General features: G+C 40.8%; 1 protein-coding gene across 5 annotated transcripts; it reads right to left on the reverse strand.

The window, feature by feature from the left end:
* Positions 1-702: 702 nt before the first annotated feature.
* On the reverse strand, positions 703-118,920 carry LOC129169704 (retinoic acid receptor RXR-alpha-A). 5 transcript variants are annotated; one of them, XM_054756349.1, is made up of 11 exons: positions 118,596-118,920; positions 86,805-86,918; positions 51,265-51,503; positions 31,419-31,578; positions 29,357-29,536; positions 24,437-24,621; positions 16,967-17,096; positions 14,712-14,844; positions 11,364-11,455; positions 9,237-9,342; positions 703-7,578 (listed from the first exon to the last, which is right to left on the reverse strand). In XM_054756349.1, the coding sequence occupies exons 1-11, from the start codon at positions 118,621-118,623 to the stop codon at positions 7,431-7,433; spliced, it is 1,515 nt and encodes a 504-aa protein (XP_054612324.1). In that variant the 5' UTR covers positions 118,624-118,920; the 3' UTR covers positions 703-7,430. The 5 variants fall into 5 exon arrangements, with proteins under 5 accessions (XP_054612324.1, XP_054612325.1, XP_054612326.1 ...); XM_054756350.1 differs by having other exon boundaries at positions 31,419-31,569; positions 118,596-118,918; XM_054756351.1 differs by having other exon boundaries at positions 24,437-24,606; positions 118,596-118,911.
* Positions 118,921-144,179: the final 25,259 nt, after the last annotated feature.

Consider the following 144,179-nt stretch of genomic DNA (forward strand, 5'->3'; position numbering starts at 1 on the left):
ATTTCCATACTCTTCCAGCTTGTCTGTACCTCTGTTGCCACCTGCTGATGACACTCTACGGCCCTCCAAGCTCAGCGGCCACTTACCTCAGAGAACATCCTGTTTGAAGCGTCGCAATTGCTGAGTTGTTCATACTTGGCTCCACTTGACAAGAGCGACAGCTTCAGCAGCCACCTTTCTTTGTGTTTTTTGCTTGTTCCTTGAACCCTTTCCCACGGACTATCTTAGGAACTCTTTCATAACATTTTCCGAAACCCCTATTTGAATGAATACAGTATATGCGGCATTTTACTCTGATTGCACTCGTGACGACTGCAACTGGACGGTCATGTGGGCCAAACAAGTGTAGTCGTAGCGAGACATCAATGGACCAATGAAAAACAATCTTACCACGTCCCTAAAGAGATTAAAACGTGACGAGATTTCTCGTTTGGAGAAAAGCTGTCTCACAAAAACATGGCGGCAAGAAGCTAATCAGGCTGTGAACTATGACAGCGCTATTATGATTGATTATAGAGTACAGTAATCCCTCATTTATCGTGATTGGTTCCAGACCCAACCGTGATAAGTGAATTTCCACTAAATAGGATTCAGTCTTAAAAAACTGAAATTTTCGTAGTTAGGTCAAAGAAAACCCATTTATGACTTTCTAAGTTACCATTATTAGAGCCTTCTAGATGTGAAATAACACCCCTATAGTCATCTTTACACTCATATTACCCAATATAGTACATTTAATCAGCGAAAATAAGCCAATAAGACATGAATATGACTCATGCTCGTGTGTGCTTCAATAAATGTCTTCCGGACGCACGGGCAGGAAGTGACATCGAGGATTCAGAGCTGGAGTACGGCCACAACGGAGCCCATGTTATTATTATCATGATGACTATTATTATTTTTATACAATTTTAACAGGAAGTGTTTCTTGCGTCGTGCAGTTATTCAGTCATTGAATACAAGTGGTCAACAAAGGTGAGTGTCTGCCGCGTGGGTGAGCTGGAGTGGAGCCTCCGATTGTGCAGAAGTATCACCATGCAATGCTAGTCTGAAAGCGGCATAAACCCCTCCACAATGCAACCCAACCCTTTGACCAGTGAAAGAGCCAAGAAGGCACACTCCTCCATCGCCTGGCAACACCTTGTCTTCCTGGTGAAACATCGATGGAGGTCCAAAGTGTGGCGCGGGGGCCATCGGTGAAATGTAGCTCATGGTAGAAATAAAATTTGAAAAAACCCAGAAAAAGTGGAAAGCAAAAAGGCATAATGTAACAGCAAAAAGCTAAAATGTTGATACTAATACAGTAAAAACACAAAGATTTGTATTTAAATGTATATGTATGTATATGTTTTTTTAAAATTATTATTATAAATTGTTTATTTCCAGTAATAAATGCCAAAGGACAGCTGGACAGCCCTGATGTAAACAGACAAAGACAAGTAGATAAGACAAAAACAGTGAGCTGGCATTGTTCAACTACAAGCTGGAACAATTAAGGCTGCCGATGAGGAACTCACATACAGTATACTACCTGACACTTATGTTTTATGTCAAAGTTCATTTTTTTCAGTGGCTGATTGGCGTAGTGGGTAATAACTTGAGGTCTGAGTCCCAGTCCTGGTAAATGGCGATGTATGCCTGCTATCATTATTTTAACTTTTATCATTTTTGTTTCAATTTGTAGAAAAAAGTTCACTGGTTAAAAGCATCACGCTTAAAGTCACGCATACATGGTTATAAAACATGTCAACACGTACCTGCCTTGTTTTGTGACTCAGTTAAAGAAAAAGGCGTTTGTCCAGTCTTATATTTTGTCAGTGTAGTTTTCTTAAACGTACTGTTAAAATATTGACTCGTCTTGTCTCGTTCTCATGAACCCAGCGTCCGTGCATCGTCTCTTCTCGTGAGCTTCGTGTGTCATGACACCCCTAGTAAGAGGGTAATGACATTTGGGTATGGAGTGGACAGTACCTCACAATCATCCCACGTGAAGCACATGTACATCCTCAACAATACACACCAGTCATGTTCACTTTGTTCTTTTTTTTTCTTTTTTTTTTTAATACCTTTTTTGTCTGTCCACAAAAGAACATCAGAGGACAACGCACAAAGAACAGATGACAAAAATTCCATCTCCTTAAAAGTAGACACAAAAGTATGACAGAGGACGTTTGTCACTTTGCAGCGACGGCTTCAACACGACAACGTAAAAGCGACACTTTCAGCAACACCTCCTCTTTGACATTGTCCACTTTTTGCTCTCCGGAGCGTTCCGCAACAGCCCACAAAAACAGGAAAAAAAGAGTCCATAAGCCAGGGATAAAATTACCTTTGTACAAAAATAGATCTTTTTTCAACATTGACATATTTTACCGTCTATGCAACAAAAAAAGCAGTGATTGTGTCACAAGCTCAGCTTTTTCCCGATGACATTTTTTTCAACAATTGCCAAGTAAAACATACATTTTTGAGGGTTTAAAGTCTCTCGTCTTCTTTCTCTCTCTCACACACACACACACACACACACGCATATATTTCTTTTTTGAGGTCCCATAAACTGCTGAAAAGCTTCTTACATTTAGAGCTACAGGGGTTCTGCTGTGTTTTTTTTTTAAAAATCATTTTTGAGAAAGGCTGCAATGCATAAAAGCGCCCACTGATAATTGAGTAAAAACACCAACAACTCTGGTGTGGAATAGTTTGGTCTGACAGACTCCTCTCCCTCTTTCTATATTGGAACACATCTTCCCATATATTTATATTTATGAATATATACACATATACATATTAACAAAATATAAGCTTTACTTTCTAAAGCATCCATGAAGTTCTCGTTCTAAATTGGGTTTTTTATTTTTCACTCATTGTCCACATTTTATGGCTTAAAAGACCTGCATCACTGATCACAGTCAACAAAGACAATTTGCATTTTTAATTAGTATTTCGGAAAAAAAACCCCAAAACAAAACAAATGTCTAATTAGTCCAAAATTTTGACAAAAAAACTGTAACACTAAAAAAAAAAAAAAAAAAAAAAAAAAGCTTTTTTTTTGTACTTTTAATATATAAATACTGTAAACTGAGCTCATACCTGGCAGTCAATACTGTCACCTGGATAGTTTGTACTCGTATTAATAATACAGGCTGCTGAGACACGCCAATAAGTCATGAAAAGTTATTGCTATTTTTTCTCTTTTTTTTTGGCAATACAAAACACAAAGCCTGTCAGTCTGAATTCAAATTAAAAACATTTGACCCAAACCCTGTGAGAAAGTGCTGCCTTCCTTTCCAAAATGAAGCGTAAAGCGATTGGCGTTGCAGTGCTGATTCCCCCCACTAGAGGGAGCTCGTAGATTATTGTTTAACACCACTTGACAGCTGTTTGCTTCTTTCCTGCTCGAATGGAGGGGCTGAAAGGACACCTCCAGATGGGCTCAACCAAGGCCTTGTGTGAAAGGGGATCCAAATCAGAAGCTAATTATGTAAACATGTCATGAATTTCTTTTTGCGATCAATTAAGTGTCAACCTTACATGCTCAAATGGTCATTTTGTCCGGGTGCCGTCAGAATAAAGACAACAAAGGAGTATTTGGGCAAGACTGAAAAGGAAAAAAAAAGGGAACATTTTGAGAATAATGGTTGTACTGTTTTGTAAGAAAAAGGTGCGATATTATGAGAATAAAGTCGTACATTGACATAAATTTGTCGAATTTGCATAATTGTACACACTAGAATTAAGCTGTAGTGTTTATGGGGGAAGAAACTGTAATAAAGTTGTGATCTTGCGAGAATAAACTAAATTGAATATTACAAGAAAAAGTCGTGTAGCTAGAATACTCTTCTTAGAACAACTCGTAAAGGTACAAACACTAAGTCATAACATAGAAAGAGTTAAATCACACTATTGTGAGAAAGTCGAAATATTCCGACAACTAAGTTGTCAGGCAACGGGCAAAAGGTTGCGAGGAAAGTCTGAATGTTCCGACAACAAAGTTGCGTAGGTACGAGAATAGAGTCGGAAATATTGCGTTTATACAGGACAACTACAAACAAAACCAGGATATTGTGAGAATAACGATGTACTGTGTATTCCCGTATCTGGTACAAGACTTAAGTATTAATATTGAAAAAATTCAATCGTACGATTGTGAGGAGAAAGTTTTATAGTTCGGAGAAGAAAATGAGCAAAAAGATGTAATTTTTTGAGAAGGACACAAAAATAACTTAATATTGATCGGATTAAATCGCAATATGTTGAATAAGTTGTAATAATACAAAAGTAAGGTCGTACTGAGATTTAAGTTCAAACGTAAAATGTCGTATAATTAGGAGACCAACATCGTATTGTCACAATGAAGTTGCGATCTCATAAGAGAAAATGGGCAAACATTCATAATGTGAGAATAAAGCCGTTACAAGTCGTATTGTTAGAATCAAAATCGTAATACTGACAGAATACGGTTGTTATGTTGTGCGAAAAACTCGGAGGCAAAAGAATACAGTCGTAATATTGAAAGAATTAAAATATTGTCGGAAAGAGTCGCCATGTTACAAGAATAAAGTTCTAAAGTCGCAACGTTGTGAGAATGCAGCCGAATTATGTCGTATAAAACTTCAGGATGTTGCAAGAGTAAAGTCGTGTCATATGAAAAAGGGTCAAGACATAAAATCTTAATCTTGCGAGAACACTCCTGCTCCAGGATTAAAAAAAATATATAAAAAATTGTAATGTGGCGTGAAAAAAGTTGTCAAATTATCAAAATTTTAATAACCACAACATAATATACTATGACAAAAAACTCCGCAAAAACACTGCAACTTTGTTCTCATTATTGTATGAAAATGTGTGCAGTAGAAGAATAAAAGTATTTATCTTGTTATTACAACTTGAATTTCCTAATTTTATTTCACAATAAACTGAATTTGTTCGCCAAAATCATACAAATTTATGGTGGCAAGGTCATGGCTGTAACCTTGGAACGTTATCGTTCTTTTTTTCTTCTTTTCAGTGTGGCCCTGTTGCTCCTTTGTGTGCTTTTCAATCAAGTTGAGCCAATTTGAAGAACCATGTGAAAATGTTACGCTAATCACGTACTGTTGCACCTCCTTCGTATGAACAAAACACAGTGCTCAGGTCCCGACTGCATCAAAGTGCTTAGGAAAGACTGGTGAACACGTCGATAAAAAGACAATCCATGAAATTCTATTGTTTAGTGTTCTTTTTCTCTCTTTTTTTTAGTTATTAATTACAATGCTAACTTCCATCATCTACTGTATATACAAATGAGTGCTAAAAAAAACAAAAGCTGATTGCTTCCCAAGTATCGTATTTTCTGGACTATAAGTGACACTTATATATCAAAATACATACCGTGGACCTTTGGTTAGCGTCGGAATCAGTCCCAGCAGGTCCGACGCTAACCAAAACGTACTCTAGCTGAATCAATTTCCCCATAAGAAATAATGTAAATCCAATCAATCCCTTCTAGAAAGCCAAAAATGTTAACACAACAAACATTTTTATAGTTTTACAATTACATTCTTCCATGTAGAAAACAATTTTAAATGTATATACACACAAACCGAGGCATTATTTTGGTGTACATTTTCGACTTTAGCATTAAAACACTCTAACCACTGTATATAAAATATTTAACATGTTGTAAAATAATAATTCATACCGACCGAGGAGTGAACATTACCGTCGACAGCCGTGAGAAGGCTTGGGAAGAATTCAATGGATTCGGTGATGTGGAATGTGATCGGGAACTTGGTGAACTTCCTTACCGGTCGTTGGACTCGCTGGCTTTTTTACGTTAATTTAGCCTTTCCAGCCTCCCGGGTTTGTTCTTGATGCTGTAGCTGAATAACTGTTAATGTGTTACGTTAACATACCGGACGCCGACTCAGCCTGTTGGCCTGTGTGCTATCACGTAGTTGATACCTTGCCTTTCTCGATTAGATGTCTGTTCTCGGCCTCGAATTTTGTGAAACGTACTTCTCAATAAATGTCACTTATGGTCCAGTGCAATTTATATTTGTTTTTTGGACTGATGCAACTTATAGTCCGGAAAATACGGTAAAGTCAACAATGAATTAGGGAGGTGAGAAGACAAATGTGGCTGTCATGAAAAAATGAAGGAACCAAACCGGTGTGCAGTAAAAATGCAGAATAAGAGCATGTTTGTAGCAAACACGGCCATATTTCATAGTTTGGGTGAACGGTGCAGAGAGACAGTGATTGTTTGTCCCACTGGGAGGCTTTCCTGATTGGGCCGCGGGCCAAATTCCCACCTTGGAGGTTGATTGCGCTCTGTCATGAGGTTAAGTGCAAAGTAACAAACAAACAAACACTCAATGCTGCAATGACAAGCGCTTCTCTCTATACTGTTCACGGTGAAAAGGGGCGACAAGTTGAGGTAATCGTGCAGTGCTGCTCTGAAATGGAGAAAAACAAAATACTGTTTATGGTTGTAACTTCCTGCCAAGAAAGATATGAGGTGATGTCGAGAGGCTCACACCTGCAGTGTTGAGCGGAGGTTGGTTGAGGAGGGGGGCGGCTGGTGAAATGACTAGAGGTGACATCATTAGCTCGAATGTCGCATTCCAACTTGAAAAAAAAGAAAAAAAAGGCAGACTGTTCGAATGCCAGTTGTCGGTGGCATGTAGCGTCACTGACAACAGCCTGGCTTCTTCCTGTGTGCACAAACCACTGTGCAGATTGTACTTACAAAACACCCCTCCCCGTCCCCCCGCCCCTAACCGGACCCACATCTCAACGTTTTCCTGATGAGGCGAATATGCCGACTCACCCTCGCCAATGTTGTTGCACAGTGTTGATACAGTAAGACATGGTTGGATTGGTTTGGACCAGGGCCAGACACCTGAGGTTCTTGATCGCTTGCAGTATCGGTAGCACACCTGTGAAGTCCGGTCGAGATCCCAGAAAGCTGACACCTTTGTTTTTTTTTTTTTTAAAAAAGAAAAAAACAAAGAAAACAAAAACAACTAGTGCAAGACGTGTTGCGTCCAGTTGAGTTCCTCAAGCAGACGTTGTTTTGAGTCAGTCCTGATGACAGCAAGAGGTCTACACAGAGATTGTCCCGCTCACAGGGTGTGGTGTCCCATCATCACGCCCCCACTGTGTTAGGATGCTGAATCGTCTTGTCAAGATGTTGGGAAAACGCCAACGATGGCTCAGTACATTGCGTTTGTCTTCTGTCTACCGCATCTCATTCATATATATAGATTTCTTATTTATAGAACTTTACAAGGTATAAAAACACACCCATCATGAGCTTGTAGTTTCGGGGGGGTGAGCGAGGGAAAGTCATCACATGATTTGTCTCTTGGTGGAGTCTGGACGTTTAAAAAAAAAAGCACCCTGCTGCTTCTGACCAAGGGCTTGAATAATAAGGGAGATCTCTGCTATTATGTCATTTGATGGGGAGCTTCTAGCATCTCCATGAGGAAGGTGTCGATGGGGGTGTCGCCTATGAGCTTGAAGAAGAACAAGTGCTCCAGACACTTGAGGCCAATGGAGCGCAGCGCCGGTAGCCTCAGCAGCAGCTTGGCGAACCTGTCACACGGTGATCAAAGTTAGCGAGTCAGCAGGAGGAGGAACAAAAGGAATGTTAAGTCAAGTTTCCACTAAGCAGTGCAGTTTGGCTTGCTTCAGCATTTCCAGTGGGCACCAAAACAACTGAACTCACCATTTGGTGGAAGCATGAGCGATCATTTATGCCGCAAAGAGCTTCCTACCTTCACTGTGATTCATTTCAAATGCAAACACAACTGTTTAATAACATCTTCTCAAGGGACAATAGTATAGAAATCAAATTTGGATATACTTTATAGTAGCGAGTGTAAAGCTTGTATAGCGGTACAGTCTTTTTACAGGTTATCACAGTTCATCGGTTCCAGACCAGACTGTGATAAGTCAATTCCCGCGAAGTAGGATTCCTTATTTAATATGTTTTTTAGTTAGCGCGTAGAAAACCTGTTTACGACCTTCTAAATTCATTTTTTAACATTATTAGAGCCCCCTAGACATGGAATAACACACCTATAATCACCTTTACACTCATATTACCCAATCTAGTAGACATAATGCGAGAAAATAAGACATATAAGACATAATATAGACTGACACGCACATAACCCTAGCTCAAATGAATCACACGTTTTTATCTATAATAAGTAGGGATGTAAATCTCATTGTGGTGATGATTCAATGATTCGATATGCAACTACAATAACTACATCAAATTTTATGTAAAGGAATATAAATTTTGGAAATATGTGCCATTATTCTATAAAAAAAAATTATATATATTGAGAAATCCCACAGTTTTTACATGTTTTTACAATTTGTCCCACTTCGTTTGACGGTCCTTCAAACGCACCTTCTAACTTTCTCCCACGCTGCACAGATAGACTACTATACTGTATTTTTCCACTTTTTCTTTCACCTCATATTTGGTCCCAAATGCTGATACAATGTGGGAATGCATAAAGGTACGATTTGATGAACTTATTGAGTGCTAATGTGTTTGTTTGTGTGGTGCACCTCTCTGAAAAACAAACATACTGGTGGATTATTGCCGAAATAGCTGGAGAGCATGTCCACAATTGTACCCCTAATGTTAACACTTAGTGTGTGCACCATTGCTATTCAGCACTGCCTTAATCCTCTTGGGCATGGACTTCACCAGCGCTGCACAGGTTGTTACCGCTCCCACTCCATGATGACAACATGGAGCTGGTGGATGTTAAACACCTTGCGCTCCTCCATGTTCAGCTTGAGATACTCCACGGGCCAATTCGGATTAGGTTCGGTATATGTGCACTCCGTCACCTTCAGCTTCCTCAGCAAGGCACTTGCCATCTTGGAGGTGTGTTTGGGATCGTTATTGTGTTGGAAAACTGCCATGTGGCCCGGTTTCCCAAGGGAGGGGATCACGCTCTGCTTCAGAATGTCACAGTACGTCTTTGCATTCATTTATCCCCAAAAGAAGCACTTATCAACAGTGCCGGCGGCACTCATGCCGCCCCGGACCATGACACTACCTACCATCGTCATGCTTGACTGTAGGCCAGACACAATAACCTGGTGTTGCCAGCTATTTAGTCAATAATGGCTGTGTGTTGACTCGTTTTCAGTGTGCAGCAAATCCATCCTGCTATACTTGCTGCACACTGCGAGTATTGAGTTAAAGGTGAAGTGTGTTTTCATACCTGCCAGGCTGTTCCGGGTACTTCTGTTTGCAGTAGGCCTCTAAAGACGCATAGACTTTCTCTCTCAGAGCTTCTACCTCACTTGGGTTTGACAGACCCTTGGAGTCTGGGAACACACACACACACACCGGGTCAGAAATAATAATAAAACACACTTGAATGGAGGAAAACCTGTTGCTGCTTTTAGGCCTACGAACAAGTGAACACTGAACGAAGGGCAGGAATTTATGATAAACAAGTTGAGCTTTAACCTCGCTGCCCCATTGAGGACCACATGCTGGATTTGTGCCATGAACACGCCTCTTTGATGACGTCATTGATTAACATTGGCAATGACCACAAAACAATTATCACTAATGGTTGAACTGAAGATGACACACAGAGAGAACGGAGCGCTCCCTTTTTCTCAGAACAATCTGCTGAACTCTAATTAACAAGGACTCGAGCAGAGGAGCGAAGTGGGGCCAGTCGGCCCCGTGGAGGACCGAACAAAAGTGGAACACAGAGAATCAGTGTGTCTGGGGTGGTCCGATCCACGTTGGCCTCAGAGGGAAGGAGGCTCCCACACTGGGCCACGTTGGTGGTTTGCTTTAATGGGTTACTTTGGCGTCGTGAGGTTCAGCGACAGCATGTGGTGAGTTTGCAACAGTGCAAAACATGGAACTCAGGTCAGACAAGTGACGTGGCAGTCTTCAATCTATGATGTAATTGTGTGGGAGCAGAAAACATGACAAGCAAAACAAATCGGATGTTTAGAAATAAAAATGAACTTGCTCAGTTGGCAACACTGTACCCTTATGCTACATCTTCTTCTTCCTCTGTGGCAGACCAGGTGCATATGAGGTGGCAGCATTACGAGGCCATCTACTGTACACAGTATCGACATCGACGGAGCGCCGCGGCTATCTTGTTTATGTGTGTTCCTCTGCGGAAGAAGATGCGAGCATCTTCATCACATACGCACGAATGAAGAGGCGACAGTGCGCAGCGACACGGCGGGAGACAAATATAACGCAGGCCAATTTGTGAGGTCTGATTTACAGTATTTGAGGAGGCATTTTTATGATGCAAACTCTTTTGAACGCATATTGCTTTGGAAGCAAAACTCTTTACTTAAACGACCCAGCAACTAAGCAGAACTACGTTTCTCGTCACGCAAATCCGAACAGAACTGGACTCGCGGGACCAAATGGGGGGGTTAAGTCACTGTTGATGTAGTCCGCTGCTGACGGGGATATCATACAACTTCATGTCAAAAAATCCGAACCATCCTTTCAACACTGAAAAGGTTGTATGCATGCAAAACAATGGTGCAACACATCACTTGCATATTGTAGATTGTATACATCAAAGTGTGCACACCTACTGGCAAAGCATGCATATAATAGTGGTTTTTAAATTTACATGACACTATTTTTATATTGTGTGTAAGAATGTTTTGGTTGGCTGCAGGCCCTTGTGAATGGGGATAATTTTTGGATATGTCTGCAGACATACAGTACCTTATGTTTCTACATTGCATGCAGTCGCCCTCAAAATGATTTAACCCTCATTGTAAATATTATTTATTTGCATAATGTATAAAATATTTGCAATAAACCAACAAGACAATACTAATTTAAACAGTTCCAAAAAAATCGAATATTATAAAAGGTCACTATTTTTAAATTGTCCATTTATTGAAAGTTAGTACATTTCAACGAAGGGGCTTGAATCATTTCGATTGTAGCTGGAGAGAAATTGAATAGTATTGGATGTGTCCAGTTATGTTCCTGGGATACAGTTGCGGTACATCGTGCTGTTTTATGTTTCCGCTATTTGCTGCGCTTAAACAACTGAGCAATGTTGTCTAAGGTAAAGTGACAAACATTGTAGAAAAATAAAAAATAGGGTTATTGTTGATTCTATGGCGTTAACGCCCAACATTCTCAATTTATCTGAAATCTCGTATCCTCTTCATTTTGAACGCTATACAATTTAAGTATGGATTGGATGGCTGGATTAATAAATAGATTGTGCTGGTGTCTGGTAGAGAGGAGACAGTGGTATGTTCACAGACATCAGTTAAACTGATGATTATGTAGAGTTTGTTCAAAGATCCGCTGCAGAAAGCTCAGTCATGGTTACCTGGGTTGAAAAGGACTATTGCTCGAAGGCACCCCAGTTCTGTCTTATCCATCTGCATATCCCGCATCTTCGACACCAGTTCTGTGAGCACCCTGCACAAAACACACAAAAGGGTGGAGATGAAGAAATGTGCTTCAGTCCATAGCAAAACCATTTGAATGTTTTTTCATCCTATGATTGACCACAGGAAGAAAACGTCACTAGCTAGACCAGGGGTTCTCAATAGGCGGCTCCTGAGCCTGCCCTACATCACACAAATAAAACCATCCAATCGAAGTAGAAAAGTGCTCATTCAAGCAGTACGTCCTCCGCTCTGCAGGGTGCAAAAACGAGGGCGTATGAATCACAATGAGGCCGCAGTAAAAAAACACGGCTCGTGTAGTAGACGCTAATGCAGGTAAAACTAAAGCTACAGAAGCTGAAATGAATTTTTTGGATACAATAACACAATAGATGTTCAATAAATGTCAGAATGTTCTCTCAGAAAACAATTTCGACACCTGACATGACACCTGTATGCATCCTTGTGTGTAGCAATGCATCAAACAGTCATATTTTAACACCAAAACTTCAATTTGTACTCACAAATTAATTAAAATAGACTGAAAATTAGGCATGCCACAATCTGGTACTTAACATGAGGATGTTTACTGACGTTTTAAAGCTTCATGCAAGATGCACATGAAAAAAATCTTAATAATAAATAAAGTAGGCCATTCTCTTTTTGAAATAAATACAGAAAAAGTCAAATATAATCTTTTTTATAACAAACATTAAGCTTTGCTCAAATCCTCAGCTAATAGCAAAAGCACGAAAGAACAAAGTATGGAGGAAATTTCAAAATGTCGGCCACTCAAAAATACTTTTAATTGAACGGTAGTATTCTTCAGGGAGACATTTTTAGAAGACACGAGCATGCCTTTATTTCGTGCCAGGAACACCATTTTGTCGTACTCAGCATGCAATTTGACTCTTGAGTACGCTTCACTGCTCTCCATTTTGTTGCATTTCGCTGGTTTCAATTCCGAGTTCAGCCTGTACAGGGCCGATAAATAAATGGATATGATCAGTTTCTCAATAGTATTTCAAATCGGGGGGTCGCAAAAACATTTCTGTCCCCCACTGGGGGCGTGACAGGCAGCAGATGTTATATTATAAATGTGCCTTACAAGTCGCAGCACCAGCCACGCTATGAAACAAGTGAGACTTACACTGTGGAAAATACGGCACATGCTTTAAATAACAGAAATGCCACAGAATAATCAGCTGCATATCAGAAAACCCCTGCATGTGCCTGTACTGGTGTGTGACATCACAAGAGGGAGTCGCTACTACTCCTCTCCCCTTTTTGACACGGTCACACCCTCTCCATTTCCTCCCCCTCTCATTCTGAGTGGAGTCAATTGTGACTCTCAGCTCATTGTAATTCAATTTGCTACAAGGAACAACACAACTGAAAGAGAAAAAAAAAAAAGACGGAGGTGGTTATGATAATCGGTCTCATTTAAATGAGGAAGCCAGAGAGCGGTAGATAAATAAACATAATCAGTTCCGTGTATCTTAAAGCTAGTTACACTTATTACAGAGATGTGATACGGTCCTCAGGCTGAGACTCCAAAGGCTGTCTGAGATAAGGGCAGATAAATACAACACTGATATTAAACCTGCTGTCTGTTTTATCTTTTGTTATGGGGATGATTCAACAGTCTAAAACAGCGGTGTCCAAAGTGCAGCCCGGGCGCACGCTGCTGTTTTTTTTTTTTTTTTTTTTTTAAATTGGCCAGTGGCACATTCTAAAAATAGAATAAAAAAAAAATAAAAAGGAAAATCAGCAGTCATTATTCAAGAAAAAAGTCAAAATATTGAAAGAAAAAAGTTACAATCGAAGGAGAAAAAGTCTTAATTTTACATGAATACAAAATAACACCATTTTATAGCATAAAGTTGAAATATTAAAGAAAGACGGTATTTTTTCAAGTCCTAATATTATGAAAAACAAACAAATCAACGAATAAAGTTGTAATGTTTGGAAAATGAGGTGGTGTAAAAAGCAATACAATATTACAAAAAGTCAACATATTATAGTCCTAATTATGAGAAGAACATTTACAAGAACAAAGTTGAAATAGTTGGAAAAAAAACACCATCAGAAATAAAATTAAAAAAACAGCTGCAATTTTATGAGAATAAAGTCAAAATATTAAAAGAAAATGTAATATTCCAATGAAAAAAAAGTCACAATTTTAAGAGAATAAACATGTAATTTTACGAGGAAAAATAATGTCATTTTAGTAGCATACAGTTGAAATAATAAAGAAAAAATACCTTCTTTTTTAATTTTAAATAATAGTTTCTCATAATGTAATATTATGAGAAACAACCTAAACAAATTAAGGTTGTAAAAGTTATAATATAATGGGAATAAAGTCAAAATATTTAGAGAGGAAAATTTACGAAGAGGATTTAAGAAGAAAAGAAAGCTGAAATATTTTGGGAAAAAAAACAACAGCAAAAATGCGGGGGAAAAAAAAGCGCAAAGACCGAAGTTCATACTAATACGCTTTCCCACCTGCTGAGATGCAGGCTAAGGCTAAGTTTTTAGCATACCTACACGTGTTGATGTACAAAATATCGAGGTGGCCCTTACATCCTTGCACCCTGGCCCTCGGTGGACACCCCGGTCTAAAACAACATCCCCTCACAGGCTGCTTGGTGAGATACACCAGCACGATCAAACAAGATCCGAGAGCTGTATCACAAACACTTGCTTTACAAAGATAATCATGCTCTGTTTTATTGGATGTCGTTAGATGCACGTGTATCTAAAGTTGTGAAACAGATTAAAGCAGCACACTTTCACATTTGACAAGATGCAAATACTTTTCAGCATAAATCATCGACAAACACTGCTGCTCAACAGATGCTGCAGCCGCCTGTACGATATTAGCCTGTGACAGGTTGCCGACCTGAAATGTCAACAACAGTCTCCATGGGGGTTCCTTCACCATGACTGACTTGGACTTGCGTGACTTTAAAAAAAAAGTGCCCTTTAGGTGTTCTTAGTCCTTCAAGTTGACACTTTGCTGGAGAAACATCGACAGACAGCAGTTCCCGCCCTGTGTCTCTACAGTAGTACAGCATTCCAAATAAGGGGTACTGTGGCTCTGGATTGGATTCTGGATGAAACACTTGCTTACTTTCAAACGTAATAAAGGTTATTTTGTGGTGTGTTAATGCTTTAAAAAAAAGAACAGAATATTGTACGCCTACATTGCAACCTAAATCGAGGCATGCTGCCCCTGAGCTTGATACAGTATGAGATTTCCACAAGGCAAAACTCCCACAGACCTGTCAAAGATGGCTCCCACTCCGGCACTATGAGCGCTGTTGCGGTGGACGTGCAGCCCGGTCGCCAACAGAATCCCGTCTTTTACAGCTATTGAGCGGTGCGAAAATGACGCAATGAGGAGTTCATTCCAACCTGCAGCAGAAGGAGAGTGTAACTGAGGGGGAGAAAACAAGCAAATCCTGGTACAAAAGTTCACATGAGTGCTTTCAGGCCAAATGACAGTGACAACAAAGGGTTAGGGTGAGGGGAGAGAGCTGCAATGATTCAATTAAGCTGCGTGGTAAAAGCACACAGGGTTCTCAAGCGCCGTCATCGGGTTATTACTAAGACGTTGGAATCATACTTTCTGAAGCGACAGGCATGTAAAAGGGATGAACTGTGGCTGCCAACACGATAAAGACAACAGGCTTGATGCGCCAAAGCAGGGGCTTGACACCGAGAGCACTCAAGACACAAGACGCTGCTCTTTGAGTGACAGAGCTCCTTTAACTGTTCTGCCTGGCAACACTCGCCTCTTTTCCCCTGAGTTGAGTTGGGTACGAGAGGAGCCAGGATGCTTTTATCTGTGATACAGCAGAACTAAAGCGGTTATTTATAGAAAACCTGAGAGCTGAGAGGAGACGAGCTCTCCGGAATAATGTCTCTCTCTGCTTGGCTCAAGTCTCTCCATCACTTGTGTGTGCACAGCATAAAGACTGATGGGAGAATTCTCTTTTATTTCACGGGATGGGATTGGGTGTGTAATATGGTTTCTTTTCCTCAAGGTGGATTAGCAATATAATGGTGTCATTTGCAACGACAGGCAGCCAGCAGGGGTAATGTGTTGGGGGACCCCAAAAGACCCTCATGCATGTGATGGTATTGAATGGAAACGATCTTTTAAATCCACCCTGAACACTTATCTACAAATGCGCTATTCACACAAGTGAGCACAACCGTCACACGTGAGCAACAATTTTTGTGACAGCGCTCCTTCTCGAGGGACAATCGGAGAGGAATGTGATGTTCTTCAGTGTACAGCAGTGATGGGAAACTTCATTCCTTTTACTGACTCAAGTTCTTATGAGTCACTCGTGTCACTTGTCACAAAACGCATGCGCAGAAACCCACACATGTGCAACAAGTTCCGCGGCTGAGCTGTAGATGCTCGGCGAGCACACACGAGTCCTCGAGTATCGCGTGAAACTCGAGTCTCCGACGAGCACCAGTGAGTCAGTAAAACTCAAATACTGTCAAGTACCCATGAGTCAGTGAAACGTGACTCTTCGTCTAGTAGCTGTGAGTAAGTGAAACTCAGGTCTTCCTCGTGTACCCGTGAGTCAGGGAAAATCAACTCTTCGTCGAGTACATATGAGTCAGTTAAACTCGAGTCTTCGTCGAGCCCCCGTGAGTCACTGAAACTTGAGTTCTGTCTACCCGTGAGTCAGCGAATCTCAAATCTTCATCGAACACCTGTGAGTCAGTGAAACTCGAGTTTTCGTCGAGTATCCGTGAGTAAAAGACCCAAGTTTTGAACGACTCGTTCAAGACATCTCTGGTGTGCAGCTTGTATAGCGGTATGGATTTACTAGCCGCTGAAAATGACTCAACACATCGGCATTATTGTCTAAACAGCTGGAAACACAAGTGAGTAGCAAGATTATTGTGTCTCCAGTCAAGCATGGTGGCGATAACGTAATGGTCTGTGGCTGCACGAGTGCTGCGGTTCATGAAGGGAAGCATGAATTCCAACACGCACTGCGGTACATATATTCGACTCTGGTTTCCGTTTTTCGAACACACATTGATTTTTTTGAAGCATCCAAGTTTCTGAGGACAGTTCCTGTGGTCTTAATGCACCAAAATGAACTAAGAGATGAGTCCTAAGATGTTTGGCTATAAAATGTCTATGAATCTTGCCTGTAAATATCGTCATTCATCCAGGTCATAGTATTCTCAGGGCATTGAATCGATCACAACTGGACTGTTCAGATTGTCTTAGAAGACGTTTCGCCTCTCATCCAAGCAGACTATATCAGTTCATGCTCAAAGACTAGATAGGAAAGCTCTAGTCTAAGGGAATGGTAGAGGACCCAAGTATTTATCCTGTAAGGCAGAGGCACGCCCCAACCATGTCTATGAATCTGATTAGCTTTTTGACATTCGGTACTAATCTAATAAAGACTATTAAAAAAAAGTCACTGCCATTGTTGATTAGTTGGTTGATGTAAGTGTAGCATATTAATTAGTATATTAGAAGCGGAACTTTACTGACCTGCTCGTAGAAGGATGACCTGATCGTCCAGCGGCAGCTCAGAGAAGTGGGGAATCCTCTTGGCCCACTCAACCAATGTAAAGAGCTGCTTGTCCGCAGCCTGACAGATATTTGTCACTGGGTCATTGGGCTGCAAGGAAAGAAGGACGGACAATTATGACACATGTCTAGTAGATAAGTTGTCTAAAGCACAAAATGTCTGGTATCAGTTGAGTATCATTCCAATTTTTTGTGCAAAAACAAAATGCCGGGCACCAATATTTACATCAAATTTCCCAAAATGAAATTACAACATAAAAAATCACTGTCGCTAAGCAGTTCTTTGTGGCTCATTTAGCAGATAGAAGTCAGCTGTTTGGACAGCTAATGGAACTGAAGAGGCCAATTCACAACAGCACATGTGTTTGAGACTGGCCAGGTACAACAGCGTCACAGGTTTTTCAACGTTATCACTTTTTTCTTTACATATCGTGAATGTCACCATATTTGATGATTGAAAAAAGTAGACACATAGGGAAGAGAAAGCAAAGCAGGTCTTGGGAGCGTCAGCCAACAACAGTGCACACTGTGTTATCCATTGACTAGTTGAACACTGGCCAGGCTCAATATAAAATGGAAGGCCCAATTGAATCAAGGAGAAAGAGCCATCTATCGAGTTATTATATTCACTCAAGCCATAACTGGCGATGAGCATAAAGCAAACAGAAAGGATCGTCTCACAGATGAACACGGCTATTATTTTTAGGTAAGCTACATAAGACACAATAGAGAAGGCTTTTAAAACCAAATCACATTTAGGTGAAGCACAGAGCATTATCTGCTGCTGCGACGGCACACTTCATCAAATGTAAAGATGTATTCAATCCAGACTGAACTGCTTCTTTACCCTTCACACTCTATGAAAAGACACAAGTACTACCAGATTTACTGCTCATAATAGGTTATAAATAGAAAAACATATGCAAATGTATCTACCTGCTAATCATTGCTGTAAGTATCTTACTAAAAAAGTAAAAAGCTCGCAAAAAGCTCGCAAAAGTAGCAAGGAGTCGGAGTGATGTTGGCTATGTGGCAGTATTTCTTGTTCAAGATGTTGCAGCTGAGTGCAAAACCGGAGAAGTTTATTCCGACCAACCTCATCACGCATTTGAAGCAGCATAAAAAACAGCCTTAGGATTTTCGAAAGACCACAGAGGTGAAAGAACAAACCTCTGCCTACCTCAAGCAACCGACGCTGTTGGAAACATTTGCAAAGCGAAACTGAGAAACTTGGGATGTCCAAAAGTCATTAGCTATAACAGAAAAAATAGTCCAATCTATTGTGTTCAATGACCAGCCCCTGCTGGTGGTGAGAAACTATTGTTCTCTCTTTGAGTAATACCACTTGATCAAGCCTTTTCTAACATTCCACACTCCACAAAATAAGTAATAAAAGTATGGAGGATTCGTGCTGGTATCAGATCAATATCGGTGTCGGTCAATACTTAAGGCTGCAATATCGTTATTGTATCAGAAGTGAAAAAGTTGTGTCAGCGTGGTAAACCTCACTCCCTGAACCTTAAGATTCACGCAGGACGTTGGGTTTTTAGCGCGATGGCTAGTACTCTCGACTCTAAAGATATGGACCTTGGTTTGAGCCCAGGGCGGAATGCAGGGCTGGCTGAACCAGCGAGTTACATCCGGACACCCCCATCGTGGATTTATGGAATGTAACTGTGGACTTTCAGTTTTAATTTTAGAGTGTTCAAAAAAATCATTTAAATACCTGCATTTTTAGTCCCAAAATAACTGTAAATATAATATTTTGAATACTTGGAATAAATATTTTTCAGCCACTGACTGCCTGAAGACTGCTTTTAACTTCATTTCCGTTTTAAACCATTTCAGTGTTTTTTTAACTTTAACCAAAAAGTTGGCGCTTTACCCATAAAATTAGAAACATAGAAGCAACTGAGGATGTCTGCCTCGCAGGACAAGCATAGAAAATGGATGGTCGCCCGATGGTTGCAAGATTTCCGCAACCACTTCCACAGACCTCTTCCACCACCCAACCCCGACCTAATTCACACTAGCAACTGTTCACAGACCATAACAGCGAGTGCCGCAAAGAGCCAGTCACCCGAAATGAGGTCGTCATGGCTCTCCGCAAGCTCAAGAACAACAAGGCCCATGGCATCTGCAGCATCACAGCCGAGTTCTTGAAGGAGGGCGGGGACTGCATGACTGACTGGCTGACCACTATCATCAACCACGTGTGGGTAATGGAAGTTCTCCTGGGTGACTGGCGGCGCGGCATCATACTCCCATTCTCGGAGACGAAGGGGGTTATCTTGTGTGTGAAAACCATCTGGGATAACTCTCCTCTCCAACCCGAGAAAACTTCACCAGGATTCTCCTCTCAAGACACTGCCCCCCGCAGGCAAGATTCATGCCCACCAGATCAACCATCGACCACATCTCAGCTCTTGCTCTTCACTGAGAAGGACTGGGCTCTGAAGTCACTAACACCAGAGACATACTGCCTGAGAACAGACATCGAGGACTGGTTGGTGGTGTCATGAAAACTCTCTGGAGACCACCGTGGAGACAGCATGACATCTCCCATCACACCAAGCTCCGGGTCAACAATGCCGTCATCTTGCAAGTGCTCCTTTATGGGGCAGAAACCTGTCCACTCTGCAAAACCACAGATCTATGGCTTCGAGTCCTGCGGCCTTAGAACCATTGAGGGTGTACGGTGGTCTGACCACATCTCCAGTGACGAGCCCCACCAAAGAACCAACTAGCTCAACATTCTCTGTGTCCATGCCCAGCACTGTGTTCGCTGACTAGGACACTTTCTCCGCTGCCCACTGACCATCCCACTTGAATCATAATGGAGTTTGATCCGCCAACAGCCGACTGGAAACGTCATCCTGGCCTGGACCGCGTACCCGGTGGTCCAATGTTGTTGACCAACATCTCCAGCAGATCGAGGTGTCCCTGGAGGAGGCCCCCGCTTGCTGCCAAGACCACGTGCGCTGGAGACGTCTGGTCACCCAAGTGGGCTCAAAACTGTGCTGGCATGAGTCTTAAGCAAGTAAGCAGTGCCTTTTAACTTTACCCATAAAGTTGCACATTTATCCATAAAATTGTAAACATGGAAGGCTCCAAATGTCCAGGTAGCATGAAGAATTATACGCTCTGAGGCAATTATGGAGGCTGCTAATAATTATGTCAATATAGTGTATGGAATGCGTACATTATGTGCGTGACATTTGATCCATATCAGTGTCTTTGTGTGCATTTGCAGCTTCAACACTGAGACAAGGACTGCACGCCCGAAAAAGTCCTGAAACCAAATATTTAGAGGCTTTCTTCTTTCACCCACAGGGAGCGTATGTACTGAAATTCTAATACAACACAGATCGAGTATGCCTGGCGCACGTACGTCACGTACGTCCACTTGAGCAGCGTATGAACAATCCCAAACTTGTGTGCTACTGTAGAGTAATGAGTAATCTGTCGCCATCCTAGGAATACAAGCGCTTGATATGAATCTCTGTAAACAAAGACTTGCGTTTCATTCAAATGAGGCAGGCAAGTATCCTCATGTGAACCTGTTCACTAACATAATCTGCAGAACCTTCCTGGCATCCTTCTCCAAAGCCTCCTGATCGATTCTAAAAGCTTGGAGGTTTCAAACTATCAACGGCACCTCTCAAGAGAAGATTAGTTCATGATGAAGGAGAAAACGTCCCTCCACACTCACATCCTCCTTTTGTAGCACAGGGCCAGAGACATCTCTGTGTGTCCTCTGTGTTCCCTTCCCTGCAGTGTGAAACTCACACTGACTGCTGAGTATCACACAGATGCAGTGGAAACAAGGAAAAAAAAAGTTAGCGCAGACAAAAAGACGACACTCTTTTGAAAAATGAAAGTAGTGTCTTATTCTTCAGTGGGAGAATGAATACTGGCAACTCATGAATATTGCAGCAACGGATCTCCTTGGGAGATGTGGACGGTGTAGTTCGGCGTGACAGATATTGTGAGACACACTTCCTCTCAAAAGCGCATAAACAAATTCAGCTAATTCATTCTAAAAGGGCAGACCCAGGCAAAACAAAGACAAACACAATGTGTTTTAAGAGTGCAACACAGTTGAACTTCCCCTCTTTCACAAATCCAGGAGTTCCAGTTAAACATGGCAAGCCTCATGAATGTTGCATGGCTATCTTAGCAGTGTTTACACTGACCCGGTTTCTGTGGAGATGACGAGGGGGGGAGAGGAGCTTTCCTGCAACAATCCTCGGGCATCACATTACTGTACTGACTGTTCAAGTCTCCAAGCAGCATTTAGGATGTTATCTGGTCACAGAGGAGGAGCCCTTTGAGAACAGTGAACAGCTTGACAATTGTCTACTTGGGAATATCTCACGACTCAAGGAAAGAAAACCTCAATTTCACTGGAACTTAGCTAGTCTTCCCATTGTAGGCCACAAATAATATTGTTTCAATTATGAGAAAAACTGTTTAATGCAATTTAAACTAGCATGCTGGACCATCGCAGCAAGTTAAGAAAAAAAAGTGCCAGGCTTGCACGATGTCTTATAAAAATTTCATTGCTTGAGGAGGAGAGAAAAAAAAAATTCCCTTTCAATTTTTCATTAATTCTGCTTGAACCAGCCAATAAGAGCGTGACAACAGGGAGAAAATTGGATGCTTATACATAGCATGAAAATGAATTACTCAAGTGTCCCACTTTTTTTTTTTTTTTTTAAAGAAACTCATACATCAGGAGTGGGGATGAATCATCGGCTAATTATCATCTAAATAACACAACACTTCCTGTCTATGAGGGACAAGCAACTAAATCTTGATGGAAATGAAAGCACAGCAAAGAGAAAAGCCACCCAAAAGTAAGTACAAAAACCCACCTGCAGGATTAAGTAACTAAAGCATTCCCTCTCGCCCCCTCCACCTTCAGAGGAGGCCTCTGAAGGCGCATTACTAACGCATGTTTAACTTCTGTTCTAGGTCAACATGAGATAAACACACTTTATTCAGCTTGGCCAGACCCCAGCCATTAGACGGTGGTGGTGGCCCATTCATGTTGTGCACTCATGGCCTGGGCCCTGTGATTAATTATAGCACGGGGCAGCGCTTCTCAATGAAAACCTTGCAGGAGAGAGGGACGGGGGGGGGGGGGGGGGGGGGGGGGGGGGGGGGGGGGGGGGGGGGGGGGGGTGTTGTGTACGATCGGGAGGCAGAAGAGAAGGGACGTTGTGGTCAAGACAACCTACAAGGCAGATATTCTGCAAACACCCCATGTCACAGTTTAAGCTAAATTGCTCTCCTATGCCGATATTGTCCAACTCTCAATTTCTGATTCCGATATCAACCGATACCGATATGTGTAACACCAGGCCTTGCAAAGAGGCCCCTGAAACAGTCCAGCACATAATAGCAGGGTGCAAGATACTGGCAGGAAAATAATACATGGGACACCATAACCAAGTGTACAGAAACATCTGTCCAGATTATGGACTGGAAACCCCTAGATCGCAATGGGAAACACCTCCCAAGGAAGCAGGTGGAAAAGGAGAGGACTAAGATCCTGTGGGACTTCCGAATACAAACCGATAAGATGGTTGTGGCCAACCAGAGGACAGCCATTGTGATTGATGTAGCATCCGCAATGTTGGCAATATCAGGAAAAAGGAACACGAGAAACTAGAGAAATACCAACGACTCAAGGAAGAGCTGGAGAGAGTGGTGGTGCCCGTGGTCATAGGAGCACTGGGGGCTGTGTCCCCCACACTGGTGAAGTGGCAGATACCTGGAGAAACATCAGACATCTCCGTCCAGAAGAGCGCAGTCCGAGGAACAGCTAAGATACTGCGCAGGACCCTCAAGCTCCCAGACCTCTGGTAGAGGACCTGAGCTTGAGATGAGCAGCCACCCACCGTACCAGGGGAGATGGGGGGTAGGTGAGGGACGAGTTTTTACATCCGAAGTCTCCTTAAAGAAAGCGTTTGATCTGCTAAGTTTCACCAGTGAATATGAAAAAGTAAGTCAAATATGTTCTTGTCTAATTTTGATGGTTCCCCTTTCATATAATATAGCCCAGGGGTCACCAACATGGTGCCCGCCGGCACCAGGGAGCCCCCACGACAACAAGCTTTTCATTCAGGTTTTCAGTTAATCATGTGAGAGCCCTCGAAACAAATGCATTCTGAAATACAAAATGTGAGCTGTGGATACCAGCACATTGGTAATGTTCCGGTAAAAAAAAAGGCTTTGTTTGGGTTGAAATAAGCTATGAAAATAAATGTTTTTTAAAATGTTTTTTATTTAAAAATTTACACTTAATCTATGTGATCGGTAGCGGCCGATTTCACTCATGGATGATCGGTATCGGTAAAGGACAGCTCTTGTTGGCTGACTCTAGTCAGATTAAAGCTGTTCTATCTAGTCATGAGCATATGCACTAAATGTATTGCACACAATATGATATGTGCAACATGTGGAAAAAATGATTAAAATTGACTCATAACTGTGCCGCATAAAAAATCCCCTTAATTGGTGTGCCTAGTTGGCTGTTGTAATTGAGGGACAATGACACTCAGTGCATGAGTGATGTGCTGACATTGTAAGGTCAACCCTCATCCCCCACATGTCTACCTAGCCTCCGAAAATAGCTCCATTTACTCACATAACAGCCTTCACATCACCACTTTTACTTCACAGGACATTTCCCTCCCTTCAAGCAGACGAATCCCAGAAGAAGCCCTCTGCTTTCTCTCTTTCTCCCCCCGCCCGCCTCCTTCTGCAGCCTCACCTTCCTTCCCTTCCTTCGCTCTCGCCCTCCTTAGGCTGCTGCTCAGCTCAGATGTTTCTCATGCTCCGGTAGAATTCCTAAGAAAGCGGAGACTTTGTGGGGATGCTTTCAAGAACAGTCTGCCTGTTGTATTATTCATCACATTTCGCCTCCTCTGCCCAGCTGTTGCAGAGGGGATAAAGGGGGAGAATCGCAGCTGATACAAGGTGAGACGGGAGAACCAGCGCTCCATATCACAAGCAGTCCTTGTCGAAAGAACTCTAAAGAGGGGGCACCCTATCATACCGAAAGAAACAGCATCGGCAGTATCTTTAACCACAATCCTCAAAGCAGATGAAAACTCTCCGGTCTACAATGTAGTTCTGATGTGTAGACGTTTGACCCAGTGTCCCTTGGCAATATCTTAAAGTACATATTTAAGATAGACTACGACAAATCCCTCACTCAATAAGAGCCACAACACCAATTTCCCCTAACCAGGCAAAAAAAATACAAAAATGTATAAAGTTTTACAAATATAAAACATAAAAAAACCATAAAACAATTAGCATATATAAATATTGTGAGGCTGATTGACATTTCTGTATGATAACACAATATTGAGGTGTGATTATGGCACCAATGGAATGGTATGGAGGCTAAAAACTCACCGAGTTGGAAGGAACACCAAGGCTGGTCTCAATGTAGGTCTCCGTCTTGGGTTCCACTGCCTGCTCGGCTTCCAGAATCTTCTCAACGGGCATGTCCTCATTGGCGCAGCTGGTCGACTCCACCTCATTCTCATTCTTGTCCTTGGCTCGCTGGCGCTCCTCCTGAACGGCTGCATGTAATAACACTGGTTCCGGTCACTACTGCTGTATATTTTGTGGTATTTTATTGTGTTAACATGTGACCAAAAGCTCATATACACTGCCGAGCCCAGTAAAAAGTCATACCCTCCATGTATTTGCTGATAAAAACATTTACATGACATGGTTTGAGCGCAGATTTGGACTTTTTAAGACTATATCCTTAAATTTGTTTCCGTGATTAACAGCCTGTTTTAGTTTAAATACAGTTTTTGCTAAATTGCAAACTGCTCTATTTTTTTCCGTCTCACTTCTGTTTCTTCTTTTTGCATTTCTATGCTCTACTTAGAATCTAATTACAATCCACCAGCGCAAAATGCAAATACTTGTAATTTCCCCTGGGGCTTACGATTTTGTTCAGGAGTGTACATGTGCGTGTGCGGGTGTATGTACAGTATGTATTTAGGTCAATGACAAGTAACATGTTTACCTTAAAGAATCCAGATGGAACAGATAAATCTATGCAATAATTGTAAATTGCTAATAATTAATCAATTTGCGTCATTAAAAAGAGAGGTGACTTTTGATGCCATGGCAGTATATGTTAAAAAAGCAGCGAGTAATGTTCTTTTGGCTTTTAATTATTATTTTTTATATTATATTGTGGGAATGTTTTCAATTAAACTGCTTTTAAACCAATAATTTGCAAAAGCTGTACTGGCAGCGCCCACCTGGTGTCCAATGTTTACCATAAATGTATTTTTTTTTTTGTGACGGCGCACCACAAATACATTCGGACCGCCACAAATGGATTTGGCGCTACCACATTATAACGCACCTGGTCTGCCAGAGAATAAGAGAACGGAGCAGGAGGCATCGGTGTTGCCAGGTTACATCTAGATACTCTGTACTCTGTCTAGATACCTAATAGCTGCAATAAGCACACAAACCGGAAGCTTTTTGTTATGGAATACTTTCTAATATGCTTCTGTCTTGGAGACTGTGTGTCTGTAAGTCATGTGCGACGATAGACTTCTGAGCTCCACTTTACACACAGCAATGCTCAAGGACTTCTCTCTTTCTTTATCAAAGCAATGTGTTTTTCATGTGGTCCGTCACGACATGCCTTCTTTTATGCACAATGCATTTATAAACCCAAAATAATCCACACTTCATCACTGAATTGCAGTCTGTGTGACACAGAAAAGCCTCAGCGACAATACAACATAAATCAGAGGACTGTGTCTTGTACACATTTTTTTTTTTTTTTTTTTTACATGTCGCAAACACTAACTGGTGAAAGCATTACTGTAATGCTTCTGTCATCTGATTGGCTTGGCGAAGAGACACAGGAAATGGTTTGTGTGCTCAGCAGACACTGAGACTCACTGCGGTTAAGGCAAGAGAAACCGCACGTCCGCCCAAGCGAAGGAATGAAAAGATGCAAAAGTGTGCGTGCATATGTTTTGTCTTTTTTGAGAGTATAATTAACTTAAGTCAAAATACCACATAACAAAGTTGTGTGGCTATTTTAAAAGTTCTGCAAGTGTTCATAAAAGCACACACTCCAGTAAAAGTGAAAACACGGCGCACGATGAGTTTGCAGAATGAACTGTTTTCATATTTTTCTGTGGTCATGATGAGGTGGCTAGCTGTGGCTGTACTAGAACGAGAAGGAAAGGGGCCCACTTTAGATGATCTGCTGTCTGGCAGTGGAGGTCAGCCCAAGGGTAAAATACTTGCGCTGGAGTCAGAGAGAGGTGAAGAGGGCTGAAATCATGTTAACTTTATTCTCGCTCCTCCTCCCCCTCTCTCCTGACTGCGAGAGTATAAATTCATATAATCCTGTTTTACTGTGGATTCACTTAGCCTTTTGGGCTACTACTGCCTTGCTCTGTAACCATCACCCTCAGGGTGCAGGGGGCGGCTTAGGCAGCACCGTTAGTGGGGCAAACGGCAGTAATTGATAATATCCTTGAGAGAAAACGTGTCCTTCAATGGTGAGGGGAAGGCCAAGTAAAGGTCAAAGACAAACCGGCCTTATATAGAAAGTGTTTTCAACACTGAAGTCATGCTCACATGTACTTTACACATATGCTCCTGGTTAACACCCTTCAGCATCTTAATCATCATCTCGCACATATATGGACATCCCTCGCTCTGTATATCTGAATTTAGTAACCGTGGTGACCATAATGGGAGGAGTGATTGATGGGTTCAACGTGTGAAACAGCGTTGAACAGCATGGAGTGTAAAAATTCACACCTTACAGTCTGTAAGCACCCCCAGACTCTCCTTGGTTTAATGTTCACTGGAGTCTCTCTTTTCTACCGGACAAAATCATATATTTCTGAACCGGGGGTACTTTTACACAAGAATGTTGGAAACATAGTAGAAACTGGAGTTTTTGAGTTGATCACAAAACAAGTCATTTTTTCTAAAGAAGTGCCATCAAGCTGATTACTTGACAGCATTTTCAGCTACTACTTGTTTGCCATTTTCCATTTAACAGTTTTAACCATTTAAAAAAAATGGATAACATGTCGTTGTTCTGCAACTGGCTGGTCGAGCGACCACGACACTTGTTGAAGTTCACTTCCTTTGTCGCTAGTAAACAACTGAAGAGAGCGAGTGGGTTATCGGAGGACAGTTGCTTTTTTTGCAACTGGAGATTGAAAATCAGAAGATAGGTTTGTGAAAGTAGGCTGTGTGCCCTCTGAAAGAGTCGTATGCAGTAATCCCTTGTTTATCGAGGGTAATTGGTTCCAGACCCAACCGTATGATCTTCTAAAAACGTTTACCGTTTAACACTATTAGAGCCCTCTAGACATGAAATAACACCCCTATAGCCACCTTTATAGTAGACATACTAACACAAAATAACCAATTTATGACATAAATAAGACTTGCACTCATGTGTGTTGCTGTAAATTTGTTCCGGTGCTGGGGAGCTCAGCGGGGGTTGAACAGGAGATGACGTCGGGGGCTCAGAGTTGAGTTATAGCTTGGCGTGGGTTATGGCCGCAATAGAAGCCTGTGTTAGAGATTTTTGTGCCTGTTGTGAGATCATTCAAAGCTGCAATAAAAGTCTGTTGTTCTGGCCATCAAGTCTGGTGCTTGTGTGTCTCACTGAACATTACTGACACCTAGTGACCGGTGTAGAATACTACATATCATCACAACGTCTTTGAATGTGTGTTCTCAATGCCTTATATTTGAGTTCATTTACCCATTTTTATACTTGAAAATTCTCAATTTAGAAAAAAAAGTATGTAGAATTTACTTAAATATGCATATTTTTGGACTAATAATATTTATTCAACCACAAAACAGGATGATTTATAAATGTATATTTATTATTCATAATCCATTAATTGTTGCAGCTCTAGTTCACACTAATTTGGTGGCTGTGACAAACAAATTCCAAGTTCATTATCAGGGGTGCGACTGTTACGAGCCCGAGAATGCAATGGAAGGAAGGGTTCGCACACCATCTTTTTTGTTTTCATATCTCAAATCAACACAACATCTCTCCTCCGGGACAGCCTGGTCGCATAACTCCTCACAGAGTTTCCATATTCAACACCACTGAGTTGCTTTGGATCCAACAGCTGAATTCAATATTTGGCCAAACGTATTGCTGGAAGCAATAGAAGCCAATCCTCAGCATCATGTGGCAAAAAAAAAAAAACCCTGAATGAGACCAAAGTCAAATAGAGGTTGCTACGTCCAGCATGAAGCAGTATCCCATTAGGGGGAAAAAAACATACATATTTTACCGAATTTACTTCAGCGTCAAATTAAAATGTAATAATGCTAAACCCTGGATAAAAAATGTTTGATATCTTCCTTAGTGAGCACAGTTAACATTAATTCACGGGTCAAACATGTCAGTAGTAGTCACAGCTATTCATGGCGTCGACCATTGATTGGCCTTGACATGTCAATCACGTGGACATGCCACTTATAGGACAAGGCAGGACAACAATGCATGCAAACTAGCTGGGACGAGAGGGGGCGATGGGTCGAGTTGCAGGGGTTCTGACATTGACAGAAGTGACAGTCCGAAAATACAGCCCAGTTTGCCAGGTGGCTAGCCGCCCTACAACTGATGTCTTGCTGTGTATGTATCAGCCATTACGAGACAATGTCGAAAAACAAAATTACTCTGGCAAAGGCGCTCACCCGTTTACTTATTCCAGTGTTTCCCATAGAGTATATTTATTGAAATAAACAAATGAAATGGACATGAGAGCACGTATCGCTCTTCTCATTGAGCAGCGAGTGCAGCTGCTGGTCGCTCTCCTGTCTAAAAGCACTCACAGGCAGCTCCGTCTTGTTTGTGAATTTAAAAAAACAACAACAAAAAGAAGCGCCAGAAAAAAAACTTCATTTGTAGTTTTAAAATATTTGCTTTGCTTTTTATGTTATTCCTCTCTCCTACAGTGTCCATTACAAGTACATGAAAATTGGCCAACTGGGGTCAGTACCTGAATTGTAGGGTGCCAAAAAGTGGTACAGTTGGTTATTTTGTTATCTTTGCCACACAAAATGAACGTATACTGTATAATACTAAACTGGCTTAGTGGAAATGGGGCTACGACTTTTCTCTAATTAATATTCAGTATCTAAATAATCCGGAATACTGAGCAAATACTCAACAGTCCATTTGTTTACAGTACTATTCATGTCACTGGCATGACCACAACACAAGTGAACTTTGCATCAAACGTGCGTTAGCGTGGAAGTAAGTGTGACTATCCTCAACGGTATGTGCTGTACCTTCTCTCTTCATGCCCATGGCTAAACACTTTTGGTAGCGGCAGTACTGGCACCGGTTCCTCTGGCGCTTGTCAATGACGCAGTCCTTGTTGTCGCGACATGTGTAGGTGAGGTCTTTGCGCACTGTCCTTTTGAAGAAGCCTTTGCAGCCCTCACAGCTGTACACACCATAGTGTTTACCTGAGGAGAGTGAGACAGACACCTTTGTCGTGTTGGCAAAAAGGCACAACATTTTCCCGACACATATGGCACGCTCGTTTGCAACTCCATCGAAAAAAGGCCAACACATAAAAATGATGAAGATTCATCGTTTTTGTCCATTTTCAAACAATGGATTTAGGTGTTGAAAACTGCTTAGAATATTGTAAAATCAAAAAAATCCTTTTTTGAGATTGTTGCAGCCTTAAATGTCTGATTTCTTTTCCCAAAAATTGTGATGGAAGTTGCAGAGTTTTTGTAGGTGTGTGTGTGTGTGTGTGTGTGATCAAATTGCGGGAGAACGTGACAGTTGCAATAGAACAAACGTGTCCAAAATGCGTCCCAGGGACCATTTGCGGCTCACGGCTGTTTGTTTGTTAGGCTGCAGCACATTCTAAAAATATAATTTAACAATAAAACTAAAAAAGGAAAACAAACAAAACACAACAACCACTGGAAAAATCTGCAGTAATTTTACAAGAATAAAATGAAAATATATCAAAAAAAGTTGTAATTAATGAAAAAAAGTGATATGTATTTGGAGAATAACGTCAAAATATTATGACGTCATTTTAGTAAAGCATAAAATTTTAATATCACAGAAATATCACTTTAAATATTTATATAATTTATATAAAATTTAAATATCACTTTTTTTAAAGTCATAATAAAACTGTAGAAGAAGCAGTTTGAAATAGTTAGAAAAAAATAATAATAAAAAATATATAAAATAATTAAAAAAATAGCAGAAATGGCAAAAACAGATAACAGATTTACAAGAAAAAGTCAACTTTAAAAAGTCAACAATATTAAAAGACAACTGATGCACTGTAATAAGAAAAAAGTCAAAATTTTAAACTAAACCATAAAATGTTATTTTTTTAATGCCGTAATATTATGAGAAACAAAACAAAATCAAATTGTACTTTTTTGAAAAGTAGGTTGGGGAAAAAGTTAGAATATTATGGGAATAAAGTCCAAACATTTGAGAATAAAGTCAGAATATTACAAGAAGAACATTTACAAAGACTATTTAGAGGGAAGTTGAAATATTTGGAAAAAAAAACAACATCAAAAATGGGAAAAAGAGCGAATTAATGTACAAATATTAGAAATGATCCTCTAAGCATGGTGTGGTGAAGGTTGGATTTTACGACAGAAATGTTAGAAAGTGATAGATACAGTATTCCTTACCCTGACTTTCTGGGCTCACGGCTCTCTGTATGTGTTGCAGCCATTCTACATGTTTATTTTGTGGCTGAAAAGTCCTCATCGATCGTCAAATTTTGGTGATTTTATTGTTTATTGTATGTAGTTTACCCCCGCTTTCATGAAGAATATCAAGGAAGAGTTGAGTGCGGTTTTTAACTGTGATGTGTGTTGGTAAATGAGACGTTACCAAAGTAAACAAGGATGTGATCCAAAGTTAGGACGTGAAACAGTGGAGCAGGAAAGCATTCCATTGGTTATACAGTTAACGTGTGTACACTCAAACTACAACGACCTTGGGAAAGCATCATGTGATGTGATCGCAACATTGCAAAATCCTGCGGGGTCTGTAAAATGCCCTTTTCCCGTAGCATTGGGAAAACGTTGCCTCTTTCTGCTGTTATAACAGCTTCTACTCTTCAAAAAAAGGTAATCTACGAGTAAAGGAGGAACAGAAAAAGGCCTTCCCCAAACTAGTTCCAAAAAGTTGAAAGTGTGAAATCAACCAAAATGTCTTGGTATGCTGAATAATTACAATTCATGGTGACTCAGGAGGCCGAACAATACAGTCATAAAGTGTAGCTGAATCCCACAGTTTTTCCCCCCCTCATGCAAAACGATACACTTCAAGTGTGTGCTCATCACAGCCACTCACCTGAGGAACGGTCACCACAGATGGCGCAAATGTGTTTGGTGAGCGACAGCGCTGTGCCAGAGGGCTGGGCGGGCACTTTCATCACACCGTTGAGACCCAGCGGGGGCTTAATGTCCTCTGTGCTGCTGACCGAGTTCATTGGAGAGTTCAGCTGGAACATCAACACACACAAACACACATGCCAACAGGTCACAAAGCAGTACTGATCAACTCAAAACTGGCACTTAATTACAGAAGCCTGTCGCATGGCTCGGCTGGTGCGGCATAGTTTGCACGATGGCATTAAGTATGCGACAAGTGCCTGTTGTGCTACAGAGAGAGGGCTTGCATGTACACATGTGAAAATTACACTGCAGTTTACAGTAAACAATGAGTATGTTTACATGCCGTCAAATTACCCCATCATAACCGGAATATTAGCGATAACCCGGTCGCGCACGGCCATGTAAACACCAACAACCCTTTTGAAAAAACAGAATATGCTCATATTCCGTTTTTTAAAAACCTGAATATTACCCCCGGGTTACTCCTTTTCTAACCCGAAAATCGGGTCATGTATCCACCTATTGGGACATCCCGATCAAAAGGAACATTAATTTGTGTTCTGCACATGTTCTATTCAAAAGGAATCTTGTGTCTTTGGCAGGACACGCGAAACCCCACACTTTTGGAGTGAGGGGGAAACAAGCCACCTCGTTGGTGTGAAAGACAGGAACATTATGTCTTATATTGACGGTAGAAAGCACACCGCAATAGCGGAATTAATCAGAAGGTGAAAAAGCAGTTACGCGAAGCAGGGTTTGTACGAACGCATCATCAAAAGCGTCCGCTGGGCTTTGGGGATATATAACATGGATATGGATGGCACAGCTCCGGCTCCATTTACTATTTCTTCACGTTCTCGCCTTCCATTCATGAAGAAAGTGAGACAGAATAGTGTCGAGTCCTGGTGGCGGGTCACTACCAGCACCAAAACGCAAACAAAGGCGTTCATTATCCCCTGTGCCGGTGTTGTTGTTGTTTTTGTATACAGGAAGAAGAAGCGGAAATGACACACTTGCGTCATAACATTTACCGTGCGTCGAAACATTGTCCGTGCAGGTTTTTTCACACCATTCCACCCCAGGAACTCTTTTATTCATGCTATGAACAAGACCCACTACTCTGAACGTATTTACCCTAAATTGCTGATCATTTATAAGTGAATTAGCTTGACATTTACACCCTGACTCACACAACACAAACCAACAGGAGTTCAGCACACCAAACACCTACGTCACTCATGGTGCAACCAAAAATAACAAAATGTACCCAGCATGCGTTGCGGGTCATAAATGAGTATAAACAGTATGTATAATATGTATAATTAGAGACTCCCATAGTCTTTGTGGTGCAGTTACATCGTGTGTTACTTGCTGTGTTATTTTGGTTGCACCGCGAGCGAGGTAGGCGTTTGGTGTGATGAACTCCTGTTTTTAAGGGCCTCGGAACTGAACGCCGACAAATACAGGGATCTACCGTGTTTGTTTTTGATGCAGTACAGATGGCATCTTAATTCTCACTTTAAATTGGCCCTCTCTCGCTCCCTCTGAAATGAGAGCTTTGATAAAAATTCTTCTGAAGGTGACCCCTCTTTGCCTTTTGCTAAAAGTAGGGAGCAAGGGAGACTAATTATTTTAACTAGCTACATGCTGTTTCAGTGGAGATAAATGTTAGGGGGAGCATATAAATGATCCTAAAACACTAAATGCACTGAGTGGAACAGAAGCTACCCACCATTAGCAACGTTCCAGGAAAAAAAAGGAAAAGACGACCAGAAAGATCTGTTGACTAGAATCGCCCTACGCTATAGACGACAGACTTGTGGTGTGGGAAATCGAAAATACTCTGCATAGCTTTCATACATGAAAATGTCTTATTACACGCACGCTTTCTGTCTAAATTTCGCTGATACTTTACAGAAACATGCCTGCAGGGAACAGTTACAGTAAGGCAGATGTTGAAGGTTTGTGCATATGTCATCCCTAGTAGTGTTGACATTGTACTTATGGAACTGAGATGTCGACAGCAGAGAGAGCAATGCCTTGTCTAGCTGAATAAACCGAAACAAAGCACATTTTAGGCAAAGCAATTATGCAATTACAGTCAGCAAAAGCCTAATCTGACAATAGAGTCGAAAGTATGAGTAGATGGAGACATATACAGTATTTGGATTAATGAGAAATGTTTAATTGAATTGCTTAAAGCTACAGCTGCAATGTGATACACACACACACACACACACACACACAAGATACATCACGTACACATACAGTAGCTGTAAAAGGTGAAGAAGGCAAGTCCAGGCAAACATGTACACACCACTTGCTCTTGGCACGTCACATCACATTTTTTAGGTCTAAGAGTAAAAAAAAAAAAAAGAAAGGATGCTTGAAGCCTTGGCGCTTAAAGCTACGGCGTACGCTTCCATAGATTCATATATTCCAAACCAGATGCTTAACCGTCTGATCAAACAGAAAATCCGAAACTTCTGCAACTTTTTATATCCATTTTCACGGAATTCAATATGGCATGTGTGGTGTCATGGGAACTCGAGTTGGACCTAGACGAGAAAATCAAAAGCTCATGTGGGTTTCAATGTTTGGCTGGTTCAGTCAGTTGAAAAGTTTAAAGCCCCCCTCATCACTTAAAACACACACACACACACACACACGCAGCTGACTTATGAGAAAAACAGCTCATTACCACACAGATAAAATTCTGAATATAGCACACAATTTCATTAATAATTTCAAGTAATAAAATAGAACTATTTCAAGGAATATCATATGATCAGGGGTGGCACTGGCACTCTTGAATAACGCAAGCCGCCAAAATACAAGACTTCATTCGTTTAACTTTGTTTCAGGGATTTTTTTGCGACAAGGCCAGCAATTCGTGCAGCCGCACCAATGAAACGCACCCATGTCAAACTTACTGTGAAATGTCTAGCTTGTGGGTTGTGAAAAAGAGAAAGAAAGCTCTGTGAGTGTTTTTTGTAGTTCCACTGGATTTCAATTACCTTGAAGTGTACTCTGACAACCGGCCAGTCACCAGGTGTGGGTGTCTACGTCGCAAGTGCCGCAATCCCTCGTTTATTGTGGTTAATCAATGCCATACCCGGTTGTGATATGTGATTATCGCGAAATAGGATTCCTTATATATACACATGGAATATTTTGGTAAGTTAGAGTGGAAAACCTGTTTACGGCCTTCTAAATATGTTGTTTAACATTATGTCCCTCAATACATGAAACAACACCCCTACAATCACCTATTTTAGACATAATGAGTAAATAAATAAGACATTTAAGACCTAAATAAGACTGCAGTAAATGCTTTCCAGTTCCAGACAGGAAGTGACGTCAGGGGTTCCGAGTTGAGTTTCAGCTGGCGTGTCTTACGACTGCAACAGTAGCCCGTGTTTTTATTCGGGATTATTGTGCCTGTTTTGAGATAACTCAAACCTGCCGTAAAAGCCTGTTGTTCCAGGGACCAAGTCTGGCGCTTGTGTTATATTTGTATTTCACTTCATTTATCATTTTTATGGTTGAAAATGCTTAATTTAGGCAAAAAAAGCCCCAGTAATAATTGATTATATACGGAATTAAACTAATAATAGACTATTCAACCACAAAACAGCATGATTTATTAATGTTTATATTTTGCAATGTATATTTTTGAAAAACTGTGGTAGAGTGAAGCTCCAAAGTTCGAAGCACAAAGTGGCAAAGGATAACTGTAGCATACAAAAATAATGCTTGGTCACCCTTTCCCTACAGCAACTTGAAGAGTATAATCGTATATAATGTGACACAACATTAGCCTCTTTTACACAGAGATCCTACGAGGTGCGTCAGAAACGTTCCAGGCGGCGTGTCACAAAAGATACATTTAAACTACACGTTTGCTCCTTCCGCTTGGAGTCTAAACACACTTTGCCAGCCTTCTCTGCCAGGCCTTCATGCACCCCTGGAAGGATTCTTCAGAGATGCTCCGCCGCCCCGGCCATTTCGAAAACAAGTCCCCTTAACGACCCCCCTCAGTTTTGGGAAGAGGACAAAATCACACAGAGCCAGGTCGGGAGAGTACAGGAACTGTCCAACGTTAAGGTGAAGCAGCCATGACTTGTTGTGCCAAAATTGTCTCACTTTATCTCTTTGAAGATGTGCTGGTTGATCTTCTGGCCCTGTGGCAAGAACTCGAAGAATGCCATCATCATCAACAGTCCTGGAACTTTTCTGACACATCTCTCATATAATGGCTGCGTCAGAGCTTACATTCACCTTGACTATTTTTCTGAGCGACACCGAAACGTATGATTAGAATTGTTCGGCCTTGGCAGAGGTGTCCACCAAATCTTGTCACGTTGTAATCTTGTGAGATCTAGCGGGGGTACGCCGGAGCCTATCCCAGCCTATCCCAGCTGATTTTGGGCAAAGGGTGTGGTACACCCTGGACTGGTCGCCAGCCAATCACAGGGCACATATACACAAAATATTCACACTCACATTCACACCTATGGACCTCACATGCATGCAATGTGGGAGGAAACCCGAGTACCCAGAAAACTCCAGAACATGCAAACTCCACACAGAGATGCCCAAGCGGAGATTCAAACCCAGGTCTTGCTGACTGTGTGGCCAACATGTTAACCACTCAACCACCGTGCGGCCTTGAACATAATGACTTGTTTAATTAATTTTATAGTAATTCCAGGTCAAAAATTGGTATTTTGCAGGGTCGCATTTTGATAAAGTTGAACATGAGCACTGATTAATAGATAAGTCATCATCCTACAATCTTTTATTCCAGTCTGATGTTGGCTTCCTTCCGTATGAATAGGTCGAATATGAGCTTCACTTTGTCCACTCATGATGGCTTTGGTTTAAGTGTACATATTCATTTAATACCAAATTGAAGGGGAAAGTTTAACGATCATGATAAAGCAGCATCCGAAGTACAAAAATACATACAGCCAACGATAAAGCCTCATTTTCAGGGGAATCACAGTGACAGGTTTTCATTTAAAACCAATATAAATAAACTCTTCTGATTTCACACTCTTAATGCACAAAATAACCATCACTTGCTTATTTGTTCATATACTTCATTCTCTGTCTCCTTTCCGCTCCATTCTCCTTGCGCCGTGCGGCGTTCAGGCACACTCGTATTTATGAGTGTTAGGCGCTAATCGTTTTTCATTTCTATTCACGTACCCCTATTACAATTGGTGTACCCGTGGGGGTACGTGCACCCCACTTTGAGAACCTATAAAGTTAGTTGTTAGCTATTCTTAAATGCACGACTGCTGGAGCATCTCTAGGACCCTAAGCCATCAACACTGCTGCATGACCTGTTTGGTGCCAGTCTCGGCAGCAAGTGCACGTACACACCCACCCGTGTGCGCAGATGTACGCACACAAGGTCTTACCTCACTTGAACGCTTGCGTCTCGTCTTTTGCCCTGAAGCGCGGCACTAACAGAGCTGTCTCTTCAGCTGGGATGGTTTCTATCAAACCCTCTGCTGTCTGACAGAAAAAGACTCTTCTATTCGCAATCTATTTTCAGTAAACTTGCAACTCAATCTCGGCAGTGCTGCTCCCCGCTGTGGGGTGGGCTGGCTGGGACCTTTTTTCTCCCCCTCTTCTGTCCATGGTGATGGAGGCAAGGCAGGGGGATTAAAGTAGCTCAGGACCGTTACTGGAAATAGAATACATGCTCCCTCAACACATACATGTGACCCCTCACAGAAAGGTATGGCAGCTGTGTGTATGAGTTTATCATCTTAGGAAACCCCTTGACAATCCCCACTTGCATATTGTACGCATGTGTTTTGAGTGGAAGTGGAAGGCTTTGCTTAAAACTTTTACAGACTAAGCGAGATAAACAAATGAGGGGCATTTAATCTCAAGGACTGGGAATGTAGGACATAGGATTCCCTGCAGTACAATGTGCAACATGAGTAGATGTAATACCCCTGCTGAATAACAGTTTCATGTGCGGGAGGTGTTACATAACATGTAGTGGAGAACATTCGCCTGGTACATGCAGTGCATGGGCGGTTTGTGTGTACTTGTAGGTGTGACATTCTTCATAGAACTGACATAAGGTTTCTGTGTCATCTGGATTTGCAAAGCTGCCAAACAATTCAACCAGGTAGAAATGAAATGTGTAGAGCAAGGGGCTCAAACTCAATTTACCTGCTAGAGGTAGAGTCTGGGTAATGCTGGGCCGCAGCAAGTATATACTGTATATATATATATATATATAAAAAGTACAACTGATCCACTCTTCTCAATCTTTAATAAAAACAGTTATGAACATGAACTCTTGCCTACTCCTTGCTGCCAGAGAGCTGGCAGCGCTTCCTCTTACACAGCATCGCTGGAGGTGCGTCTGGCTACCCATCATGCCTTGCATGATTCTTTTTTTTTGGATAAAAAGTTACTAAAGTTACATGTTTAGTGACCCCCCCCCCGTTCATTTCACTGTGTGACAACATTAATGCAAAGTAAATTGCCTCTTACGTTGTCCCTCGACACGTTGTAGTTTGAATTTCGCGGCTTCACTTTATCGGTTTTTCAAAAATATATTATTTAATAAATCCCGCTGTTTTGTGCTAGATTACAGCCTATTATTAGGAATAAATATGCATATTGAAGGAACTTTTATGTATTTTTTGCCAAAATTAAGCATTGTTAAGCATAAAAATGGCTAAATGAACTAAAATACAAATATAAGACATTCAGAAGATGTTTTCAAATGAAATGTAGTATTCTACACTGGTCACTGGGTTTAATGTTCGGTGAGACGCACACACACACACACACACACACCTTCCATCGCCCAACAACAGGCTTTCATTGCATACTGAATTATCTCATAACAGGCACAATAATTCCTAATAAAAACACGGCCCTAACAGACGCCAAGATAAAATTAAACTCTGGACCCCTGACGTCACTTCCTGTCTGCCACTCACTCTTTTCCCCTTGGGAAAACATTAACAGCAACACACACAAGAATGAGTCCTATTTATGTGTTAAATGGTTTATTTACTCTTATTATGTCTGCTATATTGGGTAATACGAGTGTAAAGGTGGCTACAGGGGTGTTAGGTCATGTCTAGAGGGCTGTAATAATGTTAAAAAAGGTCGTAAACAAGTTTTCTTTGCTTTAAATACAAAAATATACAATTTAAAAATAAGAAATCAGCATACCCCCGCGACCCTAATTAGGATAAGCGGCACAGAAAATGGATGGATGGAAAACTACTAGCGAAATTCACTTATCACGGTCAAGTCTGGAACCAATTACGCGTGATAAACAAAGGATTTCGGTAATATTAATATAAATTGCCCAGAATGCGTGGGCCACACTGAAACTGAACTTTGATGTCAAGTAGGGGGCCACAAAATATGAGTTTGAGACTCCTGGTATGCAGTGAACTGCACTGGATTGCAACAACTGATCTTCACAAATCTGTTCTAGTCACATAAAAAAAAAAAACAATGCCGGCTACATAGAAAAATAATAATCCAGCACTCAGTTGCATGCAATATTCATCAGATTGTATTGCTTGTGTTCTCTCACCCAAAAGACGACAAAAACAAAGCATTACCTGGTTTTCAAATCTAACCTACTACAAATTTGTACTATTTTTTAGTGACTAACTTCACTTATAAATAGAAACTCAGCAATGTGCAAACATACTGTGTTACTACATTAATGTCACCAAAATTGGGAATAAATGATCTCAACTTTTACTTAATTGTAATTCCTGTAACAGGCAAATCTTGACTGAGAGGGTCGTCTAAACAATTAGTATGCAATGGTAACACATTGGTGGAAAAAAAAATGAAAGCAGTCGTCCCTGGAGTGAGCAGAGGAGAAAAGGGAAGACAAGTAGAGACAGTTGAGGCCGTTGCTTAAGACGGCTTAGTTTGATTCAGAGCACAGACTTTGCTCAGAAAGACACTTCAAAAGCAAAGATCAAATCCAAGTGTACCGCTCTTCAATACGTAACCCTCTTGTGGAACTCCAGTTGCTTTCCAGTTCAAGGGCACCTTTTTTAACTTTGCGAAAGTTATCTCCACAGTATCGGGGAACGACAACGATCGAGAACAAAGTTGCGAGCACACACAACGGCAATGTCAAAAGGATCCCGTTCAAACGGACCAGCAAAAACAACTGAAATTGTTAACTTTTTGGTTAACATTGGGTTAAATATTTTGCAGTGGGACCGGGCTATTTATCTACATATACTGTATATACACTAGGTCCCCAACTTATGAACACAATTGGTTCCAGACGACCGTTCTTATGTCGAATTGTTCTTAAGTAGGGGAAAAGGTAATATTACCAATGATATAGGTACTACATGTACGTGTATACATATACAGTATATGCGTATGTATGTAAATATGAGTTTGGATGCAGTAGTAATATTAAACGAGGATAATTTATGAAAAAAAACAATAATAATAAAAATGATATAATAATACGTAATGATAAATGTTATTTACCTTTGAAGAGGAGTGGCCGAGCATAGTCATTATGGTCGAGGAGGAGTTATTGAAAAAAGGACAAATGGTCGTCGTCGTTAGACTCTTCTAAAAGAGGTAGTGTTCTGTGGGTGGTGTAGAATTAAGCAGGCTTATTAACTCTTCATAAACTTTAATCACACGCTCTGTCCGGGTTGCATCATACAGCTACAATTTAGCTTTCCATTTCTCCTTTACACTCCCTCCCCACCGTCTTCCTCTACCTGTTGGTCCCATTAGCAGTGTCACAGTGCCCTCTACTGGTCAAGCATGTAGCAGTATAAATATGGAGTTACTACAAGGCAAAATACATGAAAATACAGACCAGTCAGCTTGGGTTCGTATCTCCGATTGTTTGCAAGTCGGATGTTCGTAAGTTGGGGACCTGGTGTACTGTATAACACCTACATACACTACAACATATAACACCTATAATTCTAACAGTCCACCTAGAATCTGCTGTATGTGCTTGGGTCCCTTATTTCAAGCTATAGCCATATAAAAATATACTGCAAACTAGGGGTGTAACTACACCGATGCATCGGTTTATATTTCTACGATTCAACTACATCAATCTGTTTTCAGCAAGTTCCCATTCCTGACGACACATATCAATCTAACATCGTTTAAAATACAATCAATCGATTGAATCGATACTTGGAAATAAAGCATTGAATTTAAGCACGGCAGGCTTTTTTTTTTTAGCACTTTAATGACAAAGACGTTAAATGTTACTCAAAAGTCTGCCCATCTGTGACGTCATTGTCTTCTGGGTATGTGGGGGTCATGGGAGTTGTATTGGACGTGTGAAATACAGTTAATTCACTGCGTCTTCTTTCCGTCAGTTGATTCACTTCATTCGGTATTCATATTGAACTCATCTGTCCTTATTTGAAACTCCTTTCAAGCGACATTTATGGGGACAATATGCAAAGTAAGAACGTTTTGTACGACTCTAGATGGTAGTTTACGGCTCAGTAGCAGTGATGCCCAGTGACGTCCTCATCCAGCACGGCGTGTCCAGGTGAAAACACATATGTGCGCTGCGAAATTTCTGTCATTTGTGTATTCTTGCTTGGAGGAGACAGGCTGTAAATTTGGTGGGGATCACTGTATTTAGTCTGCACGGGTGTGTACGCTTATGTACGCGGAAGCAATGAATAGCGCACACTTGCTTGTGCCGGGGGCGGAAGGAGGAAAAAGAGGAAAGGCTGGGAAGCCGTAATTTTTGTTGACCGTTTGTTTTGTCACACATTTACACTCGTGTATATTGCGTATCCTTCTTTTGCATTTTGCATTTCCTTGCTACCGTCACCCGTTTGCGCGTCGCCATTTCGTGTCCTGCAAAAGTATGTCACAATACGATGAAATAAATAACACAAAACGGTGCGACTTATGTTTCAGCAGCTGTGATTTCCGAAGTACAGCAGCTCGACAACGCATTCTGCTGCATCCAAGACATGCACTTTGACCAAAAAAAACGTTACACCTCATTAAACATAAACAGTGTTGTCCGCACAAAATGTGACTAAAATCGAAGCAAGGAAGATTATATGCAACTGAGACATCTGTCTTGACACACAATGTGAACTTTCCGGGTATTTCCGGGTTATTTCTCCGGTTTTTCGTCAACAATTCAGACAATAACAAAAGTGACTCAAAATATGCCGCAGTGTCCATGATATGCGTTACGAACGGGTTTTCTACTGATCTTGATTTTTTTCACACAGTTTGAAGCATGGCCCATCCACATCACCATTACATCAAGTGCTGCTAAGCCCAACAACACTGAAAATAGTAAAAGCTCTGAAAAAAACTTCACAGAAAAAGCCTCACCATCATAAATTGTAATAAATAGACTGTACAATAGTACAGGTCCATTACTGTTTATGTGTATGTACAGAAAAACTAAAGAAACTGTGAGGGACTTTTTAATCACGCAGAAGCACATGTAAAAATGTCAAAATTGTTTTTCAAAACTTTCGGGAGAATGACCCATATCACTAGCAAGTCTCTCGCTTCACAAACCGTTGGAATAATTTTGATGGTTCAGGACTTACATAACTGAAAAAAAGCATTACAAATCCTATTGCCGGCTACAGCTTCGAAGTTAAAGGTTTGAAAAAATAATTTGGAAACGTCCAGTGGGACGGATTAAATTAAATGGGCCGTACGTTGCCCGCGGGCCGTAGTTTGCCAATGTCTGTCCTCCACCATTCTCTGAATATACTTTCTCTGTGCATTTTGGAGTTTGTAAGTCATGGTTGTTAGCTCGTCCCTTAAGCACTGCAGCAAATGTATACTTTGATGAAGACGTGTTAAAACCAGAAACGCAATATCAGCCCTGTGGTTGGCCTTTGTTTTGTACATTTAGTTAACAGAATGTTCTGTTCTCCTGTTTCGATGCACGTGCTGTTGTGACCATAGTGATGCGAAGAAACTGTGTCATGCGAGGAAGAATGTTAAGAGCAACGCAGAGTGTGTGGACAGGATCTTATATCTCCTGTTGACAGGAGTCAACACCTAACCAGCTGCCTTCACAAAGGTGAGGACAGGGATAAGGTCATGATGATAACCCTGTGTCACCTTTCACCCCTCACACCACAGGAAGATAACTTCCTTCAAAAAGCAAACCTTTTCTATCCAGCAATGTACTGGTAGACCGAGTAAGGACTTTCTTCTTATCACTAATTTGTGTGCGTGTTTATAAGTCCTATCCGGACACGAATCGGCAGAAAGGGAGGATTGGGTTTCACGCAAGAGGGTGTTAATTGACTCGCTCTACTATGGCCTTTAGGGTAGGATATTCACAATAAGACAACCTTTGGAATCAATTACACTGTTACAGTTTTGACAGACACCTGTTTGCACAATACATGCTTCACAGACGCACACAAATCAAGCGACATGTGCGTGAAATCACGCACACCACGCACTGAGTGGCAGTTTAGCTTTGTGTGAGTTATCAGAAAATAGTTGTCAAACAGGTGGCATACAACTGCAAATTTAAAGTCACACTTGTACACAGTTTGTGTAGTAAAGTCACATCCGTTTTCTTTATTGTTAATTTGTATGCATACATATAGTCTGTTATGGCCAAACATGAGGTATTTCAGTCATCTGTCGCACAGGGAGGAACCAAATTGAAAAAGAAACAAAATGTATTTGCAAGCTTAAACATATTAGTAAAATTACATCTATGGATTCATACATTTTTCCTTAATTAGGACTGATAAATGTCCTATTTGTGAATACATGCACATGCACAGCTACCAATGAAGTCATTAGTGGCGCGTAATATGTATTTAGTATTCCTTCTTGCAAGGCGCTTACATTAATTTTGCCACCCCGTTTAAATAAAGCACTTCCTCTACACGCTCCCAATGGCTAGAACTGAGAAGAAGCAGACATTCTTCTCGACAGCTCGAAGGTTACTAGAACGTACCCCATGCTGGGACACACCACATAAAATTATTGCTCACAAGCGCTGCTGTCAAAAAGTGCCTTTTGCAATTTTTGTTCAGTTGCATTAATCTGCAAAGAAATTCATTGCATGTAGCGGGAGAGAAAGCAAATATGCACGGAGAATTGCAGCTTTTGGCAAACTACAAGACAGATGATTGTAGCAGCATATTACTGATAAGTGTGTGTACAATGACGAGGTATTTTTGAACCTGGGTGTGGAAGTTATTCACATGGTGTCAGTGAACATGTCTGCCAATTGGCAGTGTTGAGTTGCTGTGGGGGCATCACTACGATTTTTTTTTAAGCTAAATGTAAACCCCTGCATTGGCTGATATCTACATTCGGAAGTAGGAAGGTCTGATGATGATAAATGGTCTTTCACTTGCATCGTGCTTTTCCACCTCTAAGGCACTCAAAGCGCTTTGACACTGTTAGCACATTTACCTACTGATGACGCAGCATCAGGCCTGGGAGTTCAGTATCTTGCCCAAGGACAGTTCGACACGATCACGGCAGGACTGAGGATGGAACCCACAACCTTCAGGTTGAGAGACGACCACTCTACCACCTGGGCCATATGGCTGATGGATATTAATTGCATAAAAAATTGCTATGGGTTCCTATCGGTATCGTTTTTTTTTTGCTATTACTGCTATTACTCGGAATGACACGCAACTGATCACTGGTGAAATGCTCAATAAGCCCAGTTTATGATTGTTTTAGTCCCGAGTTTCATACTTTGCACTTTGTTCTTAAACAAATGTTTGTGCCACACAGAAATGTGCAGCTTTCCAAATTGTATCATTACTGGCCTTATTTATTTATGAATTGATTAAGTCTAACCTGTCTTACTCGTGGGGTCATGGGTATTTATTTTTAAAAGACTTTTGCTGAGACAAAGTGGTTAAAATAAATATGGCGTGTTTTGTATAACGTACATTGCCATAACTGCATTTACTGGTGAAATGCATCCAGTGGCATCACAGTCAAAGAAACACAATGTGTTTATTCATTACACAAGCTGCTGCCTACATCGGTTGATATCGACATCTGCACAATATCTGTATATGAGATATCGGTATGAAAGCTGATATCGAGCATCTCCCTTAGCAGCTCCCTGAGCAGCTAATGTCCCATCCATCCACTATGCCGCTTATCGGGGAGAACATGCAAACTCCACAGAGAGATGTCTAACGGAGATTCAAACCCATATCTTCCCGATGTCCTGACTGTGTGGCCAACATGCTAACGCCAGCTAATGTCATCTCCTCTAAATCACTCCAAATCAAAAGTGTTATCACACTACATAAATATATGCATCAGAACGGTTTAGTTGAAAACAAGACTGTGTTTCTTTGCGTTTTGGAAAAGTTTCACATACAGATGTTAAAAAATGTGCATGTAGCAACAAAAGCAAATACATTGAAATTTGCATACATGTCTGTACATCGTGCAAACCAAGTGCTTGTCCCACCCGGTCTTTTGAGTCATAGAAATAATGAGCCCCCGCTGTAAATGCACACATTGTTTGAAGAAGCATGATCAAAAGTAATCAAAAATTCAAGGTTAATCAAAGCAACGCTTCCTACACAAGTTTCAGCATGGTTGCCTTCCGAGTTGGAGCAGTTTTTAAGTATTGAGTTTGCATTACGAGTAAAGAGCTGCAAACAGCAAATAAACATGGAAAATGGGAGCAGTGCATGAAAAAAACCCCATAAAATATGCACGTTTGCGCTCGAAAAAAATGTAAAAGAGTTGCACTAAGCTTCTGTTTAAAGCACAACTGGATCAACAGAACAAAGTTTGTTAAACTACCAGTGGTGGGGGTGGGGAGCTAAACGCTTCTAATTGCTACCTGGAGACAGCTTTGGCTGTGAAAACTCTTGTCCCCCATCCATTTGTGGGTTGACTGACATGAGTTCTCCAGGGAGCCCACACAGAGCCCCTTTGTGCAACCAATAGAGCCACACAACCATGATGTCATGCAGAGCGACTGCAGCACGGCCCTTCAAAGACAAGGAATGGACCTTTATGACTCCCACACAGGGAGAGGCTGGGGTCCGCCTCGCTCTCTTGCTCTCTCTCTCTCATTTGCAGTGTCTTAACTTTTTTTTTTTTTTTTTTTTGGACGCTGTGTTTTACTTACCAAGCTACCCTCGCCAAAACATGACACTCCAATGTCGTGCATGACATCACTGCCGCTTCTCATTTATAACTCATTAGGCGCATGCACCATTTCTTGTAAAACATTTACACCTTCACCGAATGAGCGTCTCTTGTGTGCTCGACTGCAGACACAAACATGCATTTCATGTGTTGGGCTGACTGCAGGTCTGTTATGCATTAGATCCCAATGTAAAGAAGAGAAAAAACAAGAAAAAGACAATAGTTTCTACTGTCGCAGGAAGAATAAAATGAGTTCCACTCCTTAATAATAACTTCCAGATGTTTTGACAGTTGGTGGGTCTAATTGAGGGACAGGATGTACTGCCAGTAAGTTAAAGTCCAAAAACCTGAGCAGTTGTTCAATGGGCATGGGTGTGTTCTGTCACCTCCCTATGACAGGATAACCAGCAACGTTGTGCATCTGTTTGGGAAAAAAAGTTCTAGAAAAGAGGGGCCTCATTATGACAGAGCGATACAGATCTTTTTTTTGAAAAATACAACGGCTGACGAATAGGAGATGAATGGACAAAGTGGGCGCCTCTGTGTGAGAACAAAAATGTACAATTTGCAGAGGCAAAGTCGGTCTGCGTGTCTCACTGTCGGGACACAGCTTAAGGGGGAAAAAGTATACTTTTCTTTGCATTGATGTAAGAACTGGCTGATGATAAAGGACGGTGTCTTTCTCAACATGTGGTTTGAGCTTTGAGAGAACACAAGATTGTAGTCATAATGGGAGTTTAGTCATCCTTTCCCCTGCTTTCATCATGTTGCCATTACTGCCCATCTTTGCCGGAGAGGACGGTTAAAGCTCGTTAAATTTCACATATACAGCTCTTTTAAATGTACGATAGGGATGCTTTGTTTTCAAAAACCCATGATAGAGAAAGATATAATGCATGCCTTTGTGCAGATGAGGGTACGACATTAAGTTGTCACAATTTGGTAGGAAATTGGATCAAATCGAGCGCTGTTAGCAACGTGAGTATCACCACTTCTGCACCTCTCTTCATATGCGATATTTTAGTTGAATACTTAAGAGCAGGGCACCTAGGCAGCACAGAGAGCACAGTGCTAGTAGTTAGGTCCTCCTCCGACATGAAGAAAGGAGACAATTATGGAGGTGTTCATCGTTTGCATGCGTTTTGTGAACCAATACGTGAGTTTAATGATTGCGTTTTACATCAAGAGTGAGTTACTGACGTGTGAGAGATGTGCACATATGATGTGTTCAGGTCAGAAATAAGTTATAAAAGGACATCGTGACTCACCCGTGTGATTCTGTAGGTACGCTACACTTGCCTCCGTCTGCCGTCGTGTAGCTTGCTATGATGCGCATGTACTAAGTACGTCAAATATTTTTAAAAATAATTTAGAGTCATTATTTAAAGAATTAATTCAAGAATTTAGTTATCATCATTAGCGTATTATTTTTGACAGCCCTACTTAATAAAAAACAAAGCTTTCCCTAGTGACTATCTGAAAGAGATCACATCCTGCTGAGCTGAATGACTTCAGTCCGGTAGCCCTGACGTTGCATGTGATGAAGACCATGGAATGGCTGCTGCTATATCAACTGAGGCCACAGACCCACCACGCACTCGACCTTCTGCAGTTTGCAAAAAAGTGGGAGTTGAGGACGCAATCATCTTCCTGCTCCACCGATCTCTCGCTCACCTGGACAGAGGCAGCGGTGCGGTGAGGATGACATTGTTGGACTTCTCCAGCACCTTTAACACCATCCAGCTTCTACTCCTCAGGGACAAACTGACACAGATGGGAGTAGGTTCACACCTGGTGGTATGGATCACAGACTACCTGACTGGCAGACCTCAGCACGTGCGACTGGGGAACTGCAAGGCCGACACTGTGACCAGCAGCATGGGGGCACCACGGGGAACTGTTCTGATCACCCTGTACACGTCCGACTTTCAGTACAACTCTGAGCTCTGCCACGTACAGAAGTACACAGATGACATATCCATCATGGGATGTATCAAGAACGGACAGGACAGAAAACTGATCCAGGACTTCGTCACCTGGTGCGACGCAAACCACCTGCACTTCAACCTCAACCACCAAGACCAAGGAAATGCTGGTGGGCTTTTGCAGAAACAGGACACACCCAGAGCCTGTTCTCATTAAAGGTGACCGTGTGGAAGTGGTTTACACCTACAAATACCTGGGAATGCATCTGAATGATAAACTGGACTGGACTGCCAACATAGATGCTCTGTGCAGGAAAGGGCAGAGCCGTACTTCCTCAGAAGGCTGGCGTCCTTCAACGTATGCAAGAAGCTGCTACAGATCTTCTACCAGACTGTGGTAGCTATTGCCCTCCTGTATGCAGTAGTGTGTTGGGGGAGCGGCCTCAAGAAGAAGGACGCCACACGCCTGGACAAACTGGTGAGGAAGGCAGGCTCTGTCATTGGCAGTGAGCTGGACAGCCTGACATCTGTGGCAGCGCAAAGAACATTGAGGAGGCTCCTTTCAATCAGGGACAACCGGCATCATCCAACGCACAGGATCATCTCCCAACAGAAGAGCAGTTTCAGTGACAGAAAGACTGAGCAGATCATTCCTCCCCCACGCCATGCGGCTTTTCTACACAACAGAGGGGGAGCAATAAAAACACAGGACTGGAGTTATTAAATTATTCTTATTATTATTATTTATTATTGCACTACAAATTTGATGTGATCTGTTGCATATTTAGTTGTTGTATCTATCTATCTATCTATCTATCTATCTATCTATCTATCTATCTATCTATCTAGTAACCCCGAAAATATACATTTTCTATCCGGGGTGAGTTACAGTAGATATCACTGCAATATTGTGCCAACAGTAATACCAGTATCACTTTAAAGCAATTAGGCAATCATCTCCCTCTGTGATATGCAATATTACATCAAAATGGCAAATGAATGTTCTTCAGGAGGGAGCTTCATCACTTATTAGCAGACCTGCAATCCTTGAAGAAATTGTAAGATTTTTTTTGGAGGTGCATGTCACGCTCTGCAAGAGGGTTTGTAGGGGGAGGAGCGAGCCGGAGCCAGACACTGAACTCGATACTGAAACTGGCAAAAGGCAACAAAATGTGTACCTGAATCAAGAGGCAACATGCGTGCTTGCTGACCATAAATGTCACTGATGTTTTTGACTCTTTGTCATTAAACAGGCTGTTTGAAGTAAGTAGTGGTGGGAAGGAAGGAATCTGCTTTAGTGGTGGTTATGGGAGGACGACACAAAGCTATGACCTTCCAGTTCACTGAACAGAGCAGTAGTCAGGCGGGAGTTTTGATCAAATAGCACAGATTGCCTGATTCAATTCATTGTCCCATATAGCGCTGTCCCGCACAGCCAGAGCCTTGCTGCCTTCTCAAAACCTCAGAGCGACATTCTCACATCAAATTGATGTTCCCCACCCTCCAAGTGCAACAGCGTACAGCCCCTGCAGTCTCAGCAATGCAAACGTTCTCGGATTAAAGGCTCAAACCATCAAACATCAGACATCACACATTCTGTCAGAGGACTATGTAAGTTGAATGTAAAAACTGCTGGGCTATGAAGTACATTACTGTTATTATTATTATGAATAATAAAAACTTTAATTTATATAGCCCCTTTCAAGGGACCCATGGACAGTAACGGTACTGTATACAGCAGGGGTCACCAACACAGTGCCCGTGGGCACCAGGTAGCCCCCCACAACCACATGAGGTGCCCGCAGGCCTGCTTTTCATTCAGGTTTTCAGTTAATAATGTGAGAACATGAGAAAGAAAAGTATTCTGAAACATAAAATGTGAGTTGTGGATACCAGCATTTTGTGAATGTTTTGGTAAAACAAGCATATTTGATTTGTTTGGGTTGAAATAAGGTATGAAAATGATTTCTACAAAAATGAGCAGCTCGTGGCCTTTTTCATTTTCTAAAAGTAGCTCTCATAAGAAAAAACGTTGGTGACCCCTGGTATACAGTAAACTCTGGCCACTTCTTGCTTCAAATTTTGCAGCTTCACTCACTTTTTTTGAAAAATATATTAATAAATAATGCTGTTTTTTGGTTAAATAATGTCTATTACTAGTCAAAAATATGTACATGAAAGGAGATTGTTATGTTTTTTGCCTAAATTAAGCAATTTCAAGCATAAACATGGCTAAATTAATTAAAATACAAAAATAAGGCATTCAGAAGGCGCAGTCAAAGATGTTGTCATGAAATGTAGGATTCTACACTGGTCACTAGGTGTCAGCAATGCTACTGTCATGTTCAGTGAGACACCAGACTTGAATCACTGGAACAGCAGGTCTTTATTACATGTTTGAATTGTCTCACAACAGGCACATTAATCCCGAATAAAAAAATCCCTAATAAAAACACGGGCTGCTGTTGCTGCCGTAAACCACACCAAATGCCTTATTTACTCTTATTATGTGTATTACATTGGGTAATATGAGTGTAAAGGTGACTTTCGGGGTTTTATTTCATGTCTTGAGGGCTTTAATAATGTTAAAAATTTCAGATAGATTTCAGAATTCAGAGTTCATAAGGTCGTGAACAGGTTTTCGATGCTTTAAGGAATCCTACTTCGCTGAAGTAAAACGGTCGATTACTGTATAACAGTTTTTCCCATACATTCATTTATTTGTGCTGGCCCATCATCATTATATCAACATATTTGAATTTTAATATCCTCGAGTAAATTATGCATATATAAATTGACATTTCAGTACATTTTAGCAAAATGTATTAATACCAGTTGAGGAAAATGGCACATTTTTGAAGGCAGCTTCAACAATAACACCTCAAAGAGATTTATGCTTTATAGGTCAAACACATGAATGTATTGATAGTGGGGGTCTCCATAGCAATAGAAAGATTGTGGTCGCCTTGTAGAATTAACCCTAACCCAAACTTAACCGAGTTACACGTGGGCAGTTACAATTAATTGTGCACAGTCCATCCAAATAGTTTCATATTGCACAATTGCTAGTAACCACAAAAAAGGGGCAGCGACTGCATTTCAATTTTAGATATGGCTCAAGGCGGAAACTGGGCCACTGCAGACTTTGATGTCTTAATTATATGTGTGTGCTGGTGTGTGTTTTTAAATTCCAAAGAAGCCGGGAACACATTGATGAACAGAAATGACAGACAGAGGGGCGAAAGATGATGCAAAAGAGATCCTGAAAAAAAGGACGACCGCAGAGAGAACATGATTGAAGGGATAGAGAAGTAGGCAAGATGTGGTGGGAGACAGAGACAAATGTTGCATGCCTCTGATATAGAAGAAGAGTGACAGAGCTGAAATACTATGGAATCCATGTTGAATAGGCCTTGATTAACTGTGGCATGGGGTCAAAGCAGAGCCTCTGTCTGCTGGGGCCTGGCTTAGGAGAATTATGCGCGTGTCACAGTCAGCATCTGCAATTTGCACTACTTAGACGTGTGAATACAATTTGTAAGACGTGATAACTTAATAGAGTAGCTGTATTTTTTAGTATACACATGTGTATATATATATATTATATTTTTTTAATTACATTTCTTTAGGATTAAAACAAAAAATAAATCATGCATACTGTATTTACTGTATGTAAGCATGTGTCAGCTCTGTTACTGGCCTTACCTGGGGGCTGACACTGGGGCCGTAGCCCATGCCGGGTGAGGTCATGGAGTGGGGCCCCATGGGCGAGCTGATGACAGAGAAGGGCGAGGTCAGGCCATTCATGGGCGAGCTCAGCGTGCTGATGGGAGAGTGAAGAGATCCGGAGGGCCCCATGGTCGTTGGACTGAGCAGAGATGGGTGCATTCCTCGGTGGGAGGTGGGTGAGCCCAGGGGTGAAGAGCTCACCTGACCTGACGTGTCTGTTCGGAGGAAAGGCATACAATTATGTATGTACACTACCGGTCAATAGTTTTTCAATGCCAAGTCGAACCTAGTTGGTTAGGTGGTCATCCTAAGTACTATTCATCCATCTACCCATTTTCTATACTGCTAGTCCTCAACGTGTGTGCTTCGAGCAAGAGACAAGGCACACCATGGACTGGTCTAGCCATTCACACTATCATTCACACCTGTGGATAATTAAGAGTCCCTAGTTCACCTGACATGCATGCTTTTGGGATCTGAGAGGAGTCCGAGAAGATGCAAACAAATGTTCCAACAGAGATTTAATCCCACTTCCCCCGGTTGTACCAGGAATCACTAACTGGTGGACTGCGGTCCAATTCTGGACCCATATGCCATCCAATACAGACCTGGACCAAGAGTCAATAAATTACTTAAGCATTTTTAGGTTTTGATGTGGCACTTCTATTTTGACCAGTGCACCTTTTTTTAGACTTTACGGCACTAGTTGATCAGTTTAGGAATGACCAATTGTATGAGAGTTAAGCCATCCTCAATATGTGTATTTAAATTCAATATATGTATTTAAATGCATTATTTTCTGCATGTCAAACTATAATTGTAAAATTTCTGGAATGCACTATTTGGATCTATCTTAATTCTGATGGGAAAGATTCTTCTGGCATTCCGTTAGCGTCAGTTGCGGGTAGAGTAAGACCTACGAGAACTAATTCAAGACGCTAACCAAGGTTCCACTGCGCTGTATTCTGTAATACATGTGATGCGGTTGATGAGTCGGGTCGTGGTCTCTGGAGGATTAAAAGATGGCCTTATGCTACAGTGGAAAGTAACTCTGCAACGAGATTGGAGACAAAGCGAGTGATGAGGTCATAAGTATCGGCGCTGATATGTTCGCGTTCTCCCCTCCCCTCCAAGAAAAGTCCTCCGCTTAACCTTGAGTGAGCATCTTCCATCAACCTTCATCTTTCAACACGCAAGATATGGGACAGGCATGAGGAAGGAAAGATTTTGGTGCTTTTGATAGACGAAGAATGTTCAAAACTGAGATGCGTTAGGGGCATCTGCCATGAGACCCACCTCACTCGATTTATGCCTTCATCGTTAAGGTTAAGACCAAAGGCTTCATTATGCTACAGTGTCAGGGCGCGCTCCTCCCCCTCCAAACCTTCCAGCAGAGCTTGAAAAAATATAACCTTGCATCAATGGAGACAATTTTTCCCGGTTTCTTCTCTGGTTTGTACAATAAAAGTGACTGATCACATCGGTGAGTTGCAGCTCTAAAAATTTCAGTCGCCGTTGTTCACTACTACTATAAAGGAAGATAAATAGCTAGTAAGGAGAGTTGTGGTTGCTCACGCTCATTCTCTGCCACTAGCGTTTTGACAGAGAATTGCAAGTCATGCACGCAACCCCCGCTGAAGAGCTTTAATAGGATCAAGACGCCACTACGTTGAAGCATAATGAAGCCTTTACTGTTACATTGACGTTACATTTAAAACAAAATACTGCCTGAACTGTTATTAATGTTATAATGACAACAATTTCACCCTGGAACAAAAAATGTGTATTAGTTTCCAGGGCAAACTATCTAGACGCAAACAAATTGGAAATTGACCAGGTTCCTGGAGTGGAAGAGGGTTCACTCTACCTCAATTTGTCTGTAAAAAGATGCCTCACTCTACAAATATACACTAAAAAGCCTATGTTTAGCAGGAACACACTTACTGTAGAGCCTGTTGCTTATCCATCAATTATACTGTATGTCTCTTCTGTGTGATTTGCATGAGTACATTCTTTTTGGGGCATTTTGCTTAGAGGATGAATATTTGCAGCGCACTACTGTGGAATCCAGCAGCTGCCAATTCTGCTCAGCCAAACACTTTCCTGCACATCCTGCTTGCCTCACGAGCACTTCCCGTGAGCACATACACACACAGTTCTCATCCTTTTGAAAACAAACACACATCCTTCTTAATAAAGGCCTAACAACAGCTCTGCATCAGGCTGTATTAGTTCAGTGTTTAATCCTCTGACTGATTCCCCTCAAGCTTCTATCCCTCCAATTACATTTTTTCCCTAAAATGCACCCACACACATAATTCCTGCAAAAAGAAACAAATAAATAAAGACCTCTCCCTGAGCCAGCAATTCCCACAACCCATCTCCAATTGGGTTTTAATTCAAGCAGATAAAAAGAGCTGTGGTATTAGAGTTGCCAATCTGCCATTGTAGGTCTCAGCATGGGAGGGAGGCACTCAGCTGACAGATTCCCAGCCATTGTGGGGCATAACAGACTGGAAGGTATATCTCACTCTCACTCACTCTTCATCCTCTAGTTTTCCTTCCAATCCATTTTTCTTGGATGAAAGCAGAACATTTATTTAAAAAATGACTACATCCTTTTTGATAGTCATCTCTCAGATTAACATAAAGCAAGTGATGTGAGCAAAGCACCGCAACAAAACATCTAACAGTCAAATAAACGTGTGCCTGTGTTTGCATGTTAATTCATGTTTGTCAGAGTGATCTTACTGCAAGGGGGGAGAAGCATTCTGTTCACATCCTGCCTTCACACAGGAGGATGCAAGGGGACAGAAACATAGGAAAGTATCCTCAAATTAAGGCAGCATGTCAAACTAGAATTGTAAAATTTCTGGAATGCACTAATTGGATTTATCTTAATTCTAATGGGAAAAATTGATTCGGTTAGCATCCGTTTTGGTTAGAGTCAGACCGACTAGAACTAATGAATGACGCTAACCGAGGTTCCACTGTACTATGATGATTTGGGTCGTGGTCACATCAAAAAGTAAGATAAGAAAATTGTAAAACTGATTGTATGCACTATGATTGTGGGGGAATGGACATCTTGACGTTAATTTCTATGTGATTTTGCACATGGAGCTTGCAGTCATGATAGCACTCGAGTTGGAGTGCAATATTACTTTTGCCTGACCTGAACATACTAGTGAGAGCCTTTGGAGTGGCATGACTTGCATAGACCTAAAATAAACACGCAAACAAGCATCGGTACAAAAACGTTTAATGTGGCAAAGTTGCTGCAGCATCAAAGAAAAGAGTGGCAGTCATCCAGCTTCCATGCATGCCAACATACACAAACACTGACTCATGTTTTAATAGGGAACAAAACCACATTTCAGTCTTGTCAAATGCAACCTGGCCCTGTCAACTAGCCTGGCTTGTCTGGCAGATAAGTGCACTACTGACAGTTACAAATAAACAAATTAGGACCCATCTCTCAGGCAGCCAATAGCATATTTCCTTATTTACCGCCTCCATTCTCCAGACAAACATCTCTTACTCTCTTACAATACTTCCCCTTGTTTTCCCTTTTCCTCTTATGCTTTTCTTCTTTCTGTTTGGTGTGAATACATAGAGAAAATTTGCCAATTTGTGCTGTTCTGTTGTGGTTTATATAAATGGACTGAAAGACTAGGCCCGTTGCCAGAAAAAAGCAGGCAGCAAAATTATAGCATGCGTCATTTGAGCAAACAACCAACAACCTGCTTTCTGTTGAAAGTTGTGCCGTCATCGACATCTGCATGGACAAAGCCGGTCGCAGATTGTCATGTTGTTCTTCAGGTGACAAACTAGTTGAGACTGACTCAACATCTTTGCTGGTCCAAGCCAAATAGTGCACTGACATGGCACCAGTGTTTACATTCTTAATTCTTAATGTAGCATTTCAGAGATGCGACATCCTATCCCATCCATTTTTGAAACTCAAGTCAGGGCACCGGCTTGTTTTGTAACCTTTTTTGTTTTCATACGAGCTCAGGCATTTGCCTGTAAAACGACCGACAGATGCACATTTTGCAGTCCGCTAACTCGCCTCTTCTATTATTCATCGTTTGGTGCGACACTGGAGGTTTAGTGGAACGCAAGGCCAGTGGATCTCTCTCAATATAGATGATGAGATTATTTTGCTTAACATTTATATACACATCATTTCATGGCTGTAGGTAATACATTTTGCTTTGGGTTATTTCATAAGCTTACAAACACTTCAGGTTTATGTTAATAAAGTGGCAGGTTCTCTCCTGTTCATTGTCCTGAGACTTGACATTGATCTAAATATTTAGAATATACTGTGGTACCTCAATGTTTGTTATTAATCCATTCAAAAGGGTGTTTCGGCAACAACGGAATCCATTTGCTTGTCCTCACTAGAGTCACGAGGGCATGCTGGAGCCTATCCCAGCTGTCTACGGGATGGAAGCGTGGTAAACCCTCGAATGGTCACCAGCCAATCACGGGGCACATACAGACAAACATTCACACTCACATAAACACATATGGTCAATTTAGAGTCTCCAATTTACATAACATGCATATTTTCGGGATGTGGGAGGAAACCGGAGTATGTGGAGAAAACCTACACACGGGGAGAACGTGCAAACTCCCCATATGTTCCATATCTCTTGGCTGCGTGGCCAACATACTAACCACTAGGCCACCACCTGGCCCTGAATCCATTTTTCCCATCAGAAACAATGTAAATCCAATTAATTTGTCAAACATCTTAACACAAAACATTTTCCTATAGAACAATTATAGTTTTACATTTGGAAAACAATTCAAAATGCATATAAATGATGAATGAAAAGTATAAACAAACATTTAACGTCACTTTTAGCTTGACCGAAGACAAAGACGGTGATGAGGCAGCGGCGAGGTAGGAGGAAAGGAGAGAGAAGTAGGACTTATTTCTTGAATTCTTTAGTGTTGTGCTTGCGCTTGCAACCTACAGCAGTATTCAATAATCAATCTGCAACCCATCTGCCAATCTGCCGTATCTCTTGCTTGTCAAACCAGATATCCGGATATCGTTCACAACCCTACTGTATTAATAATGATTTCATGCAAAGATGGTGTAACTCTGCTGGCATTGAGATGGTGCAATGTCACCAAGACGTATTGACTACAGAGGAAATGACAGCCATGAGTCACTTACTGTATGCCTATAGTGTTGTGTGTGAGCAAACTGTGGGTCCTATGAGACAGAGGAGAGACTGGTCAAAAACAGTTTGTTTGCTTTTTCTGTTGATTCGAGGTGGCATGTATATTTTCTTATTATTCACAGGGACTTTTAGGAGAGGCAGGTGAGTCAGTTTCGAAATGCACCAGGCTCCCAGAGCACAGTCAGGATGAGATGCTCATCATTAGCATTTCTCCAGGAGCCTTCAGAGTAGGAAGAAAGAAGAGGGTAAAGAAATTCAACAAAAATCCCCGGCGAGTCAGACGGTTGCATAAAAAACCCAGAGCCCAAAATAACTCGGAAGTGATTCTAACGACATCATTTGTGGAGTCTTTACAGCTGATATCTATATCACCATGACAACAGAAGGCTGACATTTCATTCAGTGCTCCGTGAAGCTCTGTGGGTTGCTGCTCAGATTATTATCAATCATGTAGAATGAGCCATGATTTCCTGTAAATTCAACAATATTGTGTATATACCTGTTATTTAATCAGGTAATATCACGCTACCTTTTCTTTTAATAAATATCTTAAAGCCTCCCAGTGGGGTATGGCTCAGTTCACCCAATAGCTTTAATAGTTAATTAAATTGGATGACATCATAATATGCATGGCTTTCATTTGATTTAGTAACTTATGACAGTGAGCTTCTGGCCAGACTTTGGACATCTGCTTTAAAAAAAACGAATCAATATCATGGGGCAAAGAGTCTACTCTTTAACATTATGCAACATCTGTAACAGTAGTAAGTTATTAAAAAATCTACATGGAGGAGAAGACAAAAGGTGGGTTTTTCAATCTCTTTCCACTTAAAGATACACTGTTGGAAAAAACAAGCTTCTTTTTTCTATCTCACTCATACATCCACAGTCGAATGAGAAGCTTAAGTAAGGTGCCTGTCAAGACAAGTTGGGATCAGACAGACTCCCTAAAACTACAGCTGGGCCTTGACAAGTCAAATCAGAAGTATTCAATCCCCTGCCTTTAACACGCCAATCTGCTGACATCCATGATCCAACTTGCAGACTAAAATACAAGAGAAAAAGAAACAGACTTAAAGTAGACTAAATGGCAAAAGGGTTGAACCAAAACAGGCCACCCGTAATTTCAAAGTAGGTGGGCCACAATCATCTGATACCGTGTTGATATAACCTGATTCTCTTTGCCTGCTGAAACAAGTGCCCTCATTAAAGACTTAAATCTTTCCCGCTCCCCTCCTTATTAGTGTTTCTCCCGGCACACATTATGTTTCCATTCATTGCCCAGATACTATGTGGAAGAAAGCGCTGGCTTCTGGGGCAGGTCCGTGCCCTCGGTGAACGTTGGGTGTCTGAGGAGGCCGTAGAGTTGTGGCTGGCTATGGCTAGACGCCAACGGCAGCCACAGATTACTGGAGCTATTGCAAACAGCTCTACGACTGCCAACACTCCAGTCTGCTGATATGGCCTAATTGTTCTCTTCAGCTGTGAAGTGATATACCGTCCCTGGCTGGGAGCTCAGAGAAAGAGCTCTATGAGCAGAGCTGTGCAGGTTTGAGCAAATGCTGCTGAGAATAGCAGCCTGAAAATACCTACACAAGCCTACAAGATAAAAGTATTCCTATGAAAACTGTGGAATATATTTTCCCGCCTTGATTCTGAAAAATAGAAAAAGAAGAAGCTATGATATGGCATTGAAATGGTGTGTTGTCAGGTCCAAACAAGCTTCCTCTGCTGGCCGAAACGCTATCAGAAACACTGACCAACGTTTAGCACTTCAATGATTGCATTTCTTCCATGAAATTGTATTAATTTGTCCCCAACAGTCTATTAAGTTCGTGTCATAGTGTGTCTTTTATTTTTTATTTTTTACCCCTGTCCTGTCCAGCCTTTAAAGCAGAAAGAATTGTAGATCTAAATGTGCTCAACAGATTTACTCTGCCAGGGAGAAGTGTGATATACAATTCCCCTGTTATACAGAATTTATTTGACTTTGATGCTAGTGTGCTAGCATAGTGTGTCTTTTAAATGCAACGCTTCCAGTACATGTATTGTATGTGGAGGTTACATTTTTTGTCCAATCAGATTTCAGCTGCTATGTGTTACCATGTCAACGTAATCTGCCCAGGACCTTCAGAATCATTACTGGTGGCCCATGTCACTTAAACTACAGTATAATAGCAATGGGGATGTTCTAGCTGTTCTAGCTCTAGCTGGCCGACAACACCGTCAGCATTTGTCCCTCCTCCGATTGGCTGATCAGAGCAAAACTGTTACAACAAATAGTCTGTAGTGATCTGGAAAGGATGATGAATTTTGTCTATAAATAATCACCATCTTTGGTGAGTATGATTGTTTTTGTCATGTTATTAGATAAATATTGATTCTGAACTGCTCCAGATGATGTTGTAGTGTAGAGGTTTGGAGTTGTCAGGCAGCTTACGTTCATGCCATGTCTAGTTATACAGTCGTTCTTCGCTACATCGCGGTTCGAACATCGCTCCTTGCGCTATCATGTTTTTTCAAAAATTAATTAATAAATGTTTCCTGGTTGACTATGGCCTATTATTAGTAAAAAAAAAAATCCTATTTCGTATTCTACACTAGTCAGCAGGTGTAAGTAATGTTACACTGACGAGACATTACATTACCTTCAGCCATGGATGCTCTCATTACGTGTCCTCCCATTCTGTGTGGAGATGGTACGTTTTTGGCTTCCTTCCCCACTCAGTTTCAAACTTGAGTTTAGAACAAATAAGTTGGAGGTTAACTACTTCGCGCGGTAGCTTGCTATGCTTAAAGTGGCGGCCGTCTCTTTGGTCTGTGCAGAGATCCCATAGCCTGCATGTAAGCGTTCCACAACGTGGTGTAAAAAAAGATGGCAGTAGTGCAGCAGTGTCCATTATTACGTGCATGTATGCCAGATGCACGTCAGACTGACTGCCCTGCAGTTCAATCAAGTGACAAACATCCTAGTGAGGATGGATGATAGACTGATGTCAATCTTTTTTCAATGCCATGCGATCAACCCGCATTACGTTCAAGATACTACAACGACAAGGAACTTTCCCAATGCTAACATGCGAGTTCTTATGTCTTGTCATCGCCTATGTCTACGTATTAGTGTAAAGGAGACTACAATGTGGGTGTTAATTCATGTCTAGAGGGCTCTAATATTGGTAAAAACTGTATTTAGAGGGTCATATACATTCATACATATAAATTATACATTTCTATGAACTACAAAAATATTCTATTTATTAATATTGAAGCACAACTGATGCACAACATCACCAGATCATGTTTTCTTTCTATGAATGTTCGTTTATCAATCTTGAGTGAAGAAAGCATCCAAAATACATATCTTAAACATAACATATGTAGCCGTTTGAAAAAATGTTTCAGAATGGATACGCCAAGTTGAGATAACAATTGAAATCTGAGAACATTACGACCAACCTTAACCCGAAAAAGCCTAACAGCAGAGTGGTAGCGTATGCCGGATCACCCAGTGTGTCAAATTTATACGACTGATAAGAACATTTGAATCCCTGAAAAAAAAAAAGAAGCACTACATCTATTGTGCTGCATCTGGATCCAAGAAGAAAGGCCAGTGGAGAAAGAAGACCTCAAGAAAGTGGAAAGTGGAACAACTACTGAGAAAAAGATGTGATACGCAAATGAAACACAGCCAGCCAACTGAAGGCACCACACGGGCTATCCTTTGGTCAGCAGCTTATAACAGAAGCTGCACCTTGACAATAGTATTAGATCAAAGAGAAGACAGAGAGTAATAATTGTCCCTGCTGCCTGTGGAGCAGACACCAGGACGAGATTACATTTGCAACAGATGCTCTTCTGGTCTGTTTGAGGACTCAACAACACGTCACTGTGTGTGTATGAAGAGATGTGAGTATGAAAATTATAATTATATAATCCTATATAATTATTTTTCTACATTTTAAACATAATAAAGTACTGAACGGGACTTTTGTATGAATTCAATTCACTGCTGTAGTACGAGTCAGCCAGGAAGCTGTGATTCAAGCTTCCTCCGTGAGATGAAAATCATGACCCAGGCCCCCTTATCTGGTTCTCCTACTGCCAAAACACACTAGAAAGCTTACCGTTGAGTATACGCACAGCTCAAACACAGGGAGATAACATGACTGCAACAGCAGCAATGGTGCGAAATCTGATCGCACGTTCACATTTTTGTCAGCTTTGTTATCAAACGTTTGACAGTTTGATTTGATACAATCACATACAGGGTGATCAACTACCTCATGTCAAGGAAGTGTCAACTTAAGGAAAGATTACACCACTGTACTGGTATGCAAGAAATAAAATGGAAAAGACAGACACACGCACACAAAGTATATATACTGTACATACATGTATGTATATAAACAGTATATTCTCAGGGTCTACTTAAAGGGCTGAACAAATACTCTATTAGCATAATATACAGTCACCAGCCAGAACATGAGGTGTACTTTTCAAACAAAGAAATGTATTTAGAGTGAGTTGTCCAAAAATATTGCCTTAAAACATGCAGAATTCTGACGGACACTGCCAGGTTTTTGTCTTGCATGTGTAAAGCTACAAAAGAGACACAAAATTAAAAAAAAACAGCATGTAGTGCTGTTCTATATCACTGCAGCCACAATCACATTAATAAAATGACACCTCTTCGCCCACCCACAAATGTCGAGTCATTGAGACGGCCATACAAATTGCTATTTTTGACATCAATCAAGCGCGGGCTCTTCTGTTACGTACAGGCTGTACTGTACATAACACAAATTTACCTTAAAAAGTACTTTATTTGCAATGAATTGGCTTGAAATGTACGCCCTTAAACACACAATATAAACCAACAGGGGTTCATCAAACCAAATGCAAGCCTCACTAATAGTAAGTAAAGTAAGTACGTAAGTAAAATAGTAAGTAAAGTAACACGTGGAACACAATACAACTACACCACACAGACTATGCGGGTATGGAAATAAATGCTTACACACTAATATACTGTACATGCAAAACAACACTATTTTATATACTAATTTGTAACCCGCAAGGCATGCTGGGTAGTTTCCTGTTGTGAAAGTGTGCACGTAGGCTCCGTGAGTGAGCTAGGTGTTTGGGTTGATAAATTCCTGACGTTATATTATTCAACCGCATATTTATAAAGTAGCCCTAATTTAAGGTAAATAAGTGGGGTTTTATGCCACAAAAATGGCACAGTTATGGAACTTAAAAGCACAAAATAAAGAAATAATGCTTTCGTAAAATTTCTGCCAATTTGCATCGATCTAGCACTCCCAGCTCTGTTTGTTCACCTGAAACTACATGACTCTATCTGAAGGGATTGCCATCACCCTGTTCGACAAGTAATTGAGAAAATAGCCAATGGAAAATAAACTGTTCAGTCTTCTTTAATTATATCTGCTTACTTTATTTGTGTCTCTGGCAACCCACGTGTTCGAAAGCCATCTGCCATCTGCCTTAATTGGGCAATTAAGTAAATGAGAAAATAAACTTACTCTCGTCTTTCTTGTTCTGCCATTCAGATGAACTATCTGACACTTGTTGGTGGATGATGGATGATTTCCATTTGTATCGCGGAAGCACTTAGCACAGAAAACCATGGTGGAGCGCTGGTGTGTTTGTGCATGAGAGAACAACTGGATGAGGGCCACAGCAAATGCTGCTGAGCATTGTGCACGACTTTGAACCCATGTCTGGGCTTCAAGAGGTAAGTAAAAAAAAAAAAAAGAATTTGATGGATGTTTGTGGGATCTAAGTAAAAAAAATGCATTCCTTTTCAGTATTCGTCAGACTAAGGAACAATTTCCACTGACATATTGGGGTAAACTGAGCGATGACATCAAGGATTTGGATTGATTTAATTCAATTACTTTATTATACGCCTGCCATCTGAATATGACTCCTTTGCTCTAGGATGAGAGGTTTAGAATGAAAGAAGGCCAACTGTATGTGGACCTAACTTCCAGGAACTGAATTGGGACATTCCCTTTTTGTTCTTCCTCTGGGTAACTTGCCTAAAGCAAAGGTAAAAGGGAAGACGCGTAAAATGAGCAACGGATGGTTGAATCAAAAGAAACAAAGCCATAGCGGCGTGAACATCGAGAAATACGAGATCAGAACAGGGAGCAGGAGCACAAGCAATCTTTCAGAGAAATTTGGAGACCCTTGGGGGCTGATTGGAAGGGCAGAGGTGAATGGGGTGGTCCAGCAACACTGGGAAATATGATGTGTCTACGTGCTGCAGGAAGGGAATTCATAGGCTTGGGACACATGCAGGAAGGGGGGGGAGGGCTCTACAGTATGTGCGTACATGAGTATGTTGTGCACGTGATTGTAAGTGGAGGAGTGTACTTTGGATCAGTGTTTGGACCCACAGCAAGCAAACATGCCTCCCTTGCATCCACAAGAGACACTCTGTCCAGTACACACTAACTATTGGCCCATCATAAACAAATAAGTTACATATGCAACCTTGTTCAACTGAATGATGTGTTCCAAGTTCCTCAGAGCATGTAATGAATACAATCAAATTCAGTGTTTCTTTTGTGTTTACTTAACCGTATTAAACAAAATAAAAGCTGTTGTGGTGAGTTAACCGATAAATCGTTAATGGACTCATTTAGCCTATGAACATGTACTTAGCATGAACTGATTTAGACACAAAAAGAGCTTAATTAACCTTAATTAAAAGTATAGAAAAGTCCCTGCCTCTCAGTCCCCACCCACACCCAGGCGGGCACACCCCACTATTTGAGAAGCACTGCCTTAGGGCCAGCTGTAACGTAATTCTATCAACACGCCACACATTTTCTATGCTTTCAAATTTGTAGGGACTGTTTGAGGAAGAGGCTTGTTCTGTCCCAACATCGCCCATATGGAAAAGATATATCCAAATCTCTTGTTTGTATCTCTTTTGTGTGAAACTTGCATGTAATGCATCAGACAGTGAAACCAGTATAAGATCCTTAGTCAATTTGTACAAAATGAAACTTGTAAAATTTGGGTTCTTATCAGAAAAATGATTGTCTTGTATGAAACAAATGCAAAAGTGGCCACTTTCAAGAGTAAATCATATAAGCCTTTTATGATGCACAATATATGAAACATATACTGAAGCTGGCTGAAAGTTTACATTTCTATTTCTTTTCCGTATGGGCGGTCCCAACAAAAATAGAAAATGCAAGCCAGGTCCTCCAATCTAACATCCGTGCCTCTTAATTTACTTTCAGGATGAATGGCGGACAACGTTTCCCCAAAAAACCCCAAACCACAGATGAGCTGAAGTTGTTCTGACTGGTGTAACCATACAGTTTTTAGTCTGATGAAATATCAAACAAGGATCAAGGGTCTCTGGTGTATAACTAGAATTCCTAAACCTTTCCTCAGGGGGATGGAGACATGTTTTGAAAATAAATGAATACATAAAGAAATGACCACAAAAGGTGGTCATCCAAAGAATTGCGAGCATGGACAAGCCTCTAAGTGGACCTGCCATCCATGAAGATGAGAACAGAGTCAGAGCTGAGTCTATGTGTCTTTCATCTATCCCTGGTGCTCTTGCTCCCACATTTCATTTTCCCATTCTCTCGCTCTCATCTGTTCATGCTTCTCTCTCCATTTCTTTCCACATCCTTCACTGCTCCACTGCAGCATTCACTGCTCATCAGAGGAAATCCCAGGAGGTGGAGATAATCCCAGTTCGAAGCGTGAGTCTTTCATGTTCAAGGAAGACTCACTGGCGAGGGTACTGGGAGCTCAGCATCAGCTACCTGGCCATGCTGTGTCTCCATTCAAACCCCCTCTATACTCACTCTGTTCTTGTTTTTGTTTATGTTCTTTTTCATTACGGAGCCCATTAGTTCTGCGAGGGACGTGACTAACAGCGCTTGCTTGTGTTTAGACAGCACGCGCACAACACAAACACCAGGGACTTCGACCCATCTCCAGGTGTTTAACATTGACTGCTGCTCTAACTTATGCATGCTCTGGATATCCCTGAAGAGACCCACGAGGAAGGTTACTGCAGAAAACTACCAAACAAATGCTTAAAACAAAATGGGGGCTCAAGAATCAAAAATGTAACTTGATTTTAACCTCAGAGGTTCCCGTGTATTATCGAGTACATATACATGATCTCAAGATGTGTTCACATGCAAAATCTTCATACAGCGACAAGTTCATATTTTCTTTTATTATGGCACTGAAAAATGAAAATATAATTCTACAAGTAGTAGTCAAATCAAACTGAACTTTGAACCATCATAATGATAAAAAAAAAAAGTGTAGGAAACTCCGAGAAGCCACCTTTTTCGGCGTTTGCACACCAGCTGTCGCTCTTGTCGAGTGGAAGCGAGTAAACAGGCTCCCATTTACAGTGAGCACCATTAAGCACAATTTATACTAATATCAAAGTTGAAACACTGATGGAACTCGAATATGTGAAATGCAGCCACCTGGGAGAATATCCAGCGATTCTCCAAGGGGCTCGGAATTGAGGCTTGTTAGTTAGCTAGCTAGCTTCTAGCAGCCGGGAAATAGAACGTAAAATCCTCCACCAAACAAGGACGTCTACAAGAATGTGTTCATGCACTCTGATTGGGTGTTAGACCGCAAACTGACATGTTCCAAGGATTACCCACCAATTGTATTGCAGTGTTCATAATGGGCTTATATTTTGGCTGGTTGGTGAAAGAAACCGGTCCATGGGAAGCAAGCGTGACCTATTGCTGGTCTAACACGAAAAATAATACTGCATCCAGGCGGACCTCGGGTTGTACCACTTCTGTTCCTAGACTGTAAGTCAAATTTTGGTGTAAATCGAGTCTTAGAACACCTAAATTAACTCCTAAGTCACTCATACTGTACACCGAACACATAAAGGATGTACTGTATAACAGTAATAAAAAATAAAATAAAAAAAATTATAACAGTAAATAAATTAATAAATAATAAGACCGCTACACTGCTTAACTGACAGAGGACAAGCGACCTGGCAGTTATGTGTACTGTATTGTTAAAAAGGTTTGTGATTTCCTGCCGTCTGTGAACTTGACATGCGTCCTGACTGTGTATACGGCTCCATGCAGAGAGGACCGTTGAGTTTGCTGATGCTTTGGCGTGGTTCAGCCCACAGTAGCTTGTTTTGTTTTTGCAATGAAGAGATTGTTGATCGGCCACCTTCTCGTCACCCGTACAACATCCGAGTAGATGTTACAATCCCATCTTTACGCCAGTCTTGCGAGTGGTGTGGCTGCGCGTGAACCGTACATTGTGTTTTCGAGTTCTCGAGCAAGTCTCGTTGACCAACCTGAATTTTAACCACAAAAAAACAGCGTAAACCGAGGAACACCTGTAGTTTGTGATATTCAGCATATGTACAAGAATATAAAAAATGCCATTCTGTACTACAAGGCAACAAAATGAGTAATTCATCCAAAGTGTGATTGTTGAACAAAGATCCTTCAGTGCTGTCAAAGGGAGAAGAACCTTTTTCGGATGATGCAACTTACATTTGCTTTGACATTTGTGCCGGGAAACTCCTTTTCTGGAAGCTCCATTCAGTGGTGATAAAAATCAATTTTCTTTTTTAGCTTTTGCCTCCCATGGGGCTGAACGTCGGTGAATTATGTGTTGGGATTGGCTACATGACAGCAACCAAATAAAGAGGGTGTTATGACTGGCGTGGGCAGACATGTTCCAAAGACACAAGTGCTGTTCATTGGCTCCCACTGGTTAACCCATGGCTTTGGATGGAAGTCACCTCAGCTGTGAGTGAAAGCTACTGATGCCTGATGCATGTTTGAGGGCTCAAAGTGGCAAAAGAGGAAAGGGAGGGCGAGGGGATTGGCAAGAACACACAACCTCAGCGGCCGGGCTGACAGGGTCAATCTCAACAGCAGTCAACAGAAGACGGCCAGTCTGCTGACTTCACTCTGTTACATTTTTACTGGCATCTTTCCAACAAATACAGTACATACAATCCAGTAAGACTTTCAAAAGGAACTTTGACTGAAATTTTTTCCTCCAGGATCTTTTTTTAATCCAGTGTCCAATGAGAATTGGATTCAAATGCCAAGAATCCATCTTTAATGACCATTGTAATCAAAGGGTCCGTAGTGAGATTGCGCCAAATAATTGAGCAAAACGATTGCAAGTAGTTACTAATCCAAAAAACAGAAACTGACTGGATGTAATGGAAGCTGACAGAATGAGAACGTAAGGTCACAATTCACTTGGTAATGTTTTCTTTGTCTATGAATACTGAAAGATAGATGGTTTTGAAAGACGCAACGATGTAGGTTGTCACATGTTAATCCTCCTGCCTCTTGAATGAGGGCTTTATATTGTTAGCCTATATCAGGGGTGTCCAAACTTTTTCTCGTGAGGGCCACATGAGGAGAAATGAAAAGATGCTTTGATATTTTGTAATGCAACACATGTGCTCCGAAGTGATATTTCAAGAAAAAAAACATTGTGATAAAGGTTGTGATATCAACTGCAATCTTTGCTTTTTATTTTTGATGTTTTTTCAGTTCAAATACTAATGAATCCATATTCAAATATTTCAATCCAGATATTTCAACTTTCTTCTATTTCTATTTCAAAATTTTCCATTTTTTAAAACTTTTTTTTACTTTTTCCCGAAACTATTATATTATATTATTATTATTATATTTGAGTTTATTTTGTCTCTCATAATATTACGACTTAAAAACCCCCCATCTTTTTTCTTTAATATTTCAGCTATATAGTACTAAACTAATAGTATTTTTCCTCATAATATTATGTTATTCTTGTAAAATGATTTTTTTTTCTCATTAGATTGCAACTTTTTTAAATGTGTTTTTATTTTTTTTGTTTTCTTGTTAAATTTGTTTTTAGAATGTGTCGCGGGCTGCGAGTGGCCCCCGGGCCGCACTTTGGACACCCCAGACCTACATGAACTGAGTTGACCCTGAAGACTGCACATGAAAGAGTGGTTGTATCTTGGTTTCAGGTTCATTTTGCTTTCCTTCCCTCAGAGTATTAACATTTTTTCCTATAACTTATCTTCCTTATCTGCCCTTGTGACCCTAAGAAATCCTGCCTTGACTAACTAAAGGATTCTTTGGGGTAAAGAGGATGTGGGATTTTTCATCTACAGTATTCTTCCAGTCTTTTAATCCCTTTAATATGTTGAAAGGCTCCTGTTTGTGTAAGAGGGAAAACATCTAAATACCAAAAGGCTAAACAGAGTTAGAAAACTAATGGTAGGTCAGTGACAGATAACAGTGCACAAAAATGCAGCTCATTAGCACAGACTTAGAGAAATATTTATTTGGAGCTCAAACGCTTGTGAAAGGCTGAAGCTCAGATCATCTGAGTATAAGTCTTTTCTCTATGGGAGCAGCAGGTCTACAAGGAGCGGGACTCCCACGGCCACACGTTGCCTCTGGAGATAAGTTCTTTTCCAAACACACATTGATATCCCTGACACAGAGACATGAATAACACACCAATTAGACCACAAAGCAACAGGCCCAAAGGCTTCCCCTTTTGCGACAAAAATAGAACTCGAAGATACTGCAGACACGTTGCACAACTGTATGCACGAAAGCCCATCACGCACAGGCATGAATGCATAAACATACAGATGCCATGGAATGATCAAATGATCTTCCCATACACACTTCCACCCACCCACACACAAACAACACACATTTAGACTTAAACACAACAATGATGCTATGAAACGGTGCTAAAATAACTATTATTAAATTGGGGGGGAAAGTCATCAACTACCTTGGATAAATGTCACACAAACAGAATAAAATCGACAGGTTTTACCATTACTAGAGCCCTCTAAATATGAACTAACACCCATATGGTCAGAATAAAGTAGACATAATGCGTAAATAAGCCATTTAAGACATACAGTAAATAAGACTCATGCTTGTTTGTGCAGTGGTAAATGTGTTCCCTAAGGGAGCTGAGAAGTGGGCGGACAGGAAGTGATGTCGGGTTCAGAGTTAAGCTTTAGGATGGTGTGGGTTACTGCAACAACAGTAAGGGATTATTCTGTCTTTTGTGAGATCATTCCAACCTGCAATAAAAGCCTGTTGGAAAACTGGGTCCAGTGCATATTGTATATTTAGGTGGGAAAGTTTGTTTTGTTTATGTTTGTTTTTGTCTATGGGCTCATCTTGCTCATTATTAAAATTCCCACACAATGGATTTATAATCACCTTTTTTCCTCCTGATTTCTAGTACCTCGCATTGCTCCTGAAGAGGCTTCACTCTTTTGCTGTGTGTATGCTAGTGGCGGCGGTGGCACAGCATCTCCTCCCCATTTTCATTTATCCTGCGTCATCTATTTATTATGACAAGACAGTTTTTTTCAGAAGGAGAAAATGCTCTCGTGACACCCCCAACACTGACACATAGTGACCAGTTAGAATACTACATATCATTCAAAGCATCTTTGAATGCGTCTTCTAAATGCCTTATATTTATATTTTACTTCATTTCGCCAATTCCAGGCTAAAAAAAACATACAATTTGCTTACATGTGCACATTTTTTCAGGCCTCACCAAATATTAAACCACAAAACAGCATGATCTATTAATTAATATATTTTTGATAAACCGTGATAGAGTGAAGCCGTGGAATTTGAATCGCTATGTGGCGAGGGACCACTGTATAATGTAACTGTATAATATGTTCATTCATTATTCAGACCTGACATTAGTTTGTTGCCTATACTGTGGAACCCCCCCTTAGCGTGTTTTTCAGTTAACGTAAAAAATCTATGCCGAAATTTAGCCTCGGTGCATACGTTCTCCGGTTAGTGTGCAATATGGCGCGCGTCTCGTCGCGTTGGTAACACACTGCATGAGTCAAACTGTGTTCTTAATGTATTTTTATGACAAAATGTCCAAGTTAGGATCCTATTAGCTTGCTACTACATGGCAACCGGAACTGGAAGTCACCTACGTCTCTCTTTGATGATGTCATCGGAGGTTAGCTCTCAAAAATATTAACACAAAACACGTTTTTATAGTTTTACAAATATATTACATGCATAAAACAATTCTAAATCCTCTTAAATGACAAATGAAAGGGATGATTGAACATTTCAAGCTACTTTTACCTTCACTGTAGACGAACAGTGTCTTTCTAATTTCTTATTTTTCTGATATCTTATTTTTTTGCATGTTTGTCACACTTCAATGTCTCATATCATCAAACAAATTTAAATATTAGTCAATGACAAGACAACTGAACACAAAAAGAAGGAGAAAAAAATCCAAACCTACATGGCCCTGTGTGAAAAACTGATCCCCCACCCCCCCACCGTTAAACCATAACTTAACTGAGATTAATTGAGATCTATCAGTCTGGAAAAAGTTAGAAAGCCATTTCTAAAGCTTTGGGACTCCAGCTAACCAAAGTGAGAGCCATTATCCACAAATGGAAAAAACATGAACAGTGGTGAACCTTCCCAGGATTGGCCAGCCAAACAAAAATACCTCAAGAGCGCAGCCACAACTCTTCCAACAGGTCAGAAAAGACAACAACATCTAAAGAACTGCAGGCCTCACTTGCCTCAGTCGGTTCTCAAACACTGTCTCGGTCATCGGTCTATCGTAATATTGCGAGTTGTGATGAACAAACTGTTGAATTTGACCTTTTAGCACGTTGAATCTTGTGGTAGATGTGGGCAAACTACTTCCAGCATTGCTTGCTTATTCAGCTTTTTGGGATTTACATTGTTTCATAAAAACAATGAAACAATGTTTTCATACAATTTTGTTTTAGATGGGCCCTTTGGGACAGATTAATAACAAAAACCGAGGTACCACTGTATTTGAAAAAGTCGATATTTACAATCGTAACAATTTTCAAGAGTGACAATATCTCATTATAACAAATAAGATATTTGGTTCAGAGAAATTTGACGGTTTATCAGTTTGTATCTATCTAGTTTTATGGGCTACAGTGACATGTAGCAGCGGCATCTGAGACAGACACTTCGATGAACCTGTCTGAGCTCGGCATGCTGCTGTTGCGCCTCCGTCAGACGCTGACTGATTGCTACCTATGGCTCTTGAAGGGCATCGGGAGTTTAATCACCTATAACCGCAATTACCGACGTACACGTCAGACTCATAAAGCACTGAAACAAGATGAGAGTCTCCCTCCTATCCTCCCCTTGGCGCACATCAGCCAAATTCCACTAAAGCCCGAGGAGGAGCAATAGAGCTGAAGGCATAAGCTCGGCGTAAGAGCCCCTACCTAGAGTGCTGCATTAGAGGGAGAACTGCTGCACATTAATTAGTGCTTTTAATATACTTATGAGCCATTAAACAAGTCATTATCTGCTGACTGTGAAGTAGCTGTGTCTTGTTGGTTGAGTGAAGAGGTGTGTGATTTTTGCTGAGGTTATTTGAAGATCTCTCGAAGCCTTGGAATACACGATTCAAAGGTCTGATCTACTATCAGCGATTGCAGAAAAAGGCAACATTAACACATCAAATACACAAACCCACAAGCACACTTAGACCTACAGTGTGGACACGAATGTGCATGTGAGCACACACACCCTTAATGATCTTTAAAAGCTCATAGTACACAGTAAGACAGGCCTTAGGATGGATTAAGATGCAAGCCTTTATCAGTGGGTTCCCACAATCCCCTGTGGAATATCTTAGCTCTCTCTTTTTTATTTTATTTTTTTTGTCTACTCGCTTTTCCCCTTTCCTCCGTAGCCCAGGCATCGCGCTTGAAGGAAAATAAAAAAGAGGAAGAGGAAAATGACGGACGAATACTTGAGCACATGGCCGCATGGACAGCCCACTGGCAGGGGGTCAGCTCCTTTCTTACGCTCATGGTGCTTGACAGTTTAGCAGCAAATGACATCCAAAGTCATCATTATAGTCTTTGAAAGTCAAGCGCAAAAGCGCATAAAGAGGGGGGGGACGCAGTTTATTCCACTGCCAAATAGGATAGGCTGGCAGGGGTCACCCGGTCAAATGGTTGTCATCTGCAGTGATTGGAGATAATCGAAAAAGAGGAATCACATGGTAAAGAAGATTAACCCCTCTACATCGGCTGTGCTGTGAATGCAGCGTCTTAGCATTGGCTTCAATTATCAATCACGCGTGAGACGGCCACTATACGGTTTCTGACAGCGATCATGGAATGATTCTGCATAACTGCAAAAGAGCCTGTTTGATTTCGTGATTACAATCAAGGCAAGATCAGACAAGTCGTATAAAATTCTTAATTAGGGGGCTACAAAATGTCTTGTCTTGTCTTGCAATACACAGACTTGCCCGATTAGTGTAGTTCTCGTGTCACAAGATCTCCAGAAATTAAAACGTGACAGGATTTCTCGTTCAGAGAAAAACCGTCTTGCTAATATATTATTATTATTATTATTATTCATTATATATTATCATCACATTAGTGGTTTATTTGGTGTCAAAAATGTTGACAATAATATTGTTTAGTGTCAATTTGTGGGACAATAAACATTTGAAAACACACCTGCATTGTTTTGTGACCCAGTTAAATAAAACAGTTTGTCATATTTTTTCACTGTACTTTTCTTAAAATTAATGTTAAAGTCTCGTCTCTTTCTCGTGGACCCAATCTCATGAATCGTCTTGTCTCGTGACACCACTATTTATTGCTTTTATTAATTATTCCCTTTTTTTTTTTACAGGATTTTTATTTTAAGTGTATTCATATTATATTTAGGATTTATTACATTTGCTTGTAATTTGGTAACCATGTTAAGTATGTGATATGTTATCTTATAAATGAAAGACAACAATTCCATTCAGTTCCTTCTGCAAGCTATGTACTTTGCTAATGGAGGGGGGGTGCCATTAAAATCTTGTAGGGTGCTATATTTGGGTAGGGCCGGCTCTGTGCTCTGGGCCAATAACAAAACAAGCCATGGGTCCCAAATAGCCACACTTTGGCCATCCCTGTTTTATAGCTCTTCATCAGGGTTGATTGCGTGACGTGACGTCAACTCTGTCAGCAACCACAACTCTCGCTGTCAACTCTAGCTTGTCAGATTCCTTTGTAGCGAGAGAAAGGTGGTAATTAATGAGAAGGAGAGTGTTATTGCAGCTAGAACTCATTGATGCGTACATTTGCAAACATACATCTGAAATCGGAGGAGAAGAAGTATACAGACAAGAAATAATGTCGTATAAGCCGACCAAGCCTTAACGTTCCACATCATTGCATCCATCTTCTATGCCGTTTATCCTGACTAGGGTCGCGGGTATGCTGGAGCCTATCCCAGCTGACTTCAGGCAGGGTACACCCTGGACTGGTCGCCAGTTGATCGCAGGGCACATATAGACAAACAACCATTCACTATCACATTCATACCTACGGACAGTTTAAGAGTCGCCAATTAACCTAAAATGCATGTTTTTGGAATGTGGGAGGAAACCACGCACGCACGGGAGCACGAGAACACGGGGAGAACATGCAAACTTCACACAGAGATGCCCAACGGAGATCCAAACCCAGATCTTCCCGATCTCCAGACTGTGTGGCCAACACGCTAACCACTAAGCCACCGTGCGGCCCTCACATCACTGCAGCTCAAAATTTTTTTTGGAGACTGAACACGAAACCAAAACCGGTAAAAAAAACGTACCTGCAAAGCAGCAAAACGATCAATATGTGTGCCATGTACACAAAATGTGCACATGTTGGCAGGTCTGAATACAATTACCTCAGAGTAAACCAAAACTGGATATACAGAGTAGGTTACATCACTGGTGTTCTACATCGACTAGGGCCAGCAATGAGTGGCCATATTTTCATATGAGGGCCAATTTACACCTTTCCTCTCTGCTGTTGAACTGTATTTGGGACAAGTTTCAGGGCTAACCTTTGAACTCGCCCGTTGACTGGGGGGAGCAGCAGGTCACAAGATCACTGGAGCAGTTGATTCATGAGACGGTGGCTGCACAAGGCCGCCTCTGTCTCCCACACATGGACGCCTCAATAAATAAGCTCTCCGCCAGGGGCGATGAAACTATATGGACGTGAACATCAGAGGAAAACATCCAGTTTTCTCTCATCATTGCCACTCAAACAGACATGAGTGTTTTCCTCTGCTAACGTCAACAAAATTTCCCACATGATTGGCTCCAATTGAGTCGTCAGCTGCACACTGATGCGAGGTAAAAAGGGTGCGCTGCCCCGCGTGTGAAAGGTCAATGTCTCTTTTGGGCAATGGCAGGCACACACTGTGTAAACAAGACAGGCTGAAGGATCCATCACAATGAGCATACTCATTGGCTTAGTTAGCCAGGAAGTACGTACACTAAAATTCTTATAACGTGCATCTAAAAACAGAAGTTGGGAAACCTGGTGACAAAAAAGTTCACCTGCTTGAATCCAAATTTCATGAGAACTAAATTTTTTTAAGCTGTCAACTAAATTAAACACAACAAGATTTTGAACCAAACGCAAAAGACAGTGAGAGAAAGAAAAAGGAGTCAAGTGTGATGGGTTTTACTTTGAAGGATCATTAGCGGTGCTTGGGTTTGACTAAGAAATTGCTCGGCAATTCAAAGTGTAACGAGGGAAGGAAACAATCTGTCACATTAAGCAACCTTCACAGAAATGACACTGGGAGTTAATAAAACATTACGCTCTGCTTCCATGTCAGAGTGCTGAGTGAAAAGGTGGTCCTTGTCATGTATCAATGGCAGTTTGATTTCGCATCACTTTCTAAGGCATGTCCGTCCTCCTGTTTTCTGACAGCAAACAAACAGTAACTTGCCGGTTTGTATTGCAAAGGGACGTAGCTGAAAATGCGTCACATAAAATACAATTTAAACCATGTCCGTATCTGGAATTAAAGAATACCAAAACAAATGCCTGGGAATAATTTAGACGAATGAAAACAAAAACATACTAAAATAAATAAAATCATAGTTTGCATCATTCCAGCTAAGAATTTAAAAACATGTATCAGTGTCAATTAATGTCCCTATTAAAGATAAAACAGAGATGGTACACACACCCTAAAGCCACAGCTCTAATTTAATGCATCTTTCAAGGACATTTTCTACAAATATCCCAATTAGAGGAGGGCTTCCTCTGGTTATTATGCCACATTCTCTGATGCCGAGTTGAACTACTCTCATCCATGTCAGGGCTTGGTTTCACAAATTTGTTGTGCAGCATTATTACAGTATGTTTGACATTTTTGGTGGTGTTTTAATGGTAATTGTGAAAATAAATCCATGAGAGATTATTGGTATAATTTGATGATGACTAGAATTTGAAAATGACTTTGTTAAAGCTCACAGCTCACTGTGTAAATGCTTACAATAGTTTTACCTGGTCATTGCAACAACAAGAAGATCCAAATCTCACTTATTAAAATACTGTTGAAATTATTGTCCATGTGGACAGGGCCTTAAAGATGTTATTGTTCTGCTCTCAACTTAAGTCACTGCCTGCAGGGACATTACCGACCAATTACACTGTACCGCAGTTTTAAGCCTACAGTCGCTTATTTGATATCATCATACATACTACATATCATGGGTGTCCAAAGTGCGGCCCAGGGGCCATTTTCAGCGCACTGCTGTTTTTTTTTATTGGCCCACGGCACATTCTATAAATAGAATTGAAATAGAATAATTAAAAAAAATTTCAAAAAGAACAGCAAAAATGGAAAAATCTGCAGTAATACAGAATAAAGTAAAAATCTTACAAAAAAAATGTCATCTAACACAAAAAAGTCATAATTTTACAAGAATATGAAAAAGAATACAATTTTAGAATATTTGTTTTGTCATTTTATGAGAAACAAAATTAATATAGTTGTAAATTTTGGAAAATTAAGTTGCAAAAAAAGTTATAATGGTTGGTTGTTTCCTGAACTTTTTTCCCGTTACGGTGGACTATCTTAGTAATTGCCTTTTCCGAACTACATACTGTATTTGAATGATTGCCACATGCAAGAACGGTGAGCATTTTTGCTCTGATTTTACATGACTTCTAGTCACAAATACGCTTATTTGCTCCCCATCTCTTTGAGGTGGGGCTGACCACAACCAGATGTGACGTCACGTGAAACTCAGCAGTATAATGAGAAACAGTAATATTCTTTTGGTAGCGCCATCCATCCATTTTCTATGCCACTTGTCCTCGCTAGGGTCGCGTGGGTATGCTGGAGCCTATCCCAGCTGACTTTGGGCAGAGAAGCGGAATACACCCTGGACTGGTCGCCAGGACACAAAGAGACACACCTAACCTAACATGCAGATTTTTGGAATGTGGGAGGAAACCCGAGTACCGGAGAAAACGCACGGGGAGACCATGTAAACTCCACACAAAAACAAACAAACAAAACGAAATTAAGTAATTTTTGGAAAATTATGTTGGGGAAAAAGTTAAAATATACTAAGGGAATACAGTCAAAAATATTATGGGAATAAAGTTGTAATATTCCAAAAAGAAAATGTACAAAGATTATTTGTAATGCCGGGGGCGGCATGGCTCAGGTGGTAGAGTGGTCGTCATACTGAACCCCCAGTTGCTCCTGCTGATGCGTCATCAGTAGGTAAATGTGCTGGCAGTGTCAACGCCCTATACAAGTGAAAGACCATTTACCATTTAAGATGAAAGATTCAATATTTGGAAAATTAAAAAAAACAGCAAAAATGGAAAAAAAAAAACAACCAAAGTTCATACCAATAACAATTTTTGTTCACCTATATCACAAAGCTAAGATGCAGTTTTTTTGCTTGAAATGTATATAATTTGTTATCATATCTGCATTTGTTGGTTTACAAACAATCAAAGTGGCCCTTGCATCCTTTCCTTTTTCAGTATGTGGTCCTCGATGGAAAGGGTTTGGACACCTTCGCTATATGAACATCACACTATAATGACGTACGTCTTCCTTTACCGGGCACAACAGTAACTGCAGATACGGTAGATTTGCAATTAAGCACACTTGTACGTGAATTCTGCGGACACAAACCGGGAACATAAGAGGCTATCTAAAAGATTAACTGACATTTTACAAGCCGTTTAAGACGGACAAAGTCAAACTTTTGCAGATAGTGAGAATGTGAGGGTCTGATAAATAGTTTTAAAGGTTCTTAGCATACACATAATACAGTCATTATGTAACCAACAGTGCTGTAATACATGTTTTTTATTTGTTTTACATATGTAAGTGCTGGGTTCACCAATAATCAATATGTGAGCAGATAGCGAGTGACAAAAGCTTAACCTAACCTGACCTAACCTAACACAAAATCTGTAATAATAGACTTGTTTGTTTTTCTATTCACAGTTCTATTAACTGCTGTGTCAACCCGTGTGTCACAGAAGAGCACAGAGATCCATCTACAAGAGTGAATGGAGCTTGTCTGTGTTTCTCTTTCTGTTATGCATGTGCATTCAATACTGTCTGCTGGTATCGGTTCATGTGCTCTGCCAGCAAGTTAAGTTTGAATAATGGCATTGGCGGTGCATTGGCGTCTGGACTGAGGCAGCCATCACAAAAGTAGCCCGGCTGTTGTGTAATCATCAGGCTCATACACGCGTGCCCTGCTTGTGTATCACAATACATGCAGCAGATGGCAGGGACGTTGTTAAATAAACACAAATATGTGGTTGTTATAAGCTTGGGTTACAGGCAGCAGCTACTGCCTTTGAAATAGATGCCATATAAAAATCACATCAACTTTAAAAGATAGGAAAGCTACGAAAACAAATCACAGCAGAGTTTCTAAATAACAAGCCACTAGATGAAGGGTTTCAATCAATCATCACTTGTGGTGCTTGCTGAAAATAAATACCAAAAATGTTTTTTCATTCAAGCCTTAAGCTCCTATATAGGAAGTACAGTAAGGAGCCACTGAATGGTCACATGATATTTAGTGCAGAGTCCCATTAATCATTAAACCCCTTCGGGTAGAGGGTCCAGCTTTAAGACTCAAGGCATAAGTGAGCATGTCACTCACACAATGCCCTTTGGCTGTCTTAAAAGTCTGTGAACCAGAACATGTTAAAATGACGATATACTGTATATCCAAGGAACTGAACCACACATCCCAAACTTTGGACAAATACCAACCAGAGACGTGCAAATTCTAGGCATTAACTCCCCCCCCCCCCCCCCCCCCCCCCCCCATCTAAAGTCATTCCTCACTTTATTTGGCCCCTGCTCTTCATATCACACTCATCCTATCCATAACCTCATTTCAAAGTCATGCCACTGGTCAGTGTACAACAACAGGAGTCAATTAGCTCAATGTCAATGACTGTAATGGAGTTATGGACACGATGCCCCTGTGGCGTCTGTGCAGCTTTTCACACAGGCTTGACAACATCACAGTCCCATTTACTGAGTTTTGAGCTCAACTCCCTGCAACAATTCCCATAGAAATGCCTCAGGCCTTCCTGCAGTGCATGGAGTATGACTGAGTTAATGCATCATACCATTTTATGACAATATTTCAAATATTTAAAGCAATCACACAGACATGGATTTCCTCACCCAAGTCAGTTCACAGATTCAAAAGACAAACTTGAGCAGTAGTACAGATATGTGGTCAAATGATTACAGTTTTTAATCAGATTAATAAATACATATATTATATAAATTAATTAATTAATCAAGATCATACTCAACCTTGTCTAAAATGTGCCAATTTTCACAGTATATTATTAACAAACAGAAAAATTACAGGACACGATTATATATATTTAACACACTGTACATTTATTAACAGCCAGGAATAGTTAAAACGTATATCATTACATCTAGGTAGCGCGTTTGTTAGCCTGGTTCACAACTTTGATCACAACAACATTTGGTCACAAAATCGTATGTTAAACAACCGCTATTTTATGAAATGGTGAGAATTTCTGTATGTATGAGTGGGGAAAAATGAGGTTACAACTTGAGTCCCCACCACAGCCAGAATGTCCTCTACAGAGTTACAACAAGATATTTCCATTAGCTGCTGCATTACCACCACTCCACTGTGCACCTCCACGAGCAGCTCTCTGTGGAGAAACCAAGTGGGGGATGCAAACACTTCTCCCTCACTTCTACGGCACACAACAACATTAACACACTCGGGTGGGCCTGTTGCTGTGCAGTAGGCATGTGACACTGGGAGGTCGGTGCTCTGCCACCCTGCCTATTTGCAACAATATCACACACACACACACACACGTTTTAAGATGATCGTATTCAACCTTGAACCACAAAATTTTTCTTCTGCCCTATTGTGGGAGCACAGAGGTGCACCCTTTGGAAGCTGGGATTGCAGGTGCAACATTTCTGACCTTCCATCCTTGAGAACGTCTTCTGGTACATTCTGATCATCCACTTGGTTATGCCGCATCACCTTCCCCCCGCTGCCAAGCCAGTTATAATGCCAAGCATGTCGAATCACTTTAGTGTCAAAATACGGACAGACCATCCCCCCATCTTTGATGTCGTTCCAACATCTCCGACTGTCCCTGGCTTCTCCTCCTTTGGGACCGGAAGATGCATAGGTTCGTATTATCTGTAGCTGCTCTCACCCTTTAGATTCACATTGATGAACAGCAACCAGCTGTCAGCTCTAGAAAGACATCTGAACTCTAACCATCCATCCATTTCCTACAGTACATTGCTTGTATTGTTCAAAGTCATAGCAGGGGCTTGAGCCTATCCCAGCTGATTTGGAGCAAAAGGTGGACTACCCCCCTGTACTGCCAGTCAATCACATGGTGCTTATTTTTAGGATGTTGAGTACAAAACCCCATCGTGCTGCATTTTTCTCATCATGGCTGAAACTGACAAAAAGAATAACAAGCTTGGAACCAAATATTTTGACCTACTGTCACGAATGTGATTTTTAAAGTTACCAAGGCCAAAAATAACGTCCCGGCATGTTTTTGCTAAATATCACTCACCAAACCAAGCAAAGCACACTCATGGTTCAGAAAGAAAAGAAAACTGTGTCCAGCCAAATAATTGTCTCTATAGTGCTGTTATCTGATTCCAGTTACATATAGAATTCTCCATCATTTTGAGGAAAAAAAAATGCATGTATCTTCTTCGTTGTTCATAACATATATCCTGACACCTAATATACAGTATGCGAGGATTTTTTTTTATTAATGGCAATGTCATGCTTTTCCCACTACTTGTTTGCTCGACACACTCATGAGCCAACTATTCTTTTACTAAAGTGACAGTCATGCTCTCTTTTTTTAGACCTGCGTCCTCCAGTGTTAAGCTGTGGTTAGAGGAAGCCACTGCCCCTCAACACTTAGCCTTACGAATATAAACATGGCAATTGGGTTCAAGTTTAAGCCATGCAAGCGAGACTAGCACCAAGAGCCTATGACGATAATTCTTCAATCAACTGCTGATGACAGTCAGTATATTTATGTGCGCTAAAAGAAAACAAATTGTTCCATGAATTTGGTCAAAACCAGCTTTTTAAAATGCATGTAAATACCTTAATTATATGGTGTTCGACTTTTTAAAGATCGGATTAAAATATCGTTTATATCTCCCAGTTTTGCGATTGGAAACCGGTTCCTTCATGCATATATGCACTACCGTCGATCAATCATTGGCGCCATCGTTCTATGCACGTGCCAGTCTCCACAACATCATATAACCCAGAAGCAGATCACATTCAATTCACAATAGAAGCAAATACTACTTTCAACATGTTATCCCTCATCTGAAGAAGTATCAGGTCTCTGGACTCAAAATTCCTTCCATTAATCTTCAAGCTTACAGAATAAAATTCGTAACATTCCAAAATTCTCTCTCCGTTTGCCATCAAAAAATTATTTTAAAACCACTCTCTTCCACCTGTCTTTGCTTCTGACCTAGATCCTGCAATTCCGAGAGGACCTTGATAGTACAGTATAGAAAGTGAGGTTCGTAGCAGAAGTTGTGTTGATGGCACACTCGATGATCATTTGTTGCTGCTGTCTGCTATGGAATATCACCACAACCACAAGAACCATAGCAGATCTAATATGTTCATGTCAGCGTTTGTTATTACCAACCAAGATACCTTTTTTGGTGTGATGTAATAGGTAAACCGGAAAAGGAGCGTAAGTACCATATAGCATTTCAGAAGCACACTGTATGGCAAATGACAGTGGACAATGCACGTGACCAGGGACTTCACATACACCCATGAAAATGGAAGAGACCGATTTATTTGGGGAATCTGACAAATTTAGTGCATATAAATGTAGTGAGTGTCATCCACACCTCTGGGCTAAAATCTACAATGTCATTTATAAGCTCATATATTGCAGGTGTACAATTACGAGCTTGGGCTGTGTTAAAAAAAAACAACAAAAAAAAACTTTGAACTCTGCCAGTATAACTTAAGTTGAACTGGATGATTAGCAGGGTTAGGAACATATCCTGTCTATCCCTTGTGTCCATAGCAGTCAACTGCCCTCGCCCTGCTCTGGATTTGAGGTGCAACAATGAGATAGCGTTTCACTCTGATGGTGCTGCAGGGGGATTATAGGCTCAGGGAGTTATCAAAGGCTTAGTCGCTCTGATTTCTAGTGACCCACCATGGATGACTGCCATCACTCTGTGCAAGCAGGGAGACCTTCACCTCTGCAGATACAACCAAGCTGTTACAACCGTGTCAGCTGGTCACTGGGGGCCATGTCACAAGGGGGATTTCTCATTGGCAGGCAAGGTCGACAGAGATGGTCACTCACCACTGGATAGCACAATGGAAGGAGCACAGCTGGAAAGATATATGGCCGAGTGCAGCTAGATGAAGACAATACAATACAGTAAATCTGTTGAAATTAGCATGTTATTTCTTCAGTATACTGTATTGCTAAATCATTTATTATTAATGGGCAGGGGGAACCTTTGGAGTTTAGTGGGTCAATCTTATAGCTAGCTTTTTGGAACTGTCATTCATTTTAGCAATTGGGCTGATTTTTCAACAACAGTGGAAACTCAGTTTTCGTCATTAACCTGTTCCAAAAGGTCCAACGAAAACTGACACATACAAAAACCGTATCACTTTTTCATATAAGAATTAATGCAAATCCAATTAATCCGTTCCAGGCCCCCAAAAATATGAATACATTTTTATAGAGAATAACTTTCAAATGCGGAAAACAAAGCGAAATACATATCAATTACAGGTGAAATGGTATATGAACATTTAAGATTACTTTTACGGTTATTGAAGAAAGGATGAAAAGACAAAGATGTTTTGTTTGATTGTTCATCATTCTGTGTGCGTTCTATGAACAAATAACCCACCCACACACACAAAAGATGATTAAAGCATTCCCTGGCCGGAATCTGTCCATAGTGCCCCAACTCTAACAGAACTGCTCTCCATTCTTCACAGAGACTAAGTCACCAGCATGGGAATGCTGCAATTCTCAGGAATGATAAGAGTGCAAATGGACTAGTTTGTAAGCCGTACCATAATCATGACAGTGTACAAAAAACAAGACATATTTTTGGCAGTAATTTTCATCGTAAACCAGGGCATATGAAAACCGAGGTACCACTGTATCTGTAAATGAAATAACGCATTGACAATTTCAGTGGATGCAGGTCACTTATTATAGCAACATCATACTATAGATCGATGTCTTTCTGCCTTTGTAATTCAGTGTAAATAGAAAAGGAGCATGTGATTAGAACCACATTTCACAGTAACCTTTGAGTTACTGCTCTCCAGAAGGATGAACACAAATGTTTTCAGTCTACAGCAAAAATAAAGAAATCGACCTCACTCTTCCAATACTTCTGGAAGGCACTGTATATATACAATATACTTATGTATCATACATAATCAGATAGTTAAAACAGTACAGTCTGGTGTTGCCAGTGATGACAAACCTGTCCTTCTGTCTGATGCAAACTCTTCATCATCCAAATGGGCGCTTGTATTAAAACTAGGGCTGTCTACCGATTTAAATATTTAATCTTGATTAATCAGATGTTTTCCAAATTTAACTCATAATGAATGACAATTAGTAACAGATAGAAATACATTTTGATCTATAATAGGTGTACATTTGAAAGATAATTTTATCAGTTGGGACACTTGTATGCCAAGGTAGCACTGTATAAATGACAATAAAAAATACCCACAGTGCTGCAATATCTTCTCTCTCCTCTCTGGCTTTTGAGACCCGACGTACTCCGATGACAATTTAACTCAGAGCGACAGTAGACACAAATAACGTTGGTCTTGTCGAGAGAGCCATCTGCCAGGGCTTTGAAGCTAAACCTACCATTCAAAATACCCTTTTCTTTGTCCATTTCTGCTCAACTGCCACACCGGTGTTTTCCTCAAACTACGGTCTGGGCCGAGGGTCAAAGAGGACGTGTGCACGTTAATCGCGCGTCAAAAAAAAAATAGCGGCATTAAAAGCAATTTACGTTAACTCGTTATTAACACGTTAACTTTGACAGCCCTAATTAAAACAGCTTGTGCATCAAGATGATTGGGGGCCTGAGCCCATAATCTGCAGAAGGCGTTCTCCAGCCCCTCTGGCTTCTGACCTAGCAGGAAGCATCCTGAGAGCATTGACTCGGGCCAGCCAATTAGAGTGCAGGGTGCAAGGAGCATGCTGAGGCTGACAGGGCCCCTCTCTGTGACCTCCTTCACCTCTGTAGGACCCCACGATGGGAAATATGAGGAGTTGTGAGCCACTTTAACTTCACGCAATTCTTCCCCTGAGCCTCTCTTTACACCCCCCTCCTTCCACAACCTCTGGTCTCAAACCCCACTGTTTGACCACAAGGTCTACAAACACATGCTGCCTCCTTCTAGAGGCCCACCACATGGTCTTTGCGCTGGTGCTTAAGAGCACCCCACAGGAACACAATGAGTACGAACACAGACACTGTGGCTGCGTCGCTTCTAGTTTATTCTGGCCTGAATTGAGACGGAAGGGATCACCAACACAATTACACTGAAGTTAATTCAAATGCAACACTAACAAAAGAGTTGGAAACATACAAAGTAAGAAACAATGGGACAGTCAGCGTATGTTGGTGCACTTCCCGCCGCCCAGTCAACATCCAAGGCTAATGAAAGAAAAAAGGGGAGCCAGTAATAATCGTGTACACCCAACATCCCACCCCCTTTTCTCTCCAGGCAGAATTGGTTCTGTCAGTTGGACCCTCCAAACAGGGACCATATGTGAATTCAGCCCTGGCAATCAGACTGCATTGTGGAGCAGGCGGCTGAGTTCATCAGGAAAAAATTAGCCTGCCGCTCTGCAGGCCTCTTTCCTATTGGCCAGTCACGCGGCCCGCTCTGTTTGAGGGCACCCCAGACATTCCTGCGGATAATCTTTTCCATTCCTCTACTCAGCTCGATGAGGACAGACCAAATCAGAGCACAAGGCCTGCATTGTGAATGCTTTCAAAAAGCCCTGTTTTTATTGTAGTCTTTTGTACGTGTCCCTCCTCTCTCCCTTCATTCACCACAATTCTAAGAAACAAAATGATCCTTTTTCTTGTGAAAAATAAATACTAAATAACTCCTTTTTTTTTGCCAATGATCTAGTGTAAATGCAAGATCCCGGACTGTGCATTTCTCACGATCCCTTTCCAGTAAGTTTGCTTTTGAACAGCCCAAATAATGTAAAACCTCTGAAACCAGAGCCTCGCCACATCAGTGTGCGGCCTGGAGTTCAGCATATCGCTGCTGAGTCCGGCTCCCGGGGCGAGGCTTGCAAGCCTTCCCAGAAACCTCCTGCTAGGTCACCACTACACGCCTCTCACAGCAGCTTGTCATTGTGGTTGAAATCAGGCCACTGAAATGCTGAGATTGGAGGACAATCACTCAAAATAGGATTTATAGAAACACTTTCCATAATTAGACCGATGATTATTACAGGGTCGATAAAGTTTGGACTGCAGAGTGGTTGTCCACCCTCGGATGCGCTGCTTAACAGTTACCTCAGTTTCTTTTGAAGTGTGCTCTGATCCTTAGTGAGCATTTAGCACACAAGAAAACATGTTTAGCATCACTTAGTAAAAAAGCAATATGAACAAAATACAACCAAACTTTTCTCACTTTTCCATTTCTTATTTTGGCCCGGAGTCTGAAGCAGACAAAATAAACTCTGTGACCCATAACCTCATGCACCAAAGGCCCTAAATAGCTGCAAGACAGACAGGGTTTGACATACAGTATTTCTGTAAATGCTGTACTAATAGGTTTATGATTATGGGGGAAACATTGACAATTTTAGTTGAGGCTGTGACAGTAAAAATGTTGTAATCAATCAGGAGGGTACCATCGAAAACAAAGACAGATGGAAGGCTGCTGGAAGAGGTGTACACCTCACTGATCATGCTCAAACTTGTCCAGCAGAAAGTAGCTCTAATTTTACATTGCTTACAGTAATCTAATTTTAAAACTGTATCCATTTCAACAGTGAAACTTTTTTTAGCGTCTATGGTGAGATAAAAACGATACAGTCACACATGAGCTCATGTTTCTTTGCAGAGCTGCAGAAACAACTGAAACACTGTAATTTACCTGCCAGTGTACACTTGCATGCAAACCAACTACTCGTCGCATCAATCTTATCCAAACGTGGATATGGAATACTTGTATTTGGGTTGAAAATGTCAGTTACAGTTGTAATGTGTCTCGGCTGGTCAAAGCACACGTCGCTGGCTGAGAATGAACCAATATCCTGAGTGGCGCACAAGCAACAAGTGCTCTGTGTCCTGACACCCGCCGTTTGGATACATGTGTCCTCCGTTTTCTTTGACAAGAATGTTCTGTTCAAAACAAATGTTTTAAAAAGGTTCACATTTGCAGTTTCCAAAATGCCGTCATGCAAAGCAACGGCCAAAAGCACGCATTTTCCCTACGTTAAAAACGCTCTTGTCCTTTCACCTGTTGATATATTAAGCACCACACTGAAATCGATTTTGGTCGAACAATATTTTTTTTCTCCAAAAATGGGCCACAATTCCTTCATATTAAGTCAGTAATAATTTATAAATACGTGCTAATGCAATGTAGAGCATACGTGTACCAATGTTAAAAAAACCAATAGACAAAGACAAGTAGACAAGAGGCAAACAGTGAGCTCTATTATTATTATTATTATTATTATTACATTATCATAAACAGTGGTTAAACATTTCAAAACGCACCTGCATTGTCTTCCGGTTCGGTTAAATAAAAAAGTCATATTTGTTCATTTTACTTTTCTTAAAATTCATGTTAAAATCTCATCTCATCTTGTTCTCGTGGACCCAATCCCGTGCATCGTCGCGTCTCATGAGCCGGATGTCTCGTGACACCCCTCGTCGCTATACATGTTATACTGTACTTTAAAATGCGTGTGAGTCAAATTGAAGAGAGATGGGGAAGGGTTCTGCAGCTGAATGTAATCTAATAATTACAACAGTCACTCTTATTGCAAATGTTGATCCGGAAAAAGGGTAGAACATAAACGTCAAGCTAGCAAGAAAGTTCGGATTGGAGAGCTGATTAGTATGCCTCTTCACGACATGACAACCACTGACAATCCATTGCATCACAAGTGAGCTTTGGCTGCGATACATACAGTATATCAGCAGTAGCCACTGTACTGGAACCACTTGGACACCTCCCATTCATTAACTACAAAATTTTGAAAAATGTCAGACGCAGATTACATGTGATGAAGGTTTACGTGTATTCAGGAAGAAACCAGAACACCTTTGTTACCTTGTCAATCACTGGGCCTCCGCATGCAAACGCAACATAAATCATATCAACCAGGCACAGCGCTGTCTCGAGAAAGGCCTGCAGTCACACCTTCTACCCGAGGCACTGTGTGCCGTTGAAAAACGCAAAACCTTTCCACTACAGTATATGAGACTTGATACAATTGTCGTAACAGTATACAAATATGACAACTGATTATGTCATTACTACAGTAGATCATATCTTTAGTGTGTTGAGAGCTTGAATAGGATTATGCTGCAAAACACCCCCCAAAAAATAGTAATTTATCTCAGTCAGATTTCAACAACATCTTCAACAGTACTATAAAACGGTAGCTTTCTTATTACTGATTTTTAAAAAGTTGTGCTGCTGTTCAACAAATGCAAATTTATTTTACTCAGTAAATCAATTTCTTACCTGGTAGTGCACAGGGAGCAATTGACTCCCTTTTAATCATAGAACCAACATGCACACAGGTAGAACAGGTTTGATGAGGCCAGACAACATTACCTGAGGATAGGCGACGCTGATGGAGGGGACACATGCCACTGAAACAGGAACAAGCCTCGCTTGAGCGGCCTCGCTGCATAGGAGGAGCCAACGAGCACTGGGGCTTCAGGAACCCTTTAACGACATAATTAAAGATAAAATAAGTGACTGCAAGAAGAGCAAGAGCATGGAATACAAATACAATTGAGAGGGAAAAAACGAAAACCGCATTCCTTTGAGCCAAAAAAACACCCATATAAAAAGCATGCCAAATGTCGCTTATTGCGCCCTTTGTTTGAGGATCATGCCCGTGCCAGCACCGTACCACAGTCTGACCCAATCAACCTCTCACATTTACAGCTTTGTGGCCAAGTGGCTTCTAACCTCAGAGCCAATGGCAAAACATCAACTCCGCACTGTAAGCAAAGAAAGGGCTCTTGAGTTGACGAGTCTTTCCAATGCTTCCCATCACTGGCATACCGCATGGAAAAAGCTACAAAAATTGACTACAGTTAATAGCTCTGTGGAAAATGTCAAATTAGGCTGAGGAGCTGGACTGTCTCCGTCTGAGGTCACAAGTCATTGAGCATAGTGAATGCATTATCCGAATTGAGTCCCAGGTACCTGTCACGGCAGCACACACTCATAAATCAGTCCGTTTTATTGGTCAGATGTAATTGTATGTGATGGAATTAACAGTCATGCCTTAATTGATTGTAAATTGAAAACAAAAACAAGTTCACTGTCCGTGATGGATGGTCAGATACAACATTCACTGGACAATCTAAATTTCAAACAGCAACAATTTGCTGGAGCAAAAAAAATATTCAGTTAGGATTTTTCAAGAGTAATTCACACCCATGGCTCCAACCGAATGGTGAAAAAACGCGATTAATTGAGACACCCATCTATTTGTCTATTTTTGACACTCTATTTTTGACAAGTCTGGGCTATGGCTGCTATGTCGAGACGCTGCTGTCTATAACATCAATTTGCTCGAGCTTGACATTTATACTCTTACTCACACAACACAAACCGACATCTACTCATATGCCTACCCTCACTCACGGTGCAGCCAGAAATAACCTAATGCATGCTGGGTAACTTACTGTTGGGCAAGTGCGGATGCGGGCTTTTCAGCGTGCCTTGTGAGTTATAAATGCTAGTATTGTTTTGCATGTGTATTTGAGTGTAAGCGTTTATTTCAACGCCCGCATAGTCCATATGGCGCAGTTACATTGTGTGTCCCAAATGTGTTACTTGTTATGGTATTGCGGTAGGCCTTTGGGTTGACAACTTTCAGCAGATGAGCATTATTTGTACTATTAAGCCAAATGATGAGTTCTGTCTGCTGCGGTGATCTTTAATTGTGAAATGAAGAAACGGCACCAACTTAAACAGAAGTTAGACTTAGTTAGCTTGGGTACTTTTTAAGTTATGTACTTTTTTTTTTTTTTAAGTGTGTTACACTTGCATCATGTGAAATGAGACAGATGGATAGGATCCAGTTTGAGTCCCATCCTAGCTGTGTTTATAGATGCAAATTCCCCCCGGCAGTATGTGAGGTCTGGTGTGATAGTGCCATGCGGTTCTCTTGAAATCAGCCAAGTTCCAGTGAAAGAGAGGACACCATATTTCCTGATATCCCGCTGCTAAATGGCATGGGCATGAAGGTCATCCAGCTTATCATCCAAAGCCTGAACAATGGCTGCAACGTTTGGCAGTGAGAATACAGTTGAGCTTTAATTCCTGCACATTTGTCCTGAGCGTGTCCATTGACTTTTATCAGTGTTTTGGTTTTTTGCACATTCCATTTGTTTTATATTGCTGCAGGTTTTGCTGTTTTAATTTATGACAATTTGTTGTGGATTTTATTTCATATGGGTGAAATTATTACTTAGGTATCATTTTATTTATAATATTCAAGTATTTAATTACTATTCTGTTCAACTTGCATGCCACAATATTCCATAAAAATACAAATGTGAAAGTTTTCCTTTGGCGTTGTTTAAGTACCAATTAGGCACCGGTATCGAATAATATGTAAACAATACCCAACCCTACTGTGGCCTGTTTCTGTTTCACAGTTGGTGAAACATAAATTGCGATTTACATGCAGTTCTCACAAAAACCTTTAGATTTCCATCAAATATCAAAATCCACAAGTGGGAGAGTCATACTAACTTTGGTTTGAGACCAATAAAGTCCTTTTATTACCACAGTGAAGAACACCTCACTCCAGCTAAGCTCATCATGACATTTAAAATAGGCAAGGAAGAATTAGTTCCCCATGATGGAATGTCTGGGATTGTGATACTTGGTGTTTGGAAGGTTTGCAGATATGAGTGTGTAAAAACATGCATGTTTTAGTGAGTATTGAGATTTCAATCAAACATTTCTGTCAAAGCTGTAAAAAAAAATACAAAGCAATGCCTTGTTCTGTTGTCGTCATTAATGATTCCAAGTAAAGGACATTACTTGGCAGGCCTTGGGATAAATGGCAAATAAGTGGCTTGAATGTGTGTGTGTGTGTGTGTGTGTTTGTGTGGGCGGGGGGGGTGGGTCAGCATGTGCTGTCATCACTGGTGTCGCTGGTACAGTACTGTGCATTAAATCTTCTCGACATTGCAGCACTGTCTTCAGTGGTATCGCCGGTACAGGTCTCATCAGTAAGTCTTCTGTATCGTATTGCTGTCATCAGTGGTTTGGGTGGTACATGTCTTTTCATTAAAACCACTTTATCGCAGTGCATCAGTATACTGTATGTTTGCCCACAGCAGCAGGACCTTGATTAGAGAAATGTTTGATCTTTTTTCAGCGATTCACATTAAAGGAGGGAAGATCCCGTTGGCTTTAAAAACTGCACGATACGGTCTTCCGGGGACAAAAGCACCCCTCCCCTCCACACTTCCCCCCCTGCCGCCCACAACAAGCAGCCAATCAGCATCGTTCTTGTTGGTGATCTCGGGTAAGCGACGCAAACACTAAGGTTTTCCTCATTATAGATAGGGTGCATTTTAATTTTCATTCCAATTCTCAAAAGTTGTTCTTTCATTAAATTAAATAAAACGAGTGTCATCGTTGATATAAAGCAATAATATGAATGCCAACATTCTCATGAAAACACGGGCAACACACACATACCACAGACACATCCGTGAAAGTGCTTCCAGACTTTACAAGACCCCACAAACTTTTTCTTTTGATTGAAATACATTGAGGCATTTATTAGATTTGAAGGATTTGCAGCACAGCTCTCTTAAGGGTTGTTCCCGTCCTGCGTTGCCAAGGTGATCAAGCCCAAGGTCAAAGTTCACTGTGCCCTTAATGCATCTCCCAGGTGCAATAAAAAAAAAAGCCTTTCCCATATTGGACTCCAGGGTAAAAGATCCCAGTAGAGCAGAGGACAAGCCAGCAAAGGAACCATCAATCGCCACAGTTTACAACATGACTGTCATTCAGCATGGGCACTATTTCAACAGCAAGACTGGAAGATGCTTTGTGACAAAACACGCTGTGAAAGAACAAGTTTGTCCTTCCTTTTGTTTGTCCTCTACAACAGCCCACGAGACTCAAGTGTTCTCCCACGTGTACCCAATATGCACGTGTTATTTTTTTATATAATCCTGACAAGGTCAGAACAAGAAAGAGATACACAAAACTGAGATAGTTTAGTATTTTCGCACTGTTTTAGCACGTCTTTGTTGCAGTGACTTTATTCAGAAATGTTTGAAATACAAAAAGCAGCCCTTATTTTAATTTATCAGTGCCTTTTGAAAGACAATGAAAGAAGTTTCTAATAGTATAAGATATGTTTAGAAAAGGCTTTTGGTGCATTGAGATGAGTTCTGGATGATCCAGTCATCCGTCTGCATGTTGCACTTCAACTTTCTCCAGCTCAGTTTTTCCAAATACACGCCTGCATGAGAGCACCAAAAAGTGAGTTTTAGTCTCTGATGAGAAAATATGTAACCTTAACGGTCCTGATGGCTTCCGATGTTACCGGCATGATAAAGAGATCCCACCTGAGATGTTTTCCGAGAGGGCGTCATCACTATCTAGGGTGCTTTTTCCTTCAATGGAACAATGGAGCTTCACGTTGTGCAGGGGCATCAAACGGCAGCTGGCTGTGTCTGAAGTGTTGCAGTGGGCATCCGTCATGACGGAGGGCCCTCGTCTGTGTGGTAATGACTAGCTTTTTGAACAGGACAACTGTGCAGTTCACAATGCCCGCCTGACAAAGGACTCCTTCCAGAGGAATAACCTCACTCTTTTGGACCATCCTGTGTGTTCCGCTGGTCTACATCCAACTGAGAACATTTGGGGATGGATGGCAAGGGAAGTTTACAAAAATGGACATCATTTCCAGACAGTGGATGCCCTCCGTGAAGCCATCTTCACTACCTGGAGCAACATTCCCACTAGCCTCCTAGAAAGATTGCCATCAAGCCTACCCAAACTAATTTTTGACGTGATGAACAAGAAAGCCGCATGTCCTTTTTTGAAAATGTTATTTCTAGTTTAAGGGATTTTTTTTATTTTCAAGTATAAAAATGGCTAAATTAACTACATTACAAGTATAAGCATTCAGAAGACATACTATATTCACATTCAAAGAGATTATTATTACGATATTATTACTACTATATAAGCATGTAGTAAGCGCACCAAATGAAACCAACGGTAAGCTAGCGGTATGTGTGACAGTGTTACCAGGTCTCACGAAAGAAACAAGTGACTCTCAATCTGAAATAAAGCCCAAAACATCACGGAACTTGGAAATTTGCAAGTGATCAGGCCTGCCACAATAACAAATTTTGCTGAAAGAATAATACAAATAAGAAGAATACAAATTATTGCTGATAAATTATATTATTGTCAACATTATAATGAGACCATTTTTCATTCATGTAATATTAAATGGCATGGTAATGCGAGTACTCCGTATCAAAAGCAATACACTTTAATTTGTCAAGAGTATTTAACATTGTAATTAGAATGTCAAGAGCTTAAATACAATAAATTAAACAACATAATACATTAAACAAAAAAAAACAAACAATGAAAATAAAATGGACTCTCAATCTCTTTTCGCAGAAATTGCACTTAAATAAAAACCAAAAGCAATAAAGAATAGACCTCTATGAATAAAAAAACATTACAATAAAAACAATAAATAAAATGGAGTATCAAGTTTATGTGAACAAAATTGCACTTCAATAAATAATGAACGTTGGGTATTATTCCTTAACAGGAACGCAAATTAATGAAGCTATGGGGGTGATGCCTGCTGGTGAGTGGCGTTAAGCGGGACACTGTAGGAGGCAGCGGGACCAAATAATGCCAGAACTGCTTTGCGGGAAGTGGTGGTGACAATGCTTACCCGTGCGGGAAAACAATGCGTATCGTGCGTACCATTGTCGTGAAATAGACACTACTTGACAAGGTGTAAATAAGTCAGCAGGAGCGTGGTCAGTTCATGCCAATGTGCACCAGTTTCGTCCACGAATTGCTTGCCAAGTGCATAATCTGTGCGTAAACACAAAGCAAATAGTGCGCAAACTAGTCTTCATGCTTTTCAGGCGTGGCCATAAATAAATAAATAGATGACACACATTGCCACTGCAAATTGCGGGACAATGCGGAGACAAAATGTGTGTAAACGCCGCTTTATTCCTAATAATAAAAAGACAACAAGCCTCTGAGCGCCTATATTTATTGCATCGAAAGCAACGCCTGACCAGTAATATAACACAAACAACTTATTAGTCATCCTAGAGATTACCAACACCATTTTGTAAATTGTGGCTAACTTAAAGCAGAGGGTTACTAATACTGACGTGCATGTGTATCGAAAGTAGACAATAAAAAGTTTAAATAAATACACTTTTTAGCAGCCCTACTAGTCTACATTGGTTGACTGGTATAACGTTAGTAGCCTACCTGAGGCCTCTTTCAGTCCAAGACAGAAAATCAGACATAATCAAGAAAACCTTGATTTGAAGACGTAATTGTCCAATTCAGACACAACAAACTGAATCAGTGAAAGGAAAACATCATTTTACAACCTCCTCTTCCCCCCCAAAGCATCAGTGGAATCTGATGCAATCGGTTAATATATCACTAATCCAAATTAAGTGAACATTTTTGTGAATAACAATTATTTTGTGAATAACATTTTGTTCCTAGAGTAACAAAATCTGTGTTGTGCTCTGGTCCGGCAATAAAAACTTAATTAGACAGATTTATTGAATGACTTACTCCGCGACTGCGCTTTGCGAGAGCTAATATGGGGCACTTTTGAAATGAACAGGGGCACCTTTCAGTAACAACTAGGAAAAAAGGAAATAGATTATTAGAGCTGCCGTTGCAGAGACAGAGCGTAATGAAAGTGGCAGTTGCCCTGTTGTGGCATTTGGAGCAGCAAGCCGTCTGTGAAAAAGGTATAACTGTCAAAGATCACCTATCAAACCACAGCTTGAGGACTGTTTTTACTGAGCAGTACAAATCTACTGGCTAATCCAGAGCCTTCACTGCACTCAAGCTCTTTTCACGCATCTGAGTATGCTCATAATCTGACCCTGAAAACTCTAATAACTCTATTTTTCATGTAAAATACAGCACATGTTCATACATGTGACAGACCACAGTCAGTTTTTCAGAGTCACCCCCCCGAACTTGAAATAGCATTGAGAACCTGATATTTACTTATGTGTACAAACCACTGCATGAGTTGCTGGCACCAGTATTCTGAATACGATCACATCTGCAACAACTTGAAACGATTCCCAGGTTTACTCTTGGCCCCCTGACATCCCCCACCACCCCCACCCACCACCCATTAATTGAGAAGCACTGCCTTAAATCAAAGCATTGTTTAAAACGTAATAAAGTTCAGGGTTGGCTTACACTGGATTTAAACAACATGGTCCAAATGTTCCCAAGTAGTACAATTCGGATTTGGGTCACAGCGGCATGAAAGAAAAAAAAAACACATGGAATCAGGCCTCTTCCAAATGTAGATTAAAAAAAAACAACATGAATCAGATATGTAGCTGTATACACACAGGTTTCTACCCAAACAACACACCCACATCACCCAATCAGCTGAAATCAATCCAAAGGACAGAGAAAGCCGAGATCTTTACATATGCTAAAGTCGAAGTGCTCTGACCAATAAATGAGGAAAATGATTGCTGAGGGCAGCCAGTGGAGTACCGTCAAGAAAATCTCTTAAATCTGGGGGAAGAGTCAGTCCAGGCCAACTAAATGTTATCTTACATATGGTTTATTTTTATTGTTTACTGCCGTGTCTTCGCTGCCTGATGTTGAAACACATGTAGTTGTAAAATGCATTGTGGGTGTGCGTGCATGGGCAGTTCGACTTGCAGTGTAAAGCCAACCTTAACTGGACATGCAAGTAGGAGCCACTGATTATTTATGTTGCTGTGACATTATAAAGGCAACGGCAGAAGCAACAATGACAGACAGGCTGGGGAGGAGGCATGGGTTGCAAAAGGGAGGAAGAGAAACTAAAAGAGTGTGGCAAATGAGGTTACAGGGGAAGAAACAGAAACAAAGGGGTTGGTTCAAAGTCTGCTTGTGCACGTCAAATCCTTTCTTCGGGGCAAATACGTGAACAAGGACCTCACTGCGTACTCGGGCGAACAACTCTAATCAAATTTGTATGATTGGATTCCAAAAAAGCTGCAAGGGTACAAAGAGCCTGCTTTGACCCGGGAACAGACACAAGGAAGGACATAAAAATCAAGGGCTGTTAGGCTCTTCTCCTCCACAAAGTAGATTTTCACATGACGAAGTCTTGGCACACATGAAATATCACCACCAGAGAAGCAGTGATGTAACCATGTTGTACAGGCTTCTTGTAACGGACGGCCAGTAGATATAAGTCAAGCATTTTTTCAGAGATAGCTTGGACTCGAAACTTCAATCCTGCATCCAAAGTCCTATTTTTGCTTTAAATAAGCAATGCAATTAGATACGAGTCCTGGACTTCATTTTCCTTGATCACAGCTGACGTTATAAGGTGATCAAAGGGAATTACCTCCAGCAAAAACTACATGGAGAAATAAAGCTTGATTTCACAGTGTGGACTGATGTACTTGTGGAGTGAAATGTAACACTTTAGTGCAGAGTTGCTCCGAGGCAGAACGCTTTGCGACCTGTTCCCCACTCATCTGCCTCACTCCTACCAGAAGGCCCAAGAGCACGCTTCCTGTTAGCCCACTAATTTGGCTCCACACACCCATGTTAGCGTCTCAACGGGAGAGCAGATTGTCCTATTAACCCCCCTCCTGCTGCTTTGGCCCAGTACATCTCAAAATAAGGTACTGCGGATATAAACACGTACAAGCCCCCAAGGACAAAACACAAAGAAGAACTACCATCAACGTCCTCCAAAGAACAATGTGTTTCTATAACTGACCCAGATTTATCAATCAAAATTGATGCATGCCTAATTCAAGACTTGCGCTGTTGTTTACTCGTCCTGCCAATCTCACTTCATTGGAGTGGTGAATTAAAAAAAAACCTGCAGCAAGAATACTGACGTTTTACTTCAAATGATTTGACTTTTGAGGAAACATCTATTTTTTAGAAATGAGCATTGGCGCATCTGCAAGAAGAAACGTGTTTACACAATCTATACACACATCACAGGAAGCAGAATGTTGTGACAGAAATGGTACATAATTCAAAACTTGAAACAAAAACATCTGGCGCTGCAGCTGTTTTGCATGGACATGCACTGAAACACAAAGACAATGAAAAACAAAAATTGAGTCGGAGTGAAATTACAGGCTACATTAGACAGAGCAGATAAATGTGCTCTATGGCTGCAACAGCCTTTTAAAATGGACCCATTAACTATGAACGAGGGATTAAAACATGTCTAGTGGAATCCAGTGTGTAAAGCTCCCTTACGGAGTTGACTCCAGGGGAGGACAACTATCATAATAATCTTATCAAGGATGGCAAATCTTACTGGTTGTAAACGATACACCTGTGACGGAGTATCACTACATGAATTCGAGCTAGCTCTGAAACTAAAGCATTCGGATTGGGTGAGCAATGGTCTTGTTTTCCCAGGTAGATGTACTGTTTTCATATGGCTGTCCTGGCCATCCTGTTTTTTCTGAAACTGTACTGGTTTTCATTGTTTTGTGCTCTGCTGCATGTGACGCAATTCCCGAGAAGCTGCCGTGTGGGTGGCCTTTTGAATTAGTGTTGCAAAAAAGTTGCAAAAAGCAAAAGAAACATCACGACATATGCACGGAGAATTCTTTTATACTTGCTGAGTTGAGGTCCCGTAAATACGGTTGCACATCGAGTCTCGAGACTAGCGTTGGTAATTTAAAAAAAAATTAGATTCCTAGATTTGATGCCCAGGCCGTCGAAAAAGACGAAGTAGCCGCAGAACACCAATGAAGAAGAAGCCACGGGAAGTAGAAGTAGGAATCAATATTATTAAACTGAATATTTTCATAGTTTGAGCATAAAAAACTTGTTTGACTTTCTAAATAAATTTTTTTTACCTTCATTAGAGCCCTCTAGACATGAAATAACACCCCTATAGTCACCTTTACACTCATATTACCCAATATAGTAGATATAATAAGGGAAAATAAGTTATTTAAGACATAAATAAGACTCATGCTCTTGTTTGTTTCCCGACGTGTAGACAGAAAGTGATGTCCGGGATTCAGAGTTGAGTTTTAGCTGGAGTACGGCCATAACCGTAGCCTGTGTTCTTTTTATGATGACGACTCTTATTGTTACTATCATGTTATTATTGTGCTTGTTGTGAGATAAATAGTTATAAATAATTAAAGCCTGTCGTAGTGCGTAATCAAAATATGATCACACTACATTAGGACAAATGACACTTTTGACACAAACGTCTTTGTCACATCCACACCACAAATCAACATTTTCCATATCAGTGTCCCAGCAAAATAAAGACAAAACCTCTACACTCGGGTCTTGGCCACTCAGTTTATGTGCAGAGAAAGACAATGATCTACAATAACCTAAAATCCAATTGTTTTGGCCAAAAAAAATAGTACGGCTATAAACTGTCCTACAATACTGGCATGTGTAGTGTACTGTTTTCACTTCACAAGTGAGACAGTTGAGGTTTGCTTTGGGTCACAGTTTGACTCCAAAGTTGTGCTCTTCAAGAATGAATACATGCCACACATTCCAAGAGGTCAGCACGAGCATGTCATCTAACCGAAGACTTTGCCAAGGAGGCTGCAGCTGTTCTTGCAGCGATATCTTGCCAGGAACATAGCTTATGTCAATGTACAGTATGTTAGTGCTTTTAGGGAGGGAAGTGTACTACACATTTTATAGCCAGACATTTTTTTCTGTTAGGTTGAATGATGTACTGGCTCACAGGATAAGGTAAGGGAAAGGACACGTAAAAAAATGAAAATAAGTACAATGGAACTTTGGTTAGCGTCATTAATTACTTCCAGAAGGTCTGACTCAAACCGAAACTTACTCTCACCAAACCGATTTTTCCCCACAAGAAATCCATCCGTTCTGGACAACCAAAAATGTTACACTATTTGTTTTGTAGTTTAGAACTATAGTTTAATATGTAGAAAACAATTTGAATTGCATATAAATGACGAATGAAAGGGATAAATGAACATTTAACGTTACTTTTACTTTGATTTATCAAAATGATGGCACTTTGGCTTCAATGGAGGCTATTTTGAAGCCGTGCGCAATAAGAAAAGCAGAGATTTGGATTGAACTACACAGTCAAACGCTGATGACGGGTTCAGTTGTGTATAAAAACTGTGTTACGAACACAGTTGGACTAACGCAATATATTAATAACATGACAAGACGCACGGCATATTGTTCGCGAACAGGGAAATGTACTCGAACGGAGGCAATATTTTTGCGTCAATTTGTGACGTTAAACAAAAAATACGCTAACCAGGGCGTGCACTGACCAAAGTTCCACGACAGAATACTCGAGATTATCTCCATGTACTTTTTTTTACTTCGCTGCTTCATTAAAAAGGGAAACAACGTTGAAACAGATTGCAACGTTGAATCTGATCTGCTGACAACATTTCAAAAACAGCAATTCTGCATAACAATTCTCCAAGAAAAAAAAAAAAAGAACTGAGTACGATAACATGACGGACGGCTGCTGATGTCGGTAAAATTCACGCTCCGCTGTCGCATGGCAATCAGTTTTTGAGAGTCACTTCCTGCATATGAAACATTTACGCTTTTGGAAGCTGCCATGCAAGGACAGATTCACACACTGGCTACACTTCAGGAAGAGACACATTTCACACATTTTTGAATCAGTCAAGTACATGCAACAGTAGCCAGCAAAGAGGCAGACAGAGAGTGGAGAAAAACATCGGAGTGAAACAACTCGCGGAGACAGTGTGAGAAAGTGAAAGAGCCAGGAAGAGAGTGATAGAGAAAAAGAGGAGAGACAGGCAGAGGGAGGTAGTCAAAACTAGGTCAAGTCACATGACTGGGATAGACTGCAGGCAGGATTAAATATCCTACAGCATGTGGTCATTTACACAACAAATGTAGATTTCATTGTATAAATTATTTCTTTTCTACGGGGAATGAGGCTCAGCGTAACGAGTGCGATGCTACACTGTATTCTGGTGGGAAGCATGGCTTTTTCAGCGAGCAGAAACACAAAGTATTAAAGACTAAGTGAGCCATTCCCTCAGAGACGGGAAACAAAGCAAAAGCCTTGGATGGCATGAAAATGATCATAACAAGAGTGAGCACAGTTCCAGTGTGAGACAACCTTATAATGACAGGCTACAATAGCTGTAACATACACTGTCCATAATCTGTGTGAACGCAAAAAGGGATATAAACTGTGTCACTGGTATTTTCACACCAAGGGAGTTTAAACAAAATCTCTCCACACATAAAAACACAATTCACTGGCTGTCAAGTGTATTTTGGCCTCTCTTTGCTAATATAGTGCGTTATTAGATGTACACTATCTTTAAAATCATGGCTCTCTTACACGGAGCCCAGGGAGACGTCATGTTTTTTTCATTTAATCGCCCATGCGCACTATAAATCAGGTATTCATCTACCGCTGAACAAAATAACTTCATTACTTGTGTTCTGTTGTTAAATGAGGTTTAAATAAATGTCTTACATTTCCAAAAAGCTCTGCTTTTACTGTCCATACACAAACACTAGTCACGTTTTTTCAAAAATATATTAATTAATAAATCATGTTGTTTTGTGGTTGAATACAGCCTATTATTAGTCAAAACATATGCATAGTTAGGCTAATGAAACATATTTTCTGCCTAAATTAAGAATGTTCAAGCATAAATATGGTTAAATGAACTCAAATACGAATACAAGGCATTCTAAAGACGCATTCACAGACGTAAACATTGTATTCCACACTAGTCACTAGGTGTTACCGTGTTACTGGTGTCTGGTGAGACACACAATCACCAGATTTGATCGCTGCAACAACAGGCACAATAATCAGAGTACAAATCCCAAACAGAAACACGGGCTACTGTTGTTGTGGAGTTAATTTGCATAAATACATTTTTTGCAACAATATTAAACATACGATTTGCATTTTTTCTTCAAAAATGCTGACTTCAATCAATATATTACAATATTGAACTTTACTGCACACTTGTCGCATTTGTCTCACATAAAATAAATGCACCCCATAAACTTTCTCTACAACACTATCCTAACTTTCTTCCTCCACCATTTCCAGCAACATCAGATTGTTTTTTTCTGTAACTTGCTTGTTCCTTGTTTCTGGTCAGTGGTGAAGTGTTCTGCAACATTTTCTCTGGAATGCTTGTCTTTGAGTTCCATCCATAGACTTCAGCTTTACAGATGCCATGTCTGCAATGCTGCCATAAGGATGGGACTCATGGTGGTATCAGCTATAGTAAAGGCAATTACAGAAGCCAAGTGGTCCCATTTTTTTTTTTTTTTTTTGGAGGGGAAAAAGGAGGTGTCTATTTGAGGTGGGGCATTTATTTATCTCGGTGAACTGTGCACGTTATATAAGCACTGGCTACTATCTAAAGGAATGCTTTCGTTTGACACAAGTGCATGCATAAAAACACATGACTCTTGATTAATAGATTATATGAACTCAAGTTTTATGAAAGACTCATTAATATTTTGTTTTGATAGCAAATAAAACACAAGTAGTTTGTGGCTTTAGGATTAAATTTCAGTATAAAGAAAAAGCACAGATTACAGTTCCAGTTCAATTTTGTGCCATTCTGCAAACACCAGGTGAAGATAGTTTTTTCAATCACTACAGTCTACAAGGAAAAGTCATTTTCAGTTCTGGAAGGCCTATCCAAGTGTAAGATCCTTGCAGAAAGATAAACACTACTACTGTACACAGTATAATACATGTTTGTGTGAGTGTCAGTGGGTTACACAGGGAGCTGAGCACTTCACATAAATCTTTCACTCCCTAATCCTCAGTAAGTGAACCCCAGGTGGAGATTTTGCACCAGATTTAAGCCAATCAATATGATGTAATGCCACCGAGTATCCCTTGCTAAGGCAAAGCTCTTCTCTATGATCCTACCACATCACTGTGGATTTTAAAATCATACACACTAGTTAGCAGGAAAATTACTTTCAAAAGTTCGTTCATATAAGTCGTACAGTAGCTACAGTGCCCTCCAGAAAACATTTCACATCAAAGGATGAATATGAGATTGAGATGACTTATTTCAAGATATTTACATCTGGGTCCAATGCACAGCTTAGAAGATAGCACCTTTCGTTTGAACACACCTGTTTTTTGTATGTGTATGCTTCATTTAGAGGTGTAAACAACATAAAAACCAGAAAGATGTCTATGGGTGAAAAAAAACAGTCACTGCGAATTTGACAGAAGATGGGAAATTAATCAGAACCATTGCACAAGCATGGTCATGCCCAATACAACCATTTGGAAGGTCCTGAAGAAGAAAGAAACCTGGTGTACTCAATAAAGGACATCAAACAGGTAGACCAAGGAAAACATAACCCGTTGATGACAAAAATATTGTGAGAGCTGTAAAGAAAGACCCTAAGACAATTGTTTGTGACAACAGCAACAACCTGCAAAAGGCAGAAGTAAAGGTATCACTTTTGTTCATAGAAGATGTCCTGAACAAAAGTACAACGGCTACACCAGGATATGCAAACCACTCATGAGAAGGGCCAGGCTGGATTTTGTCCATAAAACTTGAGATATTTATATTATAAGAGCAAAGTAAGAGAGTATCGGCCCTCATAGTGGGAGACAAAAAAAAAACACACACAGCAATCAAATTCAAGCTCTGTGCAATCACTTCTCATTTGGCGGAGTTCAAGTCAAGAGGTTAGTCCCTTTTTGAGGTCAGATGGAATACACTGCTGCCGTTGAAATGTCACTGATGACGTCACTGCGCATCTACCTGTAAATTCTCCAAGATGCATTGAGCCATGTGAGCATAGGGCAGCTCTAAAAATACTAAATCCGCCTTGAGGGCTAAAAACTCTTAACTCAAATAACAATTACTGACCAAGAAATGCAAACTGTCACATCAGTTTAGTGCTCGGCAATGATGCACCGCTCAAAGAGTTAGGTCAGAATCAACCAACATAATTTGGACCATAGACATACGAGGCTAGTCAAGTGGATGAGCAAGAGTGAGGTCACTTTTCTTCAGAGATACACAAACAATAACCTGAAGGCTCAGTAGTACGTAGCCTGCAAACGAGTGGCTTCTAAGAATGTTCATTTCATAATATTCACAGCAAACATTTTTTTGTAAACTCAAGAAAGAATCTAATAAGCTCTGACACAAGAACTATATTCTTTGTGACTGCTTTGGTTACATTTTTACTGTAAGATAAAACAAGAAAAGATAAGACAAGCTATGGGGCCGCACGGTGGCCTAGTGGTTAGCATGTTGGCCACACAGTCAGGAGATCGGAATCCGTTGGGCATCTCTGTGTGGAGTGTGCATGTTCTCCCCGTGCGTGTGTGGGTTTTCTCCGGGTACTCCGGTTTCCTCCCACATTCCAAAAACATGCTAGCAAGCTAACCAATTAGAATCAAATTTATTCATTCTAAACTTAAGCCAAAAATGTACCACTTCCACACGGTATGGGAGGAGAAGTTTTTTTTTTTTTTTAATCTTTCATGTCGGACATGACGTGCATGTCTACGTGCATGTGTACTTAATGTGTCACTAAGGAAGCATTCTGAATCAATATTTTAATATCAAAACACCATACAACTGAAAGTGAAAATATAAAATACCCTCCTCTATCTTTCTGCGACTCATCGTTGCCCTCTTCTATTAGTGGGCACCGTCGCTCTCAAGGGGACTCACCAACTATCACTGATAGGTTTACTGGGCTGAGACACCTCTTTTGATCGGTGCAACTGCAACATTAGCATGTACCTCAGCACTCTCCTGCTCTCAAGTTCACTCTCAGTCAGCTACCTGCCCATCAGCAGCACAAAGCACTCACGAGGGGCCTCACCCAGGTGAGACAGGAGGTGATCAGAGCTCGTCGAAATCATCTTTCCTAATGAGCACGAGCTGACTGCTGCACTCAAGAGACGTAAGAGAAGTCTCATTACTCAGCATGGGCGAAATCCTTGTCATGGCTTGCGTCTCATACTGTTTGTACGTCGCTCTAAGATTAATAAAGTGATGATGTAGTCCAAAGACCACGTTAGTCCCGCTTGGGATATAACACAAGAGTCAGGGGCCATTTATACTACACAATTTTACACTTAAAAAAACATTAAACTAAGTCGCGTGTGACGTTTGACGTTTCTTCACATGACAACAGAGTTTTAGAGTCAGAAGGAACATTTGCTGTGCTCCCACAAGGTTTACAGCTTTGGGGATTATGGCAAGTGACACAACATTGTGCACATACGTGCACAGGCAGCTAGTAGGATCGTAATGCGATGGCTCCTTGTTAGTTATGTATCATAACTAATACAACATTTACAGATTAATTACTATACTATTACATTCTAGGTGCCCGCGGGCACCAGGTAGGCCCCCACGACCACATGAGGTGCCCGCAAGCCTGCTTTTCATTCAGGTTTTCAGTTAATAATGTGAGAACACTAGAAAGAAAAGTATTCTGAAACATAAAATGTGAGTTGTGGATACCAGCATTTTGTGAATGTTTTGGTAAAACAAGCATATTTGATTTGTTTGGGTTGAAAAAAGGTATGAAAATAATTTCTACAAAAATGAGTAGCTCGTGGCCATTTTCATTTTCTAAAAGTAGCTCTCACAAGAAAAAACGTTGGTGACCCCTGTTCTATACTATTCTGTAATTAATAACCATAATTTCCTGACTATAGAGTGCACCGGTAATAAGCCGCACCCACTAAATTTAAACAGAAAGAAAGATTTGTACATATATAGGCCGCAAAGGTCTATAAGCCGTAGGTGTCCACGTCATAACATGGGAAATTAAAAAATGTTACACAGGTTTTTTTAAGCTTCCGATTAAATAAATGCTTTTTTCCAAACACTGCCTACAAGAAAAGTCAGTCATCACCATCTTCATCCTCCTCCTGGGAACTAAAACCACTAAAGTCGTCTTCTTCTGCGTCAGAATTTAACTGCCTCATAATTCTTTCGTCACACACTTTGTCAGTCTCTCTCGCTCTCGCTTTTATTGTCGCTCTCTGTGTTACATTCGTCTCGAGCCCTTTAGCTTGAGCTGTCCTCTTCATCACACAGTGTTCCAGTCTTTAGAAACCCGTCGGGATAGTGGATTTTATGACACACTACAAAGAAAGACACACTATAAACCTTGCAATCCTACCTCCACTCGATGTTCCCATCGTCACTCGTTAGCTCCGATGATGAGACGTGAGACGCTTTTTTTCATTAGAGTTCGACATCTGCTGCAGTCCAAACACAAGCTGTAGTAATTCTACACTTGATCAAACTTACTTTAGATTTGTGAGATCAAAACATGATCGCTGCATAAGACTTCGTGTCCACTTCACTCATCTGGCGGTCACCGAGACAAAAACTCGGAAGGGTTCGGAGAAGCCATGGAAAATGACTTCCGGATGGCTTCTAAGAGATTGTACCCACCATTTGCCAGCACAGGAGGAGGAAGCAGTACACTGTCCACACCGTGTATGCTGCTGACCTCGACTCGAGATGTTGTGAACCTTCAAAAACCTTCTCAATTCCAGCGACACATCTTCCAATGAGGAAGCAGTGCCTGGGGACTCCACGGTGGACTATCCCATACCTCTGTGGCTGAGCTTGCCGAGATGGAATGGTCAAAAAGCTCCTCGGTGGCAGAGCCCCGGGAGTAGATCAAATCCGCCTGGAGTTCCTTCAGGCCCAGGATGCTGTTGGGGTGTCTCGGTTGACACGACTATGACAAGATAAATCACGTGGACATCGGTGGTGGTGCCTATGGATTGGCAGGCCGGGGTGTGGTCCCCCTTTTTAGGAAGGGGGACGGAGGGTGTGCCAACTATCATGGGAGCACACTCCTCCACCTTCCTGTTAAGGTCTATTCAGGGGTTCTGGAGAAGAGGGTCCGCCGGATAGTTTAATCTCAGATTCAGGAGGAGGAGTGCGGTTTTCGTCCTGGTCGTGAAACTATTGACCAGCTCTATACTCTCGGCAGGGTCCTTGAGGGTGCATGGGAGTTTGCCCAACCAGGCCACAAGTGTTTTGTGGACTTGGAGAAGGCATTCGACCGTGTTCCTCGAGAAATACTGTGGGGAGTGGAGTATGGGTTATCGGGTCACCTAATTCAGGCGGTTCACTCCCTTTAGGACCGGTCTCTGAGCTTGGTCCGCTTTATCCATGTAAATAAAATAAGGAACATTTTGTTTGTTTAATCAAAAGTCAAAGTATTGACAGGTTCTATACAAATTACATCTTTAAATCACTTCTGTTGTGATCTGGAACTTGTTGAAAACAACTCCATTGTCATTTTCGTGTAAACACTGAAAGCTGTGATTGCTTGAGGACATGTGCAAGCGTGTTAACTGTCCTGTCAAGACATGCGCAAGTATGCATCAGTATAACCAACAATGGCAGACCACTGTTGCTTCTTAAGACCACATACAGTATATGCCATACATATTAAAAATGCAGTTTTGGATATAACCCAGGAGCAGCAGGCCAACTGCTGTCCTGACATCTATATTACAGTGCTTCTGGTCATTTTTACTGGTCCATGGAAACGTTTGTTTTGTTGTATTTGTTTGAAAGTTTAAAAAATGTAAAAGGGGGAAAAAATGCGTTTACTTGGTCACTGTTATGTCATCATCCACTATAGCGGTTGGCTTTAAATCATAATGAAATTCAAGATTTCCTGGTAAATGAAGTAGTCCTGGTGAAACCACACAAAGAGCTCCTTTCTCATATTACGGTTAACATTTTATTGTCTGTGGAAGGTGGAGTATTCTGCGGCTTCCGCCCTCTTCCATTTTTATGAGGGCTTGTGTTTGACTCAGGTCTGGAAAAGGTCTAAATCCACAGGCGGGTGCCACTTAATTAGCTGGGCCACGCACCAAAACGAGTTGGTCACATGGGTCCAATTTGGCCGACTATAAAGCCTGCATTGGTTCAACTTGCATTACTATGTGAGTATTTACGTGCCTGCCGCACCAAGGTAAGAGACTTTGAAGATGAAAAAAAGCAGAAGGGGGGAAAAAGATTGAAAAGAAGGAGAAAACATAACTAAAATGAAAGGAGGGGACCCTTAACATTCCAGGGAATTGTTCCAGATGTTGCACAAATATTCTGCTGAGGAAATCCAGATGTGCTTACCCCATTTATTCCCTCCTTCTGCTTCTTCTAGATCTTTTCTTTCAAACAACACAATCACCCCTCCTTCCTTCATGTCAGTCTTCCCTGGCTTTAAGTGAAGAATTTAACAGCCCACAGAGCGCCTTTGCACCAGTATCCTGCAATAAACATCTAACCTCATTCTGTAAATCATATAAGACTGTGTGTTTGAGAGAGCGGGAGATTAGATGACTTGCTTATCGCTCTTTGGATCAACAATTAAACAATTAACTAGGCTCTAAAAACAGCTGTGGTGAGTCAATAAAAAAAAAAATCTAAATATTGAGGCACGCTAAATAAAAACAACATGCTCCTGACTTCCGTTTGTAGTCGCTGTTTCCTGCGCAACTCTTTTCATATGCTGTCATGTCTGCAGAGGCTGCTCCTCTCCCACAGAGCGTGACCCAGCCACAACCTCCTGACCTTGCCTCTTCCAGACAGCACATGAGCTCCTCAGCTGCTCCACATACACAAACACAGTGTCACTACAAGAACTGACTAATCACACAGGTGGCATGCACACAGTGTCTTATACATATGCAAGTGTGCTAATTCGGTGACATTTTATTGACTAAATTATTCATGACCAGAAAAATACATTATATGAATCAATTAATTGCAGCACTGAATTAACAACAACACATCAGCCAATCCAGTTCTGCAGAAACTCAAAGCCTGTGATCTGTCCTATTTAATCCTTGACCGTATCGGGTTTCCCACTTCACCACAGAAAAAGAAAGCAAGGAGCCTAAAAGTGACACTTGAACTTGTCTGAGCCGTTTTTGTGGGCAACAGTCAACACTTTGGTATGCAGATCACAATGACAAAGACAACGGGCCAGCAGTTGGGCGCCAGCCTGTCTCTTGTTGTACTACACCTGGTTGCTCAACTTTTTTCTCAAGGCATAAACCAAACATTCCATGAAAAACAGGTTAATTACTTTTTTATATATACACTGCAGAGTTTTGCCAAATGTGGATCAGCACTACAATGCACACCTCCTGCTTGAGACAAAATTGCAGGTTTTCCGCTACATGTAATGGATCGTGGCGGGGCGCCACGGCTCAGTAAGAGCCGCCACACCTTGGAAATGAGGTTTCTTTTTAACGTGAAAAAAACAATGTTAAGTAATACAGTGTATGAATAGACATATGTGCTACATCAGTAGTGCCCATTACTGCGATCGCGAAGGTCCCGTGTCACCTGCATCATTACTGTCACTTCGTAGATGTCATATGACATCAGCCAGCTGACATTAAGCCCCCTCCTGATTCACTCTTGTGCCGTGGCGGCGGCATAAAAAAAGTGGAGAACAGATGTCTGCAGGCACACATAGATGTGAATGCAATTTTAATCTTTATTATTCCGACTACGGATAAACTAACGCAGCGGTAAGACGCCTATAGCTACAGTATAGCAAAAGTTATCTGTTCACTTATAGCAGCTACTTATGTAAAAAAAAAATCACTTGTTTCATGGCTGCACTTCGCGTCATGAACTCTATTATAGAAATGTCTTTCCAAGTTTGTTTGTTAAACTACTATTTCATGATGAATTGGAAAATGTGCCCATTGCTGAAAGCTTTTTAATATGTTGCCTTGACTACAGCTGCATTGTGTTTTGCATAATCCTTGTAATTTCTCATATACAATATCTGTAATGTTGTATAGCAAAGGCTAACTGCATGTCATACATGATGAACGCTACGTAGCTATTTTCACTGACATATTACTTAGTTTACGTACACAACTGTTGAGGAATTATGTGTAATTATCTTTATTGCCATATTGATTAGAGTTGTGAATTTCTGAATGATATCAACTATTTTGATCACCTGTAAACTTTGAAACTGTGATTGTGAAATACTAGTCATTAGTATTTAGTATAGTATTAGCAAAGTTTACCGGTTAGAGTTCATATATGCTATATGTTTTATAGTACAAGGTAGATCATTTTCGTTGTGTGCACCCCGGTATACATGTACAATGTACATAAATACTAATATTTATAAATAAATACATACAGATGTTTGTTGTAGTTGGTCACCAGCACTGCACACCTCTCAGGAGACATTTTGGCCCACTCCTCTTTACAGATAATCCCATAGGAAATCTGTTGAGGGAGCTGAAATGCCAAGTTGGCAAGTGGCAGCCTTGAAAGTGTCAATATTTTCAGAGTCAGTTCCAGAGAATCCAGGTTCTTTATGTACTTCTTCTACAAAGCACCTTTGTTGCCTTTGCCATAAAGGATGTTTTGGGTCACAGGCATGCTAGAAGACCCGTCCACGACACATCTTCAGTGTTATGGCAAAGGCCAGGAGGTGCCAAAATTCTATAATACATGGCCCCACATGCGGTGAAGTCTTCCTATAACCTAAGCAGAGACACAACCCCAAAGCAAAATGTTTGCACGTAGGGATGAGCCGTAGTCGTATCGGGTATCCGTTACGGATAATGCATTTTTTCGAGTACGAGCATGAAACGAGTACAGCTCATCATTATCCGTAATTGTGATGAAGGAAAATCCTCATTGGGTAACTACTTATGTATTCACTCTTCACACTCTGTGATTGGCCAGTCACACACAGCGACCGCCCCTCCCTAGACAGACTCGCTACAGCCAACTTGTTTTGTTACGTACGTGGTGCATTTGACAAGGCAGAGATGTAAATGGCTCGTGTTGCATCGGGCACTGCCGGCGTTTTTCGTTTTTTTTTTTTCCGCTGATAGATTATGTCCCTGTTTGCTATCACTGGATGTTTGCATGAATCACCAACTTCACACAAATCATTAGAAAATATTTAAATAATAAAGTCTTACAGCCCAATTACACACATACACAGTACTCGTATAGCTGAATAATAAACAATAAATATAGCAACTTCGGTAAATCCATGTCAATTTCAGACTTATGTACCGATGTACCGATTTAAGCCGCACCCAATTATGGTTAAACCACGCCCATATGTGCTTTATGCCCCGCCCACTCAGAGTACGGATACAGATACAGATCATTTAGATGGGTTTCTCTCCTACCGAACACAGTGATTTTCCCAATTTTTGACAACATCACATTCTCCCAAACCTTGTCTGAGCCATTCAGAAACTTCAGACGTGTCTTCTTGAGCAGCCGTCTTGATTTTCCCCAAGCTTCTTGAAGCTAATTTTTGTGCTTCATGGGCACACAACCAATTGATGCGGGCAGAATTCTTGGTTGTTGGTAGGGATAGAATTCGTATGGATTTTGAGTTGGTCCTCTGTCTCTCATTTTTAAAAGAAACGTCATAAAAATATCAATTGGTCATGTCTTTAAAAGGGGGTAAACTTACAAAATCAGCAAGGGATTTATTACTTATTACCCCCCACTGTAACATACACCTGCCACCTTAAGTCATAAAAGCAGAGATTTACATAATCATGACAAGCTGGTCTAAATCATGTACATATTTAATTTCTTATTAAATCTTCATCACTATGGTTGGTTTTCCAAGGTGGAATGAATGGTTTCTACTCTGATCATCTGTCAAAACCAGGTTGCCATGCTTCTCATGTTTTTCTTGCCCCTCCCTTCCAGCCTTAACAGCCTTGCACCTTTCTGCCGTTGAGAACATTCCAAAAACCAGACAGCCTTGGCAAGGTGTCTAACTATAGGTGACAAAATCCTCCAGACTGTGTGTCTGTGAGGGCGCATGTACAGGTGTGTGTTTGTGTGTGTTAAGGGGCCACACTCCGGGCGGATGTATGAACATGTCAGACCTGCAGGCGTCAACAAACAGTTAATCAGTCTTTCCCTACTCTAGGCTGAGGAACAGCCCACAGAGGAACCTTGTTATCTCACATAATATATTTTTTCTCTCTCACCCTTGGTAATTTGTGGAATATACTGTTGAAACACAACTTTTCTCCGATAACCTGCATGTCAATCCCCTTCCACGTCCCTGGGTATCAATCAGTAATTTGAGTAGCTTCTCTAATTGATCTGCTGTTTATCATAATTGCAGTCATAGCCTATAATCCCGAAGAGTTACATAAGTATTGTCCCATCATTGTATTCTGAGAAGTCGTAGAAAGGTTTTTAATTGACTGAAGTCATTTCAATCTTAGTCAAAGAGGATCTGGCAAAATACCATTACAGATCTGACTAAAAATCACCAACTTTCATCAACTTTCATTGCTACAGGGCAGCACCAGGGGGAAGTGGGAAACCTCCAAAACAAAATGACCATGAATTCCATGAAAGACTTGAGGGAAAACAGCAGGCAATGCCACTGACAACCAGCTCATATTCTGTACATACAGTAAAGGCATCTCACTGATATGAGATACTCGGTGGTCTGAACAACAGAAAAGGCACTCATGTGGAAAGATGATCTGTGTGACAAGAGAAGGCTTGAAACATTTTTTTGCTGAAAACAACCGTGCGTATAGAACAGGAAACAAGAACCCAGGTGTACACTCATTTTCAGCTGTTAGGGTTGCTGTAATTGCTGGAAATATACAGCGCAAACCATTTGCAAAAATCCATCTTTACAAAAAGAGCTTAAAGGTCTAATGACAAAATGCTGGATATAAAACATAATTAAAACCATGTTGTCTATCCTGTCTGTACCTGCCTTGGGATGCTGACGGATGACTCCATGTCAGTATGTACTGGAATGTACTATAGCGGGGCAGCATTACATTTTGTTCATACACACTCATGTCATATTAAAAAAGTAACTTCAGTTAAAGTACATACAGTAGTATAAATATCAGAGTACATGAATTCGCACACATAAAGTGCATACTGAGTATGCTGTAACGAAATATAATTTGCAAGAGAGAGGGTGCATTATATTCATAAACAAATCCTTTTGGAAATTATTTTGCAAGCCAGCTAAAATCGAGGGAGACATTAAACAATTTTTTTCAGTAGGATGTTTTACAAAAACACGCTTGAAATTGATACACAGCGAAACTTTGGCTAGCATCATTGAGGTCGGACTCAGAATCTAACCGAAACAAACTCTAAACCCTAGGTTCCCAAAGTGGGGTACAATTACGAGTGTGCCTGAACGCCTCACAGCGCAAGGAGAACGAGCAGAAAGCAGAAAGGAGACAGAGCGTGGAGTTGTTCATTGCTCTGTGTGCGTCATATGAACAAATAAGTAAGTTTGATGATCATTTTGTACATTAAGAGTGTTTAATCTTGAAGATTTAATTTATATTGGACTTGTCACTGTGAGTGGGGGTTCCAACATTGTTGCATGTATTTTTGTGCTTTGGATACTGCTTTATCATGACTGTAAAGGTTTCCCCTTCAATTTTGGTATTAAATTAATATGCATTACACCACGAGGCACCACGAGTGGACAAAAAAAGCCAAAATGTGACCATGCAAAATATACATTGTTGACTCGGAATTAATAAAAAATATAATTAACCAATTAATTCAACATTTCAAGTTAATTAAAACATTTTTTTATGTTTTTTTAAGTGGCCAGGAGTAGGGGGTATGTGGCTTCAGGTCAAATGTACACGACTGTAAAAAGCTTGGGAGCCACTGCTCTAAACGAATAAAATTTTCCCATGAGAAGTAATCCAATCCAAATACAGTCATCCCCCTCTACATCGTGGTTCAAACATCACTCCCTCGCTCTATCACGGGTTTTCAAAAATTAATTAATAAGTGATCACTGTTTCATGGTTGACTATGGCCTACTATTAGTCACACAATATCGAAAGACAAGTTACATGTACGATTCTGGTCACTACGAGCTGTCAGTAATGTTACATTGATGAGACGTTACCTGCATTAAGTCAGCTGTGGATGAAGAGTCCGACACAACACAGTGAAAAAAAGTTCTCCTCCAATTCCGTGTGGCAGTGGTACGTTTTTGGCTTCTTACTTTGTCCTTCTTCCCCACTGAGTTTCAAACCCGTTCTTAAGTTTAGAATAAATAAATTGGACGCTAACTAGTTAGCTTGGTAGCTTGCCATTTCTTGTGTCACTTCAGAGATTCCGTAGCCTGCAAATAAGTGGTCCACAATGTGTTGTAACCAAAGCTAGCAGTATTGTTAAAGTGTATGTCTATATATGGCAGATTGATGTATATCACTCAAGTTACAAATGGAATGGAAGATGTCGATTTACCCACTTTACGCTACAGCAAGGAACTTTCCCAATGCTAACGGTGAGTTATTATGTCTTATTATTGCTTATAGTGTCTACTATACTAGGCAATACAAGTATAAAGGCGGGGTCGCACGGTGGCCGAGTGGTTAGCATGTTGGCCACACAGTCAGGAGACCTGGAAGATCTGTGTTTGAATCTCCGCTTAGTATCTCTGTGTGGAGTTTGCATGTTCTCCCCGTGCGTGTGTGGGTTTTCTCGGGTACTCTGGTTTCCTCCCACATTCCAAAAACATGCACCTTACTTGTCCATATGTGAGTGTGAATGGTTGTTTGTCTATATGTGCCCTGCGATTGCCTGGCGACCAGTCCATGGTGTACCCCACCTCTTGCCCGAAGTCAGCATACCCCCGTGACCAAAGAAAATGGATGGATGAAGTATAAAGGTGACTATAAGGATGTTATTTCATGTCTACAGGGCTTTAATAATGTTAAGAACTGTTTTTAGAAGGTCACAAACAGGTTTGTTTATGTTTTAACTATAAAAATATTGCATTTATTAATAATGAATCCTACTTTGCAGAAATTCACCTATCGCTGTCAGGGCTGCAACTAATTAACCACAATAAAACGAGGGACGACCATATCCATTCCAGAAAGCCAAATGTTCATGAATCCCTTTCATTCCTGATTTATATGGATTTTGAATTGTTTTATACATGTAAACCTATGATTGTAAAACTATAAAAAGATGTTTTCAGACTTTTTGAGACGTGTGCCGTATTTGTGTTAGCAAAGAACGACCGAGTCAACCGTTGATGACATCATTGACGGGCAATGGGGCTGACATCCGGTTCCTGTTACCATGTAATAGCAAGCTAAAGGCTAACTAGGATGTTTTGCGATAAAATTACATTACGAACATAGTTGGACTCACCGCATTTTAATACCATGACAATTAGCGCACCATATTGTAGGCTAACCAGAAAACGTGTGCAAACTGATGCAAAATTTGGATGGACATTTTAACCAAAAAACATGCTAACTGGGGCGTACGCTAACCGAGGTTCCACTCTATCGGCATAATCTATGTTATTGTGGAGTTGTCACTCTCAAATGTTGTTGACTTTCAGCTGACTCATTTCCAGTTCATTTCTGTCTTTGACAACAGTTACGTTGGCTTTCTCCAGTGGTGTATTTAACCAGATGTAAATTTTGCGGTTGGCACTTGAATTTTCCCCTGTATGACCGGTTGCTGTTCTGGTGAGTTGCAGAAGCGCTGGAACTGGTTTGTGCTATTACCCGAGAAGTTGCAACAGTAAAATGGCATGCGCTGGACAACTCCTGATGCTGTGCCGTACTTCTTTTCTCTGTGTTGCCTGCGTCACCTGATCACCATTGCTTTCATCACATCGCAATTCACACTGCTCAAACTGACTAGATTTAATGAACTGGATAATGGCAATTTAACGCAAAATGGCACGGGGTGTACGTCTATATAAGGAAATACAACTACTAATGTAGCGATTCACTTGATTTGGCATCCAAGTCCATGCGCTCATAACTTAATTACAAAACCCAACAAAGCCCAGAGCCAGTCAATATCTTCATGTGCTAATGTAATCTCGGAGGAAGAGTACACAGTTGTTTTTATTATTGAAAATGTGCCAAGATGAGGAATGTGGAGGAGTAAAAGGAGGAGGTCCCGCCTCTGACAGCTACTGATTTTATGGTTTCTTGGCAGCATCTGAATGTCACAACACAACTATATCATGCTCCGCATTTCGCATTTTACAGTTCTTTCTCACGTACTGTACGTTGTTGATGTCTTTGTCTTACTGATGGTGCGTGCGCAACAACGTCCTGAGAAGAGCACCGGCTCAAGAGGAGGGCGAGCCGACCTTCCTTTCAATGCGAATTAGGGGTGTGATCTGGTCAAATTCCTACAGAAAGTACGCTTCCACTTCAAAAGAGTGGCTGTACGCACCCTGAATACTGGAAGTGAAAAAGAACAGCCATTCACACACTTTAGAGCACCTGCAATAAACCCTTGGACTAACGGTGCTCAGATGACTGCTGAAAGTAAGATTTAACAGCCAAGCTTCAGCAAACTCTGAATAAACCTGCCAAGTACTGTTTGGTAGAATAAATAAGTAATTAAATAAATAATCAACACAGAAGCAAGACTCTCAAAGTTGCAAGGGGCAGTGCTGATCATGTCGATACTGACAAACGATAGCAAAAGGCAGGCAAATACAAATACATAGAAATACAAATCCAAAGGGATTGGACAATACTGTCTTTAAACACAACATGCCAAATGCCAAAGGCAAAATTCTTGAAATGATAGAACAGATGGAGAGCAAAGGTCAACGTTTGAGGTGCAAAGTTCAGTGCAGTCGTTATCAATAAAGACCTCCTCTGAGAAGCGAGAAGCCCCTTGCACAAATAATTAACAAGCTTATGAGTAGTTTCTTGATTTCTGCACCAGAGGGAAGGCCTGCAGTTTCGGATTTTGTGCCGTAATTATAAATGCTAAAGCTAGGATGCTAAAATGTGCACTGTTTAATCCCAGGGCAACAAGTTTGGACACATAATTCTAATTCATATTTACACTGGTCAACACACTCAATGTCAACAGCAAACCAAACACACTTGGTGGTCTTTTGTTGTAATTATTAAACCATCATTTCTGCATTTTATTCAGCGGCAGTAAAGTGTGGGTGATTAAAGCGGTCAGCAAATTCTCCATTTTCTTTGGAATTGAACTTCTTCTGGGTGAAATTCAGATAGGGGGGGGTTCGGGAGAGAGCTGTCACTTTAAGCCATTAAGTCTCGCTATAAAACTCCCCCCCAATAAAAATGACAGCTGCAGCCCCGTTCTCTCAAAAGGAGAGCAAAGGCATCACATCAGGAACACAAAACTGGACGGCAATAAAAGACAAACTTGGCCAAATGCTTTTGGCGGTGTAATTCCATGAGCCCTTGTCCAGCACCACACACACACACACACACACTCACACACACACGCACCCCTCCTGGAAGACAGACACCCTCTCCCAGTATTACTTTTGTTCCTGAGTTACAGCCAGAAAAGGAATGTGGCCCTCTGTCTCACACACACACAAATCTCACTTTCTCATCAAAGACTATGAACTTCATTGGTTTTGAGAGGGGGGGGAAGTGCGTGGGTGTGTGTGTACCTTGTTTTCCAACAAATAAAAAGGAATCACACAGCTAATATTGAGAAATTTGATTTTTTTTTGGCTCAAGCCCTCATTAACAGGTGGTAAAAGGGGTGAAGACCAGAGACATGACTGACTGCCGATCATCAGCATAAAGTAGTACCTCGTATTTCATTATTAATCCATTTCAAAAGTTCAGTGAAGAATTGAACTCGAATGAAACCTGAATTATTAGGCAGTGTTCGGCCGTATGATATGACAGATACGACAGTGTACAAAAACTGGGACACATTTTTGGCAATAAATGGTAAATGGTCTTTCACTTGTATAGCGCTTTTCCACCTCTAAGGCTCAATGCGCTTTGACACTGCTAGCATAAAATCCTAGTGATGACGCAGCATCAGGAGCAACTGGGGGTTCAGTATCTTCCCCAAGAACACGTCGACACAGGAGCACGGAGGATGGAACCCGCAACCTACAGGTTGGGAGACGACCGCTCTACCACCTGAGCCATGCCTCCCCCATGAAAAACGGAATCCTATAAAAGCCAGGACCTACGGCCCAGTTAGCGTATTTTTCCGTTTTACTTCAAAAATGTATGCACTGTTGGTGTTCTTCCCGATTAGCATCCAATATGCTGTCTTCTCATGTTATTAATACGCATACTTTTATCACTACTCACCCCTGTTAGCAGCCTGCTGTTAGCATGGAAACTGGAAACAGAAGTCACAGTCGCCCGTCTATGACATCATCAGTGGTTGACGCTGTAGTTCTTTGCGAACTAACACAGTTACGCCACAGGTCTCTGCTTTTCTTCTGAATTCAATATATTACTCGTGGCAAAACACAAAGGCGGTGCGCGTGTGGATCTCGCTGCCTCAATCGCGTCTTTAATCAAGCTAAAAGTGATGTGAAATGTTCATTTATCCCTTATATTTGTTTTTCATTTATACACGTTCAGAATGTTTTTATGCATGCAAAAGTATAATTGTAAGACCATTTTTGAAAAGTGTTTTGTGTCGCATTTTTGAGTCCGGAACAGACATTTGTTTTGCATTATTTCTTACGGGAAACATTTATTGGTTAGAGTACGTTTTGGTTTGAGTCTAACCTTCTGGAATGGATTCATGACGCCAACTGCGGTATCAGTGTATACACCTGATGTTTGTTAGTCATTATCTGTTATCTGCTTTTAAATGTCACGCATACAGGGCACTGACTAAGCAAACAATGTTAAATACTCTTCATGTTGCCGTAACGCAAACATCAATACTAAGAGTGGATCCATGAGAGAAGGCTTACACCAAAGCCAAACAGTGGAAGCACACATTCAATGGCAATATCAGATACTCTTAAATGTGCAAAAAATATATTAGTAATGCTTTTCATTGTGAAAACGTCAGGCTTAAATTCTGCTATTTAATTACAGGTGATTTGTTTCATAAGAAAGCTTGGGTGTTGTTGTGGGTCTTGACTGAACAAAAGTTGCAATACAATATATCCTGACAGGAAAATAAAAAATAAAAATAAAAACGCAGACAGTATATTTTGTGCAAATTCACAGAAAATAAAATAAATTAGAAAGGAAAAATGTATTTTGGATTTTCTCATGTAAAGGGGTTGCAATTTTCTTGGGGAAAAATTGAATAGACGGTGAATTTGGTCGTTAATCACGGCTCACATTGTTGGATGTCCATGAGAGCTTCATTGCTCACGCAAAAAGGACACACTCTCCTATCAATGTCATTCGTTCCAGCTTTATAGCTTCAAGTCAAATAAGTGTGGCGCACGGAGGAGTTGATGGCGGGATCAAGCAGACAATCGGCATACAAACGCACCGCATAAATAGCTCTGGGGAGTGTGTCGCTATCACACCAACAACTGATCTATAATTGTAAGACTGCCATTTCAAACAGTTGCGTGTCAGAATCCCTAATGCTGTGTGACAGATAATGAGACTGAATGAGCGGCTAATCAATACGCACAAGGACTTAGGAGATAGTGGCGTCCTTGAAGTGGCCAATTAACAATCAGACCTACTGAGTGGACCTTTAATGGAGCAAGTTTAAATAGAAATGGCGATTTAAGGAGCAGCGGATTAGCACTATAGGCAACCAAGAAGCTGCTGATGCAGCATGTGCTGCCGCTTGAGGGAAAAGATGAGATCCATCTCCAGTGGAAAAGTGTTCCATCGCACTTTAATAATTATACTGTATATCCAGCCATACATCAACCACAGCTTTCAGATATTAGATGCCAACAAGCGTAAAAAGGTAGATGCACATCGGAAATTGAAAACACTGAGTGAAAAAAGTGGACGCAATACAGGGCACCCTACAATAGTGAACTTGGGAAGTTTGAGCAAACAGTGTTTGCAAACTTGCAAACAGAACAAGTTCCGCGGATGGCCTGGATGCATACAGACATCGGATGATACATGTCAAAGTGTAACGCGACGCAGCAGACAAAATAACAGTGTTGGCCTACTACAGCTCTATGATGAATGGCCTCTACGAGGGGACAAGGGTCACTTTGACAAACTTTACAGTAGCGCGCACCTGTAATGATTTACAATACAAAGTATGACTAGCCTGGAAATGAAAGGGACAAACTAAAACAATACTTTTATAACTACAGACGTTTTTATGATATTTGTTTCGAACATGCTGAACAAGTTACTTTAACATCACATGATTTCAGTATACACTGACACCATTTAACATGTCTGAAAAGGAATAAAATGAAGCAGAGTTTATTTAATCCCACCTCTTCTCCACGTTTACTACAGATAATTCATTCACGACGTGTTGTTAATAAGTTCATTTTCCTGGGAGATCCAGGAATTTAGGCATAGCTGTCAACATCTGCATTATAAAATAAGGGAACACTTCTGGAAAAATATGGGAAAATAAGGGAAATTGTGATCTTCACAAAAAATGTCATATTTAAGATTTTTTTTTTTTTTGGTGGATTATCCCGATGTTGCCTGAGTGTTGGCGAGGGGACCTGAAGCTGTGCTGCCCCTGCAGAACCAAAGAGAATCCCAACCCTCCTCCCCCATGAAAGTTAAAACACGGGAAAAGTAGAGAAAATTATTAAAATGAGCGTGTGCCAGGAAAGAAATGCTAAATACAGTAGTTTCCCCGGTGAAAACGAGAACGTTACGTAACAGAGGACTAACAATTCAATTAAATCTAAGTCTTCACTGAGGTCATATTAGTCTGGTTATACTTTAATGTTCACAACAGGAGTTCGTTTCATGTACAATGTGAATATGGTTTTGTCAAAGATATGACAATAAGAAGGTATGGACATATTTCTGAAACTTCAAACAAAGTAGCGCACGCCAGGAGCGCGCACATCTCATCCCGAGCGAGATGTCACTCTGAGAGGAATGTCATCATCTCAGATAGCAGCATTGGAGATGAGGCGATTGCATGTGTTTTACCCCATGGTAAGCCACATTTAACATACATTTACAAAAAGAAATGGCTAGTTTAAGACTGGCGTGTTTGACAACTCGCTGCCTTCACTGTCAAAAGGAGAGGAAAGGAAGGACAATGTCAAGCGAGCCCGCCGGTTTTAAAAAAAAACAAAAACAGCACGTCATGGCAGAATAAAGCTATAACGTGAAATAATTCAACTCACCCAATGACAAGAATGGTTTGGTTTCCATATTGGACGGGTAGGTTAGCTCATGCCAGCTGAGACGACCACGTTTGGGAGTTTTTCGCAGGCTGTTCGAGGGCACCGGACCAGCTTAGTGTTGCTGTTGCTCTCCGTGCTCCTCTTCTGGTAGCCTTTGGAGCGGTTAAAAGTGACAGGTCGATGTTTAATAGTCTCATAAGATAATGTTTCTAGCTCTGCTGCTGCACTCCTCTCCTTTCCCTTGCGTGCTCGCTGCACAAGTCCAACTACTGCTGGAGCTGTACTGCAAAGGGACCCACGCAGGGGGTACTCCCACTCTCGCACAGCACAGCAGCGACGCCATGCATAGAAGCCTTTGCATGAACTCTTAAAAAAAAAAACAACAGCACACGCAAGAGCGAGATAGAGGACAGGGGGGAAAGCATGCATTTCACTCGTGTTAATAAACGGATTCCATAGCAGTATTGTCCATAAATGCGGCCCGGTGGTCCCTTCGCGCCCACAGCTCGTTTTTTGTTTGCCCGAGACATATAGGGTCGCCCACCCCCTGAAAAATAATATGGGACACCTTGTTGGCACCCGATTGCCTTCACCCCTACCTGTGGGTTGACATTTTTTTCCCTTTGTATATTTGTGTTAAACAGTTTTGATACTATTTCTTTTAAAGGAAAATGAAAAAGAATAAAACTGAGCTGTCGTTCGGCTTCATCCCATTTTGGATTGTTACAATATTTACACCGGATACCCTGTTTAACGTTACCCTGGCCGGGGATCGAACTGCTTGGTTTTGATCTGAAATTGGTGACAGAGCAGGAAAGACCTGGAAATAAGTTTACTCAAATAAAGCCCCCTGTCAGTCATCAGTTCCATTGACATTTTACCAAACATTTTTTAATCTGACGTCCCTTTTAAACTCAAAAAATCCAAAGTACTTTTGTTTCTAAATACATTTCTAAATTCCGTTTTTCAAGGGGCGGTTGGCAACCCTAGAGACATATTCTACACGGCCTGCATTGCACAGAACACAAAAGAAAACTGGATGGCCGAAATCTGCAAAAATGACACGAACTGTGCGTCTTACAGCGGTCTTTGATCATTTTGGTGTGTCCGTTCGTGATGAACAGTTTTCGCAATATTTGGTGTGTTTAAAGCCCACATTGGATTAATAGTAGCATGTTTCATGAATTCAAATGTGAAGAATATCATCGTGCCCCCAGATTCTTCAGTTTTTCTTTACGTCGTCCTCAGTGGACCCCCATCTGCAAGAAAGGTTTCCCAAACAACGTGGAGCCCCTTGCTGCAGGCCAGGGGCAGCTTACTATTCTCACTGTTATTTTAACCTGGTCACATCTGCTGAACCAAAGCTGCGGGCTCAATACATAGAAGTTTAGATGTTTAAACTTGCATGATCACGCAAGCAATTAGCCAATCTCTGTGTCGAAGCTACAAGCACATTAAAAGATAAACAAACACACTACAGGGGTTAGGATTTGATGGAACAATATCCTGGAGTTTTCTGCTTGTCGAATCTGAGCCTTCATTTTGTCAATTGTTTAGCTTTTGGAAACTTGATTGAACTGATATAGGCCGCTTCAACGCTTTATATCATAACTTAAAAAACAATATATTGTAGACACACAGGTAAACTGCATTGTTTTGATAGGTATCATTGATGCCCACTTTAGCCATACAGTATTAAGCAGCCAGTACCGAAATACAGTGGATCCCTGTTGAATAGCGAAATAATGGACACACCAATAAAAATGGCAATTTTTGGCACTCTAAGCCTTATAAAATGCCTCAAACACGTATTAAATACATTTTAAACTGCAATATGTATACGTGGTGTTGCGATCGATTGGTCACCAATAAGTACTGGACGATTTCTGTGGAAAAGTACATGACTGGCATATGCTGATCAATGACTTTCAATGCCGATCACAAAAAACAATAACTTGTGGCTTGTACTATTGCAGGCTGTAGAGACCCATGTGTGCTGTGTAGTGTCTTGTTCTAATGTCTTGGGTAGTTCCCCCCTCCCCCTTTCCTTCACAATGCGCAGGCCGTGTGTCGCGTGGAACTTATGTGCAATTTGTTAGAGTAATGTAAAGTTTGCATCCTGCAACACATGCCACAGAAAATACTGTATCTCACGGCGGTAGCACGTTAAATAGCTTTAATCTAATACAGCATTTGAAGAACAAGCACTTGGCGGAGTATGGTTAGTTTTCAAGGTTCACTGAGCAGCAACAGTCAAATAGCAGCTAACACAGCCAACACTGGCTAACACTTGCCCATATGAGTGTGACAGTCAGAAGGCTAAGCAAATAACCCGACAAATAATTGAATCAACGGGACTAGATGACCAGCCTTTCTCAGTCGTGAAAGGCACCGGGTTCCGCCAACTGCTCTCTCTCTCTTACTCACTATGTGTTACCTGGAAGGCAATATTTCACAGACGTGGCTCTGCCAGAGCTCCACCAGACAATGTAATCTCACATCCAAAGTCTCCTAAAATAAGGTGTCTCATTCTCTTGAAAAAGTAAAACATGTTTTTTATTAATGTGATTTTGTGGTTTCTTTTTTCAGATCATAAAGCAGGGGTACTGCAAAGAATTCGGGGCACCATGAAAAATAGCTACCTATTTTTTGGGGCCCCTGGCAGTCAAGGGCGCTTAGAATTGTCCTAACTTTCCCCCCATACGGCACCTACGGCCAACAACTCTCATCATAGATACACTGAAAAATGTACAGTTAATCCATGTGATCGGTATCGGTAGTGATTGGCCAATCTCACTCATGGATGATTGGTATTGGGATCTACAGCGTAAAAACCCTGATCGGAGCACCCCTAGTACTCACTACTACTACTTGATTGACAGATGGTTATGGTTTAATTTATTTCTAACATGCATACAGGTTACATTGGAATACTTCATGTTACGATTCACAATTCCAAATGACCGAAATGGAGTAGGAAGAAGCAGAGCTCATTTAATCATTGTGCTGTGAATGTCATTGAATGTACAGTAGATACATGGGTTCCTAATTCCAGTACTTCTTGTTCAGCAGGCACTTGCAACGTGTTAGTGACGTCGAAGTCAAATGTTGTTGAATGTCATCTTCCAAATCATCGTTCTTTGTTTTGTGGATTATATCCCCCATTTTCCTTGTTGTCATGGTGATGTCATCTTTAATATTTATCCACATCCTTGATATCTTTGACAGCAAGCACTCTTGCCTCTTCCTGCCCTCCATTTAGCTTGATGTATATTTTGCCAGTGGAACCAATGGAATCGAAGTCACGGTCTAGCCTTTAGCCTGGACATCAGGCTATGAAGACTACTGCGCTTCCATCTTCAGTGGCATCGATTACATACATACATATAATGTAAATGAATAGGAAATCCGTGACTTTGCAATCCTGAATTGCAAAGATGGGGATTTGCGGTATCTGAACCGCAGTTCCATTCCCAGTTGTCTGTTTGTAATCACACTTGTACCCGTCACGTGGCACCAAAAAAAAAAACCCAAAAACATGCTGAACTCAAAGAGAATGCAAGACCCTAATTCACCAAGCTAAAGCCTCATGCTATACATAAGTCTGGCAACATATGAAATATTTTGGTCAATTTTCCAAATGGTACAACTATCGAGGCTTTCAAAATTCGAGGTTCCACTATACTTTCAAATGCTATTCATATTTCCTTTCAGTCCCTCAAGGAAATCCACTTTCTACATTCACTAATGTTTGCTTCATTAACTCAGTGATCTGCTAACATGGCACAAAAACCTATGAATTTATTCAAGATGCATAAAAGTTTCGGCAGATGCACACAATCCCCTCCCCTTAGCTAAACCCCTTGCTAGTGGCAGCATGTTGGGTTTGCAAAAATGTCGTTGCATTAAATCTCTGTTGTTAAATCTCTACCACCTGACTTTCATTGTTCTGGCTGCTGTATATGTGAGTGTCTGCCTCATCCAAATTCCATCCATCTTGTGAGCAACTCCCATACTGCACAGGGGGTGTGCACACCCACAGACTGGAAAAATGTCCCTTATTGTGCCCAGATTGAAGCAGAGGATTACAAGTTGTAAACTTTGCATTCACCCCACGATAAAACTCGAGATGCTGTGCATGCAGAAGCAATGTACATGTGCCTCCTGCAGCCATCCTCCAGGTCCCTGTGATGAGCATGCTCCTATTAAGCACTGAAAGGTGTTCGCCACGTTTGTACTGAGGCATGATACATAATTAATGCATTGCATGGCACATCAAAGATCAAAGGAAGTTGTTTAAAAAAAAGAGATATTTAAACCTGACATTTATTCAAGGAGAGTATGTTTATGCATGGAGCTAATATGACTCCTGGAAGACGGATTATGTCACACCAGCCTTTGTGTGAACATTTCCTTCATTTAGTTTAAGAATTAATAATCACAAAGGTGCTGTTCTGTTTGCAGTGTGATGGTAAGTGACACAAATGCTCATTAGAGATGGAAGGTAGGGAGGGGGCAAAAGCAGAATTAGTCCTCGGTTCAGGGGGTTGTGTCGCCTCGGGCCTCCACTCTGTAATAGAAGACAGACGCAGACATCTTTTTCAAACCTTGCTTAGGCCAGGTTCTCTCATCTGCCTGCTAGTCCAAGCTATTTAATCCTCATTTTAGATCATGATTAATAGCGTTCTGACCCTTCACCTCCATCCATAAATTCTCTGGAGGATGTTTTGGCTCTCTTCAACACTTAGAACCTCTTTTAACGATGGCCTGCTGTCTATATTTAACTATTATTGCATTTTCTCTTTGCACGGTTCCCCCTTGTTCTCTCTCCTTTGCTGTCTTATTTCTCCACTTTAAGCAATGGGTTTGGGCCTCAGGGGATGAGAGACCACCACTGTTACGGTTAACTCTGCTATGGTTGCTTTGACAGCCCCCTCCTCCTCTTTCTGCCTCTCTTAAAGTGGGTGATAAATGAGACAAGGGCCTTTTGGTCTCCTTTGTACTTTGACCATTCATGACAAGCTCATCCGTAAAAGTGATTATGGCCTTTTTGGTGGCAATGACAATGGGTTCCAATCCAGAGGAATGTACGGCTAAATAGATGAGACTCAAAAGCCTGCAATTCATATCTTGATTAACAAAACCCATGGTGTAATAATATTCAAAACTGATAAAGAATAACTGATAAATGGCTTAGTGTATACATTTTGAATGACAAGTCTCACACTAATCCATAAAATGTCCATCCAAAAACAAAGACCTGTCTTATCACTCCATGGATTCAAACATATTACAAAAATATTTAGCTCATTTGGAACTACGGTGTTTTTCCTTCAACTCTACTGTATAGCTCCAGTCAACATGAGTTGATGGGTTTGTAAACATGGTCTGCAGTGTAATTTTAGCCTACTTTAGCAGTGACACTAGTGTTCCAGTTTCCAGTTCATGGCAGGCTTGAGCCGACGTCAGTGTTTCCCATACATTCATACATTTGGACCACAACAAATACCGTAGCTTTAATGCTATCTACCCTACCCTCGCTCATAAACATATTCTAACGTACTGTCTGTGGCTTATCATTCCATCTCCGTACAGTAGATGAAATCGTAAGCACCTGCTCTGCCAGAGAATAAGAAGACGTAGCAGGAGGTGTCAGTGTTACCAACTTAACCAGTATTCAGACCCCTCTAGATTCTGTTGTTCAGTTGTTTGAAATGATAATCTTAGAATCTGTTGCTGTTTAGACAAGTCTCCAAAAGAATTTCCCCACTTGTGTAACTCAACAACTGTCTTTCAATCTTCACTGAGCTCTTTGGACTTTTCCATTGTTCTGAGAATCGGTTGATCCAGTGAGTGCTGTCAAACAAATCCGTTTGATGCCGGCAGCTGCAGTCAGTCATGAGAACCAACACAAATTTAATAGGGCTTGTCCTTTTCTTGGTAAAAGGCATCCTAGAAGCAGCACTTAGTAAAATCGGTGAATTTCCATATATGTATTTGAACCTGTATGAATCATTTAAACACAGATTCAAACTGATGCACCTAATTCTTGTATTTTAACAGTCATTGAAGATTGTATGTTCAATTCTCCAAAATCCTTTTAAATGTGGATATGACTGTGAACCGAGTAAAAAGGTGTGAGCTGAGGAACATACAAACATGTGAGATCATCAAGGCATTTGTTGAGGTGTTCAGCATTGTCCACCCCGAGGGAAGGTCTTGATCGTCACAACGCCGGGTTCGCATTCCTTAACCCCTGGGTCAGGGCTTTGTCTGAGGATAGCACAGAGGCGACTTCCCTTGCGGAAATCAACAAGAGCTGACACACTGGACACTGGAGATGCACAGAGGCAGGATGAGATGCCATCACAGTGCAAACAGAAGCACATAACGATTCAGTCCAAAACTGGTGGCTGGAAGTCACACGCATTAGTTAGAGTAGTGACACCGAATGCAGATGTACCTCATCCAAGAAGGTTATGTTGTCATTGTTGGTTCTTTATTTGACAGGATAACAAATACATACATTATTTCCACAAACATTTTGGAGGTGTTGGTGCATGATCCAAGGAAGAAGAGAAAGGTGTTTATTTACATACTGGACCACTGCCAGGCTAAACATTTATCTAATGTCCGGAAACCCAAGTGGAGATTTTACGTGTTTCCCCTTATCTTCCGTGGTTTCTTGTGTTTTGCATGCTCACTGGAAACAGTACATGTGAGACGGATTACTAACCTTCCACGAAAGCAACAAGCCCGGTGATGTTTTTTTTAAACTCTACATTCACCAGGATGTTATTATTTTAAACACATTGTTAACAGTCATATTGCTGTCCTGCAAAAAACAAGAGGAAGTATTTGTGTTGATGTGTCGTGACTCAAGTTAATTCAAGGTTTTAGATCAAGTTTAAAGTTTGCGACTTTAGGCTTTAGGAGTGTCTTGCATTGGTCTGACACCACTATAATATGATGTGTATTGGAATTTAAAATGTCTTTTTGAAGCAAACAGCCAACTGGTAACAAACAACATTCATAATCAGCCTGTTTGCATTCGGGAGTATAGTATATAGTCCTACAATTCATGCGTTGCACATATTCTATATCTATATCTACCATACCATAGGCAGATCTCCAAAACAATTTCAGGCCTGTCTTCACTCACAGAGCTCATTTCATTGTCTGTGATAAGACCTTTGCATGATCTCTCCCCGTCAAATGGAGCTGAAAAATTGCATGAATCAGGCGCAGGACCTTTTTTCTTATTTTTTTTTAAAGAACAGTGTTTTCCTAAATGATCAGAGGCAATTCCGCTGTGGGCCGTTATCAATATTGAACATTACATCCGTGGTATCAGCGGTACATGCTGGCTTTTGAGTGGCGTCATAGCCAGGCGAGACTCCCTCAATGGGAACATCTAAAAGCGCAGGCATGCATCATTCTTTAATATCATATTAAAGTGAAATTGGCTACATTCAAAGAGACAGAGCAATAAATCTGATCAGCACTTGGCAGAAGCTGGTTTTATAGAACAGGGGAGAATCACCATCCCTGCAGAGCATCTTTTTACTTAAAAGCGAGTCCAGCGTTATTGCATCATGATGGAGCTGCTGCTGCCAGCAGATGAGGATGGTGATTTATTTCGGTTGAAAGGGTTGAAGGTGTAGTCAAACCTTTCTTTTTTGGGCAGTGGTGAATGAAAATGAATGATGGAAAGTATTTATTTAAAGAAAAGATACTTTCAATGCATTTGGATTGAGACAATGTCCAGACTTTTACCATCCAACACATAAATCAAAGAAAAATACAGCTTCACCTTCATGTGTCCTGATCATTTTGATCTTCACATCATTCAAGCACCCTTTGGTGTGACTGCTGAAGGTCACAATGTTGACTACAATGGCAGTCAGACCTCCACCATAAAGAAACTGTTAAGAAATCAAACAACAATGGGTTTGTTTGTCCATATGGTAGCAGGCAATTTTCATTCTAAGGCAGGACTCATGGTTCTAGTCAGAGTCAGTCGGTGAAAAGATATATACAATACAGTCGTGGAGCACTATAGGCTACTTTCTGGTGTTGGAGAATGATTCAAGACGTGGGAAATGGTTCCATCATGACTCAAATGGCAAAAGACAAAATTAATTTACATTAAAAAAGGTAAATGAATATGTCACGCGGCATACGACATACCGATTCTTTGTTAGCATGCTATTTTGTACTTCATAGACTGTGTTCTCAGAAAGATTTGGATTAATTTTGTGCAATAGGCTCTGTCGTTTTTTTCCTCCTGACTAAAGACGTCTGATGTTATTGGCCGACAAAGGTATCAAAATGAGATATCGTATAGTCTTTTTTTAATGATTATAATGTGCTCCACGCAGCAACAAACTTGCTAGCTCACTCGGTCTGCGATGTGGAATTATTTCCAAGTTTCGCTTTTGGATTGTAAATATTCCGTTTGCAATGAAAGCGTGTCGTATTAGTCCAGAGTTTCATACTTTGGACTCTACTTTGCTATTATACGGATGTTTGAACCACACCGAAATGTGCAGCTTTCCAGCAAATTGTGCCATTGCCAGCATTTAATTGGATTTTTATTGGTGAATTCATAGGACCATGTCTTGCTTGTTGATAGCAGGAGAACACGGTGGTTCAGTTAACTATTGGTCATGAGTTTTTGAAACAAAATGCTGCAAATCTCCTAATACTTATTCATATGTGATATAGGTTCCGAGGGTTTTTTTCCTTTCCTGTCACATACTGTACAGTACAGCGGGGAGAGAGCGCAACTCTGTTGGACTTCAGCTGGGTAAACATTCCCCGCTGAGACCAGAGATCTTGTGTACACACAGGGCACTGCACTCATTTAGCAAGGGGGTCCTCACAGCCACAGCAAGGATAAATGGTCCAACCGGACAACCGTCCAAGAGTGACAGGGGATCACCAAAACCCAAGGTGTTGCTTCTACATCTCTCACCTATGTTTCCATACACAGATACAGACACGTGGAGCCTCCACGTTAAGCATTCCCCAGATTGCCTGCGAAGGAAATGGACCCAATGGTGCTTGAAAGAGACAGTCATTTTCACTGAGAGGAAGAGGAGTAACATGACACCTCTTCAGTGGTTTACTCACTTTAAAACTAGCAGTGACAGCCACGCACACATGAGACAGCAGTTAATGAATATAATATGCGGGGAAAAAAACGGCATGGGATCAATGGATTTTATTCCATTGTAGTACGTTTTAGGCCTGTAGAGATATCTGGGCATCTGGGGCCCAGGCGATGAAGAGATCTGTGGCGTTTTAGATAAGATGAATAATATATAAATCTAGGACTGTATTGCCAAAGGAATTACTTCTTCTGCTCTGAAAACTATACAGGAGCACCACCCTGGAAGTATAGTCCTCTTTGCTTTCCCAGCATTTACACCTGATTGCTCAATATAATGTCTCTCATTAAGTGGATATTAGAGCTTCAATTTATACATGTCGACTGTGTTTATGTTTCTAATGAGTGTCTTATTGTGTTATTTTTTTAAAATAAGATCATACTATCTAACCTCACTTGCATAGAGAGTGATTTCAAATGGTTCCAAACTTTTCACCACTAGATCAGCTCTGCCTTGACACCAGACTACTGTTGAAGCTTGCTTCCTTCACACACGATCTGCCTGTGAACTGCAAGCATAAGGCTGGTTGTGTTTGTGTGTGTCTGAGCCACACTCTGACTGTGATTTACAACTGTTCTCACACTATCCCCTTCTGTCTGTCTGCTGGTCAACTGCCATGGTGAAGGCGGCTACAATAGCCGACTACGAAGTGTCATAAATCTGGACGCTTCCTACCTCTGTCTCCTACTTCAAGGGGAAGCCTGTCCTGTTGCAAATGTGATTAACCCTCTTCCTTTCTGTCTGCACCCTGCAGCACACACCCTTCTACCTCCATCCTCTTTCCCTCAACAACAAGCCAAGTAAAAACACTTTATGTCTCACCTCAGAGGCAAACTATGGGAACGCCTCAAGCCTTAAATCTTAAATACAGATTAAAAAAAACAAAGCAATCGCCGACTTTGAGTTGGTAAAATCAAGGAAAATGAAAAAAATGGTATAAATGATTCACAAAAGATAAAAGAATCCAACCTGGGAATGTAAATAAATCATTTTTTTAAGCTGAAGTGAAAATGTATGAAAGCCAGAGCTTCATTGTTCAAGTTCAAGTTTTCATAAAAAGTTCTTCTCCAGAGCTCATTGAAAAAATAAGAAAAGTTTTCAAAGAAAAAAAAAACTCCGTGATGTTGGAAGTGAGAGTTTATGCGTGTCATTTTGCAGCATGGCGCGGGGAGTTGTAATGCAAGTTAGTGCAAAGCAGTGCTTATTGTAATGTTGTAATGTTACTGTGCTGAGTCAGCAGCGACCACATAAGGGCAGGGATGCCAGTGTCCCACCTCATCCAGCTGTTTGCATTACTTTTCATGCTGTTCTCCGGTTAGCGTACAATATGACGCGTGTCTTGTTGTGTTGTTAATACAGTGCGAGTCCAACTGTCTTCTTAATGTATTTTTTTTTTCAATCACAAGCCGTCCTTCCTGATTAGCATCCTATTAGCTAGCTAAACAAAATGGCATCCGGAATCGGAATTTAGCTACGTTACCTCACCCGTCTATGGTGTCATCAGCGGTTGACTCTCAAAAAACTATTCTAAATGCATATAAATGATGATTGAAAGGGATAAATGGACATCGAAGGTTACTTTAACCTTCATTAAAGACATGACTGTTCCCAAAGACACAATGTGGCAGTGAGATCAACCACCAACACTTTCCTGTTTTCAGTCACGTCAAGAACTGTACATTTTTGGAATTTTGCCCATCCACAATCCTTATGTGAGACATAAGGATTGTGTTTCTCTTTTGTGATTCTCTTTTCTGTGTGTTCTAAAAAGAGTCAGCTGAGAATGCACGTAATGGGACGCACCCATTTAGCCTATAAAGCCTTCCAAAAACCACCACCAACACCCCATGTACATTATGTGACCTGCATATTAACCAAGCGACATTGTTACGCCGAAGAACTACGTTACTGGCGGAGTGACACCTCGCCACACCACACCGGCTAGCAACTAGCCGGCTAGTGACTAGCTTCACCACACACTCACCCAAAGTGTGTCACCGCAGTGCTCACAACGCCTCAGGCCACTACCGAAAGGTAACGCTACATGTACATACTGCAGCTATGTTTTTGTTTATGAGTTTGGAAACGTTAACGCTAGGTGTAGGCTTTCGTTTCTATGTTGCTATGTGAACTCAATGCGCCCGGGGAGGAAGTCATGCTTAAAATGACCAAAACACGGCAAAATACTGTAAGTATTACATGCTATAATGAATGTGCCTGTTACTACATGGTCACAGCATGTAAATAAAACTATAAAACCTTGTTGGAGGTTTTTGGAGGTGTATTAATTGCAGGTTTTCTAGTTGAAACAGGCGTGTCCCATTACGTGCATTAATTACCTGCCTCCGTCTAGCTGTTTTACATCTTTAGAACGCACAGAAAAGAGAAAAACGTGTGTTCGTGTCTCACATAAGGATTGTGGATGATGGGCAAAATTCCCCCAAAAAGTGCAGTTTTCTTTTAAATATTCATTTATCGCTTTAATTCATCATTTATATGTATTTATATGCATTTCAAATTGTTTTCTGCATGAAAACTATAATTGCAAAACTATAATAACATGTTTAACATTTTGGGGTTTCTGGAACGGATTCACTGGATTTACATTATTTCTTATGTGAAAAATTGATTCGGTTAACGTCTTCCTTAAACATCCTGTTCATGTCAGCGCTTTGAAGTTTTCTTTTTGAGCAGTGTGGTTGTGCATATGCCATTTTTATTAGCTGTTGTACTATTATACTAGCAATTTGGGTTTGACAAACCTTGAGTGCCTAGAAGCGTTACTAAGAAACAGAAACCAAGCAATGTTGAGCTATATTGCTGTTTCGACGACTTTTTATAATGATGATGAAGTATTTTTGCTGTGTTTTCCTTGTGTAGACTACCTCCATTTGTACTCATTGATGGTGGTGGTGGATGGAGTTCCACCAGTATATTTTCATTTAAAGTTTAGACTCCAATGTGTAGAGTCAAGTTTTTCTGTGGCTTTGCTGAAGAAAGCTTTTTGTTATGCAGAATATTACATCATCAATTCAGCTCAGCAGAGGTTTGAAACGGCACTGATCGCCATAATTGAGTGGGACATACAGTACACCACGGTGTCATCGGCAGAACCATGAAGGGGAGTGTTAAAACAGGATTGAATGGAAGGGAGTTTAAGGAAAATATAATGGAATTCAATATGGAACCTTGCATTATTTTTCCAGTGACGGGCGCAGATGGGAAACATTTGCAATTCAATGAAGACAGACGAGAGAGCTATCGGGTTTAAAAAAGGAGACGATGACTCAAAATTCTATAAGATATACTTATTATTAGAGAAAGTTACAGTATATATAGTAGGGATGTATTCAACTAAGGATTTTCATAGTCGAATCTGATTAATTACATTTTGTCCATAGTGGACTCTTGCTGTTTAGCCATGTCTCGGTGAAAATCATGACTTTGCAGTTCAAAAGTCCTTTACTGTGGGTGATGTGGAGTCGCCAAAGACCACACATTAAGAAGAAATGCTTGGTAAGGAGAGTGTGTTCGGAGTTAGCTTGAGCTTAGCTCGTGTTCCTCTGCACTTTCCTCACGTTTGTTTATATTCTCGACGCCGAATGCTGACACTTCCGCCCAGCTGGGTGGTGTATGTACTGTAGACTCTGGTACTCTGGAGATCTCAGCGATGAGTTAGTAATACTAATAATAATAATATTAATGGATTCCATTTTATATAGCGCTTTTCAAGGTACCAAAGAGCTTCACAGTGAAGTGAACCCATGAGACATTCACTCCTCAATCACACGCTGGTGGTGGTAATGTGACGGAAATGCGGCTGCCAATTCGAGCCTACAGCCTTTCCGACCACCACCAAACATACATTCACATTCATACATCAGTGTGGGCAGCACTGGAGGGAAGGTGGGTGAAGCAAAAACAGCGACTGCGTGGAGGGAGCGAGGATCAAACAACCAACTTTCCAATTTCTGGACAACCTGCTCTACCTCCTGAACCACTGCAGCCCAAGTGTCGTAGGGTTGTTGAAGATTGGTGATAAAAACGTTGACGCTGCAAAATCCAATGTCCAAAAGCTCTTGTTAGGTGTAAGATGTTAAACCAAAGCTGGTCTGTACGAACAGACAGACTACTGGCAAAATAAGAACGACAAAGCTGCAAATCTGAAAGAGACGCTGGGTTTCTGTGTATACGGGCTGCCGTCTTGTGTAAGTATCGGTCTACTGAACGCATACATTATATTAAATACTTTATTAACACAAATGAGGCTGATTTGGTATCAAAATAGGCTGTTCATAACAAAAACATAGACATCTATGTAGAAATGTATGCCCGGCAGCAGCCGTGGACGACACCCCGATGCAGTAAAAATGGTTCAATCTTGATCACATCACATTGTCATATGATTCGACGGGGAGACTGATAGTTGAATCCGACTCCTTCGATTCGAGTCATTGAATAGTCGAATATTCTAAGGCACCCCTTATGGATAATATAGAAGAACAAATTATTGATCAACCTCGGAAGAGGTTTCTGAAGTTTTCACAAAGGTGAGTACACCCCTCACGTTTTAGCAAACATTTTGCAAAGTAACACAGCCATTACTGTCTAAAGATTGTATCTAATAATACAAGTATGCCACATGTCCAAATTCTGCCCAAAGTGTCAATATACTGTGTGGGCACCATCGTCATCTTGCACTGCTTTAGTCCAGTAACACAAGTTGTTACTGGAATCAACTTCCACTCCTCCTGCAAAGCTGGTGGACACACCTCCTCCACAGGTGCTCAATTTGATTCTGGTCTGGAGACATACTTGTCCACTACGTCACCCTCACCTTCAGCTTCCTCAGCAGGGCACTTAACTGGAATCATTATGATGCTGGAAAACTGCCATGTGGGCCAGTTTCCAAAGGGAGAGAATCATGCTCTGAATGAACTGCAGCTCCAGACCATAACGCTACCACCACCATGCTTGACTGTTGGCCAGACACAATTATCTTGTGTTGCGAGCTATTTAGACAATAGTGGCTGTGTTTTGAGTACTTTTCAGTGGATGGTGAATCTATATTGCCAGAAAAGCTGTTCACTGACGATGCTCAAGTATATGGCACATTCTCTAAACCTGCCGACTAAAAACCTGACAAGGGAGTCAAAATATAAAGTCGAGGTGCACTCAAAACTTACTTATTTTTTTGCAGCGTTCAGTCACCAAGACATCATTAAAAAACATGTAAAAAGATAACTGTACAATGTTAAGTTCATGAAAAATAGTGGCAAATGAAACCGTCATGACAGTGATAACAATCGCGATGATTGGACACCACATGATTTTTACGTATCAATACATAATTAAGATAATAATGCTTTATTCACATGGAGTTTGGCTCCATAACTATAGCCTGGCTTCTTTCTTAGAGGCCGATGTGTGTTAGAAGCAAAACAAAGGCGTTCGAGGCGTTACCCTTCGTCAATATTACCTGTGTAGCAGAAATTGTGTGCATCGGTAATGACTTCCACTGCAAATCGTTTTACAGGATGCAATTAAAGTTAGTATCTGTGTCCACTCAATAAAACTGTGATATTATTGTCAGTCCCCCCCCCCCCCCCCAATATCCAGGGTTAAACCGTCAATCAAGAAAAGCTCAAACATTATCCGTAGAAAATAAAAATACAAAAAACAACAGAAAATAATCCGTGTAATTGACACAATACAATGATCTTTGTCGTATTAAGATAAGAATTGAAGTAAACCTGGTGTAGCTATTTCAAATGCATTATTTAATAGATAAGCCAACTCATCCTAATGAGTTTTTCCTGACGTCCTGTTTTCTATTTTAAACGTCTGCTTTTTAATGTGAGTGAATAGGAAATGCTCTTCTCTCAGCCCGGAGATATGACAGTGTTCACTTAAGACTCACTTGCCTTCATCTTTAACACCTTAAAACCCTGATGTCATAAGCCCATTACTCTCTTCCATGCTCCTTGTTTCCCACACTTATGTCAAAGATCCTGATGAGGTCATTATTAATACAGTAATATCATGAGTGAACTCCTTTCACTACACCTGTTTGATGTAGCCACTGGGATGTATTCAGCACGCAGTCTGCTTCTTTTATTTATGCTTTTCAGCTGCAGAGGAAAATAAATAAATGACAGAGCAACACTCTTTATGCAAATCTCATTTCACATGCATCTTATGTCCTGCCACGCTTGTTTGACAGCCCACAGCTCCAATTGCGGGGCAAATGACAGTGCAGGGGCTTAATATGAGCGATTTTCTCTGTAATAATAATGCGATTGAGCACAGTTTGTGCACAGCACAAAAGGGCACATGAATAAGAGAGCATTTGGAGTTAAAGTGCAGACAATCAGAGAGCCTTACTCGGCCGGTCCCCTCCTACCTAGGATTACATGGTAAATAATGAGCGTCTGCAGTGATGGGGCACATTCTAAATTCTAGTCTTAGAATGTGAACGCATCACCTTTTATCACATTTTGCCATTGTATTGCCGTAAAGACACAACATGTGGTATATATTTAAAATATTGCGTCCTCACTATTTCACTATGGCTCTCCTCAGTTTTCATTATGCAAGAAAAGCCAAGATTCTTTATATCAGTGCTGTTTAAATCACTTTTTCTTTTTTGTAAAATAGTTACCAAGTAATAGTATACGGGCCGTTCCACTGAATCTGTGTCATTTGCTTCCCCAGGAAATAGAATGTATCAATGCACATTAAAATGAACTGTAAAATACAGTTTTTATTGTGAAAATGTACCCTGCACATTGATCTGATTGCATATTAATTAAACTAAATTAAAAAGATGAATTTTAACACTCGACAAATAACATTAATTGCCTGTCACCTACTCCTAAAGTTCGACTTTAATCTAAATTATAATAATTAAAATGCTTTACGAATGAAATGTCACTCCTAATTCCAGCTATACTTTAAGTTTATTTTCTTAAAAAAAAAAAAAACAACAATAAAAAACAATTTACTCAAAATTCAAACTTTAGTCGGGTCGCTGGGTTTTCACTCAGTCCTGTTACCCTACAACAGGGGTGCTCACACTTTTTAAGCCTACGAGCTACTTTTAAAATCACCAAGTCCCAAAGATATACTATATTATCAGAATATATTATTAGTATATTTACAAATATTAGTATTTACATACATTGTACATGTTTATCAGGTGTGCACACACTTTCTCAGCATGACAGATACAAGTCAAAATGATCTATTGCTGACTATAAAACATATAACATACAGTATATATCAAATCTAGCCGGTAAACTTTGAAACTACTATACTAAATTCTAATGACTAGTATTTTGACATTCACAGTTTCAAAATGTACAGGTCATCAAAATAGCTGATAGCATTCAATAGTTCATAATTGAATTAAAGCAGACCCACCAAACACCTGTTTTTTTTTCTACATAACTAGACACGACAGGAGAACCGAGTTAGTTTATCCATAATTGGAATAATAAAGATGAAAGCTGCATTTTGAAGGGGAGTTCAATGTGCTTAGTGTGCCAAGTGGTTATATTTCATGTATTTGCTAATTCTATGTTAAAAACTCACTCCTGTTACTTTCAGTCCTGTTACTTAAATGAGTCATCTTGGCTTAGGAAACTTGTACAAACATTAAATATAGTTGCCTGAGATGGGCTAATACACATTTGGAGTAGTTCAATATGTGTATTATCTGATTTGTAGCCGTAAAAAGACAGAAATTCAAGTTTATTTTGTGAGAATTCCAACAAGCCAATGTTTTTAAGACGTAAAAAAAAAAAAGTCATCGTTGCGCTTATGTAATCGGACCATGGCACTAATTGCTATCACCTAATACCTCCTTCATTGTTTACTAATAACAGCATTCATCCACACATGGCAACAGTACACCCTTTCATCATACGACATATTTGCATGCAAGTATGAGTCAGGTAGGTGGAGAGCTTAGTGGCATAAACTAACTCCGCCTTTGCAGCCGGAGACAGTTGTTCTGTTTCTCTTTGCAGCTGCTAACAACACATGCCGTAAATAGTCTTATTGAGCTGTAGCTGAGATGCAAACCATTTATTTTTCATCGTTTAGGGGCAGAATAAAGAATGTTGACATGCTATAATCTTTAAAGTGGATCTGGAGAGCCTGTGGCATATTTGCAGCAGATATAACACCTTCACTGTCATGGATTTGCTCGCCAGAAATGGTACTAGCAATAGTCCAATTTGCATGCTTTTTGTGATAATCACATAGGATGGCCATGAATATATATGTGTATATAAAATGGACATGCATCAGCGGGATGCCAGAGTGAGAGGGCAAATGGTGATGGTACCTTGCACAAGAACATCTCGGCACTGCACAGGAAGTGAGCCATCATCTTTCCAGCAACCAATAATTAATGCACCATTTAATGAATGGGATCACTCCTCTTGAAAGTAACGACAGCCGCAACCTTGCGCAATATAAATAATCAGAATGGCTTGAATAAGACTGGAAATAATCCACAAAGTCAGGAAAATTGCAGTAATGCAGCACTGCACAGGTGATGGCACAAGCAATCGGGTTGAAGCACAAATGCTCAGTGTGAGCGCTGGCCAGGGGGGCCCATGGGAGGGAGTGGGAATTGCACCCAGGTCTGGCACGGTACGACTGGCCCAGTATGAGTACACCCTCAGGGTGAATTGAACACTTGGGGCTTTGGTGCCTTGCTCAAGGACACTTTGACTGTCCTCAGAAACAGCAAACCTGTATAAGACTACGATGCAATGTAAAAAGGTATCATTTACAGATTAATATTTTAAAAACTTTCATTCTGAAGCTGTTGATTCTGTGTAATCATCAAAGTGTATCTAATTCAGTGTCAGCGGATGTGCCTATGAAGATGTGCTTTAAATGAACATCAAAAAGTGCCTGAGTCTTGTGTCTGTGACAATCCTGGCAGAACGTCAACATCAAAGTGTAATCACCCGTCACACATGCGCTTGTTGGACAGTTACCTCCACTCAGACAGGGCTGCTGTCATTTAAGCACAGCGCAGTGACACAATCAAAAGCAGCACACGTCAAAATGTTGTCATGGATTTTTTTCCCCTCTAATTTCATTCCTGCCTTTCCAACCTCTTCATTGCCCCGACTCCTAAACAACAACAACCAAGCAGATGAGTACATCCCTGACTGGGTATGCCATTTGCCATTTCACTCATTCCTTTCTCACTCCTCCTCAGGAATCGACTATTTTACCAGAGTGTGCAGGATTCGCCACTCGGCTAACGCCATTGTACACATAGGGTCAGGGGCAGGTCAGCTCCCAGGGTTCTTAAGAAAGAATAGGCTCTGGCCTGGCTATGCCCCGCCGTCTGCACACCCTCACTCCCAGCCTGTCCTCATCTCTGACCACTCTGCACCCCGCCCCCCTCAAGACCAGAGATGCTCTGGAGGTCAGCAGCCTATTTACGAAGACACTTGGCTCTCCACAGGGGGTGAGATATCCTTTACAAGAGGCCCTGTCATCTGGACAGTGACTAATGAAGCCGGCTTGGTGACAAGTACAGATGAGCAGCCCCAGGCTGGTTTGGGTTGCATTGCCCCACTGCTAATGACACCAACTGTGGCTCTGACTCTCCGACTCCTGCCTCAGCAAATTTTCAAAGTGGAGAATCATCACATGTGGGTTCTTAGGCTTAAACACGTCGGCCTTTGTTTTGTTTTGTTTTTTTAAATCAAGCTGAGGGCCATGTAGTCACTGGCAGCAAGTAGCTGCAAACACTGAATTCCCATGTCCTGATGCCTCATTGGCACCCACACAAAGGAGGGAGATGAATGAGCCCAAACAGCCAGATGAAACATTAACACGGACAGTTGGTCCTATGGGAAAAGCAGCACAAATTAAATGACACAGTTTTTGGAAGATAAGTGAAATCCTTACGATTTCTTTGTAGATGAAACAACGACTTCACGGGGAATAAAAGATTTAAATAATCAAGAGATGCAAATGTGTCATTGTTTTTATGGAAAACATAAATGTGGCGTTTGAAAAGGGTTGGGTCGGATAAAAATACAACTTGTTCATGTTTGGCTTGCAGGGGTAGACAACGAATGGTACTTCTCTTCACTACACGTCTTAACAGAATGGCAACAAGAGAAGCACTTAGTTATTCAATAGGCTTCCGTAAATTCATTTAAAATGTCATTTCGGTCCGTAAACAGAAGACTCACTTGGGAACTAGTTACAGCGAAAGAATACACTATGTGCGGCTCATGCACAGCCAAACTACTCTCAACACTGGACAGTCGTCCCTCACCACATCACAGTTCAAACATCGCACCCTCACTCTGTCACTGTGTTTACAAAATTAATTAAAAGATGGCTGTTTTGTGGTTGAATATGGTCTACTATTAATAAAAAACAAATGCATATGTCAGCAAATTCTACATATTCAAGGCCTAAAATAAGAATTTAAAAAAAATGGCTAAATGAATGAAAATACAAATATAAGGCATTCAAAACACATGGTATGAAGTGTAATAAAGTATCTGTGACTTGTGTGCGCCTTTAAGAAGTGGGGCCTGGGAAGTGACGTGTGTGACTGTGACAGTAGAGTTGACTGTTAACTGTTACTGCTAACAGGTTAGCAGTGCAGAGAGTGACCGACAGCAGCTCCTGTGTGACTGTACACTGCATTTGTTTGCCGCTTCTTAATAAAGAGACTGAAGTGCATCGTAAGTCTCTCCTTACCCATAAACAGCAGCAGTAGTATTCTACACCGGTCGCTTGGCGTCAGTAACGTTACATTGTTGAGACAATAGCCACCAGGCAGTACGCTGTCAATATTAACGTGTGAGTCCATCTTATCTTATTTATGCCTTAGATGGCTTATTTTAAATTATAATGTCTACCATATTGGGTAATACAAATGTAAAGGTGACTGTGACTATAGGCGTGTTATTTCATGTCTAACACATTCAAACACATTTAGAAGGTCATAAACAGGTTTTCTGTGCTTGAACTACAAAAATATTCAATTTATTAACATTGAATCCTACTTCATGTAAATTCACTTATCGCCAATTAACCACAATAAACAAGGAGTGTATTTTTTTCTTTATCACTGTTAGATATTACGCTGCTGAAAAAAAAATAAAGTGAACACTAAAATAACATCCTAGATGTGAATGAATGAAATATTACTGTTAATACTTTGTTCTTTACGTAGTCAAATGTGCTGACAACAAAATCACACAAAAATTATCAATGGAAATCCAATCTATTAACCCATGGAGGTCTGGATTTGGAGCCACACTCAAAATTACGGTGTCAAAACACACCACCTGTTGTCTGTTCCATTTGCACAACAGCATGTGAAATTGATTGTCAATATGCGTTCCTCCGTAAGCGGACAGTTTGAATAATGGCGCGCCGGTTTTGACAGAGTGTGACTTGAGTTTGACTTGAGTGAATTCCAGAGAACGTATTATTTGCGTGAACTGCCTTCTTGCAGATTGTGTAGCCACACGGATATTTGATGTTAAATCTTTATGTCCATTTTGGACAAGAGGAAGAAAAATGTCAGCGACTTGCAACTGCTGCTTCACATACACATCCACTCTGCAGCAAGGAACAGTAAATGACAAACGATCCGTCACAAGCTCGGAAAACAAGTCACAACTGAACCATCTGCACACGCATTGGTGTAAATATTTCAACAGTTATGGACAAACCATTCCATCTGTTTATCCTTCCTGCGTCGTCCCCTCTCCGTTGTTTTTTCTCCATAACGTGATTTATCAGTCATGGGATTCGGTCTTTAGTGATTCTCTTCATGCTTTTAGTGTTGGGGGTTTTGTCCTATAATGTGCATATTTCTAAATATATCTAGTTTCCTAGAGAGGCAAAGAAAAAAAAAAAAGCACCCTTATTCTCTCATTCCTCCCCCTCCCAACCTGAAGCGCTTATAGCTCAACACCAAGGATGAGAGAGAATATTTAATTCTGAAAGATAAAAAAAAAAAATCTCAGACCCTGAATTGAGTATGCATCCAGGAAGGCCCCAGCATGCTGTTTTTACTCTTGTGCTCACCTGCTGTGTGCACATCAGTGGGACACATTTGTTTGGAAACAATAAAAATAGTTAAAGATTGCCGAGCTGTTCTAAAAAATAAAAAAAAAAACTGCAATACTGTACCAACAACTGCATTTATTTGCATAATGTATCCCCTCTTGGGTTTATTGCATACTAGATGTTAATCACCCCCCCTGCACTGTAATTTTATTACACCTATCCATTATTTAAAAAAACATATCATGAAAATTTGAATTTATTGGTGTGGAATTATCCCCTGTGTTTTCTGTAAATGACTGACAGCCTTGTCTGTCCTTCCATTCCGATGTACTTCTCAACTGCAGTGCGCAGCCTTTGTTCTTTTTTTTCTTAGAAGAATGGTGGGACACACGAAAAAAAAAGAAGCTTAGCTGCAATACAGAAGAACAATAATATGGTATGCACAGAGACTTTTGGACAAAAACTAATCATGTTTTCCACACTCAATAGAGAGCAGAACTGCAGGACAGAAAGTGAACCGTTTCCCCCACCCCTCCTTTTTTGTTTCTGTAAATATTATGGTTCAGTGTGGGGGTGAAAAGAGAATGGATCCTTTGGGATTGCACTACTTAAATTCCGATACATTTTCAGTTGCAAAGAGACTGCTCATTGTTCACGGATACCAGCCTTATATATATGTGAACGCGATATGAGCAAGAGCAGAACAGAGCGGGACTTTTCCATCCAGTTTTATGCAAAGTGACGCCACCAAAAACTAACATCTTGAACATATGGAAAATCCTTTAAAAGTATGACAGAAGACATAAAATTGACCACAAAACATGTGCCATGAATAAAGCACAGACAAGGCAGTGTCTGCAGCGCAGTGACTAGTAAAAACTTTCAGCCGCATACAACGCAGTGTGCAAGGGGGCCTGGGAAGGGTGTCTTTTATCCCCTCCAACTTGGCCTCATGAAAATGGATAATTTTTCAAGGAAAGGAAAAAAGAAAAAGCAGCAGGCAAGACACTAGGAAGTTATGACAACCAGGAAATTCATGCTCATCTTTGTGCATAAATATCCCAATTTTTGTGTTGAAGGGGACCGTTCCACCGAATCGGTGCCATTTGCATCCCCCAGGAAATAAAATGCATTAATGCACAATAACATTAACTGTAAAATATTTTTTTTATCAAGCAAAGCATCCTGCACATTGATCTCATTGCCTATTTAATGAATACAATTTAAAAGATTAATTTTAACTACTTTGAACACTGGAAAATGAAAATGACTTGGTTAAAATCTGCACAGTTCTGTTACCTAAATAACTTTTTTCATCTTACTTGTTTATTTTGAAATGATTATTATTCTTTGAAGCACTGTATTGTGCTTAGTGTCAACAATGCAATGTGAATATACTTTATGTATTCACTAATTCTATGCTAAAAACGCACTCTTGTTACTTAAATGAGTCATTTCGGCTTAGGAAACTCATTCAATAATTAAATAAAGTTTGTTGACATTGGCCAATAGATATTGTGAGTAGTTTTAACATGTGTATTAACAAATTTAGTGTTGAAAAAAAGTTTCCATTGATTTTGAGTGAGCTACAACAAGCAAATGCCACAACTCGGTGGAATGACGCACACGTAGTTATAGCTGGTTCATCCCCCGTGTCCTTTTAATTCACCTTAATGCACTTCAAGGATCATTTTCCGACTGAGTTTTTAAAAAAATCAAACAACCATAATATAACCTCATGCATTTCACTAGTCCCTGCACAGTTGGAAGTGCTAACAACATGACACGTCAGGGACTTTGTGCATAATTATGGCCAAGATGGATGTCACAATCCTGTCTGCGCCCAACTGCTGCTGTCCATTTTTCTTTCTGATGAACGAGAACAGAGACAGCAGCCTGACATCTTCTGTGTCCCAACTAGCATTGGCAATCTCATGCGCCTTTTGTGGCGGCACAGACATGAATGTGTTGTGCTGACGTTATTGAATTATGCTAACTTTATTGGTTTCAGTTAATGAACTTTAGCTGTGAGGCTACAAAAGCTGTTGGGTGTTTTGGTGGCTAAGTGTCAATGGTACAGCTGTATAATGGCTATGCAAATGGTCGAGCATGGCCAATGTACAGCTTGTATGTTTTTACATTCACCATCTGCGGTGAGGAAGTACTAAATGAATGGACATCATTTAGCCAGTTAATTGAAAATAATATTGTACAACTTTGTAATCGTAGCAGCTTGCAATGTGGTCTCATGAAAATATAGTAGAAAAAACAAGCCCTAGTTAAAACTGGACTGTTTTCCAGGCTTTCAGTGTACTGGTGAGAATTCTTTCCACATGTGCAAACCCCTGCCACAACTTCATAGCCTGTCCAGAAAATACTGTATACAGCAGCGGACCCCAGTTGCCCGACTCCGGACCTAGCAGTTCCTCTAGGGAACACATTTATAGTAACACACACGAGCACGAGTATTATTTATGTTTTAAATGAATTATTTACCCTTATGTTGTCTAGTGTATTTGATAATATGAGTGTAAAGGTGACTATAGGGGTGTTATTTCGTGTCCAGAGGGCTTTAATTATGTTAAAAAAAAAACATATTTAGAAGGTCTTAAACAGGTTTTCTATGCTCTAACTACGAAAATAGTCCATTTATAAATAAGGAATCCTACTCTGCGGAAATTCACTTATCAAGGTCAGGTCTAAAGCCAATTAACAGCAATAAATGGGGGATTACTGTATTATTAATAAAGTAAAATGATCATCTGAATACTATATATTCGATCTTTTTAAATTATTTTACTTGACAGTCATTTGCTGAAGACAAAAATATTTGGGACTCCATTACAATGCATGTTTTTATTATGATGTTCTTGACGTTGGCTTGAAGAACTGGACCTCATTGAGGGCCCCTAGTACAGACACATCATACTATTTCTTGGTTTATAAGGGCTTAGAGCAGATTGTATTCACAAGATTTTTATTGTGAAACAGTAGCAATTCTCAGTACTATTTGTATAAGATCAGTGCTAAAAAAATCAAATAGAACATAAGTCCTTTAGGCCTCTGTCTCCTCTGTCATCAATGTTTACAGCTTTGCCTGCAAACTCTCCTTTGATAGCTGCCTAAACCTGGTGGCTTTTTAAGTAACAGGCTTTGTTTGAATCATATTCAAGTTTTGAATTGTTTTAAGCCTCTCCAAAGCGCTACATCTTTGACCCAGTAGCACTTAGCATGCAGGAATGGATTTGTTTTTGTTGTGGAGATATGAGTGTGAATAGGTGGGACATCGAGGTAAAACAATGGACTGCATCTGTTTTGTTGTTGCTTTGTGTTTTTGTCGCTTTGGGTTGCTCCTTGCCTACCCCTGCTCATTTCCCATCCTGGATAGCACAAACAGAAGACCTCGCCAGTCTGTGCTTTTTTTTTTTTTCTTCCACACCCTTAGCTGTTTTTTTTTCAGTTCTCAGGAAATAACCTCCCATTGCATTCTCAAGTCCCCGAGGACTAAGAGATAAAATCCCTTCCTCAGTCTTGGGGGTTCTGTGGAGGTAGCGTAACAGTTTTTTCTCACAGTCACAGCTTCAGGCACTGAGAGGATTCCTCTGCCCATCCTCCCCTCACATTCGTTCCCCTCCTCCCGCTTTACTTTTCTCGAACATTCTCTTCAAAATAAGCTGATCTGAACAAGGTGTGATAGTTGATGAAGAGGTAAAAGGGGAAGTGTGACTGGCTGCACTGGTTCAGCCCTACCATCCCAAATGGACTTTCCATAGTCAGTCCTTTTTACAGAAAGTACAGAAATCCACCGATATCAGCATGAAGCACGTTTGAAAGGATACACATTGAAGTGTTCCAAAAGAAAAGAAACACTGCAACACAAACTTCCTGACAGTCACCAAGCCTTAACCGCATGGTTATGATAGTCCCTGTTGAAGCATGAACTATATTGAGTAAATGATAGCTCACACAAGATGACCGAGGACAGGATGTTCGCACCATAATTTAGTTTGGAATTATTTGGTCGAAAAAATTACTGCTCGAATAAAATCAGAAGCAATGTTTTTATAACTATTTAACTCATTCAATCCCAGACATTTTTCAAAAGACATCCCCTTCAGTACCGGCCATTTTAGACGATTTCGATTGATCTTTAATAGTGTGTTCTATGGCTATATAAACATGGACCCTACCAAAAGAAAGATTAGATTCCCATCTTCCATCAGAAACAAACAGTTTGTTTCTACCTTTTTCCGTTCTTTAGTAATCAGCAGTAGAACATACTGTAGGTAAGTTTCAGGAAAATATCAGTTCCCGACTTGAAAAGGGAGAAAACCAG

Source organism: Dunckerocampus dactyliophorus, chromosome 17 (genome assembly GCF_027744805.1).
Source record: "Dunckerocampus dactyliophorus isolate RoL2022-P2 chromosome 17, RoL_Ddac_1.1, whole genome shotgun sequence".
NCBI lineage: Eukaryota > Metazoa > Chordata > Actinopteri > Syngnathiformes > Syngnathidae > Dunckerocampus > Dunckerocampus dactyliophorus.

Bases quoted from the DNA above. Each gene is read 5' to 3' on its own strand.
- LOC129169704 (XM_054756349.1), bottom strand. From the start codon at position 118,623: ATGGAAACCAAACCATTCTTGTCATTGG. The intron at 24,622-29,356 runs GTACAGCACATA...GACCGGAACCAG, and splicing joins CATGGGCATGAAGAGAGAAG to TGTTATTACATGCAGCCGTT. The intron at 9,343-11,363 runs GTAACCATGACT...GTGTGTTCCCAG, and splicing joins AATAGTCCTTTTCAACCCAG to ACTCCAAGGGTCTGTCAAAC.